This window comes from Erythrolamprus reginae, chromosome 2 (assembly GCF_031021105.1).
Source record: "Erythrolamprus reginae isolate rEryReg1 chromosome 2, rEryReg1.hap1, whole genome shotgun sequence".
Lineage (NCBI taxonomy): Eukaryota > Metazoa > Chordata > Lepidosauria > Squamata > Dipsadidae > Erythrolamprus > Erythrolamprus reginae.
This window is the reverse complement of record NC_091951.1, coordinates 265,353,104-265,497,282: the sequence shown is the minus strand read 5'-3', so window position 1 is coordinate 265,497,282 and position 144,179 is coordinate 265,353,104. Positions and strand designations below refer to the sequence as shown.

At 41.4% G+C, this 144,179-nt stretch overlaps 1 pseudogene; it reads left to right on the top strand.

Moving 5' to 3' along the window:
- The first annotated feature begins 114,686 nt into the window (after positions 1-114,686).
- LOC139159580 (histone deacetylase 9-like) lies at positions 114,687-116,020 on the top strand (annotated as a pseudogene).
- The last annotated feature ends 28,159 nt before the right edge of the window (positions 116,021-144,179 follow it).

Sequence of the window (144,179 nt, the reverse complement as noted above, 5' to 3'; positions counted from 1 at the left end):
AATCTCATTCTGGCTTGCCGGTGAAAATGTTTTACATGAAATATAAATTATCAAACACATTTTGCACATTGTTCTGTAGGAACCACCATGCGCTTATGCATTTTTTGGCAAGACATTATAAAACGTTTTGAGCTTAATGCAGATCCCGCTGTGGTCTGATTGAATATCTTTAATTACAACATGTAGATTCTGATTTGCTTTAGCTGTTTATATATTAAGAGCAAATAGGAAGAATGGATAGGGATTTATGGGTCCAACTGATCATGAACCCAAATCGTGATAGTGTTGTCAGAAGAATAATTTGAGATTCCAGATAGCTGCAGGGAAAGAAGAAATATTTACCCCTATTTGCCTTTAAGGGCAGATGCAAATAAATGGGGCACAGCAATAGACTTTTATAAGGGGAATTTGTCCAGGGTGTGGAAGTATCTACCTGCTGATTCTAGACACTTGAAGGGTGTGCTTGTGTGTGTTTGTGTGTAGATACGTATTCTTGTGAACATGCAATTCTGCTGGGAGACCTACCAGTAATTTAAATAATTCTATTTGTGTTTCCAGACCTTATTCTTTAATATATGGATTAGGTAACTTATTTGGGAGTTTGAGGAAGTTTGGGTTAAGGATGCCCCCACTTAAGTATTTTTGCTTGATTAATTCAGTTTCAGCTTAACTATTAATGACCTAGTGGGGATGCTGATCCTCAGACCATTGCGAATTTTATTAATGTTTTTAAAGGAAAATGGAAACAGTATAAAGAACAAAATATATTTGGATATAAAACAGTGCTGTTTTACATTTGGTTACGCTATTTCTTTTTTTAATCCAGATCCATTAAAAATCTTGGTTATTTGCAACTAAAGCAACTGAAAAACTAAATGGACCTTGGCCTATGAAAGATGACACTCAAATAAATTTGTAAATTATCAAGGAACAATCAGATTATTTATTGTTCTCACAGAGGTGGGTTCCTTCTGGTTCAGACTGGTTCACTCAAACCAATAGCAACCTGCTAGTGACGTCATGATGATGTTAGAAAACTGGTCCAGTCACTACCAGTCCATGGGCACCATCACCTTTAAAAAATAATAATAATAATTCATTTATTTTGATGTTTTTTTCTTCATGGCACAGGAGGAAGCAAACAGCAGCAGGATAAGTTAGAACCCACCCCAGCTGTAATCCAACTACTGTTGTTAGGGGGGAAATAGAAAGATGAAGGAGTATTATGCATGCTTGATGCCTTGAGTTATTTACAAAAATTAAAAAGGAGAGATATAATTCAATCCCTCAATCACTCAATGGTTTACCCATTTTTACATAGGATTCCCCTCCACTAAATTTCCAAGGATTTGTTGGCCTGTTTTTGTCTTTATTATTAAATTAAACTGTTTCACTAGATCTATAAAATCTAACTGCAAGGGTATACTATCACAAAAATTACTTTTTTTTATCTCCGCTACATAAGAGTTTCCAGAAATACAGGTGACAATATTAGAGAGCTATCCAACATTTTGAGGGCCAAATGAACATGCTCTTAAACACTGTAGATCAGACCAATATAAACATAGAAACATAGAAGATTGATGGCAGAAAAAGACCTCATGGTCCATCTATTCTATCCTTATACTATTTCTTGTATTTTATCTTAGGATGGATATATATTTGTCCCAGGCATGTTCAAATTCAGTTACTGTGGATTTACCAACCACGTCTGCTGGAAGTTTGTTCCAAGGATCTACTACTCTTTCAGTAAAGTAATATTTTCTCACATTGCTTTTGATCTTTCCCCCAACTAACTTCAGATTGTGTCCCCTTGTTCTTGTGTTCACTTTCCTATTAAAACACTTCCCTCCTAAACCTTAAAAATTAAATGTGATTCCATCCCCATTCAGTCAAAGGCCTAATAATTTCTCCTTTCCATCATATTATGCATTACAGTATGAGAAATCTTTTGGAGATTCATGGATCCTCAAACTACATATTGCTGATCTATGAGTACAAGACAATGCATGTAGTTAATGAATGATATCCCTCAATACAGTGGTACCTCGAGATACAAGTTTAATTCGTTCCGGACCTGGGCTCTTAAGTCGAGCAGCTCTTATCTCGAACGACTTTTCCCCATAGGAATTAATGTAAATAATTTTAATTGGTTCCAGCCCTCAAAAAACTCACAAAGTTAGTCTAAATTATGCAGAAAGACATGTTTTTAATGAAGAAATGTACATGTACATATAAATGAATAATGAAGTTTCTTTCACTTAACTTGTAAACTTTCTTAAACTTTTAAATTTACATATGTTCAACTTCTCTGCCACCCAATCCTGTAGGACAGAGGTCCCCAACCCTTTTTGCACCAGGGACCGGCTTTAAGCGATCAAGAGAGGAATGGGTGAATGAATGGACGGAGGGTGGGAAGGAAGGAAGGAAAGAGGGAAGGGACAGGAACAGAGGAAGGAAGCAAGGAAACTTATGAAAGGGGAGAGTAAGAGAGGAATGAGTGAAGGGAGGGAGGGAGGGAAGAAGGTGGGAAGGAGAAAGAAAAGAAGAAATAGAGGAAGGGAAGGTAAAAGAGAGAAAGAAAAAGAGCAAGAAAGAAAGAAAGAAAGAAAGGGGGAAGGGACAGGAACAGAGGAAGGAAGCAAGGAAACTTATGAAAGGGGAGAGTAAGAGAGGAATGAGTGAAGGGAGGGAGGGAGGGAAGAAGGTGGGAAGGAGAAAGAAAAGAAGAAATAGAGGAAGGGAAGGTAAAAGAGAGAAAGAAAAAGAGCAAGAAAGAAAGCTGCAAGCACCCCCCCGAACACCCCAGGCTGGCTGCAACCTTTTAAAACACGCGCGCCGCTTCGCAGCTGTCTCCTGAAGCCGAACGCGGAAGTTAGCGTTTGGCTTCAGGAGACAGCTCCTTGGCGCTTGTATCTCGAATTTGGGCTTGTAAGTAGAACAAAAATATCTCTCCCCTCCCAGCTCTTATCTCGAGTTGCTCTTAAGTAGAGCAGCTCTTATGTCGGGGTTCCACTGTATAGAGTTTTGATGCCTAAAGATAATGTAGTTCTCACTTAACAATGATAATTGGAGCTGGAATTTCCATCACTGATACGTGGTAAAGTACAATGTTAGGTGGCCATACCGCTTGTAAATGGCAATTCTGACAGCTTACTCTCATTATTAATATTAATAATAATAATAATAATAATAATAATAATAATAATAATTTTTTAAAAAATTAGATTTGTATGCCGCCCCTCTCCGAGGACAAAATCACTGTGGAGTCATTAAACTAGAGTCTCATATGGCCATGACTTCTAACTTCCTGCCAGCGAAAAACTGGCAGGGAAGGTCACACATCATGATAATGGGACTGCGGGATATTGCAATGGTCAGAAATCCAGGCCAGTTGTTAAGTGCATGGATCATGGTGATCTGGGCACTCCATGGGTTGGAACTTTGAGAAAAAGTTGTAATTACCCTTTGTTCAGTGCTGTCAAAAGCTCAAATGGTTGCTGAACTGTTGGTTAAAAGTCTGTAGAGATTCTCAACCATCCAGGACATGGTTGTCCCAAAGATGGTTTTTCAGGAGGCAACTGGATTTTCTTGTTTTTTCTTTTGAAGACATTTCGCTTCTCATCCAAGAAGCTTCTTCAGCTCTGACAGGATAGTAGGGAATAGAAGGATTTATGTTCCTTGCAGACAGCTGATCATTTGCATCCTTTTAGAGGGTTGTTGAAGCACTTGGAGGTTTATCTGTTTCCTCAGGGTCACCTGAGTAGTGTGCCTGGTTCCTGTAGCCTGCATTTTTTTTCCCCTGGAAATCCATTCCTGTTCCTATTCTCATACCATTCAAAGGGTGTTCAACCCAAATTGTATAGTGAAAAGTCTGTAGAGATTCTCAGTCATCCAGGTCAAGGTGCTTTTTCAGGAGGCAACTAGACTGGAAAAAGCCTTCAAAAGAAAAAATAAGAAAATCCAGTTGCCTCCTGAAAAAGCACCTTTTGGAGGAACTGTTGATTGTTAACTGAGGACCACCGGTAATTGTTTAAAACAAACATGAAAAAAATAAACTGCAAATGCACAGTTGTACTTTAAAATTGTTCTACTCCTTTGCTCCCATTGCTTCCCAATGTTATCCTATCTCATAATGTTTTCCCACAAGCAATCAGAAGGAGAAAACAGTGCTGGAAAGACTTAAAACAAGCATAGCTGAGCAGAATAATCATAATATTTCTTCTCGTTTGAAATGTTCACGTCTTCTTCTCCTGCGTAAGCCTAATGACAGCATGTCCACTCACTTTCTGTTTCATCAGTCAAACCCAGGATGAAAAAGCATATGCCAGTTTTCTATGCAATATCCATGGAACAGAGCTGCAAAATATCCCTGATGGGGATATTGTTTGATGTTTGATGGGGAACAGCAAAGCAAGCAAACAAAAGCATTTTGCAATTTTAAAAAAGTGATGTAGAGCCCTTGTAGATATAGGTAATGGGTTTACTTTGGTTTAGTGAAAGTAGACATTATCCCTACTCACATACACTAATCACAGCAAATCATATTTTCAAAAAAAAATAATGCAAATGCAGTTCTCCATATGAAGCTCACAAAATTTGATGTTCTCTGTCCAATCATTTCACTTTCTGTATGAACACAACTCTAATGAAGTCAACAATGTTTCTGAATCATAGAGAGGCTTCTGGAATCCTATAGTCACTTTAGCAAAATATGATCCTAATGAGGAAGTAAGGCAAGGAGAATTCAAGGAGAAATTCAAGGAAAAAAACCAAAAGAATAAAAGAAGTTAATTGGGGTTGGATTGCTTGTAGACGTTGTGAGTTCCCCATCACTGGAGGTTTTTTAAGAAGAGACTGGACAGTCATTTGTCCAAAGTAGTATAGGATATGGTTTCCTTTCAACTTTGTTATTCTGTATTCTGAGATGTATAGACTTCTACTAAGAAAAACAAGCTAAGAGTTGCAAGGATTTAATATAAATATACTGTATATAACATTCAGGGCCCCCAGGATCAAATGATGTTTTATTTACTCTCTAAGTCAAGTGATTCCATAAGAAACTGAAATAACCTCTGTATGGTGTAAAATTAAACACATATTTCTCCAGATTTTAATAGATATTATTTATATGCAGTTGTTTACAGATTCAAAATAGGAAACAATATGTATGCCAAGTGTAGGAAGCAGGACACCCTTTGAGAGAAACCCAATGTTCCTTGTTTCCAACTAAGAGTCTTTGTATTATTTCTTTGGAATTTCCCCCCACCTTTCATTGCTGAATTCTTCAAAAAATATTTGCAAGTCTCCTTGTTTGACATCTCTCCACAAATTGAAAATTTATAACTTACAGCACTATGAAGGCCATTCAGAAGCCTTTCCCTTCATTTCCTGAAAGCACGATGGTTGATTTCCAATCATGGTCTTATTGAAATCTAACCCTTATTTCAACTTCAGTTTCTTCACAGACTCCTGTGACATTGTTTCTAGGATATGGTGATATTTAGTTGAATCCCTTCCATTCCTACTCAGGCAATATAATAGATCCTTTACCACTGACTGTCACATTGTCCCAATGTGTAAAACCAATGTGCTGAAATGGAGGCTCTTAGCAGATAAAAACATCTTGTGTGAATGTGAAGAGCACAAGCCCATGTGCTACCACCAGAAACATGTACAGATACTGATTAATTTTTGGCCAAAGACAAAGCCAAGAAGATGGGTTCATTCTTTAACTTCAAACTTTAAAGTTTTGGGAGATTTTAAGCAAGAAAAACATTTTTGGTGATCTGTTGTTTTGTTTTATAGTTGTTATGTTTTATAGATCTTTTTAGTTTTCTGGTAACTCTGTCCAAGATTTTTCTCAGCCTTCCAGATATTGCCTTGACCTCAACCATTCCATGCAATTGCAGATGCTGCTAGGCAAGAGCCTTTAAAATCTTGTATAGTCATCTTCTGCTTACAAAGAAAGAATAATGTTAATTTTTCAATGCTCAGACAGCTACTTGGAGGAAATCATACTTGTTGAAAGTAGGAAAAAAAACACAACTGAAGAGGCTTAGAAGGATCAGATTCTTTGTTCATTGGTGGATTTTTTAAAAAATCTGGCTAATTATGGACCTAATGAATCTGGGCTATCCTTACTGCCCAGTTGTCCTATCACTAGAATAGGGAGGCAATATTTTTTTTCATATGAACTTACAATCAATTTCAAAGCAACACCAGTGTTATTTCTGTTCTATTTCTGAATTACAATTTTCAATGTCACATTTTCCCAAGTCATTTTTGAGATAGCTCCTTCAGTCTGATTCTAGTTAACCTAAGCAGCTCATTAACCACCTTGAAGGAGGAACATTCTTTCAGCTGAACTTATATTAACTTACAAACTTATACAAACATTATTATGTGTAACTTTCTTTACCAACATTGCAGGAATAATATAGTGGTTAAGATTGGTGTTTAACGTAACAAAATGTTCCTTCATGTTTACCACATTTCCAACACTGATTAGAAATGTCTTTATAGATCTTAGACAATTTGGTGTCATACATCAATGGTACATCTGAAGGTATGAGTAATCCTTGACTTATGGCTGCATTTGAGTCTGGAATAATAGTTGTAAATTGTGCTGTTTGTTACCTTTCTTAGCAACAACAATAGTAACAACAGTCTTCCAAACAGTTCCAATGGAGTGTTTTGTTGGAAATGTCCTTAAAGTAACACCTTTCAATGTTGCACCACTCAAGCAATTAATAGTTTGTATAGGTCCAGCAGCCATCTACATATCTATGTAATCATATAAGAGTGCAAAAATAATCTTCTCAATTGGTTAATTGGAGACTTTTGTGTTTGTGTGTGTGTGTATCACAAATGCAGATTTTAGTTTTGGAGAAGCAAAATTTCTTCCTCCAGGCCTGGGCAAAGGTAGATGAAACTTTGTATTAATGTTTGTTGCAAAATCAAAACCAGAAGCACTCACAGATGATTGATTCAGTTGGATTCAATAACTTCTTTATAAACATAGCAACAGATGAATTTACAATACCAGAAGCAGAGTTCTTCTTTAAGCAGTTACAGGCAGCTGAGAACAGGAAGTTTCATTTCAGCAGAGGTGATAGTGAGAGAATATAGACAGAACAGTATACCCAGCCTTCCTGTTTCAGTTTCGATTCTCTGAACAGACTTAGAAGTGGTTAGCTCCCATTGGCTAACTTAGTTGCTATGCTTATTCATTGGCTGACCTAGTTCATGAATCATTGGCTCTCTCAGTTCATGAATATCTTAACATTTTGATATCTGGGAAATAGAGTTTTGGATGGATTTCAGAGAGACCTGGAGATTTTTTTTATTATTATTCATTTGTCCAATACACAATACATATGGAAGAGAATAGACATGAAGTAATATATATAAAGATAATATGTAAAAATAGAGGAGAAGATATATGAAAGGAAGAAAATATATATGATATATGAGATAAAGGAAAGACAATTGGACAGGGGATGAAAGGCACACTAGTGCACTTATGTACGCCCCTTACTGACCTCTTAGACTTATAACTGAAGATCCACTGCATAGCCCAGTTGAGACCCGAGTCCCTATCCAGAATAGGAGTTAGATTGAAGTTTCAGATAGAATTTTACCAAGCAACCTCTCTTAACCCATGGATCTCAACCGACTCCAAGATATACGGAAGAATTGAAAGAGATGAAGAAGATCAAGCATTATCTAGCATGATGCTGGCGGGAAACAAAGAGTGAATTCAACCAAACGCAGGTAAAAGTTGCTATTAAAGCTTAACTCATGATGATTCATGCGGTGATGCAGAAATATTTCATTGCACAAATTGCATCTGGCAATAATTGCAGGGGACTGAGGTTTTAAATTGTGGCTTTTTGTTTATGTCTTTGCTCTATACCCTCCTGGCATGAATTGGAGATTTGTATACATTTGTTTAATAAATAATACATTTTAATAATTTCCTCAAAGATAAGCCTCACATGCAACTTGGCAAGACCAAATGGATAGGGCCATGGTTTGAAAAGGCTCTATGAAACACTAAGCTATTTTTAAAAATATGCTAAATTACATGTTTTTTGTGCTAAAATATGTGTGTATTACTTATCTCAGTGTGCAATGTGGCGGTGAAAGTGTTAGACTAAATCAGAGGAGACTTCAGTTCAATTTCACACTGTACTATGGAAGTTAATGGGATGATTTCTAGCAAACAATCCCCTTCCCCCCTCTCTTTTTCTCCTAATTCTATCTTTCTCAATTTACTGTTGGGGAGAGCAATTGGAGGAAGGTGTTATTCATGTTACTTTGGGCTCCTGGAAATGCATTGTTTCTATTTGTTCTTCTGTCTTGCAGGTTTTCAGAATTTTGAAGTGTTCACTTTCACAAGTATGCCATTTTGGATATTACTGATGTGATATGCAAATGAGAACAGGTATATCTCTTCTTCTCACTCACTGGTAATATTTTTGTAAAATTATGGAAGCTGCAATAAAAAGTGAATTTCAAATACAGTGATCCCTCGATTTTCGCGATCTCGATCTTCGCGAAACGCTACACCACGATTTTTCAGAAAATATTAATTAAAAAATACTCCACGGGTTTTTTTGCTATACCACGGTTTTTCCCACCCGATGACATCATACGTCATCACCAAGAGTCACTTCTCTGTCTCTTTCTCTTTCTTTCCTGTCATTCTCTGCTTCAATCATTTTCTCATTTCTCTTTTTTTCTCCCCTTTTTTCTATCATTTCTCTCTCTCTTCCTTCCATTCTTCTCTCTCTCTCTCTTTCTTCCTCTCTCTCACTGTCTTCCTTCCTTTCTCATCTTTCTTTCTCTCTCTCTTTCTCTATCTTGCTTCTTCCTCTCTCACACTCTCTTCCTCCCTCTCTCATCTCTTTCTTTCCTTCTCTCTCTTTCTCTATCTCTCCCCCTCTTGCTCTCAAGCGGCAAACGGCGGCCGGCCGGCCGGGTGAACAGGCGAGCAGCAAACGGCGGACAGGCGAGCGGCAAACGGCGGACAGGCAAGCGGCAAATGGCGGCCGGCCGGCCGGGTGAACAGGCGAGCGGCAAACAGGGGACAGGCGAGCGGCAAACGGCGGCCGGGCTGGCAGGTGAAAGGACGAACGAGCGGCGGCCGGGCGAACGGACAAGCGATGAATGAGCGGCGGGCGGGCGAAAGGGCGAGCGGTGGGCAGGCGGGCGAACGGACAAACGAGCGGCGGGCGAATGGACAAGCTGCGAGATGTTTACTGTATTTTATTTATTTAGATAGATGTTTATCTAATACAGTATTAGTTGCACTTATCTAATATTAGTCGCTCCCCGGCTCCACCATCTGTGCATGCGTGGCCATTGAAAAAAGGGTGCGCATGCGCAGATGGTGTTTTTACTTCCGCACCACTATATCGCGAAAAATCGATTATCGCGAGAGGTCTTGGAACGTAACCCTCGCGATACTCGAGGGATCACTGTACCTGATTAACTCACTATAAAACTTAATAATTAACACCACAATGTAGTAAAACACAGTAAGTGAAATTCCCTACTTTCTATATTTAAAAGAAAAAGTTTTGGTTTTGGGTTTGTTTGTTTTTTAAGATAAACCACACTGACATGAAATGTGCTGAAAATTATTGGATTTGCCATAAAATTATTGACCAGGCATTCCATTAAACGAATCTCCTGGGAGAGAAGAACTTGCTTGTTCTAAACCAATAATATTAAGAAATGTTTCTAGTTTCTGTATTATAGGGAATTTGGCAGCATTGGAGAAAAGCAGAGGAGGAAACTAAATTTCAATCAGTTGAAAGGATCAAGCAAGTTTTAGAAGCAATTGTGCTACTCCAGATCAGTTACAAGTTGTTCATGAATTGCAAAGATGTAATGAGTAGCTGTTGTATACAAAGGCCATTGGGTACAGCAGGATCTTTATCACGTAGTAAGAGAGGAATATTATATTTTCACAGTTAGACTGCAACAAAAATCGCCAAAATGACAGGTAGCATGGGGAAAGATGAAACAGGAGTATGTTTGCAAAACAGCATATTGGAGAATAGAGTAAGAAAAATGAAAATATGGATTTGAACAAAAAGAGGCAGGAGAAAACAGTAGGGTAGAGCTCTCTGTTATTCATATTTAAATGCTTCCCGCAGAATGTAGATATATCCACTTCCTTCAATAAAGGCTACACTGTCGTCTGGGTAGGAAAATAGATGATATCTATGAAGCTTTATTTTTAAATATATAATTTAAAAAATCTTCTAGCAATTGTTTAATTTCATTGGGCTTTACAACATGTACAACAGGGCTTGTTCTTGAAAAAAATTAAGGAGGTTGTATCAGCTTTTGCTGATGTACAGTATAAAATGGTAAGATCTTTATCAAAAGGGCGTGATTTCTTGCACTTAATTCTGGGGCCAGGAAATTTGTATGTTAGTGTGTAGGTGTCAGCTGTTGCATACTGGCTGTCTAGGAGCTGCCATTCAATGGGGACAGGCTGCCCTCAATCCTCTGTGGGCAGAGGATTGCCAGCTTTGTAATTATCTTGGATGCAGCTGATCAACAGAGGGAACCCATATGGATGTCAAGCCAAAAAAAAAAATCATCCGGGGGGGGGGGGCAGAAGCTTCTGCAGGGCCAGCTACAGGTAGCAGAGACTAAACCGGGTGAGACCAGTGACTCATGGCTTTGCAATCCTGAGACTGTGGACTATCAAGGCATTCCACTCCAGGGACTGCTGTTCACCCCTTTGGGGATGCATTTCACATGCTGGAGGCAGAGGTTTATATCTAATGATGATGAATGCAGTTACTCCACAGCAGTGGGTAACCAAACAATTGAAGTATTGCAGGAGATGTTTGGAGCAGTAGGATTTAGAGAGCAGGAGTTTAGCAATCTGGGTGGGTCCAACTCCCTCCCCTGGGGCCCTGGAGCAGAGATGTTCAGGAGGTTAGTAGGAAAAGTATATGGGTGGCCTGAGAAGTTGTTGGTACACCAGTGTAAGGCTGGGCTTGACCAGATGCTGTGACAAGCGTGATGCTATGACAAGCCTGTGTGTGTCAGGGAATAGCTCCTAGAATCGCAGCATGTTCCAAGCTGTGGCTGAATTAGAGTTAAGTTTTGGGAAAACTGTCAGAAGAAGGATTGGATTCCTCAAGGCTAAAAGACCACTATCCTGTCTGGTCAGCCAAGACCCTGCTTCCCAGCCATCAACCTCTCAGGTATCTCCTACACTATTTTCAGAGAGGACTCCACCAGCATTGCCAATCATGACCATGAGAGCTGACGTGGCACATCAGGTAGGGTGCAGTACTACAGGCCACTAAAGCTGACTGTAGATCTGTAGGTCAACGGTTCAAATATCATCACTGGTTCAAGGTTGACTCAGCCTTCCATCCTTCCGAGGTGGGTAAAATGAGGACCTGCATTGTGGGGGCAATATGCTGGCTCTATTACAAAGTACTATGGATAACATGTTTTAAGCTGCCCTGAGTCTAAGGAGAAGGGCAGCATAAAAAATCAAATAAATAAATAAATGATGTACTTCCATTATGGACAGCCAGGACATCAAGCCATAGACTACATCAAGGACAATCTGGGTCCTACCAGCATAAAATGGGGATCCACCTCAAAAGCCATCCATCCTACATCACAGAAATCCCATGTGCCACACCAAAGGATTCAGACATAGTCAGCCCCAGTGGAGGAGGTCTCTGCTCTCCTAGACAGCATAGACACCAGTGAGAGTGACAGGGAGTCTGATCTGAGGGTCTATATGCCCATAAAACCCTTTGTAGTCCAAGTGGTATTGGAGGCCAGCAGACTCTGGAAGTGCAACAACTTCATTGACTCCAGGTATACCCCATGTCTGGTGGTTGTCGCCAATCTGGATAAGTTAGTTCAGCCTATTTGGTTTGAGCAGATGGACAGGTCATTATTGGGAGGGCAACCAGCTACACACATCACTGAGAAAGTGAGGCTGGATCTAGGACAGCATAGGGAAGAGTTATGGTTTGTAGTGGTCCCTTGAATCACTGAGAAGATTGTCATGAGGCTAGCCTGATTGGACAAATGGGGCCCAACTATATAGTGGGGGGGGGGGGGTTTTGCCAACAACTAAGGATAGGGTTGGGACCTGATGCACTACCCCATGAGAGTCAATCCAAAGTCCCAGAAACCACTAGTGACAAGGAAAATACTTGGACACAAGGTAAAGCAGGAGGTGAGCCCATGTTCCCTAAGGAATACAATGACCTAAAGGATGTATTTAGCAAGACAGAATAGAAATAATTTCTGGGGCATCATTACCAAAATAAAAAAATGTAAACTGGCTAGAAGAGAGCCTATATTGATAAAAATTTAAAGAGAGGCTTCAATCAGCCAGCAAGATCACAGGTGGTGGCCCCCATCTTGTTCTGGGACAAAAAAGATGGTGGACTGCGTTTGTGTGTTGATTTTAGAGGAATCAAAAACGGACTGTGTGAAGCATCTGTACGAACTTCCTCTGCTGAACAACAGGATGGCACGCTTTATAAAAGGTCAATATTTCACCAAACTGGACTCCATGAGGCCCATTACAGAGTCAGGATCAAGGCAAGAGATGAGTGGAAGAAGACTTTAACTGTCCAGTGGGGAGTTACCAGTTCCAGGTGATGCCCTTTGGTCTGCAAATAAATGAGGTGCTGATAAATGAGGTGCTGCATGAACACTGGTATAAGGAGATGCTCATCTATTTGATGACATTCTCATCTAATCCCAGATGATGTCAAGCTGGTGTGGCAAGTACTCTGCAAGTTGTTGAAAACCCACTTACATGTTAAACTCTGCAAGGGTGGGTTTCATAGGACAACCTTGTACTATCTTGGGTTCCAAATATCATCAAAGAGAGTAGAAATGGATCCCACTAAAGTAGAGGAGGTTTTGGATTGGCAAAGCCCCAAACAAGAAAACAGATACAAAGCTTTTTGGAGTTTGCTATCCTCACTAGAGGCACAAGTGCCAATTTCTGCATGATTTCTATTGCTGTGGGAGGCCTTTTATGCTAAGATATAGACTTCCAAAGAACTGATTGTATCAAAGGAATTTACAAGGTCAATTAACTGTACCCAGTGATAACTAGACCTGTATCATTTCTCTGAAATAATTCATGAATAATTCACAAAATAATTGAAATACTTCAACCGCTTGTAGAAACACCTTGATTTCTCTGAGTGATTGATTTTACCTGAACTAAAAATGAAGAGTTTTATGTTAATGTTTTCCTGAAAGGGAGAAAAGTTTCTTCCTTTTGGTTTATTGTATGTTTTTAATAACAGGAGCAAAGTTCCCCAGTCCAGATTTTGCTTCTTTCAGATTAGATGTCGGGGATAAATGTTAAAAGTAAAGATTCCCTTGGCACATATGTGCTAGTCATTCCCGGATCTATGGGGCAGTGCTCATCTCCGTTTCAAAGCCAAAGAGCCAGTGCTGTGCGAAGACATCTCCGTGGTCAAGTGGCCAGCAGGACTAAATGCCAAAGGCGCACAGAACACTGTTACCTTCCCACCAAAGTTGTTTCCTATTTTTCTACTTGCATTTTTACATGCTTTTGAACGACTAGGTTGGCAGAAGCTGGGACAAGTAATGGGGGCTCATTCTGTTACACGCAGAGTTTGTGCATTCGGTGCCACGACTGGTGCGAGGCACACACAGCTCTGCATTGAGCGAGATTTTGCTTCTGCATATGTGCAGGAAGGAAGATCTCATGAGGAGACATGCGCATATGAAAGATTTTGATTATTATTTTTTGCTTCCGCACATGGTTACACGGTGCTAGGGATTTGAACCACCGAACTGCTGATCTTTCTTATTAACAAGCTCAGGGTCTTAGCCACTGAGCCACCATGTCCCATCTATCTGGGGGATAGAGTTAGATAAAGTACGGTAATTCATATGGAAATTAAACATAGGATAACTTTTGTATTTTTTAAATACAAAATTACCTATAAGTAGATGTATGAGAAGTAATGATGGGTGAACTGAACCCGCACAATTCGGGTCCGTACCGAATTTTGCGGTGTTCGGTATGCCGAACACGAACCCAAAATTTTTCCAAACTTCAGGCAAAGTTTGGGGTCGTGTTCGGCGTTTGGAGCTTTGACGTCACCGGCAGGTTGCTAAGGATGCCAAGGTGATCACTTGCTGGATTTGTTTATTTTTACGTGAAAGGACCAACCTTTGCTTGCAGCGCCGCTGCGGTGTCCTTTCACGTAAAAATCAACATGTTTATTTTTACGTGAAGACCTCCCTTTGAAGGAGCTGGGGAATCCCTCCCACGAAGAGATTCAAGGGGCGGAGCTTTGATGTCACCGGCAGGTTGCTAAGGATGCCAAGGTGATCACTTCTTGGATTCCATGGAATCCAGGAAGTGATCACCTTGGTGTCCTTAGCAATCTGCCGGTGACGTCAAAGCTCCGCCCCCAGAATCTCTTCATGGGAGGGATTCCCCGTTCGGGTTCGGGTTCGGTTCGGGTTCAGCTGAATTTTGCGTAAAGTTCGTCCGAACTTGCCAAACCCGAACACCATTGGGTTCGCCCATCACTAATGAGAAGGTTCATTTGCATTCCTTCATATCTCTGGAATTTTCAGAGAATAAACTAAAGTGTTTGTCTCCCATGATGAAAATGACATTTAAAAATCCAGTCTGGGTTGTCATGTTTTGATATCAGTGCTGAGTTTGATTCTATGAGCATCACCAGGCCTGATGCATCATTCATTCATTCATTCATTCATTCATTCATTCATTCATTCATTCATTCATTCATTCATATCCAGTATTTATAATTTTTACAAATAAGTCAAGGTGGCAAACATATCTAACATGCCTTTCTCCTTCTCTTGTCACTTCGAACTAGTGATTAAAGCACCAGATTAGAGACTGTAAATTCTAGCCCCACCTTTGGCATGAAACCCACCTGGAGTTTTCTGTCAGCCCAATTCACTTCCTAGCATTGACATTGTAAGGAAAATAGGAGGAAGAAAGTATGTCGAATATGTCTGCTGCTTTGAGTTGTTTATAAAAATGATAAATATAAATAAAAAACAGGAAGAAAAGAAAGCTGTTGGTCATCTGAGGATATCACAGTTTATTTGATTGTTTACTATTTTAATTTAATTTAATTTTGGTGTCTTTGGCTTAGTATGGACTCCTAGTGCCACCTGGATACGTCCTTACAGTTTTCTAGCCAAGATTTTACAAGACAACCTACATAGTGCTCCATCCTCCTATTGTTCCAATTCATTACAACCTACTGTCATAGATTGGGCTGAAAGTGATTGTCGAAAAAGTTGCACATTTAGATTGAGATAAACTCCCACAGAAAGGAAGTAGATAACATTAACGACCACAATTCCATTGATTGCCAGACTTTCAATTAATGTAAGACAATGTGGAAAACTTAATCTGATAAACAGTAATGGAGACTCCTTAAAGTTTCACTGATAACATTAAGGGCTTCCTTATACTCTGAAGGAAAGGGAATGGTTATTTTTAATGCTTTATGTGCCCCCCCAAAAAGAAGAAAGAAAGAAAAGGAATTGGGGTGGGTGGGGTGGAAATACAGAACATTAGTGTGTGTGTGTGTGTGTGTGTGTGTGTGTGTGTGTGTGTGTTTTTATAGGTAATTCTCAAGGTGAGTTCATCTAGTGACCCATCAGTTATAATGATTTGGACCATTTTTCACACTTATGACCATTACAGTATCCACATGGTTACAGGTCCAAAATTCAGTTGCCTGGAAACTGATTCATATTTATGACCATTGCAATGTCCCAGGGTCATGTGATCAGCTTGTGTGACCTTCTGACAAGGAAGGTCAATGGGGAAGCCAGATTCACTTAACAACCAGGATATTAAGTTAACAACTGCATGATTCGCTTAACAACAGAGGCAGGAAAAGTTGTAAAATGGGACAAAACTCACTTAGCAAATGTTTCACTAAGCAACATAAATTTTAGGCTCAGTTGTGATGCTAAGTCAAGGACTACCTGTGATTCTATATTTAATTCCATATCACACATACACAAACAAACAAACACAAGAACACGCAAACATATATGCATAAATATTTGCATGTATGTTTTACAATCATATTTACATCAGCTTATTTCATAATGGAAAAATTGGAAGATAATTTTAAATTGGAACAAGCAGTCCAAATTTCAAAACAATCCCCTCAATAATCATGCCAGAGATTCTCAACAATACAGAAAGAGGAAAAAAATATCCTTTAGAGTTTAGACCATCATATCATGGAAGAGAAATGAATGTCCTTCCACACTCCTAATACCCAGCTGGTATTGAATCTTCTGTTAAAGATCGAGAAATTGCAGTATTTTAACTATTTTTGCTTGACAGCTGAAGGCTATTTTTAGATAGCTTTTCCATAGCAAATCTTAATTAAAAATCAATCCAGTAATGGCTAGCATTAGGAAACCTCAGTTTTAATACGATTTATTTATCACCAAATGCTAAGTTGGTTTATCCATTCTATAGAAAATGAGAAACAGAGGAGGTTACAAATAAGCAGAAATAGCAAACAACAAGTTGGAGTGTGTGTGTGTAACTAGCAGAAAAATGCCCCAGGACAGATTTGTTGTGTTCAGACTAGCATGATGTTTACTTGCTCCTAATGGACATGGCTATTCTTGTGTCTTAGCAACACTCATTCTGAATCATGAAGTGTCTCCTAGCCCCTGTCAATTAGTCATTTAAAAGAACTTAAGATAAAGACATATCAGATAATCTACGAACAATGTAGAAAAACTGTTTCGTCAATGAATGATCATCCTCTAGACACAACTACATCTTTTAAAAATGAGTAAGGAATGAAGCAATCTAATTAGAAGAAATGAATAAAAGCTTTCTCTTACTATATCATTGTTGTGTAGGAAAATTATTACTATTATCCTAGTTATGGCAATAGAAACAACAGTGTTATTCATTTTTCATATTTAATATCTGTTGGTTCTTAAATGCTCTAATGTAATTAACACAGAATTGTTGAGGAATCTTCAGATTATCCAAGAGCAATTCTCACAAGATTGTCTCTGATGATGGCATTGATGATATTATCTAGTTTGGGTAGTGAAATATCTGCAAGAAAAGAACCATGCTCACAGAGCACCTGTGACTTCAACCCTGAGCTACAAATATTCTCCATTATTAGTAAGACTGATTCTTCAATGCATATTGCTGAACCTTTTGTTACATTTAGTGGTTTGCATATCTGTAGTATGGCTTAGCTAATTATGAATTTGTGTATTGCAGAAACCCATACATTATGGTTTGTTTATCATCTGGTGTGTTGTGAGAACCCTGTTGTGCTTTATTCAGTAAACCGTGATTAAGCAAGTTTTGATCTTGGATAATCTGAGTTGCACCGGATGCAGAATAAACACATAGACACCAGAGCTGGGTTATAAAGGGTCACTTTATTAATTATATTATCAAAGGCCCTTTGCAACACCCCTAGCCTCCTCCGCTGATCGGTGATCTCGCGCAGCAGTGCAAGACTGCCCCCACCCCTCCGGAGGAATGTCGGGTGCCATGCTGATCCGCCCCAACACAGCTGCTATCCTACCGCTAATGAACAGCCGGCCTTTCAATTCTGCCCCAATTCATTTTGAATATAAGACTTATAACAGCAGATGTAGAGCTGTTAGATATCAAGCCAACCAGGGGTGGTTTCTGGATTCTGCTACTGCTGGTTGGCTCACTTCATGTGCAGATGTGCAGTATAAAACAAAAGCTCCTGAGCATGTACAGAAGCAAAAAACAAGATGGCAGGGCTTACCACGCCGCCGCGAGAACCATCTCATGGGTGAGGCAGGCCTGGGTCATTGCCTGTTACAGTGATCCAGGCCGCGAAGTTACTAACAGTTCTATAGAACCAACATCATTTTAATATTAAAAATGCAAGAATCTTTGGACCAAAATTGTGAAAAACTGGCAGGGAACATAGAGAATGTAAGAGGTGAAATTCAAAAAGATATACAGAGAGTGGAGGACAGAGTAGGTAAGATGGACGGGAAAATTGAGCTAATACAAGGTGCCCTTTCCGAAAACGCACAAAAGGTACAGGAGATAGAGCAGAAAAACGAAAAACTGGAAGTTAAATTGCAGGAAACAGAAAATAACACAATGTCATCTATCAAAAGCATGGAAGAGGCCCTATTAAATATGGAGCTTGAAAAAGCTTCTTTTTTCTTAAGATTTCAAAACATACAAGAAAGTAAAGAAGAAAACACAGCAGAAACAATGGCGGAGATAATAGCGGGCGTAACGGGTTCAACAACTAGTAGAGTATTGAAGGAAATAGACGAGATATATCATGTGTACACCGGCTATGCCCACAGGAATAAATTACCTCGAGAAGTCCATGTTAGGTTTGTCAAAAGAACAGCGAGGGATGAGATATACCATTTAGCTAAGGATGACCCGATAATACATAAAGGAAAGGAGGTAATAGTCTTAAAGCAAATCCCCAGGCGAATTAGAGAAAAGAGAAGACAATATCAATTTTTGACATCTAAATTACATCGACACAAAATCTCCTTTAGGTGGCTTATCCCCGAAGGTATCCTAATTACTCTCTTGGGGAAAAAGCACAGGATTAATACAATAGAAGAGGCTCAAAACTTTTTAGATCAAAATATTAAGATAATCGAATCACAGGAACTAGGGGGGAGAGGGAGAAAGGAGGTGGAGAGCAGAGAGGAATCAATATCGGATGAGAACATACAAGAACCAGAGATCAGATATAAACGACCAATCGACGGCAAAGAAGGGGCAACTACAAGGTCTAGAGCAGGAGGTAAAGAGCGGAATTAAGGAAACAACTATAAATGATGAATTATCATTAATATCCATAAACATCAATGGTATAAATGCATCAAAGAAAAGGAATAAAATATGGCACAAATTGATTAAAAGCAACCCAGATATAACCTGTCTTCAAGAAGTACACATCAAGAAAGACCAGTACTCAATGTTAGAATGCCCCAAATTAGGAAAACTTTTTGCTTCCCTAGCCCCAGTTAAGAAACGCGGGACTGTAATCTATGTCAAACCACGATTAAATCCCAAACTACTATATTCTGATGATGAAGGAAGGATCTTGGCAATACAAATAAATAAAGGGAACACCCCCACAATAATAGTTTCAATATATGCTCCAAGTATAAAACAGGCTGAATTCTATGCTAAAATACATAGAATTTTGTTAGATATTGATTCAAAAAAATTTGTAATAGTCGGAGACTACAACTCGATAGTGGACAGAAAAAAAGACTACAAAAGTAATAACAAGAAAAAAGTTAGGAAAACTCTGCCACATACTTTCAATCAAATGGTAGAAGAATTCTTATTGAAAGACACGTGGAGATTTCTTCACCCAGACAATAGATACTATACATTCTTTTCATACCCACACAAGTCGTGGTCGAGAATAGATATGGCTTGGGCTAACCAAGAATTTATTCAAAATATTACAGAATCAGAGATTCTCCCTAACACCTGGGCGGACCATAATCCAATTTGGTTAAAATGGAAATAGCAGGAAAGATTTATTTAAAAAAGGTGGTCATTAAATCAATCTGTTATTAAGGAAAAGGATTATACACTAAAGATGGAAAAGGAGCTAAAATATTTCTTAGAAATAAACAATAACGGTGAAACAAATAAAGCAAACCTATGGGATACCACGAAGGCCTATATCAGAGGCCTATCAATATCATACTTAGCGGGTAAAAATAAGCAAAAGAAAAGTGAAATGCAAAAACTGCTCCAGAAAATTACCATCTTAGAAGGAGAACTTCACAAAAACCCATCAGATCAAAAAATATTAAAAGAATTGAATTTGATAAAACATAAGGTGAATTTACATAACCAAGAGGAATTGGCACAAAAAATAAGGAGCCAAAAACAAAACTTTTTTGAAAATGCTAACAAGCCTGGAAGATGGCTAGCTTGGAAGCTAGCCACTCAACAATCAGATAGATATATTGAAGCCTTAATTGACCCACTGGGGGAAAGACAAACAAAGGAAACACACAAAAAAATTATAGCTGAACAACTCTATTCCAATTTGTATGAGCAAGAACAGGTGGAGGAAAGTAAAATCAATGAGTATCTAGGACAAATAGATCTACCAAAAATTACTGAAGACCAAAAAATAAAATTAAATGATAAAATTACGATAACCAAACTAAGACAAATTCTGGGTAAACAAAAAAACAATAAATCTCCGGGGCCGGATGGGATACCCTTTGAGTTGTACAAGACATTACAAGGAACATTAGAAACATACATGTTAGAATTATTCAATGACATCCTGTTGGGAGGGAAAATACCAGAGTCCTGGAAACACGCATACATTACCCTAATTCCTAAAAATGAATCTGAAAAATTCTTAATCCAAAACTACAGGCCAATTACCCTTCTTAATACTGATTACAAAATCTTAGCAGCGATTATCTCAGAAAGATTAAAACCAATTTTAAATCAAATTATCCACACCGATCAAAGCGGATTTCTCCCGTACAGACAAATTAAAAATAACACTAGGACAATACTAAATGCAATCGAATATTACGATGTACAGATCGGAAGGCAAGCTGCATTGGTCTTTGTGGATGCGGAAAAAGCTTTTGACAAAATTAATTGGAGATACTTTATCCTGCAATTTCAAAAAATGAATTTTGGAGATCAATTAGTAGGTTTAATTAATACAATATATACTCAACAAAAAGCAAAAGTAATAATTAATAAAGAAATGACCGAGGAGATACAAATTAGAAAAGGGGTAAGGCAAGGATGCCCATTGGCACCACTGATTTTTATAACAGCATTAGAAGCATTATTGATTAAGATAAGAAACAATTCAAATATAAAAGGACTAAAAATGAAAAACGAAGAATTCAAACTCCAAGCCTACGCGGATGACATGGTATTCATTCTGGAAGACCCATTAACATCGGGCAAATACTTATTAAAAGAAATAGAAGACTTTGGAGCAGTGGCAGGGTTAAAAATAAATAAAAATAAGACTAAAATAATAGTTAAAAATATGACCTTAAACCAAAAACTAGAACTAGAAAATGAATTAGAACTCCAAACTGCTCCAAAAGTAAGATATCTGGGAATAATTCTCAAAGCCAAATGTAGTACTAGATTCAAAGATAATTATGAAATTTTTTTGCAAATGACAAAAACAAATTTAGATAAGTGGGCCAAACTCCAACTTTCATTTTTGGGAAAAATAGCAGTGATAAAAATGAATGTGCTTCCTAAGAGTCTTTTCCTTTATCAAACAATACCAATAAAACTACCCAGGAAATCTTTTGAATCATTAAAGAAGTTCACACACCAATTTATCTGGAGCAAAAAAAAAAGCCAGATTAAAATACAAACACCTCCAAGACCATAGGAATAGAGGAGGGATATGAGTTCCGGATTGGAATCTATATTACAGAGCCGCATCATTGAATTGGATAAGAGAATGGATCACCCTGAGGGACAAAAGAATATTAGCCTTGGAAGGCTATAACCTTGAATTCGGATGGCACTCATACTTAATCGGGAAAAAGGGCAAATTACTCACACATTTTAAACAACATTTCATGAGAAAAAGTCTAATAGAAACGTGGCAAACAGTGCAAAAGTCTCAATATTTGCAGACACCAAGATGGCTCTCACCAAATGAGGCCATAACATACCCCAAAACAATGATTCTAAAAAATAAGATAACATATGATCAATTATTAAATGAAAATAACACACTAATTTCTAAATCAGATCTGCAGGATAAAGGGATTAAAATGGATTGGATCCAATACTACCAAATTAGATCTAAATATAAAGAGGACAGAGAAAGGCAAGGATTCCAAAAAATTGGCACATTTGATAAAATTCTACTGGGCTCAGATGAGAAACAAATTTCTAAAATATACAAATATTTGCTCTACCAAGAACTGGCCGAGGAGGAAGTAAAAGGTAACATGATAGCCTGGGGGCAAAACTTCGGTTATACGATAAATTTACCAGAATGGGAAAAAATTTGGGTAAATAATTACAAAATAACACTTTCAATCCCATATAAGGAGAATATATACAAGATGTTTTACAGATGGCACCTCCCCCCAGCCTGTCTGTCTAAAATGTATCCAAAACTCTCCCCCATCTGCTGGAAGTGCCGGGAAAAACCAGGCACCTACTATCACATGTGGTGGACATGTCCATCAGTTAAGCAATTTTGGGGGGAAATTAGAAACATGATTGAAGGAATTATAAGGAAGGAAATAAATATAAGACCAGAACTCTTTTTACTGGGAATATTCAGGCAACATTTCACAAAGTACGACAGACACGTAATATTGCATATTACAACAGCGGCCAGAATCACGTATGCTCAATGCTGGAAGGAGGAACTCACACCCACAATCTACAATGTGATAACTAAAGTGTACCAGGTAGTTGAAATGACAAAACTGACTTATGAACTGCAAGATAAGGACATGGAAGACTTCCATAAAAGCTGGGACAGGTGGTATATCTGGGTTGCAAAAAAAAAATTAGAATAAAGATTTAATTAATTTAAGTAAAAATTAGGAACCCCAATATCAAATTTAGAAGTAACAAACTCAAATACTATTTATATATATTAATATACCATAGCACCATTATACCATTGAAACAAGAAGGATATACGATTGATAAAATGATATGAAGATCATGGAAATGTATTTATGTAACCAATGTATAACAAAGCAGTAAAAGGAAGATTTTCCTTTGTAGATCAGACATAAGCTGCACACAAAATTCATTACTCCTAGAGTAGTTCCAACTGTAAATAACGATATCAAATATGTAATACATAAAGCAGAGTGCTTTATTTTCTCTCTTTTCTCTCTTTTCACACTTATCTCTTTTTCTACTCACCTTTCCCTTTTTTCTTTATTTAAATCTTTGTGTATATACTGTTGTATTGTATGTATTGTTGTTTGTTATGTAATTTTAATGTAAATATTTAATAAACTTTTTTCAAAAAAAAAGAAAAAAAGAACCAACATCAGAATCTTGCCCTGGTCTAGATCATATTTCAGAGTGCATTAGGCCAATGAACTTAAGCTAGTGGCTAAAGCATTTGGCTAATTCAAGAATCAATTCCTCTAGACCAGGGCTGCCAAACTCCCAGCCCACAGACTGGATGTGTTACATGCTGGACATACCCACATCCAGTTTAGTGAAGGAGGGGAAAGTACACCACATCATGCCATCATGATGACATGAGCTTGAAACCCCTTTTTCTAAAAGAATTGGAAAGAGAGCTGCCTAACATTATGGCAAGCTATTGCCTGTCAGACAGTAATTATAATAATAGTTGTATTAGAACTACCTGACATTTACAAATAATTAGCGTTTTCTCTAATATTATATTCTACAGCCAGATCTGGCAGCTATACTCAATTTCACAGTGTATTAAATAAGAAATGTTAAATAATATAAGCATTTATTAAACAGGTACATTGTTGCATGAGAACCAAGGAGATTCAAATGTCTACTGGACACCCTTACCACTATATCACTGACTGTGTGAAGATGAAATGAGGGGTAGCATGTTTTCCTTTTAGCAAAGCAATTTCAATATTTAACCAAAGATAGACTCTGGAAAATAATTTGTATTTTTTTTTTTAAAAAAAACAACCTTAGAAACAACTGTTTTAATTGTTCGTGTTGGGAAGAATTTAAGTTTTATAGTGTTTTGGTAGATTTTTTAAAAAAGAAGTTTATCTACCTTTAAAACTAGTTCTGCACATTGACCTGGAGCACAATGTATTACAGTTAAAATTATAAACAGTGCTAATGACTTTATAGCTATTAGGTTTTGAAATTATTAAGCAGCCAAATGGTCCTCCACTTTGGGAGGAAGGTTAATAGCTTTGTTAAAAGCCAGCTGCTGTAGATTAGTTAGTTATACTTGCCTAATTAAAAAAAATAGACAGTATTGGAAGAAATGAAAAGTGTTTCTGAATTTTGCAAGATTGTAGTGGGCAGAAGGCAGACATCTATAGTTGGATATGGATAATAATAATAATAATAATAATAATAATAATAATAATAATAATAATAATAATAATTTATTAGATTTGTATGCCACCCCTCTATGCAGACTCAGGGCGGCTCACAACAATAATAATAATAATAACAATGTGACAATGTAACAAATCTAATATTTAAAAAACATCTAAAAAACCCATCATTTAAAAATATACAACACAAGCATACCATACATAAAACTATATAAGCCTGGGGGAGATATCTCAATTCCCCCATGCCTGGTGATACAGGTGGGTCTTGAGCAATTTACGAAAGACAAGGAGGATGGGGGCAGTTCTGATCTCTGGGGGGAGTTGATTCCAGACAGCCGGGACTGTCATAGAGAAGGCTCTTCCCCTGGGGCCTGCCAGACGACATTGTTTAGTCGACAGGACCCAGAGAAGGCCAACTCTGTGGGACCTTATCAGCCATTGGGATTTGTGTGGCAGAAGACGGTTCCGGAGGTATTCTGGTCCAATGCCATAACACCAAGCTAACTGGTAGCTTTATCAGATGAGCATCTGATAAAGCCACAATGATGTCAAAATCACTAGAATGGGATAACTCACCCCGGCCAACTCTCCACAGCCAACTCAGTGTGGCCAACTTGTATAGCCAACTTACTGCTGGACAACACTGCCACAGGACTATTCATTGCAGGACAATTTATTAATTTGCCACAGCCTGATTTAACAATTTAATTTAAGTAAAGAATAAGTTAAAATTAAAATTAAAAAAATATTTACATTTTTGTCATTTGCATTTTCCTTTTGTCCCTCATTTGGCATCCTTTTTTAATGATTCTGTTTCACCATTTCTTCAATATTAATGTAAATCTTGTCCCCCAGTGCATTGCCCATGGCCAGTTGACCATGGTGAGTTGTCCTGCAGCTAGTTAGTTGTGACAAGTTGGCCGTGGTGAGTTGGCCACAGTAAATTTTCATAGACGCCAAAGTCACATGCCATGTAGCATCACATGACCCAAATGATGTTAGAATATTCATGACTGGGAGAGACATGGAAACAAGGTCACCCTAGAATAAGCATAGCAACTAAGTCAGCCAATGAAAGCTTAAACATATCTGAGTCTGTGAAGAAAATTGAAACGGAAACTTAGGCGTGACTCAGCCCACTCTGTATTCTGTCTGCTCTGAAGTCTGAACTAAAAACTGCTTGTAACTGATGCTATGTTAAAGAATTCTGCTACTGGTATTGTAAATATTTATCTGTTATTATGTATATAAAGAAGTCAATGAATCCAGCTGATTCAGTTTGTCTGCGTATGCTTTCTGAAAATGATATTTTGTAACAAACTCTGACAGCTGATATATGACAATTCACATCCATTGTGTGATAACACCATGAAGCCTGCATCACTTGCCCACCCCTTCAGTGAAGATGCAGGGGTGGGTACTAACTTACGTCACTGCCAGCTCACTTCCTCCCATGCCATGTGGCCATACCTCATGAGTATGTGCGTGCCTCGCACATATGCATATGTGCAGTGCTGAATTTTTAAAAAACCAAAACCAAAACAAGATGGTGATGCATGCACAGTGGCGAAAACTCGGCTTCTGCTCATGCTCAGAAAAAGAAAAGAAAAGAAAAAATTCAAAAAAAAATCCAAAAATGTTCCAGTTTTTTTTTAAAGATGGCGGTGCCCACAGCGTTACACCGACCGAACCAGTTCCCTGACGTCATCATGACATCACCAGAGCATCGTTACAGGTTTGGGAGAACTGATCCAAATCAGGAGGAACCCACCTCTGATGAAGATGTATTTGAGGTCTTCATGTGATTTTAGACAAACATTGAGAATCACCATTAAATCTTCAGGGTGCCATGCACTGTATTTCAGCTCCTTCTATCATGCTTCCATGATGTATTAATTGATAAACAGTTAATGTGAGAGAATCTGTACTTTGAGAAACAGTGGATTGGAATTTTGCCAACACAAAGTTTTCCCAAGCAGGGAGTAGTAAATCTAGTGAGAGATATGTCCAAATTAAAACAAAAACACTGTTTAGTCCCAAGATGGAAGGGTGAAGAAGTTAAAGTTAAAGTTTAAGGTAGCCATACCTTAGGACTTCCCAGGATACATCTAGAAGTTAGGTCCTAGATGCTATCTCAGTTTATTTGTTTTATTGTAGACATTTCATTACCCAACAATATCAGGACCACCAAAGATGTTACCTTGTCGGGCAATGAAATATCTTCAGGATCTCACAGTTCAACCCTGAGCTACAACTATTCTATGTATATATCTAGTACAGAGGTATCAAATTCACATCATCACAATGGTGTCTGTCATATGATGTATCGGGACTTTTTTCCCCTTTGCTAAACCAGGTGGGGGCGGGGCCAGGAGGGTGGAATATAGCTCCACCGGACTACGGCTAAATATCAAAGAAAAAATATAGGAACCCCCCGTTGAGTCAGCAACTGCTTTGAAGTTCTGGGGAGGCGAAGTGTCCCCGTTTCCAGAAATCCTAGATTCGGCGGTGTTCGTGGCGGTGGCGAGCTGTTTGGCCACGAACACGCCTGGAGTCGGGTTGGCGGAGACACGGAGGAATGGCGGCTGCTATTTACAACTGAGCCGCGCTGCCGAGAGTGAGTCGGGTGAGTCGGAGAAGGGAAGAGCGGAGGACCGTGACGGCCAGGGAGAGGGAGAGGGAGCCAACCAAGAAACAACTGGCTTGGATGACCCAGACTCCGGGGGAAGCCTTTTTTGGAGGAGCTGACGGTCCCCTGGAAGGGTCTCGAGTGTGCAAGGAAGGACAGCTGACGGGAGGAGAGAGCGTGCACCGAGAGGAAAGGAGAGAGGGGAGAAAGAGGGGCGACGTCTGAAATTGCCCTCCCCCTACTGCATAGACCCGAGACGCCAAGGAGCTGTATGGTGGGAGCACCCGGCGCCGGAGGGACTATGGAGGAATGAACTAGTGGGAGGAAGGAGAGGAAAGAAAGAGGAAGGAGGAAAGAGGAACTGAGACTGAGGCAGTGCCTGAAGCTCGCCCTACTGAGCCCACATGGAGTTCCTATTAAGACCTCATAAGACTGCAGAGGGTCTGGAGACCTGGAAGCATTGTAAGAGCAGAGGAGTGGAAGTGACTGAGAACCCAGAGAAAGACCTGAGAGTGCCAGCCAGTGGCAGTGGCTGGCACCAAAAACTTAACAACAATATGCCAAGACTTCTCCCTCAACAACATTTTTCCCCTGATCAATTCTTTTCCCCCCCAGAACTCACCTTTAAGAACTGGTGTCAGTATTGCTGGCTTGATGGATAGTTGATTTTCAATTATTTCCTATATTTTTTAGCACTTTAGAACCTTGCACTTTACCAACTTTAATTCATAGCTAAGCCTTGATTTTATACTATTAACTATTAATCTATGAACTTTCTTTTATTCTCTATTTTATATTGTGATATATATTATTAGTATTTTAATTATTATTAATTTAATTCATTTTAATATTGCTAGGGGGTTTCGTAATTAATGGATGATTGGGGTAGATATGGGACGAATGATTGGTATGAATGTAATGGTTGGGGCGGGTGGGATTATGGTATGAATGTGATAAATGGAAACAGTATGAATGATAGACTTGGCCCACCTGACGCCGGAGAGGCAGGAGGGGAGGGGGCACTAATCTCTGGGGTGACAGAGGGTCAGAATATTCTGGTGTTGCTGGGGAGAGGCAGATATGGCGGGGGCCACAGAGTTAACCGTTCCAGGGGAACAAGGGACCGTTGCTTAATAACGGTCCCTTGTTCTGGCTCTGTGAGCTCAATCTTGGGTACTGGTGATGAGTGTAATTCTGGCCCTGGGCTCAGGTTGCTGCTGCTTAATGCCAGGTCGGTGGTAAATAAAGCTCTCCTCATCCGGGACTTAATCCTGGATGAGGAGGCCGACCTGGCATGTGTTACTGAAACCTGGCTGGGCCCAGAGGGAGGAGTTCCTCTCTCTGAAATTTGCCCAGCTGGGTTTCAGATATGGCATCAACCTCGACCCCAGGGAAGGGGGGAAGGAGTGGCTATTATAGCCAGGGAGAGCCTTTGCCTCCAGAGATTGCGGGTTGTGAGTCTCTCTTGATGAAGTTGGACTTAGGGGTTCAGGTGGGCTTGTTTCTCACGTACCTGCCTCCCAGCTGCGTGTCAAAAGCCCTGCCTGTGCTGCTCGAGGAGGTAGCCGGGTTGGCGGTGGAGTTCCCCAGACTTATTGTCTTGGGGGACTTCAATCTGCCGTCACTCGGCGAAGCCTCTGGACTGGCACAGGAGTTCATGGCCACCATGACAACCATGGACCTGACTCAAGTAATACAGGGTCCGACTCACGAGGGAGGACACGCACCCGACATGGTATTCCTCTCTGAGCAATTGAGCAATGGTCTGAGACTAAGGGGCTTAGAAGTGTTGCCTTTGTCATGGTCAGACCATTTTCTACTATGGCTTGACTTCCTGGCTCCAATCCTTCCCCGCAGGGAGGCGGAACCAATCAAGATGTTCCGCCCCAGACGCCTGATGGACCCAGAGGGCTTTCAGACGGCGCTTGGGGTTATTCCAGATGCACTCATCCACAGTTCGGCGGAGTCTCTTGCGGAAGCCTGGAACAAGGCTGCAGCGGAGGCTCTTGATTGGATTGCACCTTTGCGACCTCTCCATGGCGCTAGACCCCGTAGAGCCCCATGGTTCAACGAGGAGCTCCGGGAGTTGAAACGCCAGAAGAGACGTCTAGAGAAGTGATGGAGGAAGAGTAGGTCTGAATCTGATCGAACACTTGTAAAAGCGTTTATGAAGACTTACAAAGTGGCGCTCAAGGCGGCAAGATGCACGTACCATGCCGCCTTGATTGCATCAGCGGAATCCCGCCCGGCCGCTCTGTTTAGGGTGACCCGCTCCCTTCTTAATCAGAGGGGAGTTGGGGAGCCCTTGCAGAGTACTGCCGAGGATTTTAACACGTTTTTCGCTGATAAAATCGCTCAGATCCGGGCGGACCTCGACTCCAATTGGAAAACAGTGTCGGCTGACAACAAGTCAGTTGAGGTGACTGGGGCACATACTTGTCCACCTGTCTGGGAAGAGTTTGATCTGGTGACACCTGATGAAGTGGACAAGGCCATTGGAGCTGTGAGTTCCGCCACCTGTCTACTGGATCCGTGTCCCTACTGGCTGGTTTCGGCCAGCAGAGAGGTGACACGGAGCTGGGTCCAGGAGATTATCAACGCTTCCTTGGGGAGGGGATCCTTTCCATCATCCTATAAAGAGGTGCTCGTGCGCCCCCTCCTCAAGAAGCCTTCCCTGGACCCAGCCGTACTTAATAACTACCGGCCAGTCTCCAACCTTCCCTTTATGGGGAAGGTTGTCGAGAAGGTGGTGGCACTCCAGCTCCAGCGATCCTTGGAAGAAGCCGATTATCTAGGTTCCCAGCAGTCGGGTTTCAGGCCCGGTTACAGCACGGAAACTGCTTTGGTCGCGTTGATGGATGATCTCTGGCGGGCCCGGGACAGGGGTTTATCCTCTGTCCTGGAGCTTCTTGACCTCTCAGCGGCTTTCGATACCATCGACCATGGTATCCTTCTGCACCGGCTGGAGGGGTTGGGGGTGGGAGGCACTGTTCTTCAGTGGTTCTCCTCCTACCTCTCCGGTCGGTCGCAGTCGGTGTTAGTGGGGGGTCAGAGGTCAACTCCAAGGTCTCTCCCTTGTGGGGTGCCTCAGGGGTCGGTCCTCTCCCCCCTGCTATTCAATATCTACATGAAACCGCTGGGTGAGATCATCCAAGGGCATGGGGCGAGGTATCATCAGTACGCTGATGATACCCAGCTTTACATCTCCACCCCATGTCCAGTCAACGAAGCAGTGGAAGTGATGTGCCGGTGTCTGGAGGCTGTTGGGGCCTGGATGGGTGCCAACAGACTCAAACTCAACCCGGATAAGACGGAGTGGCTGTGGGTTTTGCCTCCCAAGGACAATTCCATCTGTCCTTCCATTACCCTGGGGGGGGGAAATTATTGACCCCCTCGGAGAGGGTCCACAACTTGGGCGTCCTCCTCGATCCACAGCTCACATTAGAGAACCATCTTTCAGCTGTGGCGAGGGGGGCGTTTGCCCAGGTTCGCCTGGTGCACCAGTTGCGACCCTATCTGGACCGGGACTCACTGCTCACAGTCACTCATGCCCTCATCACCTCGAGGTTCGACTACTGTAATGCTCTCTACATGGGGCTACCTTTGAAAAGTGTTCGGAAACTTCAGATCGTGCAGAATGCAGCTGCGAGAGCAGTCATGGGCCTACCTAGGTATGCCCATGTTTCACCAAGACTCCGCAGTCTGCATTGGTTGCCGATCAACTTCCGGTCACAATTCAAAGTGTTGGTTATGACCTTTAAAGCCCTTCATGGCACTGGACCAGAATATCTCCGAGACCGCCTGCTGCCGCACGAATCCCAGCGACCGATTAGGTCCCAGAGAGTGGGCCTTCTCTGGGTCCCGTCAACTAAACAATGTTGGTTGGCGGGCCCTAGGGGAAGAGCCTTCTCTGTGGCGGCCCCGACCCTCTGGAACCAACTCCCCCCGGAGATTAGAACTGCCCCTACTCTCCTTGCCTTTCGTAAGCTCCTTAAGACCCACCTGTGTCGTCAGGCATGGGGGAACTGAGACATCTCCCCCGGGCATATACAATTTATGAATGGTATGTGTGTATGTATGTGTGTTTAGAAAATGGGGTTTTTAAAATGTTTTTAGTAGAAATTTAGATTTGTTATAAATTGTTTTTCACTTTGTTGTGAGCCGCCCCGAGTCTGCGGAGAGGGGCGGCATACAAATCTAAATAAATAAATAAATAAATAAATAAATAAATAAATAAATAAATAAATAAATAAATAAATAAATAAATAAATAAATAAATAAATAAATAAATAAATAAATAAATAAATAAATAAATAAATAAATAAATAAATAAATAAATAAATAAATAAATAAATAAATAAATAAATAAATAAATAAATAAATAAATAAATAAATAAATAAATAAATAAATAAATAAATTAGTAAGACACATTTGGCCTGCGGGCTGCGATGCAAATTGAGTCCATTTATATATTTATATTACAAGCCATTCTCATCTCTTGTTTGTCACTACATTCTCCTCCCATAATATTCAGCTACTGTCTAGGCATGGCTTCTGGCATCTTAGAACAGTCAATCATTCCTAACATTGATTGATCCTTTATTTGGGTAGCTGGCCAAAACCTCTGGGGTGCAACCAGTAAAAATCTTATCTGTTGCCACCACTATCCAGTGTCTACTTTACAGACAGGATTCTGGTCAAGCCAATAAAGTTTTGGCAGGTAGCAACTCAATAAGGACTTAAACTTCAGGGGATTGCTATTGTTCTGAGATGTTTTCTTCAGAAAATGGGATTGTTATTGAAAGTCAACGCTCCTAGCAGTTGAATTAAATTTTAAAATAAATGCCATAATTTATTGAGACATCATGGTGTGTCAGGTGGCAACTTGCCCCATTCCTGTTCTCCCTCACTTCAATTATTTATTGCTGACTTCTTCCAGTCATTTCCCCAAGGTTGCAACAGAAAGATAATTGAGACACCGCTATCCTACCTCCCAGAAAACTAAACTACTGATGGATGAGCCTGCCCTGTAATATGGAGAGTATCAGCTGTGTGAAATATAAATGCACGCGCTGTTGGGTTAGTGAAGTAAACTCAATAGAATCACTTTCTATGCTTAAAATGTTGCATTCCTTTCATAAATCTTTAAAAGCCATTTTCTATACTGGGACAGGGGGCACATAATTCGAAATACTTTGACTTGAGGTTAACATTTAATCCTGTGTTTAATAAACAAACTGCTATTAATAAAATAGATATTTACATTCGGTGCTATGAAATATGGATCCAAGTCAACACAGCTTAAACTCTGCTGTATAATTTATAAATCAGTGATGAAGCTAATGAGAGACACAACGTAGTTATTTCAGTTACATTTTTTAAAAGTTGTTGCACCATGAATAAATAATGGCTATATTTCTAAATCAAAGTGCAAGTATATTTTGTGTGTGTGTGTGTGTGTGTGTGTGTGCCAGACATACATATTCAGCTAGCCTCAAGGAAGTGAGACTGAGGATAATAAAAATGACCTTCTGGTAGGCTTTATCACAGCTAGGTGGGTAATCAATAGAATTTCTGCTAAAGAGTGGAATAATTGGTGGAAACTGGTGTTATTGCTGACATTAATTTACTTTTCAGATTTATGACAATTAAATAAAGAAAATATGACCAAAATAAATTAAGACCAAGATTCTAAGCCTCTTTAAAGTTAGGCTTTTTTACTAGAGGTCAGACCTACCATATGTAAAGGTTGAGAACTGTAACCTCAACAATATTCCATTTCATCTGTTCTTCAAGGTCTTCTTTAGCAAAACTCCTGGTCCTAATCAACTGTTTACCTCTGTTGATTCCTAAGAGGTCAGTAAGGGGCCTGCATAAGTGCACCAGCGTGCCTTCCGTCCCGTCCTAATGTTTCTCTCTTACTAGTATCATGTATATAAATGTTATTATATATTTGTAGATCACCAATATGTACTTAGACAAAACAAACAAACAAACAAACAAATAAATAAATAATCCACACACCCTCCATATTCTCATTCTATTGTATCATAAATGTCCCTGCAATGTCTACATTTGTAGGCAGTGTTCCTAGGCTGCAAAAACATCAATCCACAGAGTAATTGGGGGCATATATTCATCTGTCCAGTCCTGAAGGACAACTCCTTTATTGAAAAGGAGAATCTACATCCATCATCGAGCCATCATTTTTCATGCAATAGCTATATTTTAAACATTTGTGGAAAGTTTTAAACCCAGTCTCAAAATCAAATTGATATAATGACTTCTTTCCAGAATATAAGGACATTGCGGAAACATGCATTTTATTGAGGGATATTCTTATTGCATCTCCATTGGCAGAATGATTTATTTATTCATTTCTTATACAAAGCAATATAGTCCAATAAGCCCCATTTATCTTTTATGGTTCTTTGTGTTAATATATTCATGAACTGGGAGAGTCGTGTTAACAAAGTTAACCAAAGAATAGGCATAGCAACTAAGTCAGCCAATGGGAGCTAACGCTTCTGAGTCTGTGCAGAGAATCGAAACTGAAAACTCAAGAAGATTAAGGCTTGGTGAGGTTCAGTCCACTCTGAACTCTGCTGAAATGAAACTAACTGTTCTCTGCTGCCTGTAACTGCTTGAACATTGGTGTTGTAAATATATACATTACTATGTTTATAAAAAAGTTAATGAATACAACTGAATCAGTTATCTGTGTATGCTTCTGGTTTTGATTTATGCAACAAACTCTAATGTTTCGCATAGTCAGCCAGATGTTTAGACTGTATTTGACATTTTTATCCATCTATCAAGCCTTTCCCAAGGACTTGGCATAGGCAAATGGTGTTGTTTCATGGTATTAAAAGTATTGTCACAGGATGTAAACTGTTCCAATTAAAGCTGCCTATGCCAGTTGACTGATGTGATTTTGTCAATGCCAATGGTGCTCAAGTGGTGCACCAGATGTTTTGAGATTGCACTCAAGGCACCTATTCCTTATTGCCTTTGCTTTCTTTTGCCATAGTCGTTCTATTTTCTAGTTGCAGGCCTTTATATTTTCTTATTTTGTCCAGTATTATTTTTTCTATTCCACTGTCTTCAGGTACCACAGTGTTCATTATCCAGTCTTCGTTTTCGTTCATTTTGACAATTGTTAAGTTTAGGGTGCTATATGACAGATGCTCATCTGTTTGAATTCTAAAGACCCAGAATACTTTAGCTTCATCATTTTCTTAGAGAAGTGGTCCAGACTACAATTATCATTCTTAGGCAAAATTGCTATGATAAAAATGAATATTCTCCCCCAAACCTTATTTTTATTCTCATCAGCTCCAATCAAACAAAACAAATCCTTTTTTTATCCACCTTTTAAAAATTACACAAAAAATTATCTGGTCAAAAAGAAAAGTAAGAATAAAAGTTACATATATGCAAAATAACAGATTTAGGGGAGGTCTAAGAGTACCCAATTGGGAGTTATACCATTTAGCCACATCTCTTAAAGGACTGGGTGACCTTAAGAAACTGAAGGATTTTAGTTCTTAAGGGCTATAACCTACAGTTTGGATGGCAACATTATTTACTTCACCGGACAAACAAAATACAAATTCATTTTAAAGAACACTATATTAGAAAAAGCCTAATAGAGCAATGGCAAAAAATTTGAAAACAATTTTATGTACAGACCCCTAAATGGTTCGTGTTGTGTTTGCATGCTGTTAAAAAATGAAGACCCCCAATTGGACCAGACACAGCCAATGGAAACCCGCAGACACGACCAATAGAAGGCCTGCAAAGCATGACCAACCAGGAGCTTCAGCGCGAAGTCTTGAAACAATGTCACCAATCCCGGCACTGGCAACAAAGTATATAAGCGCGGGTTTACCCGGGGTTTCTCTAACTTCGTTGCCAGCCTGCGTGCTGGATTCTTGGGGTTATTTCTGACTGCCAAATAAAGAGCTGTTGTCACTTACTTTGGCCTCTTGCCTCTGATTTAACAGTGGCGACGACGGGTTTCGAACCTCTACGCAAAAGACCAGAGATGGCTACACCAATACCCCATGCTTTACCCTTCTTCAACCTCGAAGAGGACACATGGACAGCATACATATCCAAATTCCGAATCTTCCTTCAAGCGAACAACCTCGATGATGCCACAGACAACACAAAACGAGCGATCTTCCTCCTCTACTGCGGCCCCATGATTTACAACCTGGCCACCACGCTTGCAGACCAGGAATCCATAGAGGACATCTCCTGGACAGTGCTACAGGAAAAACTCGCAACTCATTTTCAGCCAACAACTCCTGTCCGCCTCAGCCGACACCAATTCTCTCTACTGAAACAGGCTGAAGGCGAGTCCATAAATGACTTTGTCACCCGGCTGCGAGCCCTACTAACGAAATGCAAGTATAAAGATCCGGAGGAACACCTGGTGGACCGCTTAATCTTCGGGATGAGCAACCTAGCCTTACAAAAAAAGTACCTCATCGAAGAAGAAACGTCCTTACAAGACATAATGAAAGCCGTCAAAGCCGCTGAGGTTTCCGATGCATCTGCCACCAAACTCAAACGCACAACTTCATCTGTGCACAAGGTGACAGAAACCACCCCGTCACACACAGGAGACGCCATCGAACAACCTCTCAAAGCAGCAGCAGACGACGACTACTGCCTCCAGATCCGCCGCTCCTCACAATATGGCAACCCTCGGTGACCCTTCCCACCATGTTTTGGCTGCAATGGCTCCCATGCCCGATCCCGATGCCCTTTCAAAGATGCCCTCTGCCGCCGATGCCATAGAAAAGGGCACATCACGGAAGTTTGCTGAGCACCCGCCCCAGGGGACTTCAACCAACCCTGGCAGCGCCAGCCAGCCACAGGCGGAAATCACAACGCTCCCTATAACCACAGAAACTTCAAACAGTCCACCGGCTTTCGCTCAGGATCTCACAAAGGTAATTCCCCCTTTTCAATTAACCACAACTCTGCACCGACCCAGGGGAAGCTTTTCACCTCCCTTCTAATTAACAATCGGCCCTGTAAGATGGAAATTGACACGGGCTCCCGTTACTCCATAATGCCGTGGCATAAATTCCACCTATATCTGCCACATATTCAAAAAGACCAACTAACTCCCTGGACTTTTGGGCTGGCAGACTTTCAAGGGAATGCCATTCCGGTATTGGGGTCTATCGATGTGCCTGTATGCTCTGAACATTTTAAAGGACTGTTACCACTAATTGTCGTAGATGGCCCTAAACACACCCTGTTGGGGCTAGACTGGTTCCAGCCACTAGGCATGGGCATCACAGGCATTCACTCCGTTACCAACCAACAAATGCCCCCAAAGGACATAATGAATGATTTTTCTGATGTATTCGAACCAGGGCTGGGCACATACAAAGGCACCCCAATATCATTCAACCTCAACCCATTGAAACCCCCAATTTGCCTAAAACCCCAGAGGGTACCTTTGCCATTACTCCCAAAGGTTGATCAGCAACTAGATAAATTAATCGCCCAAGGGGTCCTCATACCAATCGATCATGCCAAATGGGAGACTCCAATTGTCCTTCCCCTAAAACCCGATGGCTCAGTCCGAATATGCGCTGACTACAAAGCAACAATTAACAGGGCTTTGCAACACAATGCTTACCCAATTCCAGTAGTCCAGCAACTATTACATACTCTGGGAAATGGCTCTATCTTTGCAAAGATCGATCTGGCCCAGGCATATCAGCAATTACCGGTCTCAGAGGAGACGGCAGAAGCTCAGACAATCGTGACTCACCGGGGGGCATTCAAATGTTCCAGATTACAATTTGGGGTAGCTACTGCCCCAGGCATTTTTCAAAGCCTCATGGAGTGCCTACTAAATAAAATCCCAGGGGTGGTGCCATATTTTGATAATGTGTTAATATCTGCAACATCAGCCCCCAGCTATGGGAAAGAATCTGACAAATACTCACTAAATTTCAGGAAGTGGGCCTCCACATAAAACCAGACAAGTGTTCCTGGGCAGTCCCTAGTATCGAATTCCTGGGTTTCTCCATAGACAAAAGGGGAATCCATCCAACAGAAGAAAAAGTCCTAGCGATAAAGAACGCACCTATCCCAACGAACAAAACGGAACTGCAATCATTTCTAGGCTTACTAAACTTCTACTCCATCTTTCTAAAACAGAAAGCCACGACAGCGGAACCACTTCATCACCTACTTAAGCAAGGAACAGCCTGGACATGGGGACCAGAGGAGCCGAATGTTTTTCAAGCCATCAAAAAAATGCTATCGTCAGACAGTGTCCTCGTACAATACAACATGACTATGCCCGTGACCTTAACCTGCGACGCCTCACCATTCGGAATAGGAGCCATCCTCAGCCATACTTTCCCAGACGGCACAGACGCTCCCATCGCTTTCTACTCAAAGACCTTGTCCCCGGCAGAAAGAAACTACTCACAACTGGACAAGGAAGCACTAGCTTTAGTCGCAGGCGTCAAAAAATTCCATGGGTATTTATTCGGCCGCCCATTCATCTTGATCACAGACCATAAACCCCTATTAGGAATCTTGGTGGGAGACAAACAGACGCCCGCATTCCTTTCCCCGAGAATGACCCGCTGGACAATTTTCCTAGCAGCCTACAACTACACTCTCATTCACCGAGGGGGAAAGGAAATTGGCCACGCAGACGCCCTTAGCAGATGCCCCCAAACAGACCTGGTAGTAGACCCAGCCCCAGCCACAGACATATTGCTAATTGAAATGCAGGAAAACCCAATAATAAATGCAGAAGAAATTGCCCGAGAAACAAATAAAGATCCGGTGTTGTCTCAAGTCAAACAATGGGTCCTGAGGGGGTGGCCAGAGGAAATTCCAAGAGAGGCATTCCAGGCGTTTAAAAACAGACAAATGGAACTGAGTGTATTAAGGGACTGCATTTTGTGGGGCGACCAGGTAATAGTTCCAAGACAGCTGCAGAAAAAAGTGCTGAAATTACTGCATCAAGGGCACCCGGGCATGGTACGAATGAAAAGTCTGGCTAGAAGTCATTTGTGGTGGCCCGGACTGGATCAGGAAATCGAGACCTGGGTAGCAACATGTAACAGCAAACTCGCTAGCAAACTCGCCCAAATCCTTCCAAAACCAAACCAACAGAGTGGGAAACACCAAAGGGCCCCTGGTCTCGCATCTACATAGATTTTGCAGGACCAGTGGCAGGACAATCCTTCCTAATCATAGTCGACGCCTACTCAAAATGGCTCGAGGTAATCTTAATGACCTCAACAACAACGGCAGCTACAATAAAGGTACTGCGGAAAATATTCTCGACACACGGGTTGCCAGATGTCCTAGTCTCTGACAACGGCCCCCAGCTGACATCTAGACAAATGGAAATCTTCCTAGCCAAGCGGGGAATACGGCATGCACTCACCTCGCCCCACTTCGCGGCCTCTAATGGCCGGGCGGAACGAATGGTGAGGTTTACGAAAGAGGCCCTTCACCGAGCACCAACCGGGGACTGGCAACAACAGATAGACAAGTTCCTAATGGCCCAACACATCACCCCTTTGGCAAGCACCAAGAAAAGCCCGGCGGAACTCCTCATGGGGAGAAAGCTCCACTCCCAACTTGACAGAATGCATCCAGAATACACAAGAGAAAAAGACAAACCAACAACAGAGCCGGAAAGAACCTTCCAATTGGGCGACCCGGTGTATGCCAAAGACTTTGACTCCAACCTCCGCTGGAGGGAGGGCACCATATATCAAAGAACTGGTCACAAATCATACATGGTCCTACTGCAGAACGGGAAAATTTGGTGAAGACATGTCGACCAAATTAGAAAGCGACACTCAGGTGAGCCCTCACAAAATAACGATCACATTTCCCCCACAGAAAATCGCAAAGAACAACCATCCTACTCACCGCACCACCTTCTGGCATCCAGCGTTGGCTGTCCGGGAACCCTGGCGGCCGGCGGAGGTGAGGCTGCACCATCGTCCATGGGCCAAGGCAACCTTTACCCGGACAGAGCAGCACAAGAGCCAGCCACCCAGGAAGACAGCTCACAGCAGACTGAACTGCGCAGGTCAGCCCGGGCGACCAAACCACCAATCAGTTGTGTAAAAGGACTATGGGGGGAGGGATGTTATGTTTGCATGCTGTTAAAAAATGAAGACCCCTGATTGGACCAGACGCAGCCAATGGAAACCCGCAGGCATGACCAATAGAAGGCCTGCAAAGCACGACCACCAGGAGCTTCAGCACGAAGTCTTGAAACAATGTCACCAATCCCGGCACTGGCAACAAAGTATATAAGCGTGGGTTTAGCCGGGGTTTCTCTAACTTCGTTGCCAGCCTGCGTGCTGGATTCTTGGGGTTATTTCTGACTGCCAAATAAAGAGCTGTTGTCACTTACTTTGGCCTCTTGCCTCTGATTTAACAGTTCTCCCCCATGGAAGCTGTAATATTCCCCAATGCTCTAGACCCCACTAAAATCTTAACATACAACCATTTATTAAATGATCAAAATCAATGTATCTCAAAACAAAATTTAATAGAAACAGGAATTATGGTAGATTGGCTCCAATATTTCCAAATTAGATCAAGATATAACGAAGACAAAAATGGAGAAGGGGAGATGGAGGAATAACACGAGGACTGGCAGGCCGCTTGACGGCGGGGAGGAAGCTCTGAGTGGCTCCTCATTCTCAGAGTGCAAACAAATCATGCCTCTTTTAAGGCCCAGCCAACTGTGCCTTCCCCACCCCCATGATTCTCTCCTGCCCCAGCTTTCACTTCTCCCTGCAGTTTCCCCATGGTTTGATTACAAATTTGGTGTATATGGAGCAAAATAAATTATCTTTCTTCCTCCTCTTTCTCTCTCTTTCTCTCTCTTCCTTCCTCTCTCTTTTTTCTTCTCTTTCTCTTTTCCTTCCTCTCTCTTTCTCTCTCTCCCTCCCCCCTCTCTCCCTTTCTTTCTTTCTTTCTTTCTCTTCCTTCCTTTCTATCTTTTTTCTCTATCTCTCTCCCTCCTTCCCTCCCTCCCTTTCTCTCTCTCTCTTTCTTTCACAACGCTCAGACTTGGTAGGGGGGAACCAAGCTGTTCTTTTTGTTAAGGTGCTTCTGCAACAAGGTGGGTGTGGGAGGCACTTTGGGAATGTGACACTCTGTTCCATCCGGGGAGCAGCCTGTGCAAGCAATCACCCTTTGCACAGCTGGGACAGCCAGCTCAGTTCCTCAAACCCGACTCCGTTTGGTGAGACAGTCATATGACAAAAATTAATCACTTGCAACAGCCACGGATGAAGAGAATGGGAGATAGCGGGGAGGAGAAGGAGGAGGAAGACGGGGCATCATGCAGGTTTCCCCAGCTGCAGATTGGCTGGCCGGCCCGACCCACATGAGGCTAAACCCCTATCCTTGCTTGACTCGGTGGTCCGGCAGCCCTGGGATGTTTTGATGAGGTGAGAAAAAATGAGGGAGGGTAGCATGGATGGGCGTGTTAGACAAATTCATTTAGATTCCCAAAAAATTGGGACTTTTAAAAAAACCAGCAGGATGCAGGACAAATGGGCACAAAGCAGCACTGTCCCGCAAAAAGCAGGATGTCTGATCACCTTAGGAGCAGGTGAAAATGGAAATCTTAGAGAGTGCGACAACAGATGTGCCTCAGTCAATGCATTTGACTCCAGGTGTATTTAGGCATCTATTCTATACTTGGGTCCTTTCTTCCTTTTTATTACTCGCGACCCTGGTGGTGACACTTCAGCAACTGAGCATCTTTGTATACCAAAATAAAAAAGCAAGTTAAAAAAAATGTATTTAGCAATATAAGGACTTATGATAGGAAGAGCATAGGAAGAAGAGGAATGACAGAAAGGAGAAAAATAATAATTTCCTCATTATAAATAGATAGCATTTTGATCCTGTTTTTACACCTGTCATGCCTTCACCACCCCCACCCCAAAGAATTCTGAGAATTGTAGTTAATGAGGGGAGTAAAAATGTCCTGTCACAAATTCAGATTTTCTTACCACAGAACTAACACTTCCTAAGGTTCTACTGACAGCAGCAATGTTTGGGAACAATCCTGTGCTATGCAGTTTCTTGAACTTCTGTGGTACGTATTTGTTAGGAAGCAAACATTCTGTGACTTACTTTTGAATTTAAAAAAATCTTAAAGTGTAAAGTGTTGATATAGTCAGACAGAATTGCAGAATTTTATTCAGGAGATACTATTTCAAAAACACATAATGGGGGGGGGGGGACACCTGCAGGAGAAAAAAAATGGTCTACCACAGTTGCTATGTCTATCTGGTTGGAAAACAGATATTTCTGCAAACCCTTCTGAATAAAAAGCATGGTATTAATAGCAGAGCTGAGATTAAAGCCAGCATTTCATTACAAGCTCTGGTTCTCATGAACATTGTATTTTTCTGAAACTCATTTAGGATGAGACAAAAGACCCTACATATTATAAAAGACAAATTTAAAGATGAATCTATGAAAGCAAATACAATCTTTCATGCTAAGCTCCTTAATTGCTCACAAAATTGAGTATTCTGTGATTAAACATTTCAAGGAGCACAGATAAACTGCATTTTTGTCATGCATTTTTCATGCAGAATCTGTTAAGAGACATTCTTACACATTTTTTGTCTGTGAGTAGACCTGAAAAATCCATTCTATTACCTGCAAAGTTAAGAGATTTCTACATATTGCTATTGTTCTTATTAGGAATAATTATTATTACAACAACGTATTTTACTGTTCCCAAATTACTAAGGTGCAGTTAAGCCTGAGAAATCAGCTCTGAATTCTGGAAAAAATATTTCACCCTTCTTCAAAACACTTAGCATATGTATGCAAAAATCCAAAGTAAGTGTAAACTCACAAAACACTGAAATAAGATATACTGTAATACCTTGTCTTACGAACTTAATTGGTTCCAGGACGAAGTTCATAAGGTGAAAAGTTCATAAAATGAAACAATGTTTCCCATAGGAATACATGGGGAAACGAATAATGCGTGCAAGCCCATTGGGAAAATCCAAAACTTTAGAAGCGAGGCAAAGAGAGGGCGGGGAGGAGCAGCGAAAGGGGGCAGGTGGAGCAATAAATGGCATGGGGGGATCCTGGAAACGTCAGGATTTAGGAAAGCTGGAGCTATAAAGGACATGGGGGCGGTTTTCCTGGAAACGTCAGGATTTAGGCCGGCTGGAGAAATAAATGACATGAATAAATGACCTGAATCCTCCAGCTGGCCTGAATCCTGACATTTCCAGGAAACCCCCCCCCCCCATTCCCTTTATTGCTCAGTTGGTGAGGTCCAAGAATAAGGTTTTCTCAGCTGTTGCTCTTGCCCTCTGGAGCATCTTGTCCCCCAATTTAAGATTATTTCCAATCTTCCTATCCTTTCATAATGGCCTAAAGATGCCAGTCAGCTTGAAGCTCCAGTGACAGTGCAATGGAGGTGGTTGATTGATTAACAATGGATCCCATTTCCCCTCCACTCTCCCCCCTCTCCCTATGTATCTTTAGGATTAATGTTGCTTTTAATTAGCTATGTTTTCCATTGTACGTGTATAGATATATTTTTATGATTGTAAACTGCCCAGAGTTACTGTATGGTAAGATGGGAGGCTAATAAATTTCATAAATAAAATAAAATAGACAAATCCTGTGTAGGCCTATTCAAATTAGTTTCAATAGATTCAGTAATATGCCTATGATTCTGAGTGTTGAAGCCTTCTCTATACATGTTCCTTAGAGAGGGAATCTGAACTGAGCAATCATGTTTTAAAAATAGTAACAGAAAAGATGATTAACTTACAGGAACTGTATTATCAGGATCAGCAAAGCCTCACACTTAGCTAGCTATATCCTATCAGCTAAGGGATATGCTCCATCTATGTGTAATAGGGAAGAAAGTCAGAAAGAAGTGATATGAGATTAGTATAAGATTATGAAATAGAGAGAAGTCAGGCAAAGTTAGTCTGTATCTTTCTTTAAAAATAGTTTTTATTAAACAGTTTTGAAAACAACATTAAATACAATCACAGACACAAAAACAACATAACATAACACAACGCAATTCCCACAGCCGACTTACCGGCCGGTGGGGGTTGCGGCGATCGGCGGGGGATGGAGGCCGCCATGTTGGGGGGCGGAGTCTCGGCACCCACGTCGGGTGCCGTGACCACGTGGTGCGGTGCGTGGGCACCGATTGGCCGGGCGAGGGGAGGCAGCCCTATAAGAGGGGGCTGCCTTGTGGCGCAGCAGTCTCGCCCGGAGCATCGTGAGGCGAGGCTGCTGCTGCCTTTCCCCCCAGCGAGCTGCGTCACAGGCCTTAAGGCCTGGTGCGCAGCCGAGGAGCGCCGGAGCGTCAGGCCTTCGAGGCCGGAAGAGCCGCGAGCGGCGGCTGGAGCCTTAGCTCGCTTCGGCGACACCCCCCACAGGGTTTGGAGGCGCATTGGATCAGGGAGGCATGGCGGGGGGCGGACGTGGTCGCGCGGGGGCACGGCGGCGGGCCTCGGGGGGGCAGGCCGGAGGGCCGGGGGCCCCCCCCACGGAGCCCCGCCGCACCGGAAGGAGGAGGGCGCCCAAGCGGGCGTGGAGCGAGGCCCCAAGGGCTGGGTCTGCAGGGAGGCAGGATAACGAGGATGGCCCCAGGGGGGTGGCTACCCCCAGGGGGCGCTCGAGGGGCCGTAGGGGTGCGGCAGTGGGGGCGAGGGGGCCCTGCCAGGGCCGGGCCCCGCCCGTGGACCCACTGGGGGCCCCAGAGGAGTTTTCCAGCGCGGAGGAGGGGCCTCTCAGTGGTAGGGAATCAGGTTTCTCTGAGGCAGAGGCTTCTGCTTCACGGCCTGCCAGAAGGGGGCAGGGGGCGAGGGATTCGCTTTCTGTTTCTTCACGTATACTGTCTTCATTACTCGAGAAACTGGAAGAGAGGCCAAAGAAGCGGGGCAGGTCTCGTCGGGGCCGGGCCACGCCAGCTGCCGGCGCGGATGGGGCTCGGAGCTCATCGGAGTCGGCTGGGAGCCCGCAGAGATCCCACGAGGACCGGCATGCGCAGTCAAAGACCAAGCGGAGGAAGGCCAGCAGGATGGTATCCGGCTCTGAGGAGGCGGATGACGATTCCTCTCACTGGGGTGAGTGCCCTGTGCCGAGGCATCGGTGGTCCCTCCCAAGAGGGCCTCGTGGCCGGCTACGGGCTTCAAAACGCACGACACATGGGGGTCAGAGGACCTGGCGCTCCCGCACAGCTGCGCAGGTCTGGAGGCGGGGGCGTAGAAAGACGGTGGCTAGGCGGCACAAACGGAAGAGGGATACCTCGAGGGACAGCTCGGGGTCAACTACCTCTGGGTCTACCAGTACTTCCTTTGACAGCGATAATCCTTTCGCGCCGGGCCTACCAGACACTCCGCTCAGTATGCACATGTCCCAGTCCCTCAAACGTAAAATTTGGCGGGGCGCTTACGTGGACATGTTTCAGATTTTGCTACCGCCTAAGTCAAAGAAGGAGAAGGATAAAGAGGGCAAGAAGGGGTCGGAGGACCCAAAAGGTACCAAAATGGACAAGGGAATTCTGTCGTGGGCGTATGCATTTTTGGCCTACCACTCTGTGGTGGTAGAAGATGATGTCCATAAGACACATGAGCTCATCTTGTACATGAACATGATTCTGAGAGCGTATCAGGAGTTTGGGGGGGAGGCTTGGAAGCGATATGACGAGGATTTTCGCAGGTTCGCCGCCCACAACAGGCACTGGCCGTGGGATATGCGGCATAACGATTTGTGGCTTCAAGCCACGCAGCAAGCGTCAACTCCGGCCAGTGGGCGAACACCCACAGGTCATTTACTGTTAACCACTGGCAAGGAGGCTACTCTTCCCCGCCCTGCGGTGGGGACGGGGACCCCGGCCTCCGGCCAACGCAGCACTGCTGGGTCGTCCTTTCGAGGTCAGCCGTACTGTTACGAGTACGGCGCTAGAGGGGCCTGTTCCAGGGCATATTGTCGTTTTCGCCACGCCTGCTCATTGTGCAGTGGCAGACACCCGACCTCCGCTTGTTACAGGGGGCGCGGTGGGGCCGGCTCCAAGGACGCTGGGACCCCCGCCAAACCCCAGCCTGGGGGGGCTCAAGGTAAGGGGCCCAACCCCCGTTAGATTGGACAGGTTGCAGCATTGGCTCACCGGCTACCGCCCCAAGAAGGGGGCGGATTTCCTGCTCGCAGGGTTTACCGCGGGTTTCAGGATCCCGTATGGGGGGCCGCGCAGGGCATGCATGGTGGACAATTTGAGGTCTGTGGCAGGAATGGGCCACGTGGTGCGGGACAAAATTATGAAGGAGGTGCGCGAGGGCAGGGTTTTGGGCCCCTTTGCGGAGCCCCCCCTGCCCTTCCTGCAGGTGTCCCCACTCGGTGTGGTGCCCAAGAGGGCCGCGGGTGAGTTTAGACTTATACATCACCTGTCGTTCCCCCCTGGTGAATCGGTGAACGACCACATTCCCGAGGAGCTCTGCTCGGTGCGCTACACGCCATTCGAGACGGCGGTCGCGATGGTCCGGGCGTGCGGAGTGGGGGCGCTGATGGGGAAGTGTGATATCAAATCGGCCTTCCGGCTTTTGCCCATTCACCCGGGGGATTTCGACTTGTTGGGTTTCCAGTTCGAGGGCGGGTTCTTTGTTGATAGAGCCTTGCCAATGGGTTGTTCTATCTCCTGCTCGTTGTTTGAGAAGTTTAGTTCATTTTTGGAGTGGGCACATGTTAAGAGTACGGGCTTTGCGTCTGTCGTACATTACTTGGATGATTTTCTATTCGCGGGGCCGGCGGGCGCCGTCGATTGTCAGCAGGGAATGATGGGTTTCCAGGCTTTATGCGCGGATTTAGGTGTACCTTTGGCTCACGAAAAGACCGAGGGGCCTTCAACCAAACTGACATTTTTAGGCATCGAGGTGGACTCCGTTGCACAAACGTGTAGGCTACCCGATGACAAACTGACTAGACTCAAGGAGGCGGTGAGGGCCGCACGAGCCGCAAAGAAGGTGACTTTGAAACAGGTGCAGGAGCTGGCTGGCCTGTTAAATTTTGCTTGTCGGGTGATCGCGCCAGGAAGGGCCTTTATGTTTAGACTGTACAGGGCAACGGTTGGAGTGTCAAAACCGCACCACAGGATCAGGTTATCGAAGAGTGTTAGGGAGGACCTCGTGGTGTGGCAAGGGTTTCTGGACGGATACAATGGTGTGTCATTGTGGAGGCAGGATATGCTGCTGAAAGCGGACTTCCAAGTGAAGTCCGATGCGGCGGGCACGACCGGCTTTGGAGTGGTGTGGCAAAGCAAATGGTTCCGGGCTGACTGGCCACGGGAGTGGCTCGGTGGGGCTATCTGTAGGGATTTGACATTTTTGGAGTTATTCCCAATAGTCGTGGCCATTGAGTTGTGGGCATCCAGTTTTGCCGGTAGGACAGTTCACTTCTGGTGCGACAATATGGCGGTGGTGCATGTAGTGAATACTCTTTCATCCAGGAACGAGCGGGTTATGGGTTTGGTCAGGCACATGGTTAGGAGATGCCTCGCCAACAATATGCTTTTCCGGGCACATCATGTTCCGGGGGTGAGAAACGGGGTGGCTGACGCTCTGTCCAGGGGGCAGTTGGCTAGGTTCCGGCTGCTTGCCCCACAGGCCGAGGAGTACCCGGAAGCAGCCCCACAGCATCTGTGGCTGATTGGAGGGCCGACGTAAGCAAGGCCATGGATTTGTCCATAGCTCCCAGCACCAGGAGAGCGTACCAGCGGGCAGGTAGGGAATTTTGGGCTTTTCGTCATGATAGGAGATACGATCAGCTCTGGCCGGCCCCGGTCGAACACCTACTTGAATTTTGCGCGCTTGACCGCCGCCGTGGGTTGTCTGCCCGGACGATTAGGGGCAAGTTGGCAGGCCTGGCCTTCGTCGCCAAGTCTCGGGGCTTTGCGGACACCACAGGGGATTTCAGGATTAGAAAGACATTAGAGGGTTGGATCAGGGAGAAAGGTCGGGCCCGGGGTGACAGCAGGCGTCCCCTCAAGCTCACCCACTTGATGGGGCTTTACGAGCTGTGGGGTCGGCTCTGCCGCTCTGCTTATGAGGCGTCATTGTACCACGCCGCGGCGGTGACCATGTTTTTCGGGGCCTTTCGGGTCAGCGAGGTTCTAGCAGCGTCCAGGGCCGATAGCTCCGGCCAGGCGTTCACCACTAGGGATATCAAGTTAGGTCGTAGCTCGGTGTCCTTGAGGCTTCGACGGTCCAAGACTGACCAGAGGGGTAGAGGTGTGACGGTCCAACTTTCCCGGGCTAACAACCGGCGGGTGTGCCCGGTGGCAGCTCTGGCGGCGTATTGGGCCCACAGGGGTGTAGAGCCGGGTTTTTTGTTTTGTCATGTGTCCGGGGAACCCCTGACCAGGTACCAGTTCTGGGCTGTCACGTCCAAGGCGCTGGTAAGGCTGGGCTTGGACCCCAGACGGTACGGGACTCACTCATTCAGAATAGGTGCAGCGTCGTTGGCAGCAGTCGAAGGTTTCAGCAGGCTGGATATAAAGACAGTGGGCCGCTGGAGATCTGGGGCCTTCCGGACGTACATCCGCCCCTAGGTGAGTGGGGCGGGGCGGGGGGGGAGGCGCCGGGCCGCCAGTCTGATGCTGCTCTGCTTCCTCCCTTTCTCTAGCCCGACGACTTGACCGGCGCCGCAGGATCCTGGTATGTGGCCACAGCATGGTGTACTGGGCCGAGCGGAGGGCCCGTGAGACGATGCCCGGCACGAGTTTGGAGATCGATCGAGCGGTGGTTCAGTGGTTGGGCCGACGAGGCCTACGTTGGCGGGAAGTTCTTCCGCTGTTGTTCGACAGTGGAAGGGTGCGAGGGGTGCCGGGCTGTTTGGTATTGCACGTTGGTGGGAATGATCTAGGGGCGATGACAGGAGTAGAGCTGCTGTGGCACATCTGGGAGAGTTTGCAGGTGATCTGGGAGCGGTGGCCAGATACGTGTGTGTGGTGGTCCAACATCCTGCCCAGGAGGAGTTGGCGGCAGGCTAGAAGTCCTAGCGCAGTGGACAAGGCTAGAAAGAGGGTAAACAGAGCGGTTAGGAAGTGGGTGATTCAGGCTGGGGGTGGAGTGATAGACCATCCAGACATCAGGGCATCCTTCATAGATTTGTACAGGCAGGACGGTGTTCACTTGACCGATAGTGGGAACGATAGATTTATAGCCGACCTGCAGAGGTGCCTGCACATTTATGTGCAGGGGGGGGAGCAGGGGGAATAAATTAAAATTTCACCCCCTGCTGTGGCCGATAGGGGGCGGAAAATAAAATAAATAGCAACTGGTGAGCTCCTTTTGGGGCACCTCTACTGAGGTGAGGGGCGAGCTCCTTCTTGGATTACAGGGCTCGACCGGCCTGGGTCCGGGGAGTGAGTCGCTCCTGTGGCTCGCTGGCTGGAGTTTAACGTAGACCAGCAGCGAGCCATCCCACACGCCAGGTGGGCGTAGTAAGGGTGCAGGGGGTAGGTGTAGTTCAACATGACCCGCACCCAGTTTCAAGGAGTTTTCGCCCCAGGGTTGCTGTCTGAATTGGGCATGTTATTCCGCCCCCATTTGATTTTGCACCCTGCAGGTCATGTGGGGTTAATGTTTTAAATAAGTTAATAAGTTAAGAATTAAGTTGTTGAATAAAAGTGACCCCGTTATACCCACACCTTGTGTCTGACTATTACTCCGCCTGCGCCGCAATTCCCACAGCCGACTTACCGGCCGGTGGGGGTTGCGGCGATCGGCGGGGGATGGAGGCCGCCATGTTGGGGGGCGGAGTCTCGGCACCCACGTCGGGTGCCGTGACCACGTGGTGCGGTGCGTGGGCACCGATTGGCCGGGCGAGGGGAGGCAGCCCTATAAGAGGGGGCTGCCTTGTGGCGCAGCAGTCTCGCCCGGAGCATCGTGAGGCACCCACCCACCCTCCCTCTGTTACAGGGTGCATATGATGGGTCGCCCTTCGGGGGGCCGAGTAGGAATTTTTTGCAGTCGCAGCAGAATTGGACGAGCTGCGATTGTTTTTTCGCCTACTCCACTCTGTGCGTGGGAGTGTGGTTAGGGGGTGGCCCCACCATCTAGTGCCCCCCCCCCTTTAGGGTCACTGGGGGGGGGAGGGGGGGCCGATAGGGGGCGGAAAATAAAATAAATAGCAACTGGTGAGCTCCTTTTGGGGCACCTCTACTGAGGTGAGGGGCGAGCTCCTTCTTGGATTACAGGGCTCGACCGGCCTGGGTCCGGGGAGTGAGTCGCTCCTGTGGCTCGCTGGCTGGAGTTTAACGTAGACCAGCAGCGAGCCATCCCACACGCCAGGTGGGCGTAGTAAGGGTGCAGGGGGTAGGTGTAGTTCAACATGACCCGCACCCAGTTTCAAGGAGTTTTCGCCCCAGGGTTGCTGTCTGAATTGGGCATGTTATTCCGCCCCCATTTGATTTTGCACCCTGCAGGTCATGTGGGGTTAATGTTTTAAATAAGTTAATAAGTTAAGAATTAAGTTGTTGAATAAAAGTGACCCCGTTATACCCACACCTTGTGTCCGACTATTACTCCGCCTGCGCCGCAATGCAATGTAACATAAATAACATAACATAATATAACATAACATCAAATCCACAAGAAGCTACACCTCACAGTCATAGATGGCCAGTGCCCAGCCTTGTGTGGCCTAGAATGGATCTATATGTGTTCCTAGGAATCATATTTAATGGAATTCACTATGTACACGAGGATGACCTGAGCAAGCTGCTGGGGAAATTCCAGACCGTTTTCAATGGACAATTGGCTAAATATATTGGTAAACTAATGACATTTATCCTATACCCCAACATTGCACCAATCAGACTAAAACCATGAAGAGTCCCCTTTGTTTTAAGACCAAAAGTAGATGAACATTTGGATCAGAGCCTTTGCTTTTAAATAAATTGCTGAACTCACTCCAGGTTCATCTTTATTTGCTCCACGTGCCAATCTAACACAATATATACAAATGGTGAAGGAATTACTAGACAACATTGGCTTCTAGACAGGATACATGTCCCTATAAATGCAGACAGCACCATCATGAGTATCAGTGGCCAAGTGGCAAATTCAATAAAATTATCTCCAGAAAGAATGGGTCATATACAGTATTTACTGAATTCCATCAATAGTCACAACTTGTTCCCTCTGTCCTTATACCGTACATTTGAACAATGCATTTGCAAATGCCATACAAAGTACATTTGGTTCTTTTCGTTACCTGAATGGGTCTGTCTAAAACTGAACAGAATTTATTAGCAGTTAAATTGTTGCCAATTATATCTAACCTTATCAAAGAGTTCTTAGATTAATTACTACTATTATATGTATTTCCCATCATCTCTGGTCAAATTATGCCCTAAGTAGAACAGAAATAGCTATGCTGAATAGATTGACCTTGCTAAGCATTTTTATACCCTTGCTGTATGTTAGATTTGTGATCATTGATGTAATACAAGTTAATTTTCTTTAGTATCAGCATCTATTGAACATTTTATTTTTAGAATACGTTTGTGACATTTCAGTGTTTTATTGTCATGATATAATATGCTAAAAATTATAGAGAATCCTCCAAAAAGAAGGAAAGAGTCCAGATTTCTAATATGAAAATATTTTGTTGTTTAAAGATAAATTATGAACCATTTGATTTGCATTAATCGAGATATTGTATTATTGATTGATCTAAGGCAGTTGAAAGCAAAACAAACATGCATATAAATTAAATAACTGGAATTAATTCTTTTTTTAATATTACCATCTGCAATAGCCGTAAAAATAACCAAGTAGATGTTGTGTTTAATGGATGTGAATAATTTAATTGAATATTCTTTCTTTTTCTTTTTTTTCATGTTTGTATGTACAATTGTTTGTCTTAACTGTTTATATGTTTTGTTTTTAAAGTATTTTTTCAATAAAAACTATTTTTAAAAAAAGAAAATATTTTGTCGGTCCCATGAAAGGGCCAAAGGGGGGAGGGATCATAGTTTTTCTGCCTGAATGAATCAACAAATCAATAACAAGTCCCACATCAATATTACTTGGACAAAGAATGCAGTTATAAAAAGAAACATCCTAAGCACGGTACCTTTGTTGCATTTATATTTTGCTCCTGCCAGCAACCTGAACTAATGTTTCAGCCTCAAGTAGCTTTGCCCAGGAGTATTTTCTTTTTGTAGACAAAAAAAGGTCAGTACTTTATTGTTTTAAACGGTTTTAGTTCTTACTAACTCATGAAAAAAGTAATCCAAGCTATTGAACTGTGTAGATTTTATGTGAGAAAAGCATTGTGCATATCCCCCCAAAATCTTGCTAGACGCTGACTCTTAAATATGATGGAAAAGTTTGTTTCATGATCCTTTAAATTAGCATTTCAACAATTGCTACTGGGAAAGGTTGCAAGTTTGAAGTAGTTTATTATTTATGCACACAGTGAAATGTCTTTTTGCACATTTTCAGAGGATTTCAGAGTTTGGTAAGCAGCACCTGAAAGCACAGAGAGATTAAATATACAGTGATACCTCGTCTTACAAACCGCTCATCATACAAACTTTAAGATTTTTTTGCCTCTTCCAAACTATTTTCACCTTACAAACCCTTACAAATCCAAGCCGCAGCCACAGCCACTGGGATGCCCTGCCTCCAGACTTCTGTTGCCAGTGAAGTGCCCATTTTTGCACTGCTAGGCTTCCCCTGAGGCTCCCCTCCATGGGAAACCCCACCTCCATACTTCCGTGTTTTTGCAATGCTGCAGGGGAATCCCAGCAGTGCAAAAATGGGCACTTCGCTGGCAACGGAAGTCCGGAGGTGGGGTTTCCCAGCGAGGTGAGCCTCAGCGAAATTGCAGCATCACAAAAACACAGAAGTCCGGAGGTGGGGTTTCGAGGACTTCCGTGTTTTTGCGATGCTGCCTTCTCCAGGTCCCATCCGCCAAACAAAGTCAGTTGGCAGGACCTTAGGGAAGAGCCTTCGTTGTGGCAGCTCTGACCCTATGTAATCAACTGCCCCCAGATATGTACACTATGTCCTCACTATCGGTCTTCCAGAAAGCTATTAAGACCTGGCTTTTCCGGCAGGCCTGGAATTAGGATTGTCTGTTAGTACGCAGGGTTTTAATTTTTTTATGATATTGTAGTTTTTATTGCTCTTTTTATTTGTATTGTATTTATAACTGTTGTTAGCTCTGAGTCCATTTTGGAGTGAGTGGCATATAAATAAATAAATAAATTATGGGTAATATCTCTTTTTTTATTGATGGAGATTCTTTTAGAATCCTAAGCTGTATAGCTAAAACAAAACACACCTGTGGATACAGTTGTCAGTATCAGCTCCAAGGTTTTTCCTATCTGATTTGAAAATACATGAAAGGCACATATAACAAAACTTCTTGATGGCAAGTCTCAGTGTTTCCAAGACTTGGTGTTTGTCTGGCTGTTTTAGAACATCTTAATGATGATACCTTTGAGAACTAGCCAAAACCTGGACTACTATAGAAAATGATAGCGGTGAAATTATTTATATCAAGTAGAATTCATGATTAAATAGAATTCCATCATGCGCTTCAGACCAAATGTTAGTTTTGTTTGGTCTGCCAAGTTGCACAAGCCATGAATGTACTTAGTTCCTGTGCAATATATAGAAAATCTGGCAGGAAGTAACATTGTAGGCAGATGCATGGGTGAAGAACATCTGGCACTAAGTTCCCAAATCTCCCTTCCCAGAAACTACCATATGATCTGACTCACAATTACGCATGCATCACAGACAGCTGTAGACAAAGAGCTCCCAAATGTTGGTTTGAAAAGTTGGAAAATAACCCCAAAAAAACCCCTTAAACTCCTTAAAAGTTGTACAGAAGTGAAGAGCAATTAAAGCAGATCAAAGAGTCTGGAGATAAATCTTGAAAAGGGAGGACGCCTTCTAGCTTTCATTATCAGCAAAAGTAAGTAGAAATATTACAACAGAGGAAGATGGCGGAGGGAGGAGCTCTAAGCCCTGGGGGGACTCCTGAAGCTAAATTAGATAAATTGCTTCATATATTTGCATCTTTGGAAGAAAGATTTAAATCTGTGGAACAGGTGCTGGGAAGCCTCGTCAAAGATGTCCAAATAGTTTAAAAAAGGGTCAGAAGAGCAAGCAGAAAAAAATTAAAAAATAGAGACCCAGGTGAAAGGCCAAGCTGACGCTTACCGGCAGCATAATTAAGGGGCATACATAAGCGCACTAGAGTTCCTTCCGTTCCCTGTCCTATAGTCTTTCCTATATCTCATATATCTTCTCTTCTATCCCTATATCCTTTCTACTGTCTCATAGATACATTTTATTCCTATATTTTCTCTTCTATTTTTTCTCTAATACATTTCACTCGAGTATATCCTCTATAACCTTCATTTTGTATTACAGTATTGTGTATTGGAATAAATAATAAATAAATAAATAAATAAATAAATAAATAAAAAATAATTACAGGCTGACTAATTTAGAGGATCGTCAAAGGAGACAAAATCTGCATTTTCGTGGTTTTAAATAAGGCTTTGGTGCAGGATTGAAGTTGGCTCAGGCACTCCATGATTGGTTAAAAGTGAACAGAGTTCAAATTTATTTTGAGGATATGGAACGAGTTCACTGGAGTGTCCCACACAGAAATCCAGAGAGGCAAAGAGATATTGTTATGGCTTTGGCTAGCAAAAGGAGGGCTGAACTGATCTATAGACATTTGAAAGGCTGGGTTGGCCTCAATCAAGATGGAAATAAAATAAGACTTCTCAGAGATCTCTCCCAGGAAACCTTGAAAGAGAAGCATGCTTTATGCCCAATTATAAGTGGCTTGTTTCAAAGTGGAGTAATGTGCCTTTCCTGCAGCCATTTTGGTGTTTCAGAGAGATGAGATGCTCAAAGCATGTTCATTGAAGGAGGGAAAGTGTAACTGCAACAGTTGGGCATCGAGCCCAGTGAAGCCAGTCCAGTTGGAGAGCTACGAGGAGCAGAAGGAGAAGTTTCCGATTCTTCTGGCAGAGACATACTGGACAAAGAGGAAAGGCAAAGAGAGGAGCAGCTGAGGGAGCTGATTGCACAAGTTGAGGCTCTGAGAAAGAAACAGAAGAGAAAACCAAGACTGCAACCTGAGAGGAAAGCGAAGAAGTGAAGAGTCGAATCTGATTCTGTCTCTTCTCTTTGGAAATGCTTTTGTCTATTGGCTCTTTTATTCTACTCTCTTTTATGGGGGAAGGGATGAGTATAAAGTAAGAAGAGGTACACCCCAATGGTTAAATAAAGGAGAAATGGGGGGGGGGGATTTTCCCAAAAATAAAAAAGTGGTTGTAGAGGGAGCTCAGAGGTATGGAACAGTAATCAGGACAGGTGCCGTTGTAGAAGGACGAGGCAAAATCTTGTCCTACCCCCTCCCCCCCATGGGGGAGGCACTTTGAGGGGGGGTAATTAGGGTGAGGAAGGGGAAAACAAGTAAACCAAGAGCAAAACAAAAGGTGAAAATGATGAAATTTATATATTATGAGTGATTGTATTATAATTGTTTTAAATGTGAATAGTTTGGGATCGGATTTGAAAAGCCCTAGAGTATTAAGGATGGCTAAGCAAAATAAGGTGGATATTATGGTTTTGATGGAAATGCATAAAAGACGTGGAGGAAGGGATAAACTGGTGAATGATAAAAATTGGAAATGGATATATAAATCTTGTGGTACCCAAAATAGTAGAGGTACTGCAATTCTTATTCACCAGAGGGTTTCATTTGAGGAGGTGGGAGTTCAGAAAGATAGAGAAGGGAGGTGGCTTTGTTAAAGGGAAAATGAATCAAAAGAAATTGACATTAGCGGCAATCTATGCCCCAAATGTGAAAACAAAACAATTTATAATAAATACAAAGAGAAAGTTGGATAATTTTATGGAGGGCACAATGTTTTTGGCAGGCGGTTTTAACATGCAATTAACAAATGGGGTTGGAAATAGTAGGACGTTACATTTAAAAAGACTTAATATGGTGGATCTTCATGCAGACCTATCAAATAGAAGTGCTTACTATTCAGCAAGACATTGTACATTTAGCTGTACTGATTATATATTAATGAATAGGGTGGGCAATGTACAAGTTAAGAAACTGGAGCTGCATTCATGTACACTGGCACACTACTTGCAAGGCAAGTTCCCCTTTTACCTCCCTCAGCTTGGCCACCAGGCTGCAAAGGTTGTGGATCCCTGGACTAAATGATGGAATCAGAGAAATTCAATGATTTTTAACTCACCAAGTTCTCTGCCTGAAATCTTTCAGATGATCCAGATTAAAATAACTTGCACTTTTTGGAGGGTTCAAACCATTTTTCATTACTGTACAACATGATGTTTCCCGTCTGATTGTTGCTTTATCCTCTAAAATGCAACCCAATGCAATGTTTTAAAGAACTGTGCAGCCATGGAGTCTGTCAATCATTGTTTGCATTTAAGAAATTTCCATTCTGTGTCCCGGTTTGAGAGTTACTAATGCATGAGAATTATAAACTGCTTCAATTCAATTATTTTTCCTGTTTTTGTTTTTCACAAAAATCCATATTGTGGCTCTGTTTTCGTTGTAAGCCACATAAATTATTCATTCCATCCTGCTTGTTGTTTTTCTAGGAATATCTATTAAGTAGTTTGGAGAACATAGATTTATGTATCTGCATTTGGCGAATAAAAGCCTTGAACAGCAAATGGAAACTGGTCAATGCAAACTGAGAGCTAAAACAGCTACCATTCCTAATAAATCAATAGCACCTCTTAGAGGTTTGTGTGTTAGAATCCTCTTATGCACATCAAAGAAGTTGCAATACACTGTGTTATGTAGAAAGCCAAATATCATAGTCTATCATGTCATATCAAATATCTTCAGAAAGCAACTTGAAAATTGAGTTTGGAAAATAATGTACAGCATTTGCAAATTGTATTTGATTATTGCAGGGGAGGAGGCAAGGCTGGTGCATTTATTCAAAGCACCTCTACCATAGTGTATAGTCAAGGCTATGGTTTTCCCAGTTGCAATGTATGGCGTGAACATTGCACCATAAGAAAGGCTGAACGCCAAAGAATCGAGCCCTTTGAACTATAATGCTGGAGACCACTCCTATGGGTCTTTTGGAATAAAGGCGAACAAACCAGTCAGTTCTAGAGGAGATTAACCCTGACTCCTGTTTAGAAGGCCAGATCATGAAGATGAAATTCAAATACCCAGGCCCACTAATGTGAAGGAAGGACTCACTGGAAAAGAGCCTAGTGCTGGGAAAGATTGAAAGCAAAAGAAGAACGAGACAACAGAAAATGAGGTGGCTGGATGGAGTCAATGAAACAGTAGGCATCAGCTTAAATGGACTCCAGAGGATGGTAGAGAACAGGAAGACCTGGAGGAACATTGTCCATGGAGTTGCAATGGGTCGGACATGACTTTGCAACTAACAACAACAAAAAATAACATCTTAAATTAGTGGCTTTCAGGGTTCAGGCACAGTTCCATAAACACTTATACAAATAGTATCCAATACTATTAACTATGTTTTTCAGCTATAGCCTGAAGTTTGTGTGTAAAAACAAACCTCAGGAAATATCAGCATTCTTGTATAAAACTTGTGCAAAGAAATCAAAAGTTCAAGACATTTTTCACTGTAATATGGTTTGTTTGTGTCTGTTTTATTCATTCTTAGCTTCTGGCAAAGATCCAAGAGCAGCAGTTGAATGTTCCACAATATCCTTGGCAGGGGTGGGTTTCTACCAGTGCGGTCCAGTGCAGACACTCCAGTAGTGGCCCGCTGATGATGTAATTTTGGCATGATGACTCCTGTATTGTTTGTGCCGATCCATGTGCACCACTATATTTTTTTTTCATAATTTTTGGCAATTTTTCAGGTTTGGATGGTTTCTCCTCATCATGTGTTGTGGAAAAAAGCCTTTCCGCCTGATCCTGGGTTAATACCAATCTTTATTTCTTTGTTGAAAGTCTTTTGGACTGAAATGTCCCTCTGAACATGTGCGTAACTAAAATCACACTAAGGAATGCACACTGTCACGATATGCACTGGTAGCAAAAGGTAAAAGGATCCATGAAAAGTTTCCAGGACATTGAGATAATATGAATTTTATTCCCATTGCAACTCAATTCAAAGTGTTGGTTATGACCTATAAAGCCCTACATGGCATGGGACCAGAATACTTCCGAGATCGCCTTTTGCTGCATGAATCCCAGCGACCGGTCAGGTCCCCCAGAGTCAGCCTTCTCCAGGTTCCCTCAACTAGACAATGTCATTTGGCGGGACTTAGGGGAAGAGCCTTCTCTGTGGGGACCCCGGCCCTCTGGAATCCCCTCCCCCCGTAGATTCATACTGCTTCCGCCCTTCTCTCCTTCCATAAGAGTCTGAAGATTCATTTATGCTGCCAGGCCTGGGGCCATTAGATTCCTGCCCCCTAGCCAATGAATGTGTTGAGAGAATGTTGAGTGTATGGAATGATTATTTTTTAATGCTTTTTTTGAGTTTTAGATTTTTAATTAATTAATTGGATTCAAGATATTGTATATTATTTATTATGTATTGTGAGCTGCCCTGAGTCCTCAGAGAGAGGCGGCATAGAAATCAAATCAAATCAAATCAAATCAAATCAAATCAAATCAAATCAAATCAAATCAAATCAAATCAAATCAAATCAAATCAAATCAAATCAAATCAAATCAAATCAAATCAAATCAAATCAAATCAAATCAAATCAAATCAAATCAAATCAAATCAAATCAATAAACAAACAGCCCAATAGCTTTCCATGGGGGAGGCCCTGAAATCCCTACCCCATGTATGAAAAAGATGCACATAGCTCTTAGATCCCAACCATATCTTAATGGATGAAAGTCAAATGAAGGTGTCATTATTTTAGTTAACCTAATTGGAGTGGTCTAGCAGATGCTGTGAAAATCCCTAGGTTTGTGAGCTAACTTTTAGAAGATGTACACAGACTTTATGCAATCCTCGAGTGTATTCACATTAGTATATAAGCAATTAATTAAAAGCCTCAATGCACAGACACACAATGTTTGTAATTCATAAGCTCAAGAAGTTCTAATAAAAGTTTTCAAAATATAGGGAAAAAAGAGACCTTACTTTGAAAGTAAGTCATTTGTAGATGAAAGACTGAGTATGTAATCTTGCAAGACAGAAGGTTATTCTTTTATGACTCTTTATCCTTTCTACTTTTTAAAATGGGAAAGATGAGTGTATGCAATAAAAATAAGAATTCTTGTTATAACCACCATTAAACAATTAAACAAAATACAAATTACTAAGTTCTCCTAGTAATAATTTATTCTATTTCACACAGGTAGCTGTTGCATTATTTATCTTACTGAAAATCTAAAGGGAGGGAAAACAGTTTAATGACCATTTGAAATTATAATGACACTGAAAAATGTTATTTATGATCAATTTTCACACTTACAATTTTCACACTGTAGCATCTCCATGGTCACAGGATAGAAATTCAAATGCTTGGTAACTATTCACATTTGTTTTTTTGTTTATTCAATTTATAGGCCGTCCTTTTTTTGACAGGCTCAGGGTGGCATACAAGATTAAAAACAGAAATATAAAATTTAAAACCCCAAGGATAAAAACACTCATCCATCATTCATTCATAACTAATGGCCGGAGCAAGATGTCATCGCAAGATGTCATCGCAAGATGGGTGGATAGAAAGCAGTGTGTGTGTGTGTGTGTGTGTGTGTGTATGTGTGTGTGTGTGTGGTCTGTCATAAGTCCAGCACCCACACACACACATGGAACCCCCCATGTGGTCCCCAACCAGCAAGGCTAGGTCTTCAGGCTCATAGGGAGGGATAGAAAGGTGATCCCTCCCTATAATGCAGTGTTTTTCAACCAGTGTGCCGTGAGACATGGTCAGGTGTGCTGTGAAGAAGGAAGCTCAGCTGAGGGCATAAAGAGCAAAAAGCTGAGCTTCCTTCTTCATGCCTTCCTTCTTTGCGGCTTCCTCTCTTAAATCCAGTTTGGTGAATATTTTCTCTGCCCACCTTTTCAGTCAAATTAGACAAAGCCATTGAGCTTCCTCTACTTTTCCTTGCTGTTGGGGGGGCTGACTCCTCCTACTGTTGCTCAGTACCAATGGTGGCCTTTTGCAAATCAGAAGGAGATGACCACACCTGCTATGATTCCCTAAGAAGCAAAAACTGATGTGAAGCAGTTTTCCATGCCTATGGTCCTGAGTAATTCCATTCCTTATAATGCACCAGATATAGCTGCACAGGAAGCTACTACTACTACTGAACAAATCCTGGATTTGGCAAAGGAAGAGATTTTTGATAATAGCCTTTCTGTTTCAGCCTTCTTTGAGGGCAGCACTATGGAACAAGACTCTGAATTCCCAAGTGTCCAGGGAAGTTCAAAAATTTCACAACTTCAGATTACCAATCCATGATCACTGGGGATACTAAACCGATGCAGACCAACTGACTGCAATAGAATTTGAACCAGGGGTAACTCTCCCAAAGCCTAGAATGTATGCAATGTCACCAAAAGAATTGGAAGAGCTGAGAAAGTACATAGACACCAACCTAAAAAGGGGATTCATTCAGCCTGCTAATTCCAGAATAGCAGCCCCAGTTCTCTTTAAAGAGAAAAAAGATGGAGAGAGCCATTTAGTGGTTGATTTTAGAAATTTAAATGCATTGTGCATGCAGAACACTTATCCCCTCCCCCTTATGAAGGACTTGCTCAATCATCTAGCCAAAGCATTCCAATCAAATTAGACCAAAAATATTTCCAAAATTTAACTAAAATGATAACGAGGTTCATCTGGGTAAAGAAAAAAGTGAGAGTAAGATTAAAAGACTTGCAAGATCATAGACGGCAAAGAGGATTCGGAGTACCAGACATAGAATTATACTATCAAGCAGCAGGATTGCAGTGGATTATTGAGTGGATAACATTAAAAAATGTCAGACTATTAACTTTAGAAGGACATGAACTGCAAACAAGTTGACACAGCCTCTTATGGTATAGGAAACACAAAGTACACTCATACTTCTATAATCATAAAATTAGAGAATCCCTTCATAAAATCTGGTTGCACATGCGTCGAGGAGAGTAGATGCTCCGCTGAACGCTCCTCAAATGAAAAAATAAACATTGGATTTTAAACCCCATCGAACCTCTTGGAGTCTCAAATAAACTGGACTAAGTAAAAAAGTTATAACTTTGGAACCTGGAAATACCTTGGGCTTATCGGAGGAGAGCAGAAACAACACGAAAACAGCCTGCTTTCCATTCGGAACTGTGAGTAAACAACAAGTTAGGAGGAGGAGGGAAATGGCGGAGGCAGTTGATACAGAACTCACAGAGAGAATGAACGCTTTGGTGAAAACTTTTGTTATGGTCGGTCAGCAGCTAAAATAAATGCAAGATGTGGTGGCTAAGACTGCGACCGAGCTGCAAAAACTGAAAATAGAACAGCAAGCCCAGGGTATTAGGGTTTTAAAGATAGAAGAAGGAAGGGAACAGGATCGCCAACGTATAAATATGCTGGAAGATAGATTAAGAAGAGCAAATTTACGTCTGAGAGGATTTAAAGCAGATTTTGCCGATGACAGAAATATGATCCAAAATATTCAGCAATGGTTTAAGGAGTATAAGATTGAAATTCAGGATCATCAAATAGAACGTGCACATTGGGTTTTCGGAGTGTGAAGAGACAGGAATCAACGAGACATCATAATTAAATTCCTCTCAGAAAAAACAGCCGAAACAGTCTATAAAGAGCTAAGGAAAATTACTAACCTTACTTTTAAAAGAGCCTCAATCTGGGTTTTGAAAGATTTGTTGGTGCAAACTTTGCAAGCCAGGAGCCAGATGCGTCCGATAGCAGAAGCTTTGTTTAAGGGAAACATTCATTTCAGCTGGCAATATCCGGCAATTATAATGGTTTTTCAAGAGGGGAAAATGTACCGAGCAAAGTCGTTGGAGGAAGGGAAGGAAATGCTGGTAAAACTTGGTTTGAATCTGGATTTAAAGCGACAGGCAGAAAAAGAATAGAGGCGATTGAAGAGGGGGGTACAATAGGAGGAGAGGGGGATAAAAATCTTTTTGAACTTTTGGAATCACCATTCCCCGCTAAGGAGTTCGAACTGAAAAGGCAAGCTCTTCTGGAGAAAGAGAAAGAAGCACCAGATTGTTCCAAAATGGAGGTGAGAGTTACGAGGCAAAAAAAGAAATGAAATGTTTGTAAAATGTTTTTGTTCTGATTGTTTTATATATTAAGAAAAAGGTTAAGGTTTGGTCCTGATTCAATTTAATATCTGTTTTAATTTTAATCAACACAGCTGTGTTTCGGGATGAATCCACTTTCTAAGCATGCATGGAAGTGAAATTGCATGAGGAAATTTGTGAGCGCAAAACGTTGTAATGCGAACTGGTGGCAAAGGTAAGTAAAACCCACCCCTGATCAGAATATTACAAAGTTTGGAGAAGACGGTATATCTCGTTAGAAAATAGAAACAAAAATTAGATAATAACATGCTTTTAATCTTGAAAATGTTCAATAAAATATATTTAAAAATAAAAAAAAGAAGAAAAACTAGAAATCTTCAAAGACAATCTGGTACATGAGAATTGTTGAGGGGGAAAATATTCACACATAATTTTTCCTGGTTATTTTTTTTTAAGTCTCTAAGGCTATGCATGTGTAAATATAGAACGACAGTTGTACAGAACACTATCAGAGATTTCATAGAAATTAATTAAACAGGTTTCCAAGTGAAAAGTTGTGATTTCCAAATGGATACACTTACTGATGAATTTTGAAGGAAAACAACCTGATAAAAATCTAAAAATCAGAATCTTAAATAAAATACAAGAACAACTGAAGGATTTATGTTGGAATAGTATCTGGATGAGCCAATAATGAATGAGCTTTGATAGTAGAACCAGGATTTGATAACTGTCATGTAGGAAAAACAAGTATCTAGGCGATCTTCCGGGTGGAGCTCGACCGCGTCGGAGGTGCGGAAGCCAAGCTCCGGCTCCGCAACCTTCCTTTCCCTCCTGTAGGACGCGGATTCGCATTGTGCCGGCACCGGAGGGGTCGGCACAGGACAGGGGGTCTCCTGGACACCCCGAGACCGATCGCTGAGGTCTCGGGGGTTAGGGATTACCCCGCAGCTGCAGGAATGGAGAGCTGTGCCCAGGCGGCTGCCTGGACACAGCCATAGCGGTCGCCGAAAGCGGAAGGTTTAAAAAACAGAATTGAAGTCTACAAAAAACAGATCGGCAGATAAAGGAGATCGTTAGCACCACACGGAATTCTTTTGGTATCGGGACGACTTTGGAAGAAGAAGCTTTTAAACTTTAAGGCGAATCCACAAAAGAAGAAAACTGAAAGTGATATCCATTCGCTGAAGAGAAGACCAGCCGGAACTACTTGTCTTTGTTACAACTAAGTATAACTTTCACTTTTTTCTAAACTTAAGATTATAGTGTGGTGTGTACACTTTCCCTTTTTACTTTTTTCCTATATTTTTGATATATAAATTTTCTTTTTCTTCCTTTTAAATAAAGTTAAATAAAGTTAAACTTTGATTTGCTAAACATTGAGTGGATGAAGTAAAATATACCAATGAACTGAATACATGAACCTATGAACTGAATTAAATTGAAGCTACGTTATTTGAATGAAATCCTACTGAAGCTATAATTATTTGAAATGAAATTTGGATTACTTACTCTATTTTTCTATTTTTAAAACTGTTCATATTATTTTTATTTCTCTTCTACCGTTGTTTTTGGACCTGATGGGACTATTTTTCTGTGTTATAATAGAGGTGTAAGGATATTTTTTGTATTTTTACTTTTTCTACTTTTTTTATAAAATAAAGAGACTCAGATTATTTTATAAGTACTTGAATTTGGAAAGGTTCACTTTAATTGGATGTATTGCCAGAAATATTTTTCCTATGGACTAAGTGGGACTATTCTCTCTTTCTCAACACAAATTTGGAGGTGTAAGGATATTTTTCGTGCTTTTCTCTTCTCTCCTTGTTTTTCCATACAATAAGAAGACATTTATTTTAACTGGACATTACATTGGATATTACAGTGGACATTTGCTTGGAGTATCTTCTTTTTTGAGATTTTTATCAAAGCATAACCTATATTTGGCATTTTTGGACTTAATAGTTTCCCTCTTTTTTTGCTCCTTTCCTCACCTTTTGGACCTTTCCTTTAGATTTTTTTGATTTTTTTTCTTTCAATTAATTTTCTCCCCTTTTTTCCCTTTTAGAATCATATTTATACTTTTTTTTCCTCTTTTTTGGTATCAAATAGCTATGTGCTAGAATATTGGCTTTTTCCTTTCCCCCACCTGATCCCCCCTTTAAGGATACTTAACTTCCTTTTTTTTCTTTCTCTCTCCTTTGTTTTACTTTCCTATTAAGAATACATAAGATTTAGATTAAAATAATTTTTAAAATAAAATAATAACAGTGATTTTGGATTATGAAAGGTTCCCACAGGGCACAGAGTGTGACATCAGTGACTACAATAACAACGCGAAAACAACCAACTACTCCCGTCCCAACCTCTACACCCAGGGTCTCCCCAACTTCATCACCGCTACAACAAAGGACCATACCTACAATGTTGGCCAAAGAGAAAGAAAAAGATAAGCCTACGATGGACCCTAGTTTCCAAATTATCCAAGAAGCACTAGCAGACATTAAGGCATTACAAACCCAGGCAAAAACTCAAAGTGACACTGACAAGGAAGAAATGAAAACTTACTTACAAGAACTGAGGCAAGAGATGAAGGAGATGAAAGACGAAATCAAAAAAGAAATTGCGGAACTTAGAACCGAATTAACTGAAGTAAAAGGGAACGTTGTCGAAATGGATGGAAACATAAAAGTCATTCAACAAAAATTACAAGACAGCGAAAAGAGAATACAAGTGACAGAAGGGAAAATCCAAGATGTGGGACAGAGAGTAGAAGAATATGAAGATCGTAACTATGCAGCCCGCAGAGACTTTGATATAGCAATAACTAATCTTGAACTTCACTCCGCACAACATGGTTTGAGGTTCCAAAACATTGAAGAAGAAAAAGATGAAGATCTGCCTGCAAAAATGGCAGAAGTTATGGGCGCTATTTTGCAGTTAGACCCAACAGACCTGGTAAAAGAAATTGACGAAGTCTACCGAGTCCAGACTGGATATGTAAGGCGCCATAATTTACCTAGAGAAGTCCATATCAAGTTTACAAGAAGAATCGTCAAAGACGCGATACTGAGATACACAAAAAATGAGTCCATTAAACGGGATGGGAAAGAAATCACGATTCTGAAACAAGTTCCGAGGAGAATCCAAGATAGTAGAAGACAATATTATTTTCTTACAAGCATTTTAATCAGAAAGAACATTGTTTTCAGATGGCTGATCCCAGAAGGCTTGACCTTAACATGGCAATCAACGAGAGTGAAAATAGAAAGCGTAGAACAAGCAAGATCTTTCCTGGCACGCAGTGGACTTGACAGCACCGCACAAATCCAGATTCAACCAAAGCCTAGCGACGAAACGATGGGGGCTACAGGTGGTGGAGGGGAAGAAGCGTTGGTGGTGAGGCAGAAACAACTACAGATCTCGCAGGACTTAATTTTGGATACCCGACTTCGAGAACCAAAAGAACCGAAAAGGTACTATAAAGATGACACATGATCTGAAAATATTTTCAGTCAATGTAAATGGATTGAATAACCCAAGGAAGAGAAACCAAGTATTAACTAAACTTACGAAACAAAAAGTCCAGATAAACATCCTGCAAGAAGTCCATATCAAAAAATCAAAAAGAAGTCTCCTTAAAAACTCAAAATTGGGGAAATTATATACAAGTTTGGCTAATCAAAAGAAAAGAGGTGTAGCAATGTATATTGATGATCTAATTGAATCCAAAGAAATATACAATGATGGGGATGGAAGGATTTTGATAGTACAATTAGATTTAGAAATAAAACCTTTAACAATTATCTCAATTTATGCACCAAATGATAATCAAAAACAATTTTATAAAGATTTACATGAAAAAATTAATGAGTTATCAATTGAAAATATGATAATAATAGGAGACTTTAATGCAATTTCAGATGACCAAATGGATTATAACGGGAAAAGAAAAGAAAAGAAAAAAAAGGTAATATTACCGGCCTCATTTTGGAAAATGAGTTCAGAATTAGCATTAAAAGACGTATGGCGAGAACAGCATTTAAAAGATAAACAGTATACTTTTTATTCCAACCCACATAAGACATGGTCTAGAATTGATATGGCTTGGGCCCCTATTCACATAATGGAACAAATAAGTGAAATAGAAATAGAGACAAACACTTGGGCGGACCATAACCCTCTATCCATATATTGGAAAGGTAAAAGGATAATAAAGAACTGGTCAATGAATAGAACAATAATAAAAGACCCTGAATATAAAAAATGGATAGAGAAGTAATTAGAGATTTTTCTAAAAATAAATAAAAACACAGATACCACCCCTCAAAATTTATGGGATACAACCAAAGCATATATACGCGGATTAACAATATCATTCATAGCAAAAAAAAATAAAGAAAAGAAAGAATATCAAGGAACATTAGTAGAGGAATTAAGAAAATTAGAAATCTTAATGCAAAAAGAGGATAAGGACGACAAATTAAAAAATCAGAGAGAATTAATAAGACATAAACTGAGATTAATAGAACAAGAATTAATTGTAGAAAAGATAAAGAGAGTAAAACAAGATTATTTTGAACATGCGAATAAACCTGGAAGATGGCTGGCATACAAACTAAGAAAAGAGAGAGAAAATAAAATTATAAAAAATCTGACAGATTCAAAAGGTACAATAAAACATAGAATAGAAGATAAAAAGGAAATAGTATCGGAATTCTATAAACAATTATATAAGAAAGAAGAGATAAGTGAGGATTTAATTTTTAAATATCTGGAAAAAATAGAACTTCCAGTTTTAACGGAAGCTCAACAGCAAAGATTAAATAGACCTGTTACAGATATAGAATTAAAACAATCTATAAAGAATCAAAAAAATAATAAAGCGACTGGTCCAGACGCAATACCAGCTGAATTTTATAAACTAGAACTAGAAATATTTTTTTCCAACATGCTTGAGATATATAATCAAATATTGACAACAGGTAAATTACCAAAAACCTGGTCAGAAACTTTAATAACCTTAATACATAAGGCAGATACCAAGAAAGAAAAAATTGAAAATTACAGACCTATATCATTGTTGAACGTCGACTACAAAATCTTTATATCAATATTTGCCAATAGATTTAAAAGTATTATAAATAATATGATACATAGTGATCAAAATGGATTTCTACCAGGAAGACAAATTAAAAATAATTTAAGAATAATAGTTAATACTTTGGAATACTACGAGCAGCATCCTGAAAAGCAAATGGCACTTATATTTCTAGATGCTCAAAAAGCATTTGATAACGTGGATTGGAATTTTATGAAAATACAATTAAATAAGATGGAAGTAGGAACAAAGTTTTTTAATATAATAGATGCTATATATTCTGAACAAACTGCTAAAATTATAATAAATAGTGAACAAACAGAAAAAGTAATTATACAAAGAGGAGTAAGACAAGGTTGTCCAATATCACCATTGTTATTTATTTTAACTTTAGAAGCATTGTTGATAAAAATAAGAGCAGACAAGAAAATAAAAGGATTGAAAATTAGAAAAGAAATTTATAAAACACAAGCATTCGCTGATGACGTAGTGTTTATTTTGGATGACCCAATAGAATCTATTTTAAACTTAATAAATGTGATTGAAGAATATGGGAAAGTTGCAGGATTGAAAATAAATAAGGAAAAGACACAGATATTAACAAAAAACATGACTGAAATACAGAGAAAATACTTAGGAGACCTATCAAACATGAAGATCACGAAAAAAGTGAAATATTTAGGGATATGGATGACTTCCAAAGCCGTATCTTTAAAAGACGACAATTATTTAAAATTATTAAGTCGGATTAAAAAAGACTTAGAAATATGGAGTAATCTACAATTATCACTTGTAGGAAGAATTTCCACAGTTAAAATGAATATCCTTCCAAAAATATTGTTTCTTTTCCAAGTGATTCCAATAAATCTAGGAACGAAATTCTTTGCCGAATTGAATAAGATAATAAGAAAATTTATTTGGCAAGGTAAAAAATCAAGAATAAAACAAAACTCATTAGAAGATCGTAAGGAAAGAGGAGGCCTGGGTCTCCCAAATTGGAAACTATATTATCATGCCACGGCCCTGACATGGATAAAAGAATGGCTCACACTAGAAAATCAAAGATTGCTTAATCTAGAAGGCCACGACTTGATGGTCGGGTGGCATGCATTTGTATGGTATGATAAGTTAAGAACCCACTCATATTTTAAAAATAATGTTATTAGAAAGGCATTGATAGAAGTGTGGAATGAAATAAAGAAAAATCACTTTTTAGTAATGCCAGAATGGGTTTCACCCCTTGAAGCTATAGTACACCCAAATCTTAGGAAAAGGTAAGATTTGGAAATATAGCGATTTGTTAGATTAGCAATTAAAATTAAGAACAAAACAAGAGTTATATGAGTTAGGTATAGATTTAGATTGGTGGCATTATATGCAGATTAGTTTTAGATATCAAACAGATGTAAAGACTTATATTTTTAAAAAAGAAAATAATGTATTGGGCAAATTATTATTCCAAAATCAAACAAAGACAATTGGAAACGTTTATAAATATTTACTAAATCATAGAACGATAGGTTGGATATTGAAGGATAATATGATCAGTTGGTGCAAAAATTTTGGCAAAGAGATTGATTTAGATACTTGGGAAAAGATATGGATGTATAATTGGAAAATAACAAAATCAATCTCTTTCAAAGAAAATCAAATTAAGATGTTTTATAGATGGCACCTTCCACCATATAGAATCTCTAAAATGTTTCCTTCGGTATCGCCCATTTGTTGGAAATGCAAAAAAGAAGTTGGCACATATTACCATGCATGGTGGACCTGTCCGGAGACAAAAATATTTTGGAATAAAGTAGAGAATTGGATAAATGAAATAACAAAGGAGAAGATTAAAAAATCTCCTGAATTTTTTCTATTGGGTATTTCAAACATAAAGTATAAAAAAGAAATTTACTATTTAATAATACATATATTGACAGCGGCACGACTAACATTCGCGCAGAAATGGAAAGAAAAGACGATACCGAAAGACACTGAGGTGTTTAAAAAAATTATAGAGTGTGCAGAACTAGATATGATGACTAAACGTTTGAACAATCAAACCGAAACAGAATTTTATAAAATTTGGGATAAAGTATATGATTGGTGGAATGTTAAAAACAGTATAAAAAATTAAATATATAAGAATAAATGACTATTTTAAAATCATAAGATAGAACTATATAGTTTATATTATAATTAACTTAGAAGTGTTTATATTATCTCCTTCTTGTATTACTAATAATTTGTTTATTGCTTTTTGATATATATATATATATATATATATATATATATATATATATATATATATATATATATATATGTGAATGATGAGGCAGCAGCCATCTCGATCACCGGAACATAGAAACTTTAATAAAATCACTTAGCTTTCGTTAGCGTGCTGCTAACTTCGTCAGAGTATCAAAATGCCATGGGAGACAATCACCTTTATAAAGCATTATTCAGTCTGCTCATTGCCCGCGTCAATTGATTGTCTCCCATGGCATTTTGATACTCTGACGAAGTTAGCAGCACGCTAACGAAGGCTAAGTGATTTTATTAAAGTTTCTATGTTCCGGTGATCGAGATGGCTGCTGCCTCATCATTCACACATATACCTGGAACTCGCATTTTTAGGACTATTCTTGATATATATATATATATATACATATAGACTTTGTCAACATCACAAACATCAGCCCTCCAAGAATTAAGGAAGGACAATTCGATCATGGTGCTACCAGCAGATAAAGGTAGGGCAACTGTAATTATGGATAGGGTAGATTATAACAGTAAAGCCCACAACCTTCTTAATGACAGGAGTGCTTACCAACTTCTTGATAAAGACCCCATGGTATCATTTAAAAACCAAATTAACAAAATGGTGGATAAACTTAAGAGACAAGGCAAATTGGATGAGGAAGCGTTAAGAAGGATCCGTCCGAAAGATTCGGCCATGGCACGATTCTATGGCTTACCTAAAATTCATAAGGCGGAGGTACCCTTACGCCCCATTGTTTCTCTCCGTGGCACCCCTACATTTGGTTTGGCCAAATGGCTACATGGCCAACTACAATGGCTGGTTGAAGGGACCACCACCACCGTACGTTCGGCTACAGACTTTTTAGAACAGCTTAAAGGGGTGGTGGTGGAGGAAGATGAGGTAATGGTATCATTCGACGTGATTTCACTATTTACATCTATCCCCCAGGATCTAGCAATCCAAACCATTAACAATTTGTTGGCAACAACAGAACCAAAACACTGTAAGGCCCTCAGCACGGATGACCTCATCCAACTATTAAAATTCTGCCTAAAAACATACTTTACATTCAACGGCCAGATATACGAACAAATAAAGGGCACGCCGATGGGATCCCCAATTTCAGGTGTGATTGCACAAGCAGTTCTCCAGCAATTGGAAAGAGAAGCCATGGAAATATATAAGCCCAAGTTCTGGACACGCTACGTCGACGACACGTTTACCATTATTAAACAACGGGATAAAATCAGGTTTATGGGAATTCTTAATTCCATATATCCGGACATTCAGTTTATGGTGGAGGAGGAGGTCAACAGTAAACTGGCCTTTCTAGATGTACAGATTAACCGGAACCCAGATGGAAGCATCGACACGGAGGTATACCGGAAGACCACCAACACGGACCGCATGTTACACAACGAAAGCAATCACCCCAACGCACATAAAGTCAGTTGTATACGGACATTATTTAACAGGATAAAAACTCACTGTAGCACACAGGCAGCCAAACAAAAAGAACGAGCGTATCTTTATCAAACTTGTATACGTCATGGCTACTCGAGAGATTTTATCCAACGGTGCGTCACACCCAGACTCCGGCAACCTACTGAAAGCGCAAATGAAACATCAGTGTGGAGGGTACTCCCATACATACAAGGGGTATCCGAAACAGCCGCACGCATACTGGCACCCCACGGGGTCAAAGTAGCGCATAAGCCAGATCAAACTTTGAGAAAATCAGTAATGCGCCCGAAGGAAACCTTATTGAAGGAGGAGTCCTCCTCGGTAGTTTACCGTATAAACTGCAATAATTGTGCACACCACTATGTGGGGGAAACGGCAAAAAGATTGAGAACTCGTATACACGAACACAAATTGGCGGTCCGACGTCATGAACAGCGTTCCCAGATTTGGACACACATGGAGGAGCAGGATCATGGCTTCAATTTCCAGGGAACTGAGATTCTGGCGCGAGATGAAACCAAGGGAGGTCGCCTCCTAAAAGAAGCCTGGTTCTCTAATGAAAATTCTTTAAATAGACATATTGATATGCCATCGGCATACCAGGCTTTAAGGCACCAGCAACGACTTAAAGGGGATAGGTCATTAGGATTGGATAAAGCCCCTAACAGAATTCCCCAGGCCGGGCATAGAAACCAGCTAAATGAGGGTAGAGCAACCCCCAACGGGAAGCAAGGGAACATACTGGAGCAACATGGAGGTAGAGGGGGAGGGGCACAATGCAGTTCCAACACAGGGGACAAGGGGGGATTAGAACAGTGTAGACCTAAGACGAGGGCATGGGCAAAAAAATTGCAAGAGCAGACATGTACCATTATAGAAATTAATAACGATAATGGGGGGGGGGGAAAAGTAATATCAAACACCTCCGAAGTATTGCCTCATAACTCCACCTCCTCCCTTGGGGAGGGAAAGAGGCAACAGACACGAGTAAAAGCGGTAGATCCCCCTTTAGCCAGCATGAGCAAGCCCACAATTAGACTTGCCGCAGAGGGGAGTGAAGGGTGTGGCCCTATGACGCGGGCAATGAGCAGACTGAATAATGCTTTATAAAGGTGATTGTCTCCCATGGCATTTTGATACTCTGACGAAGTTAGCAGCACGCTAACGAAAGCTAAGTGATTTTATTAAAGTTTCTATGTTCCGGTGATCGAGATGGCTGCTGCCTCATCATTCACACATATACCTGGAACTCGCATTTTTAGGACTATTCTTGACATATACATATACATATATATATATATATGTATATTATTTTTCATTATTTTTCTTTTTTTTAAAAAAAAACGCATAAAGAAACTTAATTAATAATTTTAATTTTAAAAATTTATAACTAAACTTAACGATAATGTAATCTTCAAGTGTGGTTTTTCTGCTTAGATCTGATAATAGTTAGAGTTTTTTATATTCTGTATTAGTTAGACTTCTACGATAAGTGGAGCAATGGTAGCTCCTTAAATGTTCAATGTTGTATGTCTTTGTTTGTTTTCTTTTGAAAATAATAAAAAATATTTTTTTAAAAAAGGAAAAACAAGTATCTAAAATGTAATAGTAGACATTTGACTAAGTTTAGCGTCAAATATAACATAGTAATTGAAATTAGATGCTTGCAATCTAATCAATATTTCACACCATATGTCAGGAGATATTTAGCAGCAAGAGCTAATGACTTAGCTAATTCAATACATTTTCTCTCTATCTGTTTTTTTTAGGTTTAATCATTTATTTCTTCAAATAATTTCTTAAATTTAATTTATAAATGTTAGAAATTCTGTTTATATAAAGCACCACACAGATACCATACAATCCTAATAGTGTGCTGCATGATTACGTGTGTGTGTGTCCACAGTGCAATTTTGCTTCTGCGCATGCACAGAGAGAGAAAAAATCACAAAACATATATTAAAAAGATGGCGGCACGCACAGATTGGCAAAGACAGATCGGAGCCATCATGCCAGAATTGCGCAATTGGCGGGCCACTACCAGAGAGGCACACTGAACCACACCAGTAGGAACCCACCACTGTTACAATCACCATGTGCTTTACTGCTCAACTATATAATTATGACAGAAAACAGAAAACTCTACTTAGAATGGAGTATATACCATAAGATACAAACTTGTAAACATTGCCATCTACTGGCTAAATACTACTGTAGGTGTTGCATAAAAATACATTGCAACAATGAATTCCAACAGGGATCAGCTTTACAACCAGGGGTGGGTTCTGCTTTTCGTCTCTGCTGGCTTGCTGACTGCATGCTTCACTGTGTGCGTATTTATGCATGTGTGCCCAGTTCAGAAGGAATAGAACTTCAGTGTTGCAAACTAGGTAAGGAGTACGGAAAACACCTGTGGAGCAGCAATTCAATCTGCAGCCCCTGATCAGCTGGGTTTCAGGAGCAGAGAGAAGGGTCAGTATAACCCAGGGGTGGGCAGTTGGGCTCACTATCATGGATACAAAGAACCAGTTCTCTCTTGGCTTGGAGTCAGCACTACTGGTTCCAAAGAACTGATCTGAACCGGCAGCAACCCACAAGTGTTTACAACATATTTGGAATCATAACACTTGCAAAATGTGCTTCAAATTTCTTTGCTCTAGGGTACATACACACAGTGTAGTTTTTCGTGAACACCTGGTGTCATGAAGTATTTGTATGTTTGACTCCAATTTTGCCTAGTGTATGTTGCAAACAATTTTCTTCTCTTTTAATACTAGCAATAGCATTATAGCCGAAAATGTGACATGAATAAATGTAGGAACAAGTCTAGAGGCAATTTATTCATTTTTTAACACTTTATTATATGCTGTACTACTAGTATTTATTTTTTTGAATTTGGGATTGATTTTTTTTGTTTCAAAATTGTATTAGTTTATCAGACTATAAAATACAAAGAACATGGAAATAATGTGATACTAAGGAAACAAAAGGAAAGGGGGAAAACAAAAAATTGTGGGGTTACAGGGTTAAAAGAACAGAACAGGTGTTGACTTCTGACTCTCTTTAGTACAGTAGAATATAACAGCACTACAGCCTCAGCCTTTTATTTTTACACAATAATATCTACTAGCCATTTCTATAATGCCGATCAATTTCTTTAAAAATATTTTTGCCTTCCTGTTGGCATCAATATGCAAAACAAACCAGCCATTCATATATACTACCTGCCTCAAAAGCAGAAGTGGTTCAACTTGTTAGCAATAAAACAGGCTCAGTCTTCATTTACAGGTTTACTGTCAGTATAAAATTCCAACAGCAATAATTCACCTCCCATGGATGAAAATTATGGTCCTTGCCTGCAGAGTAGTGATTTAACCCTGAGAGCCCAGCACAAAAAATTATGAATGTATTATTTTCATTGCAGGTGAGAAGAATGAAATATCTAATCAAAAAGCATCAAGCACTATTATTAGTTGCAGCAGGATTTAATCTAATTTTTGTTCCACCTACCTCAGCCTCCATATGGCACAAAATTCTTTAGCAGCTAAAGGAAAGAATGAGAGCTCGACAACTAAACAAGGCACTCAGAAGCAGACTATAAGACTGTGTTTTCTAGCTAATGGTACATGCAATCCTCATTGTATAACCACTTGTTTAACTGAGGCAGAACCCAAAACGAAGCAAGTTATCAAGTGAAGCAAGACATAAGGGGGGCTTGGACTAGATGACTTGCAGGGTATCTTCCAACTCTGTTATTTTAAAGTAGGTCATGCAGCTCAGTAGAATCTAAGAGGTGTGAAGGTACAAAGGAAATAACAGATATGAAAATATGAAAAATTTACAATTACTTATTGCAACAAGACAATATAGAGGAAACTGTTAAGACCTCAATGGTAGCATGGGGTCAAAATTTTGGTTATACAATGAATGGGAGACAATTTGGACAGTAAATCATAAATATACAATGGCAGTTTCACAGAAAGAAAATCAATATAAAATGTTCTACAGATGGCACTTGCCACCGGCCAGAATTGCGAAAATATACCCCAATGCCTCCCCGTTATGTTGGAAATGTATGCAAGAAACAGGGACTTATTACCACAACATTTCAACAAAGCAACTTTCTTCAAAAGAAAAAAGATAAATAAGTACAAAAAACTGTTACAAATAATCTATAAATTCTACCTACAACAATCGATGACTAGAACAAGCAACCCTCAATACAAAACAGAAACAAAACCTATAAGGGAAAGAAAATTTGAACTACACCATTGAAATGAATGTCATAAATATCCATGATCCTAGCCATGGCTAGATGGACTCTATTACCCCAACCTTCCCCTCTCTTTTCCTCTTATCCTTTCTCTCTTCGTTATCTTCTTCCCTTCTTCTCTCTCTTTTTCTTCTATCTCTTCTATCCTTCCCTTACTTTCACGCCTTCCTTCTTTCTTTTCTTTTCTTTTTTCTTCTTTTCTTTTCTCTCCCTTTTTTCTTTACTGTCAGTAATTGTAGCATGATTATATATTTATATATTTTATATACTCTATGCTTTTCAATAATACTAATACGACTACGACTTTATTTGTTATGAATATCAATCCATATGCATTATTGACCTTCCTTTATTTTGTTGTTATTTCTTTCTGTTATATTTGTAATAAAACTCAATAAAGATTTTTTAAAAAAAACAAAAATATCCTTAAAGGTTTGACACAGTAAAAGGCCCCAATTCAAGATAAAAGATGTGAAATAGCAAGTAGCTGATCTTCCACATGTGTGAAGGATAGACCATAAAGAAATTATTCACTGCTAAAATGACAAAATGGCAATGGCAAATTTTTTAAAACCTTATTTTATCATTCTTTAATTGCACAGGAAATGCAGGACAGGCCCATAATATATATTTAATCCAAATCGTAATAACGTAACTTTAATAGGGATCCAAGATGTTTCCATAACAGTAATCAACTGGAATGAGAAATGTCCTCAGCTCTAGCAAGTGGTACAATTGCTAGATTTTGTTTGCTGTTCTTTTCTTCCTTGCTCTGCTACAAAATAAAATTAGAATTCCTTTTGTCACAAGACAAGGAGGTAAAGATGAATCAGATGGCCATCAAAAGACCTGAAGAAGAAGTTGATCAACTCTGGGCAACCTGTGGCCCTCTTGTTCAGTTACAACTGCTAGTATCTCTCACTTGTCCCTCTCTTAACTTGAAAAACTGGAGTTTTGGCTGAGGGACATATGGAGGAATATTACTACGTTCCTAACATTAAATTTCGTTAGTTGTAGGCAAGAACTGACTATAGATATGTGTCATGAATTCTCAGAGAATATCACTACATGAATTCCTGGAACATTGGAAATGTAGTAGGCACTAGATCTAGTTAAGTACCTACTTTTAAAGAAATTGGTTTATGAATGTAAAGCTTTTCTTCTGTTTTCTTAAAGACCCTGGTATTAGGGATGAAGTACACTAGATTTAGGAAAGGATTAATGTGATCTATAGTACCATAGGGAAGATTGGCTTAGTGATTAATTTCATGTTATACCCTTGGGAGCAAAACAGCAGAGTATATTTGTCTCAATAATCCCTTTTCCCAAATGGAATTACCAATGGAATTAATCAAGTCATGTGTTTCTACAACAGACACATTAGAATTGCTAGGGTATGTAATAACTTAGTACAGACCACCAGTCGTCAAACCCAGAGGAAATTGGATACCAGATACTTCTTTTAAAAAAATGGTAACTCCCAAAGGTGCTTTTTCCAAAAGGCAATAGGACTTTCTTGGGTATTTTTTTGTTGAAAGTGTTTTGATCTCATCCAAAAAACTTCTTCAGAACTGAAGTTTTGATAGAACTCCCCCCCCCAAAAAAAGGTACCTTACAACTCAGTTCTGAAGTTCTGATGTCTGCCTGTCTGTCTGTAGTCATGTGATTGGATTTTGGATGCTTGGCAACTGGCCCACATTTACAATTCTATGATCACATGACTGCAATTTCTAGACTTTTGTATGGAAAATTTCAGCTTTCAGCTTCCTACAAAAATTCCCCCTAACAAACAATGGATTTACTTAATGACCGCTGCAAAAAAACATTCATAAAAACAGGTCAGTCATGTGATGACTCACTTTATGAGCATCATGACTTATTTTCAAGTATAAAATGACTTATGACCCAAATGAGCAGCTTCCATTATAATCATAAGTCAAGGTCTAACCTGTACTTTATCAGATGCTAAAGCAGTTTAGAGAATCTCAGTGTCAACTTTCCAACTAGTGAACCCAAAGCAAGGAAAAAGCTCTCTGGAATTTTGAATTCCCAAAAGTAAAACTTTATTGGATTTTGATATTGATGAAACAAAACTAGCTCTGGTTTTCCTGTGCAAATGCTTACTTAGTTAAACAATAGGTTCCCTTTCTCCCTACCCCTGGGTAATCATATTGTCCAATTATGAGGCATCCTTTTGTTATGGGAACAGTCCATCTCTTTCTCAAGCACCTGCAGTGGTGACCTTGATGGTTTCCAGGTTTTCATGATCTATGCACTGCTTCTCAGCATTCAATTCTACCCCCCCACCAGTTAATTTGAAAGTTGAATGGCAATAGAGTTTGAAAGAAGCAAAGCCGTTCAATCTTGCCACCCAGCCTTCTTTTCACCATCCACCTACAAACCTCTTTAATAGACAGGGTGCAGTGAAACACTAATGCAATATCGGGTTTTTATTTAATTGTATTGGATATGAAGGACGTGTGTCTATGTTTTATTTTTATAGTTATGATGTACACTGAAGATGGTATTTAATTTTGTTGTACAAGTACAATGGCAATAAAGTAAACTTAAATGAATGCTTCCCTATTTTATTTTTGCACAAAAATCTTCCACCCATCTGAACAGAACTCATTCCTTGCTAAATGTCAGGCTACCACCTGTTGTGGTTCCGTCTGAGGCCCCTCCGGGAACGGCTGACCTTCTGTCGGTTTCCAGCTCAGAGGGAGAGGCTGAGGAACAGGAGGTGCAGACAGACGAGGAGGAGGAATCCCAGGCTGAAGAAGAGGGAGGACAGCCAGAGTCCCACCAGGGGGAGCTCTCCCCAGCAAGCAGCCTGGATTCCTTAGAGGAAAGTGCACAAGCCATAATTGATCTGCGACAACGAAGAGCTACTCAGAGACGGAATCAATTGGCTAAATACTTTCAGCATTAAAGTGGCAACAGCTGGGTTTGGGTGTGGTGCTCTTGGGAAAGGCTAAAAGGCAGACCCACCCTTCCTGGCTTGTGGAGTTTTATCTTTGAGAGTCGTGGGACCTGACTGTGAACTTTGGTGTCTTGGAATCCTGGTTTGTGCCTTTGACTATTGAAACCTTGGGGGGGGGGGTGCCAGCAAGAAGCTTGCTGTATTGTCTGGACATCAGGACCCTGCTGTACCGTATTATAGCCTGTCTGTTGGGAAGAACAGGTTTTCCTCTGTGCTTATTTTTTCCAGTTATAAAATACTTTTGGCTTTTACCAGAGTGTCTGGCTGTTTTTTCCAGTTGGTGTTGAGGTCTGGGGGAACCCAGACAGAACACCACCAAACAGAAAGAAATTCTTTTCCAAATCAAGTTGCAGGGTGTGGTTTGCTTAGCACTCATACAGTGCATATAGGAGCATAAAAAGCCCTAGTAGTGAGAATTTACTCCAAAAAATACCCACCCACCCTCCAAAACCTTATGCTTTCACATAGTTTGAAATCTGTTCTCTGGTGTTAAGGGGGTAACTTTTTGAATCTATTGACGCATTAAAACAGCATGAAAGTTACATGTAGTACTTGCATATACCAGAGATTTTGAGTCAGCACAATGTGTGATGTATTGTTTATTTTATTGTTCCTTTTTGAGTTTAAAAGAAATCATTTGTTCTGTAACCTGTGGGTGTCTGATAACAGAATGTAAAAGCCTTTGCAAATATTATTTTGGTATTTATTTTTGGTTCCCAAAAATGTTGGTGCCCCAAAAAAGATTTCAGTCAGTGATTAATATTGGCTTTTTTGTGTTGTTGTTTTTAATTACAATAATACCTTGTGGTTAAGCAAAGGCTGAATTTTAAAAATCTCTTCTGACAGCTTTTGCTTTTCTCTTCATTGCCTTGTGTTTGAGTTGTGTAAGTGAAACTTTAATGGATTTTTTTTTCTATTCAACAAGCCCGAAAAATCTAATGGTGCCAAATGGTAATGTAAAGCCAAAAAATAATCAATATTTTAATTCTGAGCTCTTGATAACTCTGCCAACAAGACTTGCAAGAGATCAGAAGGGGGGTGGGAGAGGAAATTCAGGCAAAAAGTACTTTTCTGCAGCTAAAACAAATTGCTTTATATATTTGTTAAGTCTTTGTTTCTTTTAATTCTTGTGGTCAGGTGTTTTTCCTTCACCTCACTGTCACACTCTGCTTTGACAAGCTGCCTAGCAGGTGTACTCAGTTCCAGGGGATAATTATTTCAACTAGGATATGTAACTGAAATAGGGCAGCATTTTCTATTTCTTGCTCTGTGTGTGGCTTTAATTCTGAAATCTCGGAGGAATATTGAAGAGAAACTCTGGAGGGGGATGTTTCTTTTCATTTGCAAAATGTAACCTTACAGGAAGGAAGTTAGATAAAAAGCAGATCTAAATCAAGGAAATTCAGACAGATAACTAACATGATCTGACTTTAATCATTTGAAGGTCTCTAGGTCATCCAGATGTCAGACATTTATATCCCAATTTGCTCTGACTGGGTGATATCCAAAAGACTTTTTTTTTTCTTTTTTTAAGGGGGGAAATGGAGAAATACTTTTTTTCCCCCCAAAATCAGACCAGTGTCTTTAATATACAAATAATCTTTATGAATCACTGGGTTTGGGGGATTTTGTGATTGTTATATGTGGTTCTCCTCCTACCTCTCTGGTTGGTCGCAGTCATTGTTAGTGGGGGGTCAGAGGTTGACCTCTAGGTTTCTCCCTTGTGGAGTTCCTCAGGGGTAGGTCCTCTCCCCCCTGCTATTTAATATCTACATGAAACCGTTGAGTGAGATCATCCAAGGACATGGGGTGACACAGATCTACATCTCCACCCCGTGTCTACTTGGCTAAGCAGTGGAAGTGATGTGACAGTGCCTGGAAGCTGTTAGGGTCTGAATGGGTGCCAACAGGCTCAAGCTCAACCCTGACAAGTTGGAGTGGCTGTGGGTTTTGCCTCCCAAGGACAATCCCATCTGTCTGTCCAATACCTGGGGGGGATCATTGACCCCCTCAGAGAGGGTCCGCAACTTGGGCATCCTCCTCGATCCACAGCTGACTTTAAAACACCATCTTTCGGTTGGGGCGACGGGGGCACTGGCCCAGGTTTGCCTGGTGCACTAGTTGCAACCCTATCTGAACAGGGAATCCCTGCTCACAGTCACTCATGCCCTTATCACCTTAAGTTTCGACTACTGCAATGGTGCAGAGTGTGGCCATGCAAGCAGTCATGGGTCTTCCCAGGTATATCCATATTTCTCCAACATTCCGTCAACTGCATTGGTTTCCGGACACAATTCAAAGTTTTATAAATTATAAAGCCCTACATGGCATCGGACCAGATTATTCATGGGACCACCTTCTGCCGCACAAATCCCAGTGGCCAATTGGGTCCCACATATTTGGCCTTCTCCAGGTCCCGTTGACCAGACAATATCATCTGGCGGGACCTAGGAGAAGAGCCTTCTCTGTGGTGGGCCCATTCTTCAAGACTCTCTTTATAAAGATTGGATAGAAAAAGAATTAGAATTTTTTTTAATTTAAACAATAACATAGACACCTCACCACAAAATTTATGGGATACAGTTAAAGCATATATACGTGGTTTAACAATATCCTACACAGCAAAAAAGAACAAAGAGAAAAAATACCAACTTCAAAAATTGGAGGCAGAATTAAAAGAATTAGAAGTACCATCACAAAGTAGCCAAGGTGAAGATGTAAATAAAAAGAAAGGGGAGTTAGTTAAACACAAAATAAACTTAATAGAACAAGAACAGTTAGCAGAAAAAAATTAAACAGGCCAAACAGGAATATTTCGAACATGCCAACAAACCAGGACATTGGTTAGCATTTAAATTAAGGAATCAAAAAGAGGCAAGAATAATAAAAAAAATTAGAAGACAGTAGAGGTATACTCAAACATAGAACCGAGGAAAAAAAGGACATAGTGTTAGAATTTCATAAAAAATATATCAAAAAGAAGACATAAATGAAGACAAAGCCTTTGATTTTTTAAGCTCTACAGATTTACCTATTTTAACAGAAGATCAACAACAGAAACTAAATGCCCCATTTACTATGATTGAACTACAGCAAGTACTTAAAAGCCAAAAAATAACAAGGCCACTGGTCCTGATGCTATTCCCGCGGAATTTTACAAATTAAATAGCAACATACTTATAACAAATATGTTAGAGATATTTAATAATATAATTTTAGATGGCAAAATCCCTAAAACATGGTCAGAATCCTGAATAACTTTAATACATAAACCTGATACTGAAAAAGAAAAAAATCAAAATTATAGACCAATTTCACTATTGAACGTTGATCACAACATTTTTGTTTCAATATATGCCCACAGATTAAAAAATATTATGGCTGGAATAATACATGAAGACCAAAACGGATTCTTACTTAGGTATTTGGATATCAGCAAAATCTATGACATTAAAAGAAGATAATTATACTAAACTTTTAAAGCAAATTACAAAAGAGTTAGCAATTTGGAATAATTTGCAATTGTCACTGTTGGGCAGGATTTCTACAATTAAGATGAATATTTTGCCCAAAGTTTTGTTTTTATTCCAAGTAATTCCGCTAAATCCAGGAAAAGATTTTTTTAAAGAATTAACTAGAATAACAAAAAAAATTTATATGGCAAGACAAAAAACCCAGAATAAAGCAATGTGCATTAGAGGATATAAAAGATATCTGGGTTCCGGTTTGAGCGGTGAGGAGATGGTGGGTCCGCCGCTCCCTTGAACAACGGTTTATCGTCGGAAAATGGTGGTCCAGGATGGAAAGTTGTCGGTTGTCGCTGTTGCTGCTGTGCCCCCAACTGCAGAGCTCTGAAGCTGGGGCCGGAGGCGCGTGGGTGACTGCGGAGCGACCAGCTGGGACGCGGACCCAGCTGGGACGCGGAAGATGGCGGCGGTGCCTGGCGCAGAGTTTTTGACATCGGAGGGAAGAGAGCCGAGAAGATTCAGAGCGACTGTCGGGCCGAGCCCCCCGACCTGGCCCGACAGATGGGAGCAGACGGTGCCGAGATGGTGGGGGCCGGGGGGGTGTTGTAGGCACCGAAAAAGACCGCAGCATCGAGAGGTGGCTGACTGGGACGCGGAAGATGGCGGCGGTGCCTTGCGAAAAAGCTAAGAAACATCGGAGAAGGAGGAAAGGAGGAAAGTGGATGGTGCTAAAAGAACGTGGAGCGTGGTGTGTGGGGCTAATGATGAACTGACCCCCCCCCCCCGACCTGGTGAGTGAGAGTGACCGGCGTCGAGGCGGACAGAGACCAGGGGAAATGGAGCGACCTGTTGCCAGTGAAGGATAATTGCAGGCGGGGTATATTTGGAAAGAACAACCCCCCCGCCCCCCCCTTCCTGCATGGCACCAGCGGGTGAGAGCTGCTGGTGCCAAGGGAAGATTAGGTGGGAAAGACTGTGGAGATGGGCTTCCTGGACGATGGAATCACTGAGGAGAGTGTGAAGGATGGGACTGGTTGCTTGGGACCAATATGGCCAATTGGCCAGGGACATTGCTTATATTAACTTTGCAAATGACTATCTTGATTTGTCCCCCCCTCCCCCCCCCTCCTGGCTTTCTGGCTTCTATGCACTTTACAGAAGATCCATGCCCCCTAGTGGACCGGCTGGAAAAAGCAACAGCAACTTTTTAAGACTTTTTAAGATCTAAGTTATATTGAAGACCTACAAAGACACTACACCTGGGCCGACTGATTAACCGATGATTAGCTAATAATTAATATTAAGAACTGATTTTATACCATTTTTACCATTTTATACTATTTTATACTATTAATTATTAATCTTGTGAAATTTTCTATTTTTATTTATATGTATTTATACTATGTCATATTTTATCAGCATTTTTATCTATTATTAATTTAATCCTTTTTTAACATTGGGGGGGTCTCTAATTAATGGATGATTGGAGCAGATTCAATGTTGTGCATGGAATGAATGATTGGTATGAGTGTGATGGTTGGGGTGGGTGGGAGTATGGTATGGATGGGATGAGCGACAACCCGGATAAGACGGAGTGGCTGTGGGTTTTGCCTCCCAAGGACAATTCCATCTGTCCGTCCATTACCCTGGGGGGGGAATCATTGACCCCCTCGGAGAGGGTCCGCAACTTGGGCGTCCTCCTCGATCCACAGCTCACATTAGAGAACCATCTTTCAGCTGTGGCGAGGGGGGCGTTTGCCCAGGTTCGCCTGGTGCACCAGTTGCGGCCCTATCTGGACCGGGACTCATTGCTCACAGTCACTCATGCCCTCATCACCTCGAGGTTCGACTACTGTAATGCTCTCTACATGGGGCTACCTTTGAAAAGTGTTCGGAAACTTCAGATCGTGCAGAATGCAGCTGCGAGAGCAGTCATGGGCCTACCTAGGTATGCCCATGTTTCAACATCACTCCGCAGCTTGCATTGGCTGCCGATCAATTTCCGGTCACAATTCAAAGTGTTGGTCATGACCTTTAAAGCCCTTCATGGCACTGGACCAGAATATCTCCGAGACCGCCTTCTACCGCACGAATCCCAGCGACCAATTAGGTCCCACAGAGTGGGCCTTCTCCGGGTCCCGTCAACTAAACAATGTTGGTTGGCGGGCCCCAGGGGAAGAGCCTTCTCTGTGGCGGCCCCGACCCTCTGGAACCAACTCCCCCCGGAGATTAGAACTGCCCCTACTCTCCCTGCCTTCCGTAAACTTCTTAAAACCCACCTCTGTCGTCAGGCATGGGGGAACTGAAACACCTCCCCCGGGCATGCACATTTTATGTATGGGATGTTTGAGTGTATGCTTGTTAACAAAATGGGGTTCTTTTAAATGTTTTAAATTATATTTGGATTTGTTACAAACTGTTGTGTTGTGCTGTGAGCCGCCCCGAGTCTGCGGAGAGGGGCGGCATACAAATCTAAATAAATAAATAAATAAATAAATAAATAAATAAATAAATAAATAAATAAATAAATAAATAAATAAGTAGTATGAGTGATAGATTTGGCCCACCTGACGCTCGGGAGACAGGAGAGGAAGGGGCATTGATCTCTGGGGTGGCAGAGGGCCGGAATATCCCTGTGTTGCTGGGGAGAGGCAGATATGGCGGGGGTCACAGAGTTAGCCGTTCCAGGGGAACAAGAGACCGTTGCTTAATAACGGTCCCTTGTTCCGGCTCTGTGAGCCCAATCTTGGGTACTGGTGATGAGTGTAACTCTGGCCCTGGACTCAGGTTGCTGCTGCTTAATGCCAGGATCTGATCCTGGATGAGGAGGCCGACCTGGCATGTATTACTGAAACCTGGCTGGGCCCAGAGGGAGGTGTTCCTCTCTCTGAAATTTGCCCAGCTGGGTTTCAGATATGGCACCAACCTCGACCCCAGGGAAGGGGGGGGAGGAGTGGCTATTATAGCCAGGGAGAGCCTTTGCCTACGTGGACTCATTACTCCGGAAATTGCGGGTTGCGAGTCACTCTTGATGAAGTTGGACTTAGGGGTTCAGGTGGGCTTATTTCTCATGTACCTGCCTCCCAGCTGCGTGTCAAAAGTCCTGCCTGTGCTACTCGAGGAAGTAGTCGGGTTGGCGGTGGAGTTCCCCAGACTTATTGTCTTGGGGGACTTCAACCTGCCGTCACTTGGCGAAACCTCTGGGTTGGCACAGGAGTTCATGGCCACCATGACAGCCATGGACCTGACTCAAGTAGTACGGGGTCCGACTCATGAGGGGGGGCATGCACCTGACATGGTATTCCTTTCCGAGCAATTGAGTAATGGTCTGAGACTAAGGGGCTTAGAAGCAGTGCCTTTGTCATGGTCAGACCATTTTCTACTACGGCTTGACTTCCTGGCTCCAATCCTTCCCCGCAGGGAGGCGGAACCAATGAAGATGTTCCGCCCCAGACGCCTGATGGACCCAGAGGGCTTTCAGACGGCGCTTGGGGTTATTCCAGAGGCACTCATCCACAGTTCGGCGGAGTCTCTTGCGGAGGCCTGGAATACGGCTGCTGCGGAGGCTCTCGACCGGATTGCGCCTTTGCGACCTCTCCGTGGCGCTAGACCCCGTAGAGCCCCATGGTTCAACGAGGAGCTCCGGGAGTTGAAACGCCAAAAGAGACGTCTAGAGAAGCGATGGAGGAAGAGCAGGTCTGAATCTGATCGAACACTTGTAAGAGCCTTTATTAAGACTTACAAAGTGGCGCTCAAGGCGGCAAGATGCGCGTACCATGCCGCCTTGATTGCATCAGCGGAATCCCGCCCGGCCGCTCTGTTTAGGGTGACCCGCTCCCTTCTTAACCAGGGGGGAGTTGGGGAGCCCTTGCAGAGTAGTGCCGAGGAGTTTAACACGTTTTTCGCTGATAAAGTCGCTCAGATCCGGGCCGACCTCGACTCCAATTGTAAAACAGAGTCGACTGACAATGAGTCAGTCGAGGTGACTGGGGCACGTACTTGTCCACCTGTCTGGGAAGAGTTTGATCTGGTGACACCTGATGAAGTGGACAAGGCCATTGGAGCTGTGAGTTCCGCCACCTGTCTACTGGATCCGTGTCCCTCCTGGTTGGTCTCGGCCAGCAGGGAGGTGACACGGAGCTGGGCCCAGGAGATTACCAACGCTTTCTTGGGGAGGGGAGTTTTTCCACCACTCTATAAAGAAGCGCTTGTGCGCCCCCTCCTCAAGAAGCCTTCCCTGGACCCAGCCGTACTCAACAACTATCGTCCAGTCTCCAACCTTCCCTTCATGGGGAAGGTTGTTGAGAAGGTGGTGGCACTCCAGCTCCAGCGGTCCTTGGAAGAAGCCGATTATCTAGGTCCCCAGCAGTCGGGCTTCAGGCCCGGTTACAGCACGGAAACCGCTTTGGTCGCGTTGATGGATGATCTCTGGCGGGCCCGGGACAGGGGTTTATCCTCTGTCCTGGTGCTCCTCGATATCTCAGCGGCTTTCGATACCATCGACCATGGTATCCTTCTGCACCGGTTGGAGGGGTTGAGGGTGGGAGGCACTGTGAATTCAAGCTGTTGATGGGGTAAAACTATTCACAAATACCTCTATAGCAGAGACTTTGAACTGGTCACTTACCATAAGTCCTTGTTGACACGCCTACTCCAGCCTCACTCTCAGCCTGGCTCAACATATGAACATTGTTCCTCACAGCGTACCCATACAAACTGGTCCACCAACCTGGCAACTAGATCATCACCATGGGGCATGCTGATGCCCTCAGGTAGTGCCTGCTGCTGGAACTCATGGATGACACCATTCCAAGCATCCCAGTACTACTCATAGACTGTTTGAACTCTGGCCTGATAAGCTTGACTGATGTAAACCACATGAGATTATGTCTCCTGGACTATTTTGAACTGGGTATGGATAAGATGGTCACAAGGCCTGGTTAAACCTGAATTCAAACTGCATTCTACCAGACAACATGAGATATCGGCATAACGGTTGCCTATTATGGGGGGGGTGTCACTAATTGTTCCTCTGTCACTAAGAGAGGAGATTCTAAGGCATTGCACAAGGGTCACCCTGGGGTAGTCAGAATGAAGGTGTGGCATGTGGTGGCCCAAGATGGACAAACAGATTGAGGAATGCGTGCATACCATGCTAAGAGTCTAGATCCGCAGCTACCAAAATACCAGTACAAGAGTGGGATAGACCGAGGGCAGCATGGTCAAGAATCCAGATCAACTTCACAGGGCTATTTCACTGACAAACACTTATGGTGGTGGTAGATGCATGCTCCAAATGGCTAGAGATTATATTAATGGGATCCACCACCACTAATGCAGTAATCCATTAGTGGATGCATTGGTTGCCGATTGGTTTCCAGACACAATTCAAAGTGTTGGTAATGATCTATAAAGCCCTACATTGCATCAGACCAGATTACTTTTGGGACTGCCTTCTGCCGCATACGTCCAGCGGCCAATCAGGTCCCACAGAGTTGGCCTTCTCCAGGTCCTGTCGACCAGACAATGTCATCTGGCAGGGCCTAGAGGAAGAGCCTTCTCTGTGGCAGCCCCGGCCCTCTGGAATCAGCTCCCTCCAGAGATTCAGACTGCCCCCACCCTCCTCGCTTTTCGCAAGATCCTTAAGACCCATCTGTGTCACCAGGCATGGGTAGCTAGTACATGCCCCCCTTTCTGACTATTAAATGTTATGTATGGATATCATTGTGGAATATTGATTGTGTTTTAAGATAATGGGATTTTAGTCATAGTTTTAATTATTAGATTTGTACATATACTGTTTTGTATTGTATGTTATGAGCTGCCCTGGGTCTCCAGAGAGGGGTGGCATACAAGTCTAATAAATAATAATAATAATCCAGATGCTCCAGAGACTCTTTTCCACCCATGGGTCGTCAGATGTACTGGTGTCTGACAATGGACCACAACTAACTGTCATCCGGTTTTCTAGCAGAACTAGGTATCTGACATGCACTGATCTCTCCTTTACACCCAGTCAGTAACGGAAAAGTTAAATGCATGGTCAGATCAGCCAAAGAGACCCTGGGGTACCTGGACTCAGAAGTCTGGGAAGCCTGGGTGGACAAATTCCTTTTAGTGCAGCATATTACACTCAGCGCAGTTACCAGGAGGAGCCCAGCCAAGCTACTGATAGGCCAGCAGTTGCGATCTATATTAGACAGACTTCACCCCAGCTACTCTAATCAGTGGGAACAAACCAAACCAACACAAACCGGGGTATTCAAAATAAATGACCCCAGGAATTTTTCTGAAGGACCCCTATGGCTACCTGGGGCAATAGAAGAAATAACAGGGCCCAAATCCTATGTTGTACTATTAACTGATGTGAGAAAATGGCAGTGGCACATAGATCAACTGCACAGCCACCATTCCACAAACGCAGATGTCAGGCTGAAGCCATCAACAGCAGATTATCAAAGACCCCCTAACAATGATTTCCCTACAACTAAATCAAACCTGAGGGAGAGAGAACACCTATCTGAGTATCCAGAGTCCTTTCTGCATGATGTCCTCAAACCGGTTCCTGTAGAGTCCTTGATCCCACCCGAGAAGTTCCAGGAGGTTCTATGAGCAGAGCCAGAAGCAAGAGACTCAACCACCCTGTAGAAAGCCAGTTCTCCTACTGAACAATGCAGGTTCACTAGGATCCAAAAAATTTCCACCCACTTATGAGACTACATATGCTAATGGGTGGATCAAGAAGGGAAGGGTGTTATGTGGGCAGGTGGGAGGGCTTCTTCCAACATGTAGATGTCAGAAAAAAAATCGGCAAAATTGCATCATTAGTGGGTTCCTACTGGTGCGGCACTCTAGACCGCACTGGTAGGAACCCACCACATAGAATGAATTGGAACAATATACAGAGATATAACAATATTTTGACAAAGGAAGACAAGTTGAAGTCCACATCAGATCTTGAAAAACAGTATATAAAGTAATTTGGAAATACTTTATTTTACAATTAAAAAACATACATTTTGGCGATAAATTAACAGGTTTAATTAGTGCAATATACACTCACCAAAAAGCTAGGGTGATAATTAACAGAGAACTGATGGAGGAGATAGAAATAAAGAAAGGTGTAAGACAAGGGTGCCCCTTAGCACCCTTAATTTTTATTACAGCCCTAGAAACTCTATTAATTAAAATAAGGAATAATATAAATATAACAGGCCTAAGAGCCAGAGGAGAAGAATTTAAACTTCAGGCGTATGCCGAATGACATGGTTTTTATTTTGGAAAATCCATTATTATCTGGCAAAGACTTATTAAAAGAAATTGAAGATTTCGGAACTGTCGCTGGACTAAAAATAAATAAAAATAAAATAATAACTAAGAACATGACCCCTAAACAGAATTTGGAATTAGAGGACAAACTAGGCATTAATATAGTAAAAAAAGGAGAAATATCTGGGAATAACACTCTGCTAAATGTAGCTCAATATTTAAAGATAATTATGAGAATCTCCTACAAACAATAAAGATAAATTTGGATAAATGGTCAAAATTTCAACTATCTCTTTTAGGTAGGATTGCAGCAATAAAGATGAACAAACTACCCAAAGTTCTTTTCCTTTCTCAAACGGCCCCTATAAAGCTACCCAAAAAATTCTTTGACAAACTCAAAAAAATAATACATCAATTTATATGGAACAAGAAAAAAGCTAGAATTAAATATGAAAATCTACAAGATCACAAGACTAGAGGGGAGGATGGAGTCCCAGACTGGAAATTGTGCTACATAGCCGCCTCAATGTGTTGGATAAAGGATTGGATAACTTTCAGGGGAAAGAGAGTATTAGCAATAGAGGGTTTTAATCTTGAATTCAGATGGCACTCTTACTTATTTGGGAATAAAAATAAATCTTACACTCACTTCAAACATCTTATAAGAAAAAGCTTAATAGAATCTTGGCTAACAGTTCGAAAATCCCAGTATTTACAAATCCCAATTCTGCGGAGAGGGGCGGCATACAAATCTAATAAATAAATAAATAAATATCACCAAATGAGGCTATTACATACCCTAATATAATGAATTTAAACAAAATAATAACATATGACCAAATTCTAGACGGAACCAATCTCTTAATCTCTAAACAAGACCTACAACAAAAAGGGATTGATGTAGACTGGATTCAATACTATCAGATTAGGTCGAGATACAAGAAAGATAAAAACAGATTGGGATTTAAAAAAATAGGTATACTAGATAAAATTCTATTTGGACCAGATGAAAAATTGATTTCTAAAATATATAAGTACCTACTATACCAAGAACTAGCAGAGGAAGAGGTAAAGGGCCCCATGATAGCGTGGGCCCAAAATTTTGGATACGCCATAAACTTGCAGGAGTAGGAGAAACTATGGACATCTAATTATAAAATAATTTTATCAGTTCCCTATAGAGAAAATATATATAAAATGTTCTATAGGTGGCACTTGCCACCAGCACGCTTAGCTAAGATGTACCCAAGAATCTCCCCAAAATGCTGGAAATGCAAAGTGAAAATAGGCACATACTACCACATGTGGTGGATGTGTCCACTAGTTAAGAAATTCTTGAAGAAAACTAAATATATGATGGAGGAAATTATAGGAGAAAAAATACCACTAAAACCGGAACTCTTCCTTCTTGGAATAATTAGGCATAAAGTTACAATAAATGACAGACACCTGATTCTATACATAACGACCTTGGCAAGAATCATATATGCCCAAATCTGGAAACAGGAAACCGTCCTGACATTGCTTAATTTAATAACAAAAATATATGAAGTAGCAGAAATGACAAAGCTTACATATGAACTACAGGATAAAGATACTAAGGAATTCCACAATACTTGGGACAGGTGGTATATCTGGATAAATAAAAATAAAATAAAATGAAAGAATAAAGAGAGAAAAACCAAATTATTGCTAAGAGGAAATATTACCATTGTAAGGCACTATTATACCATGGAAAAAATATAGAGGACACGAAAGCAATGACACAGAAATGGATACGTTAATGGATAAATTAACAAGATATATGTGTAATAATAAATAAGAGGGAAAATATACTATTACAAATGAATATGCTGCATGAAACAATTAGTCTGCAATTTAGCAGGGGTAAATATTAAGTTCTGATACCAAAATAACTCACGTATAAAGCACAATGCTTTATTCTGTCTTGAATGTGTTGTGTTTGGGCCGTTGCTCCCACAGATGGGAGAGATGCAGCACAAAGTGAGTGTGAAAGCCTGGCTGACAGCCAGGAAGATGTGGCAGACAGCCAGGAGGATGAGGCCACTGGTTCGCAGGACTCAGCAGACAGCCCAGGGGATTTGGCATGCAATCCCTCAGACAGTCTTTCGTCCTTGGATTCCTCTGCAGGACAATTCATAGACATGCGTAGCAGAAGAGCGATGCAAAGGAGGGATCAATTGAAGGATTATTACAAGTCATCAGAGTAGCACCTGGGTTGGGTGTGGTTCTTATACTGAGGGCTGGGTGTGGTTCCCTTAATGAGGGCTAAAGGTATAAAAGGGAACAGAGGCACAAGGCAAACTGTGGCTGGTTATCTGTATTATTTTGTGGTTCCTGCTCCGAAGTTTCTGTTCCGTGCCTTTGGCGTTTTCAACCCAGCTTTTTCAGACACGTGGGAGGTGAAACCTCTGGCACTTGCTGTTTGCTCCAAAGATTCAAAAGGACTCCTGAAACGTCTTTGCTCATTCCAGGCTGTCTTTGTTTGCTTTTTCCTGTGTCTTTGTATGCGGCTGAAGTAAGCCTTGCACTATCATTGTTTCCTGACACTAAGGACTATTTTGAGTAACCTTTTTTTGTTTGTTTAAGACAAGTTTGCTGATTAGAAGAGCACGTGTGTGTTTGATTTCTTTTCCTTGGATTGTTACGCATTGCCTGAGCCTAGTCAGGCAGAACAGAATGTATATATGTATGTTGTTATCCTCCCTGTCTTCTCATTCCTTTTCTCTTTCTTCCTTTTCCCCCCCTATGGATTCCTATGCACAAATAATTATGTAATTTTATGCACTTTGTAAATGTTGTACTGTTGTATTGTTTATACGCTTTTTAAAATGTAAATAACTAATAAAGTATTTTTCAAAAAAAAAATGGACTGGTATATGAGGCTGCAACTTCAAGCAAGATACGAAAAGGACAGTAAAACAAAAGGAATTAATTTGGAAATGATAGAGCTTGATGAAATATTGACAGGAGCAGATAAAAAGTTGGTAAAGAAGTTTTATAACTATTTGTTCTCCATAGAATTATAATTTGAACAACTGAAAGAGACAATAATAAAATGGATGAGACATATAGGCCACGCAATAGAACTAAATAAATGGCAGAAATTATGGGAAAAGAACTATAAAATGGCAGCAACATTTAAAGAAAATATGTATAAGATGTTTTATAGATGGCATACATCCCCAGCAAGAATAGCAAAAATATTCAGGAATAAATCAATGAAAATATAATATATGCCATCTATTATGAATTTGCATAGAAGCCAAAATATTTTGGGCAGATATTCAAACATAGATTGAGAACAGTTAATATATTTCAAACATTCCTTGCTAAGTGAAAATATCCTCGAGCATCTTAGGCCAGTGTTTTTGCCAGGTGAGTCTGAGAGTAAGAGTGAAGGGGAGTTAGAACCTGGGGAATCTGAGGGACCACCAGAGACTGTAGAACTCTCCGCTATGGTAATATCTGAGTTAGAGGATGAGAGGGACATCAAGGACCCAACCTCAGATGCTAGAATTAGAAGATTGAATATCTCTATAGACATAAATTTAGACATTGAATATCTCTATGTAGATTTTGCCACCCACAGCAGTATAAAAGAGAGGCTCATAGGAAAAGGAGCATGGGGAATTAATGTTTGTAATGGTGGATGTCTCAGATCTGGGGTTTCCAGAAATACTTTGCTTGCAAACTGCTCTTACTCATATACGCTCATCATCCAGTGATGCATCCATCTGAGGAAACCACAAAGCCTTATGTGTTTGAATGATTAAAAAAAAAAACCTTTAAGGAATGCCTTCATTGGATTTGGCTTTCAGGCTGGGGTTTTTTGCTCCTAATCTCAAAGACAATTTGAACAGGAAAGCTGCCAGCATGAGCCAAAAGCCTTAACCTGTCTTGCATTGCTCGTTTTAAAAATGCAGATGTATTAAAAGAGGATTAATATGGGAAAAACAAATAGTATTGATTAAGTTTATATTGGGCATGAGAGCAATAGATAGATAGAGTAGGGAAGAGTTCTATTTTGGGAATGACAGTTAAATTAAATAGTTAGAGATTATTACACTGAGTTCGACAGTGGAATAGGGAAGATACATAGATTAGGGAAAATATATACCGCCGGCCGAAATTGATGCAACAGTTGTATCTTACATTCCCAAAAGAAACAAACAAGTCATTTTGATGAGCATCATGCATCATGATGATAAAATTAGTGAAAGACCAGACAAAAAGCCAGAAATGATATTACATTACAATGCCACAAAAGGAGCAGTGGATACATTAGATCAAGCAATAACCACATACACACAGGGCCGCCGATAGGCCAGTATTACTGGTACTGGCGTCAGGGGCCCTGCCAAATTGAAAAATGGGGGAGGTTTGGCCCACCACCACCTGGCGCCCGCAGCAGTCATTGTGCCCTGCGGTGCCTTCGCCCAGAAAATTCAATTAGCCGCCGGGAGACCGTCTCTGCCAGCTGCTCCGCCGGAGAAAGAGAGCAGCCTGGGCCCACCAAGGGACAGAGAAGGGACGGAGCGGCGGACCCCCCCCCAGGAGAGGCAGGTGCGGGTGCGGGGATAACAGGAATAATGGGGAATTGGACTTCTAGAATGGGAACTCTACTATCAAGCATCTGATTTTATATGAATAAAAGACTGGATTCAAGTTAAAAATAAAAGAACATTGATGCTCAAGGGATATGATTTACAAACAGGCTGGCATGGATTTCTCTAGGATGGAAAAACAAGACACATTCATATTTTCAAAGGCATATGATTAGGGACTCTTTATATGTATGAAAACCCCTAGCTGGTTATCAAGTATGGAAGCATTCGCACACCCAAGCACAACAGACCTCCACAAAATGGTTAGATATTCAGAAAACTTATGTTACATCCTGGCTTCAGCTAGACCAGTCCCCCTTGGCTGAATCTCCAGCGGGAGATTCACGCCCGGGGATTGGTTGCTCCAGGAGGTATTTCTGAGCCATCCATAGCCTCCATTGCCTTTTTAAATATTTATTCTCAATTGCATTAACTGTATCAATAAATAGGAATACCGTTAGTAAAAGACTTTAAAAATATTTATTCTGATTTGCAATAATTTACTGAACTGCTGTTTTCTTTAATTCTGTAGCAGGACTTGCTCATTTTATTTCTGATAAGATCATTTACTAGTAGTGTCCTCACAAAGCATGTTGGACAGATTCATAACTTTGTGCACAACAACTAAATTTTCACCACCTCTTACACTAACTATTAATTAATGCAGCTCTTTATTAAGAGTTTGCACACCTGCTGTTCTCCCATACATAGTTCATACCATGAATGTTAGGTTACGCCTGCCATTAAATATCTGCAAATGCTTTGAGGTTTCCTCATTGATTCAGGGATTATTGAGATACTTGCTTGCCATTAGAAAGGAGCAGACATAGCTTGTCCTATTTATGTATCTAGTTCTTCATCCCAGCTTTAAGTCTGCTCATCAGTAAAAAGGTTTACATATTAACTACATTAATGGCTTTTGGGAGAGAAGTAACCTAATTTAAGATTGCCATATCAGCCTTTTTAGACTATCATTCTGACACGTTTTATGAGAAGCATGAAAGCCAGCCACTTGCAGGAGTCAAACCTAAAGGGAAGTCATGCAGAAGTTGGCATAATACTAGTTCAATCTCTCATTGGGCTCTTCCTTAACCTGCTTGTTTTGTCTCCATCTTTCTTCCTGTGTGATTACTTAGTGCAGATACAAATAGATCTGAGAGATGATGATATAACCAACAGCCAGTATAACAGAGAATAAACATTCTATAAATGCATACCATTCATCCACATTTTTGTAAGACTTTTTACCAGCCCAATTTACAGCCATATTTTCTTATGATGTAATTTATGAAATAGTCTAAAAGGGTGCTTGTTAACATTATTGTTGGATTTTTCAGTCTGGTGATTTTAAGCGTATACAATATCCCTAAAGGCAAGCGTGTACAGTGATGCAAACGTCTGACCTCAAATTGTACGTAATATTTGTATATAAAATTGTCTATTTGATTATAATTGCTGAGTGTAAAGATTTAATAAAACATATAAATATTATGGGGGGTTAAAATCAATTCAAAAACAGGAGCTACAAGGAAGTAAGATTGATTGGTGGCCGTACTTTCAAATTAAATCAAGATTAAATGATGATAGGAAACAATTTGGTATATAAAAGAGGACAATCAGAATTAGACAAAATTTTATTAAAAGAAAGAAAAACAATAAGTAAATTATATAAATTTCCATTAAAGTATAAATGTAGGAAGAAATTGCCTTTTGTTGTAAAATTACTCATTGGATTGTTGCATTGCACAAGGAGGAACTTGGTATCCTAAAGCACATTTGGGTTTTTTTGTTTTGTTTTTGTTTTTTGTTTTGACAAAAGATAGAAGAAAAGAGGACAAAGGAGAATCCTATTTGAGCCATTAAGATTTGTACTGCACATTGTTTGGGTTGAAGAGAGCTTAAAAATGCAGAATATGGACTTCATTCTTCTGCAGTTCAAATGCTTTGGTGAGTAAAGAGATCTATGACTAGAGCTGTTTTTTGCTCTCTTTTTTTTAAAAAAAGAAATGAAGCAAAAAATGCAGATAATGCAGTTTGTTTTGTATATTTTGGATTATTGTTTTTAAACTTCAGTTTGGGGTGGGGGTGGATGGAAAGGGGATGTTAAGACTATGAAAACTGAATTCACTTGAGGCTGATTCAGCCTCATGAGTTAAATTGTTGAACTCTATAATAAAGATGACATACGTACCTTTTTTTGGCAGGAAGGAGAATTTCTGTTCACCAGAATTGTATTTGCTTTGTAAATCTAGCCGCTCAGAGTCCTGAGGAAGTTGGTAGCATAAAAATCAAATAAATAAATAAATAAATAATAAAAGGGAATATAATTAGTTGGGCCAAAAACTTTGGGTACAACATAAATTTAGAATGATGGGATAGAATCTGAAATAAGAACTATAAATTTACAAAAGCAACAACCTATAAAGAAAAATTATATAAGATCTACTACTGATGGCATTCACCCCCAATGAGATTGGCCAAAATGTATCCAAACCTTCCCCCAAAATGTTGGAAATGCAACTATAAAGTTGGATCTTACCATCATATGTGATGGACATTTCACCTCTAAATAAATTCCAAGGTGTTTGCTCAGTTTCTATTGGATAAACTCACTCAGATTCGCATGGACCTGGACTCTGGGCAATTTTGAGCGAGATGAAAGGGGCAGGTCTTAGTCCTATTATATGGAATGAATTTGAGCCTGTGACTCCTGAGGAAGTAGACAAGAGTTTGGGAGCAATAAGTTCCTCCACTTGTTTGTTGGACCTGTGCTCCTTCTGGCTGGTTTCGGCCAACAGGGTGACGACAAAAGCTTGGTTTCAGGCTTTAGGTAATGCATCCTTAAGTGAGGGGTCCTTCTCACAACTTTTAAAGGAGGCAGTGGTAAGACCCCACCTCAAGAAGCCTTCCCTGGATCCAGCAGAATTAAAGAACTTCCGACCAGTTTTCAACCTTCCCTTTGTGGGAAAGGTTGTAGAGAAAGTGGTGGCACTTCAGCTCCCACAGTCATTGGATGAAATGGATTATATGGACCCTTGTCTATCTGGCTTCAGGCCTGTCTATAGCATAATAACTGCTTTGTTCATGCTGATGGATTATCTCTGGCAAACCCGAGATGGGAGTCATTCCTCTATCTTTGTGCTACTTGATCTCTCAGTGGCTTTTGATACCATTGACCATGGTATCCTTCTGGGACAACTAAGGGAGCTAAGGTTGGGAGGCACTTTGCTGCAGTAGTTTTCCTTCTATCTCTCTGGTTGTTCACAGTTTTTGTTAGCAGGAGGACAGAGGTCGACCCCTAGATCACTTGTTTGTAAGGTGACTCCCTTCCTATTATATATCTACATGAAACTATCTTTTTGATGGTTTCGATATTTACGATATTTTCATCTTTGTTGTGAGCCAGCCAGAGTCCTCAGGGAGTTGGGTGGCATACAAGTTCAATAAATAAATTATAAATAAACAAATAAATAAACAAACAGAATAAATAAGCAAGCAAGCAAGCAAGCAAGCAAACAAACAAACAAACAAACAAACAAACAAACAAACACAATTGCAGGGCTTTTTTCTTCTTTGAAACACATTCCCAAATATGAATATTTATTGCTTAAAGACATACAGTTTAAAATTTCTTTTGTATTCAAAAGCTCAAACTGGAAATATGTGAGATGCTTTTGCAGTTTAGGAGAGCATATGTAATGTGACAATATGACCTGATCATTGTTGTGATTCAGCCTGAGGCTCCTCAGGGACCGGCTGGAGCTCTGCCGGATCCATGCCCAGAGGAGGAGGACAATGAACAGGAGGGGGAGGACCAGGCAGACGGGGGAGAGGAACATCAGGAAGAGGCGGAGGGAGAGCAGCCTGAGACCCCTGGGGGGGGGGCCCTCTCCCCAGCTAGTAGCCTGGATTCATTGGATGAAGACGCACAGGCTATAATAGACATGAGGCAGCGACGTGCAGCTCAAAGACGGGGCCAGTTAGAAAGGTATTTCCATCCCTGAATTGGCAACAGTTGGGTTTGGGTGTGGTTCTCCTCAGCAGGGTTGAAAAGGCAGGCCCGCCCTTACAGTCTTCTGGAGAGTTATCAACTGGGAGTCCTGTGACCTTGCTTCGATTCTTGGCGTCTCTGATCTTGGCTTGTGGCCTAGAAGTCTGGAAGACTTGGGGGAGGCGTGGGTTTTATTATCTCCAGTGTTGTTTTTGCCAGCAAGAATCCTGTTTTATTGCCTGGCCTTCGTGAAACCTCTGTGAAGCTTCATCGTGTTCCTGTCTGTAAGAACAGTTTTTGTTACCTGTGTTTGCTTTCAATTATATAAACTGCCTTTGCTTTTTACCAGTGTGTCTGGATACTCTTTTTGGTTGGTGTTGGCATCTGGGGGGACCCAGACAGAACAATCATCAGTGATTTTCAATTCTGAAAGTTGTGGAGGTAGTAGTGATAAGATGAAGCTAACAAAAACAATAATGATACATTAAACTACATGGTGGGATTTGACACAATTTGTTCAAGATGTATTATTGAGAGAAAGTACCTCCTGTGGCTTAGGAGAGCTAGAGACTGTTGGACACATACTCTTATTTATTTATTTATTTATTACTTAGATTTGTATGCCGCCCCTCTCCGAAGACTCGGGGTGGCTCACAACACGTGGAAACAAATCATAAATAATCTGACAATTTAAAATATTAAAGATTTAAAAAAGACCCCATATACTAACAGACATACACACAAGCATACCATACATAAATTAAACATGCCCAGGGGAAGATGTTTCAGTTCCCCCATGCCTCTTTCAATGCTCTTTCTAGAGAGATATTAGAAAAATAATATATTCTGCCAATAATCGATAGATAGCCTGGCCCTTCCAACACTGATTATCTCCAGTCTGCTTAAGAACGAACAGATTGTGTTTACAGTGCAGATGGCTACTGGTGATTAAACCAGTCCGACCCAGAGGAGATCAACCAGGACTACTCCTTAGAAAACCAGAGCTTGAAGATGAAACTCAAATACTTTGGCCCCTTAATGAGAAGGAAGGAGTCACTGAAGATGAGCCTATTACTGGGAAAGAAGCTGGATGGAGTGACTGAAGCAGTAGACATGAGCTCAAGGGGGATGGTAGAGAACAGAAAGGCCTGGAGGAATGTTATCTATGGAGTATGGGTCGGACATGATGTCAGCTCTGGTGAGGCTGGTGGAGCCAATCTACCCATTTCAAGCAAATGGATAAGTCCTTGTTGGGGTTTGGGGAGCAACCAACAATGCATTTTACTGAAATCATAGGTGGAATCATAGCTCCACCGGACTACGGTGAAACAACAGAAAATATAGAGAATATAGAAACCTCCCACGTCAAGTCAACAACCTGTTTTGGAGGTGAGGTGTCCCTGCTTCTGGAGACCTTGGGTTCGGCGGTGTTCACGGCATTGGTGAGCTGTTTGGCCGCGAACCCGCCTGGAGCCGGACTGACAGAGACGCGGCAGAATGGCGGCTGCTGTTTGCAGCTGAGCTGTGTTGTGCTGTCGGGAGGGAGCCGGAGGTGCCGGACAGCCCGTCTGCAGCTCATTTGCAGCCCGGTGGCTCGGAGGGTGAACATTAGGGTTTTTTGGCTCAGGAGTCGGCTCGTCCCAGCTCAGGGGGTCCTTGCTGCCCTCCTGCTCCACGGCGCTTCCATTACCCCCCCCTGCTCCGCGGCGTTTATTTTGCAACATCTTGGCCGCAGCGACTTTGTCGAGGATAGGGGGGCTTAGAGCTGTAAAAGGAACCCTCTGCCCAGCCTGCCCAGCCTGTGCCTTGCCTGGGAGGATCCCGTTGCCCCCGGCTCCGCGGGGCCTGCTTTGGACTGTCATCGCCATGGAATTTGCTGAGGAATCAGCTGGGGCGCGGAAAATGGCGGCCGCAAATCAGATTGAAACTACCTGCAGCCCTTTTCTCTCTTTTCTTCACCGAGTTACGACCTTCAGAGACTGAGAGCTTCAGAGACTGAGAGGCTGAGCTGAGCTATCGAGCCAGCCAAATTGAAACAGCCAGACCCACCAGATACACTAAGCGGTCCTGAGATGCGGGAACACCGAATGGTGGGGGTGTTCGGCGTCAAAAGACCAGCCAAGTGGGAAACCGCAGGAGGAGGAGAGAGAGGAGACAGAGGGCTATGGGAAAACAAAGAGGCCAAGGAGGAGAGTACCATTATGACCATCAAAGGAGCATACTGTGGTTGCATGGAGGTTTGGAATGCCATTTTGGCTATTGCTGGGAACACGACAGACTGGGCATGTCAATTTATGAGATCTATAGTAATGAGACTCTGCTGCAAAACTACTGGGAACCAACGGAGGGCCGACCAGTGCGGTTTGGAGGCACTGTAAGAGTGGATGGGACAAGAGAGAAGGAAGATCTGAAATCATCATTGACACTAAAGACTCTGAGAGACAGGGAAATAAATTTAATAACCAGCATACTCGGGATAAGGACGTTCTACCGCCCCTTCTCTGAGGAGTGGGGGAGATATAGAATGACTCTTGACTCTGAGCCATTTGTGACTTTACCACCTGAGACCTTGGTGCTGTTGTTATTTGCTGCTGACTGGGTTCATTTTAATCAACTGAATTGTTACACTATTACCTATATTTTATATATTCTATATTTTCTATTTGTATTTACTTATTTTTATTAGTATTTTAACCTTTAGCATTTCAATTATAATTGATTTATTTTTTAACTAAATTATTGGGGGGGGGTGTTTTATTGATGGATAACTGGGATGGGCATAGGGTGTATGGAACAAATGATTGGTATGGATGGGGCGGATGGGATGGGTGGGGTCATAGTATGGGTGAAATGAATGGGAGTGATGTAAATAATACACTTGGCCAACCTGGCGCTGGAGAGGCAGGAGGGGGAGGGGCGGCTATCTCTGGGGTGACAGAGGGTCAGGATATCTCAGTGCTGCTGGGGAGAGGCAGATATGGCGGGAGTCACAGAGCTAGCCGTTACAGGGGAAGGAGGGATCGTTGCTTAATAACGATCCCTTGTTCCGGCTCCGTGAGTTCAACCCAGAATACTGGTGACGAGTGTAAGTCTGGCCCTGGGCTCAGGTTGCTGCTACTCAATGCCACGTCGGTGGTAAATAAAGCTCTCCTCATCCGGGATCTGATCCTGGATGAGGAGGCCGACCTGGCATGTGTAACTGAAACCTGGCTGGGCCCAGAGGGAGGAGTTCCTCTCTCTGAAATTTGCCCAGCCGGGTTTCAGATATGGCATCAACCTCGACCCTGGGGAAGGGGGGGAGGAGTGGCTATTATAGCCAGGGAGAGCCTTTGCCTGCGTAGACTCATTGCTCCAGAGATTGCGGGTTGCGAGTCCCTCCTGGTGAAGTTGGACTTAGGGGTTCAGGTGGGCTTGTTTCTCACATACCTGCCTCCCAGCTGCGTGGCACAAGCCCTGCCTGTGCTGCTCGAGGAGGTAGCCGGGCTGGCGGTGGGGTTCCCTAGACTTATTGTCTTGGGGGACCTTAACCTGCCGTCGCTCGGCGAATCGTCTGGACTGGCACAGGAGTTCATGGCCACCATGGCAGCCATGGACCTGACCCAAGTAGTTCAGGGTCCGACTCATGAGGGGGGGCACTCACCCGACATGGTATTCCTCTCTGAGCAACTGAGTAATGGTCTGAGACTAAGGGGCTTAGAAGTGTTGCCTTTGTCATGGTCAGACCATTTTCTACTGCGGCTCGACTTCCTGGCTCCAATCCTCCCCCGCAGGGAGGCGGAACCAATTAAGATGTTCCACCCCAGACGCCTGATGGATCCAGATGGTTTTCAGAAGGCGCTTGGGGTTCTTCCAGATACACTCGTCCGCAGCTCGGCAGAGTCTCTGGCTAAGGCCTGGAACAAGGCTGCAGCGGAGGCCCTTGACCGAATTGCGCCGCTGCGACCTCTCCGTGGCGCTAGACCCCGTAGAGCTCCATGGTTCAACGAGGAGCTCCGGGAGTTGAAGCGCCAGAAGAGACGTCTAGAGAAGCGATGGAGGAAGAGTAAGTCCGAATCCGATCGAACACTTGTAAGAGCTTTTATTAAGACTTACAAAGTGGCACTCAAGGCGGCAAGATGCGCGTATCATGCCGCCTTGATTGCATCAGCGGAATCCCGCCTGGCTGCTCTGTTTAGGGTACCCCGCTCCCTTCTTAATCAGGGGGGAGTTGGGGAGCCCTTACAGAGTAGTGCCGAGGACTTTAACATGTTTTTCGCTGATAAAATCGCCCAGATCCGGACGGACCTCGACTCCAATTGTAATACAGAGTCGACTGACAACGAGTCAGTCGAGATGACTGGGGCTAAACGTCTTTGTCCATCTGTCTGGGAGGAGTTTGACTTGGTGACACCTGGTGAAGTGGACAAGGCTATTGGAGCTGTGAGTTCCGCCACCTGTTTACTGGATCCGTGTCCCTCCTGGTTGGTTTCGGCCAGCAGGGAGGTGACACGGAGCTGGGCCCAGGAGATTACCAACGCTTCCTTGGGGAGGGGAGTTTTTCCATCACTCTATAAAGAAGCGCTCGTGCGCCCCCTCCTCAAGAAGCCCTCCCTGGACCCAGCCGTGCTTAACAACTACCATCCAGTCTCCAACCTTCCCTTTATGGGGAAGGTTGTCGAGAAGGTGGTGGCACTCCAGCTCCAGCGGTCCTTGGAAGAAGCCGATTATCTAGGTCCTCAGCAGTCGGGATTCAGGCCCGGATACAGCACAGAAACTGCTTTGGTCGCGTTGATGGATGATCTCTGGCGGGCCCGAGACAGGGGCCTGTCCTCTGTCCTGGTGCTTCTTGACCTCTCAGCGGCTTTCGATACCATCGACCATGGTATCCTTCTGCGCCGGCTGGAGGGGTTGGGAGTGAGGGGCACTGTCCTTCAGTGGTTCTCCTCCTACCTCTCCGGTCGGTCGCAGTCGGTGTTAGTGGGGGGTCAGAGGTCGACCTCCAGGTTTCTCCCTTGTGGGGTGCCTCAGGGGTCGGTCCTCTCCCCCCTGCTATTTAACATCTACATGAAACCCCTGGGTGAGATCATCCAAGGGCATGGGGTGAGGTATCATCAATACGCCGATGATACCCAGTTATACATCTCCACCCCATGTCCAGTCAGCGAAGCAGTGGAAGTGATGTGCCGGTGCCTGGAGGCTGTTGGGGCCTGGATGGGTGTCAACAAACTCAAACTCAATCCAGACAAGACGGAGTGGCTGTGGGTCTTGCCTCCCAAGGACAATTCCATCTGTCCGTTCATTACCCTGGGGGGAGAAACATTGATCCCCTCAGAGAGGGTTCGCAACTTGGGCGTCCTCCTCGATCCACAGCTCACATTAGAGAAACATCTTTCAGCTGTGGCGAGGGGGGCGTTCGCCCAGGTTCGCCTGGTGCATCAGTTGCGACCCTATTTGGACCGGGAGTCACTGCTCACAGTCACTCATGCCCTCATCACCTCGAGGTTCGACTACTGTAACGCTCTCTACATGGGGCTACCTTTGAAAAGTGTTCGGAAACTTCAGATCGTGCAGAATGCAGCTGCGAGAGCAATCATGGGCTTTCCCAAATATGCCCATGTCACACCAACACTCCGCAGTCTGCATTGGTTGCCGATCAGTTTCCGGTCACAATTCAAAGTGTTGGTTATAACCTATAAAGCCCTTCATGGCACCGGACCAGAATATCTCCGGGACCGCCTTCTGACGCACGAATCCCAGCGGCCAGTTAGGTCCCACAGAGTGGGTCTTCTCCGGGTCCCGTCAACGAAACAATGCCACTTGGCGGGGCCCAGGAGAAGAGCCTTCTCTGTCGCGGCCCCGGCCCTCTGGAACCAACTCCCCCCAGAGATTAGAACTGCCCCTACCCTCCTTGCCTTTCGTAAGCTACTCAAAACCCACCTCTGCCGCCAGGCATGGGGGAATTAAGACTTCTTCCCCCCCCCTAGGCTGATACAACTGTATGTATGGTATGTTTGTACGTATTTTGGTTTTATATATTTAGGGGTTTTAAGTTAGTTTTTAGTATTGGATTTTTTACTGTATATTGTTCATGTATATTGTTCATGACTGTTGTTCGCCACCCCGAGTTTTCGGAGAGGGGTGGTATATAAATCCAATAAATTGAATTGAATTGAATTGAAAGTATGGTATTGGAAATTGGTCCACATCGGGAGGTTCTGTGATTTGTGGTGATCCCACGTATAACCAAAGAGATTGTCCTAGGACTAACCTGGCTGGATATTTAGTGGAAGGGAGATTTTGCAGACAATCTAGCATTTTGGGGGTGAGGAGAGAAGAGGAGTCGAGGGAGTGTCGAGCCACTGCCATAGGGGGTGCCGAGAGAGAACCGAGAGAGAGCGCGGCGCTGGAAAACGACCAGCTGGTGCGGAAGATGGCGACGTGGCCGGACGAAAGTATCAATATCGGAGGGGAAGAGATGAGAGGAGCCGAGAGGAGTTGAGAGGAGTCAAGTCACCACTGAGTCAAACTCCCAGCCCGACTCCGGTGGGTGAGAGGGACCGGTGTCGAGACGGTGGTGACCGAGGAGTGACGGAGACGATGAAGGGGAGAGAGACAGCGGAAAGGAATGGAGTCTAGTGGCGGTGAACAACTTTAGATGCCAACGGAGATGTGGCAAATGAGGAACATCCAGGGGCAACAACTCAGCTCCCCCCTGTATGGCACCAGTGGGTGAGAGCTGCTGGGGCCCGATGGGAGGCTAAAGTGAGGATTATTGCCATTGTCTGTTACTGCTTGTTGTCCCACCAACCCCCTTTCCCCCTCCCCTCTTAATCTTAATCTTTATGTACCATCATTGAAGAACTATGCCCCCCGTCTAGAGAAGTGATGGAGGAAGAGTAAGTCCGAATCCGACCGAAGAGCTTTTATTAAGACTTACAAAGTGGCGCTCAAGGCGGCAAAATGCGCGTACCATGCCGCCTTGATTGCATCAGCGGAATCCCGCCCGGCTGCTCTGTTCTGGGTGACCCGCTCCCTTCTAAATCAGGGGGGAGTTGGGGAACCCTTGCGGGGCACTGCTGAGGAATTTAACTCATTTTTCGCTGATAAAGTCGCTCGGATCCGAGCGGAACTCGACTCCAATTGCATAGCAGTATCGACTGACAATGAGTCAGTCGAGGTGACTGGGGCTAAACGTCTTTGTCCATCTGTCTGGGAGGAGTTTGACTTGGTGACACCTGATGAAGTGGACAAGGCCATTGGAGCTGTGAGTTCTGCCACCTGCTTACTGGATCCGTGTCCCTCTTGGTTGGTTTCGGCCAGTCGAGAGGTGACACGGAGCTGGGTCCAGGAGATTGTCACCTCCTCCTTGGGGAGGGGGTCCTTCCTGGCTCCTTATAAGGAGGCACTTGTGCTCCCCCTCATCAAGAAGCCTTCCCTGGACCCAGCCGTGCTTAATAACTACCGTCCAGTCTCCAACCTTCCCTTTATGGGGAAGGTTGTTGAGAAGGTGGTGGCGCTCCAACTCCAGCGGTCCTTGGAAGAAGCCGATTATCTAGGGCCTCAGCAGTCGGGTTTCAGGCCCGGTTACAGCACAGAAACTGCTTTGGTCGCGTTGATGGATGATCTCTGGTGGGCCCGGGACAGGGGCTTGTCCTCTGTCCTGGTGCTTCTTGACCTCTCAGCGGCTTTCGATACCATCGACCATGGTATCCTTCTGCGCCGACTGGAGGGGTTGGGAGTGGGAGGCACTGTTCTCCAGTGGTTCTCTTCCTACCTCTCCGGTCGGTCACAGTCGGTGTTAGTGGGGGGGTCAGAGGTCGACCTCTAGGTTTCTCCCTTGTGGGGTGCCTCAGGGGTCGGTCCTCTCCCCCCTGCTATTTAATATCTACATGAAACCGCTGGGTGAGATCATCCAAGGGCATGGGGTGAGGTATCATCAATATGCGGATGATACCCAGTTGTACATCTCCACCCCATGTCCAGTCAACGAAGCAGTGGAAGTGATGTGCCAGTGCCTGGAGGCTGTTGGGGACTGGATGGGTGTCAACAAACTCAAACTCAATCCAGACAAGACGGAGTGGCTGTGGGTATTGCCTCCCAAGGACAATTCCATCTGTCCGTCCATTACCCTGGGGGAGGAAGCTATTGACCCCCTCAGAGAGGGTGCGCAACTTGGGCGTCCTCCTCGATCCACAGCTGACATTGGAACATCATCTTTCGGCTGTGGCGAGGAGGGCGTTTGCCCAGGTTCGCCTGGTGCACCAGTTGCGGCCCTATTTGGACAGGGAGTCATTGCTCACAGTCACTCATGCCCTTATCACTTCGAGGTTCGATTACTGCAACGCTCTCTACATGGGGCTACCTTTGAAAAGTGTTCAGAAACTTCAGATCGTGCAGAACGCAGCCGCGAGAGCCATCGTGGGGCTTCCCAGATTCGCCCACGTATCTACAACACTCCGTGGCCTGCATTGGCTGCCGTTCAGTTTCCGGTCACAATTCAAAGTGTTGGTCATGACCTTTAAAGCCCTACATGGCATTGGACCAGAATGCCTCCGGAACCACCTGCTACCGCACGAATCCCAGCGGCCGATAAGGTCCCAAAGAGTTGGCCTTCTCCGGGTCCCGTCGACTAAACAATGTCGTCTGGCGGGCCCCAGGGGAAGAGCCTTCTCTGTGGCGGCCCCGGCCCTCTGGAATCAACTCCCCCCGGAGATTAGAACTGCTCCCACCCTCCTTGTCTTTCGTAAACTACTTAAGACCCACTTATACCGCCAGGCATGGGGGATTTGAGACACCTTTCCCCCAGGCTTATTATAATTTATTTTTGGTATGTATGTGCTGTTTGGTTTTTAAATTATGATAGGGTTTTTAGTTTTTTTTTAATATTAGATTTGTGCCTATATATATTGTTTTATTGTCTGTTGTGAGCCGCCCCGAGTCTTCGGAGAGGGGCGGCATACAAATCTAATAAATTATTATTATTATTATTGTGGATTGATTAAAAAAGACAGTTGAAAAAGACAGTAGATTTAAGACCTTAAGACTCTATGAAGTAGATTTAAGACCTTAAGACTCTATGAAGACCTAAAGGAACATCACACCTGGACTGATTGATTGCTGATGATTAAATAATGATTAATTATTTTATAATTATATAATCTTTTTTATCTTATATTTTATATTATATATTGTGATATATTTTATATATATTTTAGTGTTATTAGTGTTTTTAAATTGCTATTAATTTAATCTATTTTTAATATTATTGGGGGTTTCCAAATTAATGGATGATTGGGATAGGTATACCTGTGTGCATGAGTTGAATGGCTGGTATGATTGGGATGGCTGGGGTGGGTGGGGTGGGTGGGGTTACGGTATGGATGAGATGAATGATAACAGTATGAATGATAGATTTGGCCCACCTGACGCTCAAGAGGCAGGAGAGGAAGGGGCACCGATCTCTGGGGTGGCAGAGGGTCGGAATATTCCAGTGTTGCTGGCGAGAGGCAGATATGGCGGGGGCCACGGAGTTAGCCATTCCAGGGGAACGAGGGATCATTGCTTAATAATGATCCCTTGTTCTGGCTCCGTGAGCCCAATCTTGGGTACTGGTGATGAGTGTAACTCTGGCCCTGGGCTCAGGTTGCTGCTGTTCAATGCCAGGTCGGTGGTAAATAAAGCTATCCTCATCCGGGATTTGATCCTGGATGAGGCGGCCGACCTGGCATGTATTACTGAAACCTGGCTGGGCCCAGAGGGAGGTGTTCCTCTCTCTGAAATTTGCCCAGCTGGGTTTCAGATATGGCATCAACCTCGAACCCAGGGAAGGGGGGGAGGAGTGGCTATTATAGCCAGGGAGAGCCTTTGCCTACGTAGACTCATTGCTCCGGAAATTGTGGGTTGCGAGTCTCTCTTGATGAAGTTGGACTTAGGGGTTCAGGTGGGCTTATTTCTCACATACCTGCCTCCCAGCTGTGTGTCAAAAGCCCTGCCTGTGCTACTTGAGGAGGTAGCCGGGTTGGCGGTGGAGTTCCCCGGACTTATTGTCCTGGGGGACTTCAACCTGCTGTCACTCGGCAAAACCTCTGGGTTGGCACAGGAGTTCATGGCCACCATGACAGCCATGGACCTGACTCAAGTAGTACAGGGTCCGACTCACGAGGGAGGGCACGCACCTGATATGGTGTTCCTTTCCGAGCAATTGAGTAATGGTCTGAGACTAAGGGGCTTAGAAGCATTGCCTTTGTCATGGTCAGACCATTTCCTACTATGGCTTGACTTCCTGGCTCCAAACCTTCCCCGCAGGGAGGCGGAACCAATTAAGATGTTCCACCCCAGATGCCTGATGGACCCAGAGGGCTTTCAGACGGTGCTTGGGGTTATTCCAGAGGCACTCGTCCACAGTTCGGCGGAGTCTCTTGCGGAGGCCTGGAATAAGGCTGCAGCGGAGGCTCTTGACCGGATTGCGCCTTTGCGACCTCTCCGTGGCGCTAGACCCCATAGAGCTCCATGGTTCAACGTGGAGCTCTGGGAGTTGAAACGCCAGAAGAGACGTCTAGAGAAGCGATGGAGGAAGAGTAGGTCTGAATCTGATCGAACACTTGTAAGAGCTTTTATTAAGACTTACAAAGTGGCGCTCAAGGCGGCAAGATACGCGTACCATGCTGCCTTGATTGCATCAGCGGAATACCGCCCGGCCGCTCTATTTAGGGTGACCCGCTCCCTTCTTAACCAGGGGGGAGTTGGGGAGCCCTTACAGAGCAGTGCTGAGGATTTTAATTTTTCGCTGATAAAATCGCTCAGATCCGGGCCAACCTCGACTCAAATTGGAAAACAGAGTTGACTGACAACGAGTCAGTTGAGGTGACTGGGGCACGTACTTGTCCACCTGTCTGGGAAGAGTTTGATCTGGTGACACCTGATGAAGTGGACAAGGCCATTGGAGCTGTGAGTTCCACCACCTGTTTACTGGATCCATGTCCCTCCTGGTTGGTCTCGGTAGCAGGGAGGTGACACGGAGCTGGGTCCAGGAGATTACCAACGCTTCCTTGGGGAGGGGAGTTTTTCCAACACTCTATAAAGAGGCGCTCATGCGCTCCCTCCTCAAGAAGCCTTCCCTGGATCCAGCCGTACTTAATAACTATCGTCCAGTCTCCAACCTTCGCTTTATGGGGAAGGTTGTTGAGAAGGTGGCGGCGCTCCAGCTCCAACGGTCCTTGGAAGAAGCCGATTATCTAGGTCCCCAGCAGTCGGGTTTCAGACCCGGTTACCGCACGGAAACTGCTTTGGTCGTGTTGATGGATGATCTCTGGCGGGCCCGGGACAGGGGTTTATCCTCTGTCCTTGTGCTCCTTGACCTCTCAGTAGCTTTCGATACCATCGACCATGGTATCCTTCTGCACCGGCTGGAGGGGTTGGGGGTGGGAGGCACTGTTCTTCAGTGGTTCTCCTCCTACCTCTCCGGTCGGTCGCAGTCTTGTGTTAGTGGGGGGTCAGTGGTCGACTCCGAGGTCTCTCCCTTGTGGGGTGCCTCAGGGGTCGGTCCTCTCCCCCCTGCTATTTAATATCTACATGAAACCACTGGTGCGATCATCCAAGGGTAATGGGGTGAGGTATCATCAGTACGCTGATGATACCCAGCTTTACATCTCCACCCCATGTCCAGTCAACGAAGCAGTGGAAGTGATGTGCCGGTGTCTGGAGCTGTTGGGGCCTGGATGGGTGTCAACAGACTCAAACTCAACCCGCATAAGACGGAGTGGCTGTGGGTTTTGCCTCCCAAGGACAATCCCATCTGTCCATTACCCTGGGGGGAATTATTGACCCCCTCGGAGAGGGTCCGCAACTTGGGTGTCCTCCTCGATACACAGCTCACATTAGAGAACCATTTTTCAGCTGTGGCGAGGGGGGCGTTTGCCCAGGTTCGCCTGGTGCACCAGTTGCGGCCCTATCTGGACCGGGACTCATTGCTCACAGTCACTCATGCCCTCATCACCTTGAGGTTCGACTACTGTAATGCTCTCTACATGGGGCTACCTTTGAAAAGTGTTCGGAAACTTCAGATCGTGCAGAACGCAGCTGCGAGAGCAGTCATGGGCTTACCTAGGTATGCCCATGTTTCACCATCACTCCGCAGTCTGCATTGGCTGCCGATCAATTTCCTGTCACAATTCAAAGTGTTGGTTATGACCTTTAAAGCCCTTCATGGCACTGGACCAGAATATCTCCGAGACCGCCTTCTGCCGCACGAATCCCAGCGACCAATTAGGTCCCACAGAGTGGGCCTTCTCCGGGTCCCGTCAACTAAACAATGTTGGTTGGTGGGCCCCAGGGGAAGAGCCTTCTCTGTGGCGGCCCTGACTCTCTGGAACCAACCCCCCCCCCAGAGATTAGAACTGCCCCTACTCTCCCTGCCTTCCGTAAACTCCTTAAAACCCACCTTTGCCGTCAGGCATGGGGGAACTGAAACACTTCCCCCGGGCATGTTCAATTTATGCATGGTATGTTTGTGTGTGTGTTTGTTAGTAAAAGGGGTTCTTTTTAAATCTTTTTAAATATTTTAAATCTATTTGGATTTGTCAGGATTTGCTGTATCTTGCTGTGAGCCACCCCGAGTCTGTGGAGAGGGGCGGCATACAAATCTAAATAATAAATAAATAAATACATTTATAGTAGAGGACCTATTAAAATTGACCCAAAATTAATCAAAGTGATTGAAAGATTTTGTGAAGTAAAAGGATTGAAAATTAATAAAAGTAAAACCCAAATTATAACTAAAGGTCTTACTAAAAAACAAATACAGCAATTGCAAGAAATTATTAATATGAACCCAACTAAGAAAGTAAAATACCTAGAGATTTGGATCACTGCAAAATGTACAATAAAAGATGATTACACCAAATTAATGCTAGAAATTAAAAAAGAATTAGAAATATGGAAAAAATGCATTTATTGTTATTGGAAAGAATTGCTTCAATTAAAATGAATGTCCTGCCAAGGTTATTATTTCTTTTTCAGATGATCCCAATCAATACAGGCCAACAATTCTTCATAGAAATCACATTAATTATAACAAAGTATGCTTAGCGAGGTAAATTTTTTTGAATAAAATCTAGAATAAGGCAAAGTTCACTACAGGATATAAAGAAAAGAGGAGGATTAAGTCTACCAAAGTTGGAAGGACACAACCTCCCACTTGGGTGGCACATCTGGTATGATAAATACAAGACTCACTCATATAATAAAACACATATTAAGAAATTCACTTCTACAAATTTGGTTAGATATTTAAAAATTCCACTATCAGACAACATCAGATTGGATATCCCTGGTAGTATCAATTTATCATCCCCATTTATTACAATCAGAAATAATAATTAAATATAAAGCCTTGTGAGATAAACAATTGAATCTAAGATCTAGGGAAGAATTGAATGAAAGGTATAATACTTGACTGGTGGACTTATGTCTAAGTACATGACAAATTTCAAAAAGATAAAATGAGAGCCACTTCCAAAAGAGAAATAATGACTTCAACAGGACACTTATGAATACTTAAAGAAAACTAATTGGCAAAATATATACATTTTTGATCAGATACAAAACAGAAGGGGAGATTAAGGGGCCTAGATAGCTTGCCTTTGTCATGGTCAGATCATTTTATGCTAGGGCTGGATTTTAAGGCTCCAATCCTCCCCCGCAGTGAAGTGGAACCGATTAGGAGGTTCCGCCCAGGGCCGCCATCAGGAATTTTGGGGCCCCATACAGCCTAAGTGTCTGCCCCCCCCCCCCCCCGCCATTTTAAAACTACTTTTTTAAAGTTTTTAAGAAGATGTTAGATAATCATCTGAAAATAGCTGTAAATAAAACCCGATGTTCCCAGAATTAACTTTATTCATAAGATTATGATAGCAACAACTTGACCTTAGTTTTACTGGAACTATAGAATAATCATATAATAACTGCTGATGTTACAGGCCGTATAACTATATAAAGAAGGAACTGTGAGGATAACAGTTCAAAAGGGACGGGGGTGGTGTTTGTTATGTTGTGTTGTTTTGTTGCTTGTCTTATAAAATGCAAATACAAAATTTAAACAAACAAATAAGTATATTTTAAAATGATAGATTATGTACTATCTTATTTTTTTAATGTTTACATAATAACTACTTTTTTTAAAAAAAATCACCTGTCTGAAGTAGTGTAGGATTCCTGTCTAAGCAGGGGGTTGGACTAGAAGACCTCCAAGGTGCCTTCCCACTGTTATTCTATTCTAATTATCCAGGGGGTTGTGTAGTTATCAGTGGTATTAAAATAGGAGCTGTTAAAAAAAAACCAAATACAATTTCATATTGCTTCACATCTCAATATCCTTTTCGATCTAGTTTTTACGCCCATCGGTGAACGCAGGTCTGAATGAGCCCGTGGTATCCAAGTTAATTTCAAAGTACACTGCTCAAAAAAAGTGAAGGGAACACTTAAACAACACAATATAAACTCCAAGTTGTCAATCAGCGTTGCTTCCTAAGTGGACAGTTTGATTTCACAGAAGTTTGATTTACTGTGTTGTTTAAGTGTTTCCTTTATTTTTTTGAACAGTGTAGATCAGGGGTCCCCAAACTTTTTACACAGGGGGCCAATTCACTGTCCCTCAGACTGTTGGAGGGCCGGACTATTAAAAAAATGTGTGAACAAATCCCTATGCACACTGCACATACCTTATTTAAAGTAAAAAACAAAATGGGAACAAATACAATATTTAATATTTATTCTTCCTCTTTCTCTCTCTCTCCCTTTCTCTCTGTCCTTCTGTCTTTCTAATTCTCTCTCTCTCTTTCTCTCTGTCCTCTCTTTCTCTTTCTCTCTTTCTCTCTTTCTCTCTTTTCTCTCTTTCTCTCACTCACTCACTCTCTTTGTATCTCTCCCTCTTTCTCTCTCCCTCTCTCTGTCTCCTCCTTTCTCTCTCTCTCTCCCTTTCTATCTCTCTTCTTCCTTTCTCTCTCCCTCTCTATCTTTTCCTCTTTCTCTCTCCCCTCTCTCTTTCTTTCTCTCTCACTTCTCTTTCCCTCACTCACTCTTTCTATCTCTCCCTCTTTCTCTCTACCTTTCTTTCTCTTTCTCTCTCTCCCTTTCTCTGTCCCTCTCTTTCTTTCTCTCTGTTCTTCTCTTTCTTTCTCTCTGTCCCTCTTTCTCTCTGTCCCTCTCTTTCTCTCTGTCCCTCTCTTTCTTTCTCTCTGTCCCTCTCTTTCTTTCTCTCTGTCCCTCTTTCTTTCTCTCTGCCCCTCTTTCTTTCTTTCTCTCTCTTATCTCTCCTTCTCTCACTCACTCTTTTTATATCTCTCTCTTTCTCTCTCTCCTTCTCTATCTCTCCCTCTTTCTCTCTCCCCTTTTCTATCTCTACTCTTCCTTTCTCTCTCTTCCTTTCTCTCTCTTTCTCTCTCCTTTATTTTTTTTCTCTCTCTCTTTCTCTCATGCACCACAACAGTAGCAGAGAGAGAAAGAGAGAGGTAGAGATTGGGCGCGTTACCGGGTGGTGGAGGCAGTGTGGGGCCAGACGCTGGGTGCCGGGGACGTGGGGGGAGGGCAAAGGGGTGGACATGGCTGCTGCTTCTCAGCTGCAGAGCCGAACGGGGGCGGAGATCAACAGCGGAGTCCGGCGCTGGGGCCATGCGGGACCGCTTATCCAGGCGGGCGTGGACCGGCAAGCCGCCCTCCGCTGTCTCTCTTTCTCTCTCATACACCACGCCAGCAACAGAGAGAGAAAGAGAGAGAGCGGAGGGTGGCTTGCCGGTCCACGCCCACCTGGATAAGCGGTCACTCAAATCTTGTGAGCTGCGGTGGGCTGGTTAAAAGACCTCGTTGGGCAGATTACACTGTAGATAGCAGGAGGTCTCCAATCTTGGCGACTTTAAGACTTGCCGACTTCAACTTCTAGAGTTCCTCAGCCAGCACATGGCCCCAAAAAAGGCGCCCAGCCGCAATAGCGCCCACGTGTACTCCAAGCGGCGGCGGTGGAGGGGGTGGGAGGGGGCGGGGCGGGAGAAAGCCGAGAAGAGGGGGCGGGGTTGTCTATCAAAGCAGAGGAAGGCGGAGCTTGGCAAGTCGGAGCGACGGAAGCGACAGCCAATTAGGGGGCCCTGCCCCAAATGTGTCAACTTCGGAGAGCAGTTCTGCTAGGCGAAGTTGCCACTGGCGGCGGCAGGGATTTCAGTGGGAGCGATGGAAGCCAGTGAGTGGGGTAAAGGCAGGCAGCTGGCAAAAGAGGGAGGGTACAGACTGGGCATGTGCAAGGAGCCGCTGACTGCGGGCCCCAATTTGCCCGGGCCCGGTACGGCACTCCCAGTAGTACCAGTCTATCGGCGGCCCTGGTTCCACCCCAGACACTTGATAGACCAGAGGGCTTTCAGAGGGTGCTTGGGGTTTTCCCAGAATCGCTTGTACCCAGTTCGGCAGAGTCTCTTGCTGCAACCTGGAATATGGTGATGGAGGAGGCTCTAGACCAAATTATGCCTTTGCGACCCCTCTGTAGCAGTAGACCCTGAAGATCTCCTTGGTTCACCGAGGAACTCTGGGGGATGAAATGCCAGAAGAGATGTCTAAAGAAGTTTGGGTATAGTTTGTGTTTGAATAAAGTTTGTATTCAATAAAATTATTTTTTGCACAGATGTTTTCTAAGAGCTTCTGTTGGAGAAAGAGGAGGTGTCCAGGGCATCATCCCAAATAAAATTTCCTCAACCTTATTGCGATTGGTCAAGTAATAAAAAAAAATTACATTACAGTTTGTGGGGGCTTCTGTGTCTCTTGGTTATTAAAATGAAGCAGGACAAGGTTGCTATGAATATTTTAACAGGTGTCTTTCAATAAAAAATTAAAGAGGAAATGGGCACTTGGTAGAAAGGAATTGTTTTAATGGCAGTCCATTAAAAACATGGACAGTTTGAACTCTACTAGAACTCTAGATCTCAACATTATGAAGGCAATGCAAGCTAAGTGGAGATCATGGCAACTTATAAAACCTTGTCTTTTGAATCACTTTGTCACCTACCCTAGAATGCTGCTTCTCTTCTCTCTAGATAGAGCTACTTGTAGGGAACTCTTCAGTTTCAAATTCTGAGATATAAGATAAAAAATAACCCATTTCGTATTAAATTGGAGTCTGTGATGCCATATACATGATAAATAATTTCCTGTTGACTAAAAACTCTGGGAGTTGCAATCCAGTAGGACAAATGGTTTTGGAATAGATTGGCATACTTTATATAAACTATAAAAAGCTTGTTTTTTATGTATCTGTTCTAAAACAGAGTGACAGGCTACTTGCGTGCTGAAGTTAATTTTAGAGTCATTTTTCTGAATTGATTTTCCTAAACTGAATGTTAATTCATCAAATGGTTTTATAGAGATACATTTGTATATAAGATGGAAAGAAAATCTGAAAAACGTCCTAGCCCCCTGTGTTATAGCAGTTCACTGCTACTTTGCCTGGATTTATAAATTAATAAACCAACTGTCAACTTTTGAAAAGCTGAGATATCCAGGTGTATTTTCATATAAAAATCTGTGTGTGTCCCGAGTTCTAATCCAGTCAATTGTTGTACTGTGCACCTGGCCAGGCAAAAATATTATTTTTTGCAGAGTTGGTTCCATGGAGCCTAAATGCATGTTCCCTCCCAAACTGTCACCTTTTGAAAAGCTGAGATATCCAGGTGTATTTTCATGGAAAAATTTGTGCAGGTTTTTTTACGTAAATGGACGTTGCAGCGGTACTGCAAGCAAAAGGAGGTGGGGAATCCCATGCTGGGACTCTGGGGGCGGGGCTTTGATGTCACAGAGACTCCTTCCTTGCGCATGGCTTTATTTCCAGAAGAGTTCGGGTTCGGTGAACTCACCTGGACTTCACGCAAAGTTCGGCCGAACTCGCCGAATCCGAACTTCGTTGGGTTCGCCCATCACTATTTAAAAGTAAAGATTAAGTTCTCAAAGAGATGGGGGTGGGTGGGTGGTACTTAGTTGTTTTTGTTATGCCTTTGGGTTTTTTTTGTTTGTTTTCCTTTTTTTGGTATGTTCTTAAATGTAGACAGAATAATGATCAAAATGAAACTATGCAATGATTGAGAGAATGTCTTTTTTTAAATGTGCATAGATTTAATAAAAATTATTTCTTGAGAAACAGAATGATGACACCCTTGATGCAGGAAAAGCAGTTGCAACAGGGATTAATCCTGATTCCATATCAGCAGCAGATTCAGAAGCAGCTTTTGATAGAATTTCAGAAAAAACATGAGAACCTGACACGACAGTACCAAGCACAGTTCCAAGAGCATGTAAAGTTGCAAAAGGAACTCTTAGCCATTAAGCATCAACAGGAACTTATTGAAAAAGAACAGAAACTTGAACAACAGAGGGAAGAACAGGAGAACCCTTCTGCCAATCCAAAGCTAAGAAAGAGCAGTGGCCAGCACTGAATTGAAGCAGAAACTTCAAGGGTTCCTGTTGAGTAAATCAGTGGCAAAAGACTCAATATCAAATGGAAACAATCATTCCACTAGCTGGCGCCCCAAGCTCTAGCACAAGGCTTCTCATCATGCCTCACTAGATCAAGCTTCTCCTCCCCTTTGCGGGACATCTTCATATAAATGCAGTTTTCCAGGGGCACAAGATGCCAAGGATGACTTTCCACTTGGTGAAACTGGTTATGTGGAGAGTGAAGGAGATCATCTTGAGGAAAAGGTAGTGTTTGGAAGAGATTCAGTCTCCGAACCTAATTTGAAAGTTCGCTCCAAGTTAAAACAAAAAGTAACAGAAAGAAGAAGAGGCCCTTTACTCAGAAGAAAGGATCTGCTCATTGAAGAAAAGATCTGCTACCATCAGATGGTAGCAGTTCTAAAGGATCAGGCCCAAGTTCACTATGTAGTTGTCCTACAAGAAATACAGAGACTGAAACATCAGTATTGCTTTTGAATTCCACAGCCAAGATTTGACAACACTGTATTATCATCAATGAAGAATCAATGAACTTTTTGAATATCTATGCATCTCCTTCTTTATCTAACATTACTTTAGGACTTCTGGCAGTATATCCCCCACTCACAGTATCGTCACCATTTGCAGAAAAACAAAAGAATGGGATGCAATCAATCAAGCAGGGAATAGCCATGTGTCTAATCAACCCAGGCGGACTATCAGTTCACTTGCAAGTCCTCAGCCCATTGTTCCAGAAGGAAAGCTAAACTATAGCCATCAGGCTATCTTGCAACATTTGCTATTGAAGGAGAAAATGAGGCAGCAAAAACTTCTATCCACAAATATGGGGCATCTTCATCCACAGTCACTATTGGCAACCAATGAAATTGTCTCACCTGGCCTAAGAGCTGCACATAAGTTACCTCAACATAGACCACTAAACAGAACCCGGTCTGCTCCCCTGCCTCAGAGTACGTTGGCTTAACTTGTCATTCAACAACAGCATCAACCATCGGAGGGACCATCAGAACGGAGGCTGTTATGAAAGTCTGGAGCCAGAGGGACTTTTGTGAGGTTACGAAAAATGCAAAGTGCTGATAATCAGAGATGCTGCCCGGGGAGGACAGCGCACATTGGAGGGTGACTGGAGAGACTGATAGGAGCCAGGAGGGACATAAATTAGGGAGGTCCAAGTTAATAACAGCCAAACCATATGGACATGGACTGGGGGTGCTGGTCAGGGGTTGTGGCCAGCATTTCAGTGGTTATTTTTGCCCAGAGACTTGGACATTTGGTCAGTTGGTCACTCATACTGGACTCTTCAAGAATTTAATTATTTCAGAGTCTGGCGCCAGGTGCTTGGGGTTATACCAGATACACTTGTCCACAGTTTGGCAGAGTCTCTTGCTCTGGCCTGGAATAAGGCTGCGATGGAGGCCCTTGACCGGATTGCACCGCTGCGACCTCTCCATGGCGCTAGACCCTGTATAGCTCCTTCTGTTTTTACACTCTTCTCCAGTAGTATCAGGAAATTTATCAGGTCTAGTGAGCTAACTAGAAAGGTTCATGGGCTGACAGAGATAATGACTAAATAATGACTGCTCTAACCAGAAGAGTTCCCAGAAGCAAACTTGTAGTCATAAATCACACCCTTAATTATATTGGTTAAAACAGGAGCTTCAGATGAAAAACAATGGGATTGATCTGCACAAAGACTGAAAATGGGCCTGTAAGCTCCATATCAAGCTTTTTGGATTTTCATGAGTAGGAAAGGATTCTTTTAAAGTATTTTTTTATTATTTTTCTCCACCACTCCATTTGTACGTCAATACACACACACCTTGAAGTATACATATTTATGCATTTTAGTTCAATCAACCAAAAGCCAGTATCTTATTTTGCTCCTATTTTCAACTCTTTTTCATCAGTCTGTTTTTCTTCTTTTTGTTACATCCCCTCCCTCTATCTCCATAATATCTTCTTTCTATCTTCTTACTCCTTTCTCTCCCCCTTTCTTTCTTTCCACTCCTTCTCCTCTCCCTACACCTTTCTACTTCCTCTTCTTCCCTCCTTGCCCTTTTTCTCCAAGTGCTTCTTATCCTAGCTCATCTCATATTTAACAGATTGATAATATATTACAGATTCTTAGACTGGCAATGCTTTTTCTAAGATTATATTTTTTATCATTTCTATATAAATAACTCTTTGGGTATATTTTAATAATGGTGCTTCTTAACCTAGTTTTGTCTCTCGAGTCTACCGCAAATTAATTTCATTTTTAAAATTCCAAATTAACTACATCTCATTCCACTTGCCAGAATACTTCTAATGTGCTTGCATTGCCTAGTAAGCCCATCAGTGCAGGACAGGGGAAAAACAAAGAGCACCTTGCCCAGGAGATGGCCCTGAGCAAGTTGTAGCTTCAGTTTCATCAACCATGAAACAGATCTCAGAACTGCTGCAATATTCTGAAGTATTTTCTGTAACTTAATGGAGACAAAAGGAATGGGGGGGAGCAAGATTAAACCATCAGAAATGATGCAGCATATGGACCACTTGCAGTTCAAAATTTACTTTTTTGCTTCAACAATCATTTGGTTCAGCTCTTTCAAGGGTCTATTGTCTGTCTATTAAAATAATGGTGTAATCTCTTGACAGCTTTCCTAATGGGTTTGCAACTACTTTTCAATCTCTAAGTAATTCAGTTCGTTCTCCTTTCTACTTAATCCAAGGCATCTTGACAAAATAAGTGAATGAATGCCTAAAGGTCCAGTGAACACTGTGTAGAAATGAAAAAAAAAGCACTTTGTTAAGTTGTTTACAAATATTGAGCAGTAAAGGAAATTGGAAACATTACATAAACAAAACAAACCTGAGAAAGTGAAATTTGCATAGTGTTAGACTTCAACTGAAGAAGGGAAGGATTTGAGAAGGGCAACTGCTTCTGCTCCCAAAAAACTAAATTGATCTTCCAGAGTGGTTGGAAGAGATAGGATGGGACTTCCATCCACTTGTGAAAAATATTTTAGTACTCTACCACGTTGCAACTGCTACATCTATGGAAATTCTCAGTCATCCCATTCCCCAGCAGTCAGAACTGAAGAACCTTCTTGGATGAGAAGTGAAATGTTTTCAAAGAAAGAAACCAAGAAACGCCAGAGTTGCCTTTTAGGAAAGGTGTGTTTTTCTGCCATCTAATGGTTGCCTGCAATTTTGCAGCTCAAATATGGCAGCCATAGTTTTAACATTCAGGCTGTTGTGTTAAGGGCTTTAACTATGCACTTTATAGTATAGTTTCCCCCAGAAAGACATTTCCCTCTTCAGTGAATCCTATTTAGTTATCCTAACATTCAATGTATATCTACCATTGAACATTGCTTGCCTGGTATTAAGCAAATCAGACAATTAGAGGCTACATTTGTGAACAAATTACACATGCCTTTCATGTGCATTTTTCTTTTTATCAACTTCTACTCTTGGGTAGGCCCCAGATTATCAGATCAAAAATTAACATTGCCAATATGGAGTTAATATTGAACCATGATTAAACTGTTGGTAGGCCCGAGGGAAAACTAGTAACTAATAGCACAGATAACAATGATGCTTATTAGAATTCATTATACTTGTAAAGGAAAAGGCACCCTCAGTGTTAAACCTGAGATACTTTCAGTTGGGAAGTAAGCCACAGATAAGGGTCAACAATGGTGGTAAATCAAACTGTGTTTGGCTAAATATAGGGAATTTTTTCCCCAAGCTGAGGCAGGTGAGAAAAAGCCACTGGTCAACTCCAGGCTCCAAAAAAATATAAAAAAAATATTCAAATAAAAAATAGTGTTTCCACATATCTGCTAAACCCCCAAAATATCTAACAGACTCCTTATTAACCCCACTTTTAACTTTGCCTGAGGTAACTGTATTGCCCTTCCAACTCCCACACCAAAGACAAATAAAACTTTTCCCACCCCAAACCCTCACCAAGCCTTCTTTTATTGTCTTTCAGGGATCATGTCACTGCGCTCTTCAAGCTGGCTTTTGATTTGACAGGCAGCTGCTCCCTATTAAGTGGTAAATGTAATGGCTTGATTCACATCATACATTGAAGCAAGCTAAGCAACCAGTGAGATCCAGATAAAATGTTAGGGTCATATATTTTTGGGTAAATGTAGTTCACTACATCATGTGAACTCAGGTACTATCCCACACAGGGAAATGGTATTGGAGTGGAATTGATCTTATGGGCAATCCCTAAAAAGCGTAATTCTATCATTCTCATGGCACTAAATTTGCAGGATTCTTAAAATTTAGATCCTGATGCAACAGTACCTAAAATGGCAGTTCAAATCCTGCTGCAAGTTCCAGGGTCACTGTTTTTGAATATTTCACATGAAGAAATAATATCCCTGAGAACAGTATCATGAAATTTGCCTGTGGAGATTTCAACATAGAAATGCTATGGAGTTTTTGAGGGCCTCTTTTACCAGATTCACCAGCAGTAAGACTTAAAGCAATAGTGAATGGTCTCCCTGTTTTGTTGACCTCTAGAACCATTTATTTCTTTATTTTTATTTTTGAAAATGAAAGGTAATTTATTACTGCCCTTGAACATGTAAGTTTTTTCATTCAGAGCCTTTCTTCACTTAATCTAACTATGGCATAAGCCTGCCCTAGTAACATATTTTTTTATGACAATTAACCAGTAGAACAGTTAGTCTTCAGACATTGTTAGTGTTCCTCCACTGGAGGTTTTTAAAGAGAGACTAGTCTTGATTTGTCTTGAATTGTATATGGTCTGTTATTCTGTATTCTGCTTCAGTTTCAAATCTAACCATGATGAGACCTAAGTCATTCCTGTGTTAATTTGACATTTCTGAAGTAGCCTGAAATATTTGTATCATTGGTAGGGCCTGGAAGGGGAAAATGATGGAACGCTGCAAAAACTGTAACTTATATACTTTTGTCAGAGTTTGGGATGCAAGTATATAAAGGTATATAGCCTGTTAGATGTGCATATATTGTCACTTAGATTTAATCACTATGGATTATGGACCTCTGTGCGCCAAGATTCATAATATTAGTTAGCTTTTTTCAACCATTATTTTGGAGGACTCAGGTAATTAAGGTGACCCAAAACAGACAAGGCAGGAAGACTAGGAAATGGCAATGTCACACCAAATCAAGGTTAAAGAGCACAGAGGTTACTAGCAGAGAGGTTTATTAGATATTCAATTTGTGCCACCAGCTCAAGAGAAATTAAATGTTTCTTTACTTTGTCTATACAAAAGATAAATAAATCACATGTGTGCCCCCCCCCCTCCACATTTTTGGTCAGGGGAAGAGCAGTCTATGTTGTAATTATGATGAGCTTTCCAACTATATCTCTGGGCCAACTATTTATTCTGCATTTATAAGCTTTTTTTCAAGCAATGACCAAACGTTGCTACCAGCTAGTATAGTTACACAAGTGGAGAAACAATAGACATACATTCTAAAGAATAGCTGTGTACCAAAAAACCCCCCAACATTGTGTTGAGATCAAAAGGTAATCAGAGTTTACTACAATGTGATTTCCCCCACCCAAGCTCAGTAGAGGGCAGCATTGCAAAAATATCACATTTGCTCTGTTGCAAATGAGTTGCAACCAAGCAAGAAAAGAAGGGAGAGAAAAAGAAATAGAGCACTCAACTTATCACAATTGCGACCAGAATTTCCTTTGCTAAGCTTTCAAGTAAACCACACTATTTTATAACTCTTTTTGTCATGGTTAAGTAAATCACTGCACTTATGTGAATCACATGTTTTTTTAAAAACAAAAGCAAAAACAAAAACAAATCAAAACTTCATTGACTTTGCTGGTCAAAAAGAGATTGGGAAGGTCAAAAAATAGCAATCACATGACTTAATGAATACAAGCTGGTTGCCAAATGCCCAAATTTTGATGTGAGCATGGAGATGCTATGATGGTTATTAAATACAAGGACTCAAATATAAGCCACCTTTTTAGTGCTGTTGTAACTTCAAATCATCACTAAATGAATGTTTGTAAATCAAGGACTACTTGTGCAAAACAATTGAAACTTCAATTGACCTGGTCCATACCTGGTTGCAAAGTGAAGTAGTCTCTATATGAAGTAGTCTCTACACTTTAGCTTTATAGTTACTTTTCAAAAGGTTAACCTATATCCCCCAAAGTTTAATCTTTTTTCCATTTTGATATTTGCTGATACTCCCCAAGTAAACGAATGCCTATGCTCTTGGTATGAAAGACAGAATCTTCTTAAATACAGAATTTCAGTGAATTACTCTGTATAGATACAATGTCATTTATTTCATTAAATACAGTAAAGCTTTTAATTCACCATTACTGTCATAGGTTATGAAATGTAATAGATGCAGGGCTTATTAGCAAATCACTTCAAGAAGGCAACATACACAAATTACTAGATTTATTCTTCATAATAAGCTATTCCTATAATAGCAGAGGCAATAATTCACATCACTTGTATTGAAAGAATTCTACATTGAAGTTAAAAAAACCCCATGGTGGACCATTAAGCTCCATTTTTTCTGCCTAGCTGGGATTTCTATCAATTAAATAATTTTCCTGTCAATCATGAATGTTTCAGTTGACCTGGCACAAGCCATATTCAAAATTGATTTTTGTAGTTACTTCCAGGATTCTTTTTAAAATTGTTTTTCCTATTTTCTTCAGTCAAAACAGGATGAATAAAATGACCTACCCACATCTCATAAATTGCTCTGATTTCAGTGGGACTTCCATCCACTTGTGAAAAATATTTCAGTACTCCTCCACGTTGCAGCTGCTACATCTATGGAAATTCTCAGTCATCCCATTCCCCAACAGAAGAAGCTTTTGGATGAGAAGTAAAATGTTTTCAAAGAAAGAAACCAAGAAACACCAAAGTTGCCTTTTAGGAAAAAGTGTGTTTTTCTGCCATCTAATGGTTGCCTGCATTTTTGCAGCTCAAATATGGTAGCCCTAGTTTTAACATTCAGGCTGTTGTGTTAAGGGCTTTAACTATGTACTTTGTAATATAGTTTCCCCCAGGAAGACATTTCCATCTTCAGTGAATGCTATTTAGTTATCCTAACATTCAACGTATATCTCTTTGAACATTGCTTGCCTGCTATTAAGCAAATCAGACAATTAGAGGCTACATCTGTGAACAAATTACACATGCCTTTCATGTGCATTTTTCTTTTTATCAACTTCTACTCTTGGGTAGTCCCCAGATTATCAGATCAAAAATTAACATTGCCAATATGGAGTTAATATTGAACCATGATTAAATTGTTGGTAGACCCACATGGAGGGAAAACTAGTAACTAATAGCACTGATAACCCTGATGCTTATTAAAATTCATTATGGTTGTAAAGGAAAAGGCACCCTCAGGGTTAAACCTGGGATACTTTCAGTTCTGAAGTAAGCCACAGTTAAGGTTCAACAATGGTGGTAAATCAAGTATGTTGCCTTCACTATCCCTTTCCTATAAACTAGCTTCTCTCTTCCACAAACCAGGAAAGATTTAAATGGGAAATTCTAACTCAAAACTGTGTTTGGCTAAATATAGAGGAACTTTTCCACCCAAGCTGGGGCAGGTGAGAAACAGCCACTGGTCAACTCCAAGCTCCAAAAAAGTAAAACAAAATAAAATAAAGTTTATTAAAATAAAAAACATTGTGTTTCCACATACCTGCTAAAACCACAAAATATCTTAACAGACTCTTCATTGACCCCAATTTTAAGTTTGCCTGAGGTAACGGTATTGCCCCTTCCAACTCCAACACAAAAGACAAATAAAACTTTTCCCACTCCAAACCCTCACCAAGCCTTCTCTTTTATTGGCTTTCAGGGATCATGTGACTCTCTGAGCTCATCAAGCTGGCTTTTGATTTGACAGGCAGCTGCTCCCTATTAAGTGGTAAACATAATGGCTTGATTCACATCATACATTGAAGCAAGTTAAGCACCCCGTGAGATCCAGATAAAATGTTAGCGTCATATATTTTTGGCTATATGTAGTTCACTACATCATGTGAACTCAGGTAGTAACCCACACAGGGAAATGGTATTGGAGTGGAATTGATTTTATGGGCAATCCCTAAAAAGCGTAATTCTATCATTCTCATGGCACTAAATTTGCAGGATTCTTAAAATTCAGATCCTGATGCAACAGTACCTAAAATGGCAGTTCAAATCCTGCTGCAAGTTCCAGGGTCACTGTTTTGAATATTTTGCATGAAGAAATAATATCCCTGAGAACAGTATTACGAAATTTGCCTGTGGAGATTTCAACATAGAAATGCTATGGAGTTTTTGAGGGCCACCTTTACTTCTGATTCACCAGCAGTAAGAGATAAAGCAATAGTGAATGGTCTTCCTATTTTGTAGAAAGGTATGAATATTCACCAACTTAATCAATCTTGGCCAGTAGAATCATTTATTTATTATTTCTGAAAATGAAAGGCAGTTCATTAGTGCCCTTGAACATGTTAATTTTTTTGATACAGAGCGTTTCCTCACTTGATCCAACTATGGCACAAACCATCTTTTTTCTGATGTGTCCTGGTGATGTTTAGGCTTCACGAATGAGGACTAAGGAGAAATTTCCTAACAATGAGAACCATTTTTTTCTGCCTAGCTGGGATTTCCACCAATTAAATAATTTCCCTGTCAATCATGAATGTTTCAGTTGACCTGGCAGAAGCCATATTCAAAATTGATTTTTGTAGTTGCTTCCAGGATTCTTTTAAAAAAATTTTCCCCCTATTTTCTTCAGTCAAAACAGGATGAATAAAATGACCTATAAACATCAAAATAAATTCCTGATTTCAGTGGGACTTCATTCCATATGTGGAAAATATTTCAGTATCCTGCCACGTTGCAGCTGCTACATCTATGGAAATTCTCAGTCATCCCATTCCCCAACAGAAGAAGCTTTTGGATGAGAAGTGAAATGCCAGAGTTGCCTTTTAGGAAAGGTGTGTTTTTCTGCCATCTAATGGTTGCCTGCAATTTTGCAGCTCAAATATGGTAGCCCTAGTTTTAACATTCAGGCTGTTGTGTTAAGGGCTTTAACTATGCACTTTTCCATCTTCAGTGAATCCTATTTAGTTATCCTAACATTCAATGTATATCTACCTTTGAACATTGCTTGCTTGCTAATAAGCAAATCAGACTATTAGAGGCTACATCTGAGAACAAATTATACATGCCTTTCATGTGCATTTTTCTTTTTATCAACTTCTACTCTTGGGTAGTCCTCAGATTATCAGATCAAAAATTAACATTCCCAATATGGAGTTAATATTGAACCATGATTAAATTGTTGGTAGACCCGGAGGGAAAACTAGTAACTAATAGCACAGATAACCCTGATGCTTATTAGAATTCATTATGGTTGTAAAGGAAAAGGCACCCTCAGGGTTAAACCTGGGATACTTTCAGTTCTGAAGTAAGCCACAGTTAAAGGTCAACAATGGTGGTAAATTCAAGTATGTTGTCATCACTATCCCTTTACTATAAACCAGCTTCTCCCTAGTGTTGCCATCACTATCCCTTTACTATAAACCAGCTTCTCCCTTCCACAAAGCAGGAAAGAATTGAAAGGGAAATTCTCACCCAAAACTGTTTTTGGCTAAATATAAGGGATTTTTTTTTCTGTCAGTGAATTTCAGCCAAGTTGAGGCAGGTGAGAAAAAGCCACTAGTCAACTCCAGGCTCCAAGCAAAAATAAAATTTATTAAAATAAAAATAGTGTTTCCACATATCTGCCAAGCCCCAAAAATATCTAACACACTCTACATTAACCCCATTTTCAACTTTGCCTGATGTAACTATCTTGCCTTTCCAACCCCCACACCAAAGACAAATAAAACTTTTTCCCACTCCAAACCCTCACCAAGTCTTCTCTTTTATTGGCTTTCATGGATCATGTGACTCTCTGAGCTCATCAAGCTGGCTTTTGATTTGACAGGCAGCTCTTCCCTATTAAGTGGTAAACATAATGGCTTGATTCACATCATACATTGAAGCAAGGTAAGCACTGGTATTGATCCAGATAAAATGTTAGGGTCATATATGTTTGGATAAATGTAGGGTAGTTCATTAGGTCATGTGAAGTCAGGTAGTATCCCACACAGGGAAATGGTATTGGAGTGCCTTTCTCCAGGTGGTTGAATGTTATTTTAATACGCCATCTGCATACACACACAAGTTGCATAGCTCGAGCCCTCTGCTGTTGCTTGAAGATGCATGTGTGTAGAAGCATATCAAAAGAACAAATACAGGTATGCTTGAAGTGGAATTGATCTTATGGGCAATCCCTAAAAAGCATAATTCTATCATTCTCATGGCACTAAATTTGTAGGATTCTTAAAATTCAGATCCTGATCCAGCAACATCTGAAAAGTCAGTTCAAATCCTGCTGCAAGTTCCAGGGTCACTGTTTTTGAATATTTTACATGAAGGTGTGAATTACTCAATGCTTCTAAAAGTCACATCAGCAAATTGGCTAAGGATGTTTAAATAAATAAAAATGACTGCTTTTTGAATAGTGCTCCTTAATTCAGATTGCAGGCAAATGGGACCAAACATATTACTCTAGCTCTGAAAGGTCATTTTTCATCTAGATTATATGAGAAAATAAGTCATTTTAAAACTGTCCTTTGGATGGTTCTTGGCCAGAATATTTTAGAACCTGCATTAATAGCTGTATTACAAAGAATTTTAAGGTGAGGCTGATTTTAATTTCCACATGATCTAAAACTGCCACCTTCTGGCAAATCAATGATATTTGCTCTTAAAAGAAACACACACACACAATTTTATTCACAATCAATCAATGTATCTTGTATAGCTCATGATTACAGTATGTAATCATGTATCTTGTATACCTATGATTACAGTATGAATTCATTACTACTACTACTACTACTACTACTACTACTACTACTACTACTACTACAATACAACCATTGGAGACTGTAAGGGACTGTAACTCATCATTCCAAAGTAGCTTCTCTAAGCAAGACTGATTATAAATATCTAGCAGGTATTATCAGTGAGTTGCAATGTTGAGATGATGGAGTAGTGGAAAGGAGACTCCCATTCAAGCATATCTCCAGCATTAGAAACTTACTCATTGACCTTGGGCTGCTCCATTTTCCTTAGCACCTTCTTTAACTTTCAGGATCGTTATTGATGGAGACCAAGGGAGGAATGATAGTTATGGATGCTGCTTTGAGATTTGGATGAAAAGGCAGGCTATAAATCAAATCAATAAAATTTCTATCTATCCCTTTTTGGTAGGATACATAGTGAGTACAACATCTTTGGGTTTGTTTTTTTTCCAAAAACAAACAAACAAATATCTTCATCCTGTAGACCAGTCTTCTCCAATCTCTTTTAGGAAGCAATACTCAGCAAGGTCCATACTGTGTGTGGAAAATTGAAGCCTCTCATTAGAAAACGGCCAGTTCCAGAAAATGTTTTGTAGATAAAGAGCATAATTGGATACATTTCTACTGGGCATCTTAGCATAGGACTGTAGAAAACTCTTTTGGGAACTCAAGTCAAACCTGGTTTCCTTGTCTAATGCATTTGTATTCCACATTTGCCTTCTCAGCATAAATATTGCTGCATAGATACAGGGCAAATGCCCAATTCTTTTGAAAGGATTAAGGATTCCATTTTTAACACCACTTTTTTCTCCTGGATGCTAAAAAGTACATAAAAGCTGAAAATGACTACACTCCAAAACAAGAACTTAACAGATTGCTCTCTGGACACACATACAACCTGGGAGAAACCCCTCTTAGCAGTAGCGACTGCGAAAGAGACCTCGGAGTCTTGGTGGACAATCAACTAAACATGAGCCAACAATGTGCAGCAGCAGCTAAAAAAGCCAACACAATCCTAAACTGCATCAACAGGGGAATACATTCCAAGACCAGGGAAGTCTTAATACCACTCTACTATGCCCTGGTCTGACCACACCTGGAGTACTGTATTCAGTTCTGGTCACCACACTTCAAAAGAGACATTGAAACTCTGGAGAAGGTGCAAACAAAGAGCAACCAAGATGATTAAGGGATTGGAAACCAAGACTTACGAAGAGAGACTGAGGGAACTGGGCATGGATAACCTAGACAAAAGGAGGGCCAGAGCGGACATGATAGCAGTCTGCAAGTATACGAGGGGATGTCACAGAGAGGAGGGGATCACTTTATTCTTCAGGGCACCAGAGGGCCGGACGAGGAACAACGACTGGAAGCTGAGCAAGGAGAGATTCAACATGGAGATAAGGAGGAACTTCCTGACGGTCAGAGCGATCAACCAATGGAACAACCTACTAGCGGACGTTGTGAACTCCAACACTCTGGACATTTTTAAGAGAAGATTAAACTGCCACTTGACTGGTGTACTATAAGGTTCCTGCATGGGCAGGGGGTTGAACTCGATGGCCTTCATGGTCCCTTTCAACTCTAACAATAAATAAATGAATGAATGAATGAATGAATGAATGAATGAATGAATGAACAAACAAACAAACAAACAAACAGATAGATATTAAGCAGTAGGAAAGGGAAAGTATATGTGAGTCTGTGTGACTTGGATGTGGGTATATGTTTCCTATAGATATGTGCCTGCATGTAAGGCAGTGGTGGCCAATTTAGCAATCTTAAGACTTGTGGACTTCAATTTCCAGAGTGGCTAGTGAAGGATTTTGGGAGTTTAATGCACATGTCTTAAAATTGCTAAAGTGTAAGGTATCAATTTTTTTCTTTTTTTCTTTTTCAACTTTATTTATGTTCTCAAATATAATAAAAAATAGAAATAACTCATTGTACATTGCAGATCATAGCCCATTTCAGTTCTCATATATTACGATTCAATTTCTGTTTAGTTACATCGTTAAGAGAAATAAGAAGAAAAGAATAGAAATAAAGTCCCTTTATCTTATTGAACATTATGGTTTATATCTTATGTCTGAAGACATCTGAGTAGCTTTGTGTCTTTTGCCCTCTCCTAGTATCATCTTATTCTGGATCCAGCGATGCCACTTATTCCTTGATTTATCTTCTTCATCTGTTTGTATACCTTTGATTGTTTCTTATCAGAAATCCAATGAGCCAAGCTCAACTCATTTTGGAAATTAGAATTGGTTTCAGTTTTCTAAGTCAACATCTGACAATTTTTAGCCATCATTGATAGTTAAAAGCCCAGGAGGATCCATCTTTCAATGGGGACAATGGTTATTTAATCATTTCTGAAGGGAGATGGAATCACAGATTGTTTTGCCCCATTATTCAAGGAGTGGGGTGGGGGTTGTTGTTCCTTAGGATTTAGGGAAGAAACCTGAAATGAAAGAGAAAGTATATGTGAAATGAAAGAGAAAGTATAAGTGAGTCTGTGTGACTTGGATGTCGGTATATGTTTCCTATAGATATGTACCTGCATGTTAAGGCAGTGGTGTCCAATTTAGCAATCTCAAGACTTGTGGACATCAATTTCCAGAGTGTCTGGTGAAGGATTTTGGGAGTTTAATGCACATGTCTTAAAATTGCTAAAGTGTAAGATATCAATTTGTACCCATATGAATAAAATATCTATGGGAGAAATGTGTTTGGCATCCAATGAGCATGCATTTAACATATACATTGTATTTGCAGGAAATAGAAAAAAATCTGAATATGAAAATGTTCTTTGGCTTAGGCCTTTGAAGGAACTGTAAGTCACAAGAAAATTGCCTGAAAACTAAAATCACAACTATTTGATGATATAAATAAAATATATAGAATTTATAACCTGAAAAATCTATTAAACAGTCTTATTTATTGTTTCTTATCAGAAATCCAATGAGCCAAGCTCAACTCATTTTGGAAATTAGGATTTGTTTGAATTTTCTAAGTCAACATCTGACAGTTTTATTTAGCCATCATTGATAGTTAAAAGCCCAGGAGGATCCATCTTCCAATGGGGACAGTGGTTATTTAATCATTTCTGAAGGCAGATGGAATCACAGATTGTTTTGCCCCATTATTCAAGGAGTGGGGTGGGGGTTGTTGTTCCTCAGGATTTAGGGAAGAAATTTGAAATCAACTGAGCCTTCCTCTGGATTGTAATTCCTCACAAGTAAATTTCAGAAAAGGAGATTTCCCCAATCAACAGGGGAGTTGGACAACAGGAAGGCAAAGTCTTCCATCAAATTCCCAACTATGATGTCTGGTCAGACATTCATCATATTTCTTTTTCAGTATAACATTTTTATTTTTCTCCACCATAAAATAAAACAATATATAGAAACATAGAAACATAGAAACATAGAAGTCTGACGGCAGAAAAAGACCTCCTGGTCAATCTAGTCTGCCCTTACACTATTTTCTGTATTTTATCTTAGGATGGATATATGTTTATCCCAGGCATGTTTAAATTCAGTTACTGTGGATTTATCTACCACGTCTGCTGGAAGTTTGTTCCAAGGATCTACTACTCTTTCAGTAAAATAATATTTCCTCATGTTGCTTTTGATCTTTCCCCCAACTAACTTCAGATTGTGTCCCCTTGTTCTTGTGTTCACTTTCCTATTAAAAACACTTCCCTCCTGGACCTTATTTAACCCTATTTAAATGTTTCGATCGTGTCCCCCCTTTTCCTTCTGTCCTCCAGACTATACAGATTGAGTTCATTAAGTCTTTCCTAATACGTTTTATGCTTAAGACCTTCCACCATTCTTGTAGCCCGTCTTTGGACCCGTTCAATTTCGTCAATATCTTTTTGTAGGTGAGGTCTCCAGAACTGAACACAGTATTCCAAATGTGGTCTCACCAGCGCTCTATATAAGGGGATCACAATCTCCCTCTTCCTGCTTGTTATACCTCTAGCTATGCAGCCAAGCATCCTACTTGCTTTCCCTACTGCCCGACCACACTGCTCACCCATTTTGAGACTGTCAGAAATCACTACCCCTAAATCCTTTTCTTCTGAAGTATTTGCTAACACAGAACTGCCAATACAATACTCAGATTGAGGATTCCTTTTCCCCAAGTGCATTATTTTACATTTGGAAATATAGTTATAAACACAACAACAATGCTTAGAATCAATCGTATACAAACTTTTCTTTTCTCATTTCTCGCTCAATGTAGGGTCTTATGTAAAATTTTCTGTTAATTTTATACATTATTAGCAATTCTTAAAATTCTAAATTAAAAATTTTCCTTCATCGTCTTACTACAAAAGATTGCAACAATATAAAGAGTACTAAAATCTCTTTTATCTAAATTTAATCTTATATCATATAGCTAATTAAAAATTCTCTCTCTATATATGTATTTTTAATAAAAGAAACTGTTCGTAATATATCACCTACATCATAAAATAAAGTTCCATATGTTTAAGTCTGAACAATAAGTAAATTTGTGTTATATCATTATATAGTGCTACCACCTTTTTTCATCTTTGCCATCTGGCTTGCAAAGCTTAAATCAAATTCTCTTGTTTAAATTTTTCCAAAATTAACCAATTACTATTACATACATAATGTGTCTCTTAATTTTCTATCCAATCATAGAACTTCCCCCAAATTTTATAATAATCCGAGTCTTGTTTATCTTTAAGTTTCAAAGTCAATCTACTCATCTCTGCACAATCCATAATTTTTCTCCAAACGTCCCTTTCCGTTGGTATCCTATTCAATTTCCAACATTGTGCATATACAATTCCAGCTGCTGTAATTATATGTATGATTAAATACGTCTCTTCTTTATCAAAATTATCTGGTAATATACCCAGAAGGTCTAAGATCGATAGTCTTTCTTAAAATCTTCTGAATCCAATGTTGAATTTGTGTCCAAAATTTACATGCTTCCGGACAAGTCCCCCACATGTGATAGAATGAGGCAGTTAAGTCGCTGCATTTCCAACAGTTCTTTGACAAATTCTGAAACATTTTCGCTAGCTTCTGTGTTGATATATGCCATCTATAAAACATCTTATACATATTTTCCTTAAATGCAGTTGACATTGTCATTTTATAATTACTCTCCCATAATTGCTGCCAAGAATCTCTATCTATTTTATATCCTATATTTCTCATCCATTTTATCATTGTATCCTTAACCTGCTCAAATTCTAATTTAATTGTTAAGAAATATTTTTGATCGAGATTACATCCTGACCCAATAAGACATTCATCATATTTAACACACTTTTTGGATTATACAATTTTCTTCATCTATAGATAAATGTTTCTCTTTGGTGATTTTTTTTAATTTTTGCAATTATATTACTTAGAAATAGCTGATAACAATTTTTGCTTGCCTCACAAACAAACTTTGATTATCACCTCATCAGAAGTTGAAACATATTTCTTACCACCATAAAATGAAGCGTTATTTGTTTTTACTCAGTTTTTTCACAATTGATAATCAACAATTTATCAGGTTGGTACCACTTTAAGTCATGCATCTTCTTAAAACTTTGATTTATTTCCAAAATATGTAGTTCAATGATTCTCCATTCATAGTCTGGTGGTTCCTGAGAGACTGCAATGTCATCACAGGATGCCTGTGAAGGCTTGAAGAAATATTATTTAAATCTTGTTTTGGGGGTATTTAAAGGGGTTCATGATGGAACAGATGTTGAGAACCATTGTTTAGGAGCCATGGTTACACAGAAGTTAAAATGCAATATTGCAGGATAATTCTGCCAAATGTCGGCAGTTCAGTTCTTATTGGTTCAAGGTTGCCTTACTGTTCCATTCTTCTGGGGTTGATAAAATGTGAACCTAGATCAGTGATGGCGAACCTTTTTTCCCTCAGGTGCCGAAAGAGTGTGTGCACGTGCTATCATGCATACATGAGTGTCCACACCCATAATTCAATGCCTGGGGAGGGCGAAAAGAGCTTCATCTGCCCCCCCAGAGGCCCTCTGGAGGCCAGAAATGGCATGTTTCCCAACTTCTGGTGTGCCCTGTAGGCTCGTGTTTTGCCCTCCCCAGGCTCCAAAGGATTTCCTGGAGCCGGAGGAGGGTAAAAATGCTCCCCCCCCATCCCCGTGGAGGCTCTCTGGTAGCCAAAAACTCCCTCCCAGAGCCTCTGTGCAAACCAAACATCAGCTGGCTGGCACACATATGCAAGTTGGATCTGAGCTAGGGCAACGGCTCATGTGCCAACAGATATGGCTCTGCGTGCCACCTGTAGCACCTGTGCCATTGGTTCACCATCACTGACCTAGATTGTTGAGGGCAATATGCTGACTTTATAGCTTAGAGAGGGCTATAAAGCACTACAAAACTGTATATAAGACTAAGTGCTACTGCTATTACCATGTAGTTAATTATAAACAATGTATACCAAGCATTGGAATTGGCTTAGGTGTTAACTGTAATTGCTTCAAATCATTCAACCTATGATCTCTTTCTGTTTTTGTGTGACTTTCTTTCTGTTTAATGCCAAAGAAATAATAATCCTCTTATAAATGCTTTCTTAGATTCCCATACTGTGGATAATAATAATAATAATAATAATAATAATAATAATAATAATAATAATAATAATAATAATAATAATAAAAAAAAGCATTAAGAGATTAATTAGTTTGGAAGAAACTCTTTAACCCAAATTGGCACTTTGCTTTGACATCTCATAGTAATAACAAATCATCCAATCTTCCTTTTTTTTTGAGGTGATCTGTGAAACTTTACAATCATTTTTATTTATTTATTTATTAAATTTATTATTAAACTGTGGCTTACATAAATAAATGCTGCAACTTCAATTCTATAATATAGGTAAGAGTGACTTAAGCATCAATGCATACTAATTCTTAAACAACTTTTGTGAGAAGGAGAAAAATAAATATAACCTTCCTCTAAAACAGGAGTGTCAAACTCAAATTGTCATCATGTGACATATCGGGAGATTTTTTTTCCCCCTTTGCTAAACCTGGCATGGGCATGGCCACTATGTGACACATTCAGCCCATGGGCCAGGAGTTTGACAGCCCTGCTCTAAAGGGTGTTTATGTATTCACATACCAGAAGGAGAAATAATCTGCCACAAATTTTAGCAACTTGCCAGAGGATCGTAGTGTTTTGTTTTTCTTTGTATGAACCAGATTTATCAACATTTGGGTAAATAATCCTATTCATATCTCCAAGAATCATACATCTCCTGCTGCAATTTGAAGAAAAACACTTTAAAAAAAAAGGTTATTTTAATTTTGAACATAAATTGAAGCAATTGTAATTTTTCTCGTTCAGTTTGAGACTAGAGCAATAGGAATCTACTGTAGTAATAAGAATTTCTCTATTTCTTTCTAGTTAACAGGGAGGCAGGCAGACATATGGCAGGCAGGCAGGCAGGCAGGCAGGCAGGCAGATATTAAAGAATAAGTTATTGGGCTAATCAAAACCCAAGAATCAATTGCAATGATAACTGTTTAGGTAAGCATATGTAAGTGAGTTTGGTCTAGTGGTTAGGCCACTCCTAAACCATGTTTGGGAAGGACTGTAACTTGTATTTGAATATGTGTTGTCATCTTAAGTAGCAGATTTTTCATATCGTAGATATCAAATTCCCATCCTAAGATCACTATTTTGATAATTTCTGAAGAGGAAGAAGGCTTAAAATATATGATTTCTTGATGAATAACAGAAAAATTAATTTCATTTTGAAGGGGGAGTTTTGCAATAATACGATTTTTTTTAATGATTTTAAAATCTTTTTTTTTACAGATTTATATTCTGAAAGGAATATAATAAAGTGCCAGGGTATAAGATTTGATCAAAAAAGCAAAATATTTGTTATTGCAAGAATTACATGTGATGACAGTTATTCTTATCTACTAGTAAATCTGAGGAAGATTAAACTGTTCCTAGTTCTCTTGGGCAAATTTTCACATGAACATGTTTACAGAGAGACTGACCAGAATAATGGGTCTCAATTTCACCCATGTCTTGATGGATGGGAAGATGGCTGAACATATATAATGGACAGCAGGATGGGGAGAATTAAACCCCTAAGACATAATTGCCATTCCCTTGAAATATGTCCATAAGAGTGATATAAAATATCCTTTGGTTTATACAACCCACTCCTGCCCTAATCCTTAACCCCAGGAAAGACTTTTGACTAAAAGGAATACATCTCATGTGCATTGAATATGAATTCACCTCAGTGAATCAATAATATCTATTTGTGGCAAAAATAGCAGAAGCAATGAAACAAGGTGAATGGCTTTTTCTTTGCAGACCAGGAACAAACCTCAGCTCAAAATCCCCTGAAATACAGTATGTGGGACATGAGCTATAGTGTAAATCTAGGAGGACCGTCCGCAGTAACAATTCCAGGTATACATGTTAACTTGTAAGATCAACATGTGAGCAGTTAATGAATTGTTACTTAACTTGGAAAACGCAGTATGCGACAGCAAAGTCCAGCTGAGAGAGAACAGATGCCCAGCCTCTCTTTCCTCTGCTGATGTTCTCTATAATTGATAGTACAAGAGAAAATATTCATTAACTAAATGTTCATTTCTACTTTTAGATGGTAAATAGCAGCCTCTGTAACGTACAAGGACTCAGTGGCATGACTCCAATTAATATAAGTGGTGCTGTTTAAAGCTAATTTGTGAAACTGGATACAGTTTAGCCTCTCATATTTTTAAAAAAAGATATGGGCTTTGATCATTAGCAATTGCAATTATGAGCTGAAGTTAATTGTCTCAAAATTGCACAAAGGACATTTCATGCAGATCTGTGCAGGGATTTTGAACATGCTTGATATGTGCCTTTTTATGCAGACCTTTCCTTCACTTCAACTTTCTCTCACTTTTATAAGAGAATCATAACATCTACGGCCTAGCTTAACATCTATACCAAAGGGAAATTTGAACTACTGTCCCTTCCATCCAAAGATGCATAATTAAGCCCCTATTTCAAGTGGAGGGGGGATTTAATAGCAGCCAACTAAAGCCCAGAGGAAGCCAACTTCTGGTTTTCTGCATCAACATCCTTCAACATCACAGAGTATTGCTATGGCAAACTAATTGGGAAAGGAGTCAAAAACATCTGTAGAATACCAAGGTAGCCATTTCTGCTTTCTGAACATTTATTTATTTATTGGATTTTTATCCTGCCTTTCTTACTTTCATAAGTTGCTAGCAATGATGTAAGAACCATTGAGAACATCAATGAGCTTTTCAAATTTCACCATAGCAACATATGAGTACTATGACGAATCACATGATCTACAGATTACAATGATCATAGAGCTGAAGAGGCTGGATTGAAGGCAATTGCTGGAATCAAGAAATAAATAACAAATTGAAGCTGTCGAGGGTTGATGGATGAGGGAAAGAAATGAGCAGACAATTTTCAAGATCACAATACAAAAATGTTTGAATGATTACTGTGGTGAAAAAGTTTTTCACCACCCCTCATCTCCAAAAAACAAGATACTAAAAGAGCTGAACAATACTTGATTTTAAATCTGTGCCTGCTGGATGTAGGATAGGACAAAAAGGAGGACATATTCTCCTTTCGTCATATGTCCAGTAACTCTAAGTAGGAAAGGACCAAACTTGTGTCTTGACCATGCATATTTTTATGCTTTGCCTACCTAAGTACATGTACTGTATGCACATCACTGATAGACTGAAAAGTTGAGAAAAGGAAGTCTTCTGATCAGAACACTTGTGCTATTTGTTAAATCCGTGCTAGAAGAAGGACTGCAATCTTGGAGTAAGTAACGGTTCTTTATTGAACAGGAGGTATTTATTTATTTATTTATTTATTTATTTATTTATTTACTTACTTACTTACTTACTTACTTACTTACTTACTTACTTACTTATTTATGTATGTATGTATGTAACAGTTTACAGAACGAAACAAGACAAACATGGCCATGCCTGGCAGCTATATATATCCCAGGCTGCCAGGCTGAGCCAACCAATCACCTTGCAGTATTTTCCCGCCCAAGGAATATGGGGCGGGTACAAGGCCTAACTGTCCTCTGGACACAACACTATTTGATTGGTATGGTACCACTAGGTGCACTATTTGCATTGACATTCAGTGAAGAGCTTGAAGCTTTGGTAGGAAATGAAGCAGTTTCCCTGAAAAATATAAAATGGAAGTTAGAATTTTGGGGAGGGCATTTTCAGGTTATTTTCCCCCTAAAGGTAAGATCCATGATTTATGCCAAGCCTAAATTTTTGTTGGTTCACAGCTTTGTAATGGAAAGCATGGATGACCTTGGGGAACAAAAGAAAGAGAAGCTAGGAGATAGTCAATCAAGAGAGGGAAGAACCCCTTATGCAGATGTCAGCAACTTTAAACACTCAAAGAGCTACAAAGGTCTTAACCAGAAGCCCTCTGTTCAATTCTGGAGCCAACCGGAAGTTTGGTTCCCCCAACAGAGTCTCATCCTAGCATGGTGTTCTTTTTCCTCTGCCAACCAAAAAGTCCGGTTCCCCTACTACAGAGCCTCTTCCTATAGTAGCATCCTTTTCCTCAACCTGTCCTAACTGAAAGCCCTATCAATTGTGGAGTTGACTGGTGACAGGGAGCCGCAGCAGAGGAATGAAAGAGCCACATGCAGCTCCAGAGCTGCAGATTGCTGACCTCTGTCCTAATGGATGAACAGTCAAAGAAAGAAACTTAGAAAAAACTTAATGGATCAAGCAAAAGTGGTGTACTTTCTGACTTGCAAGATTGTATTAAGTCAGCCTTACAATATAGCACAATTAGTTCAACTTGTCATGTTTCTTGTCTGGTTTGCCTGGGAGAGCTGACAAGTCACTATCGCCAATCTGCTTGATTAAGGTGTGATTTTTCCATGCTATGATTTTGGTAAGGCTCATGGTATTAGTGAGGCAGTAAGCAGAGAAGAATAATAATTCTAGCCTATTGCCCCCAAAGGTAAGGTGACCAGAAGTCCCGCTTTTTAAAAATGTCATGTCCACGCACCCCCCTGCCCAGCCGCCACAGCCGCCACCAGTGTCTTTGCCGGGACCAGCTAATTCTGGGGCACGTCCCCCTCGTTTCTGCCACCCGGAGTGAGCCACCCGCCTTCAGGGGCATCCCCAGGGTCAAGCCGCCCACCTCCTGCCAGGGGCTACCGGGTGGCCTTGCAACATTCCTCAGCTGCAGAGAACCGGGCAAAGCATTCCCTCATTGCATCTTGGGGGCAGAGCTTGGCCAGAGAGAGATTGCAGCGCAGAGCACAGAAGAGGTGATAATAATAATAATAATAATAATAATAATAATAATAATAATAATAATAATAACAACAACAACAACAGCAGCAGCAGCAGCAGCAAAACAGCAAAACAGCAAAACAGCAAAACAGCAAAACAGCAAAACAGCAAAACAGCAAAACAGCAAAACAGCAAAACAGCAAAACAGCAAAACAGCAAAACAGCAAAACAGCAAAACAGCAAAACAGCAAAACAGCAAAACAGCAAAACAGCAAAACAGCAAAACAACAAAACATAATAATAATAATAATAATAATAATAATAATAATAATAATAATAATAAAAAAATTAGATTTGTATGCTGCCCCTCTCCGAAGACTTGGGGCAGCTCATAACAACAATAACAGCACAGTACAAATCTAATAGTTAAAAACTAAAGTTAAAAACCCACTATCCTTAAAAACAATCGATACTACAGAATCATACCATACTCAGGTCTTACTAGTTAGAAGGGGGTGATCCTGTTTGGCCAGCTGTAAAACCAAGAAGTGCTGCAGTTTCTGCGTGAAAGCTAGGAAGAAGTGGGGTAGGCTGCTCGCTTGTCCCTGGAGAGACAGAGACGGAGGGAAGGAGGGGAGGGGGAGAGGGGGAGGAAATGTGAGAGAAAAGGAGAAAGAAAAATTAGAAACTGGTGGGGGGGAAGAACAGGGAAGAGGAAGAACAAACAAATGAGAGAGAGAAGTGGAGAGAAGGAAAAAGAGAGGGAGAGGGAACAGAAAAACAGAAATGAAAGGGAGAGTGTGAGAGAGAAATGAGGGAAAGATTGAGAGAGAGAGAAAGAGAGGGAGAAGAGGGAAACAAATGAGAGAGAGAAGGGGAGAGAAGGAAAAAGAGAGGGAGAGGGAAGAGAAAAACAGAAATGAAACGGAGAGAGTGAGAGAGAAATGAGGGAAAGATTGAGAGAGAGAATGAGAGAGTGAGAAAAGGGAAACAAATGAGAGAGAAGGGGAGAGAAGGAAATAGGGAGGAAGGGGAAAGAGAGAGAAAAAGAGAGAGAAAAACAGAAATGAAAGTGAGAAAAATGAGAGCAAAAAGAGGCAGAGAGGGGGAGAGGTACACAGAAATGAGAGGGAGGCAAAAGAGAGAGCGAAGTGGTGAGAAAGAAAGAAAGAAAAGAAAAGGGAAAGAGAGAGGGATGGAAAGAGAGGGAGGAATGAAGGATGAAGGGAGGAAAGGAAGGAAGGGAAAAAGGAAGGAAGGCATTTCCCATAGAAAACGCCAGGAGCCACAAACCCATCCCCTCATGGCTGGAGAGGTTACTATTACACTGCACAACAAGACAACTAGAGACAAGAACGTTTTTTTCCCAAACGCCATCACTCTACTAAACAAATAATTCCCTCAACACTGTCAAACATTTTACTAAGTCTGCGCTACTATTTCTACTATTTTTTCTCACCATTCCTATCACCCATTTCCTCCCACTTAGGACTGTATGACTGTAACTTGTTGCTTTTATCCTAAGATTTTTATTAATATTGATTGCTTATTTGACTCTATGACAATCATTAAGTGTTGTACCACATGATTCTTGACAAATGTATCTTTTTCTTTTATGTATACTGAGAGTATATGCACCAAAACAAATTCCTTGTGTGTCCAATCACACTTGGCCAATAAAGAATTCTATTCTATTCTATTCTATTCTATTCTATTTGGAGTCTCTTTGCTTAGAAATAGATTGGGTACAAAAATCTCCCTTAAAGTATGAAACCTTTTCAAACTTCAAACATTTCCTAGAGCAGGAAGACTGTGGCTGCTTTCTGTTTATATTAAGATCCCCCCCTCCATTTCTCCTTTGGGTAAGGTGACTAGATTTTAACATTGTTAAAGAGGGACACCATTGATTGGGGGGAGATGGGGGGGGGAACGTCTTGATGTACCTTATTTTTTGGTGTATAAGACGCTCCTAGATTTTAGAGGAGGAAAATAAGGAAAAAGTATTCTGAACCAAATGGTGTAGTATTAAATAGTAATAATAGAGTAGAGTAGAGTAGAGTAGAATAGAATAGAATAGAATAGAATAGGAGGAGGAAAGACTCACTGGAGAAAAGCCTATTGCTGGGAAAGATTGAGCAAAAGAAGAAAGAGACAACAGAGAATGAGTTAGCTGGATGGAGTCACTGAAGCAGTAGGCGTAAATGGACTCCAGAGGATGATAGAGAATGGGAAGGCCTGGAGGAATGTTATCCATGGGGTTGCAATGGGTCAGACATGACTTTACAACTAACTACAACAATAAACATTTTAAAAATGCACAATGCAGGGCTCCAACAGAACAGAGTTAGAAAAAAATGCAATGGACACTCTTAAGTATAGACAATTGCTTATATCTAGCAATGCAACGTGTAGTCCTGTGCATGTCTGTTATGCAAAATAAGTCCCATTCATTCACTGGAACTCCATTTCCAGCTCAGCTTAAGAAGTTCAATGCAGGAAGGCAACTTTTCTGCACATACTTCACAAAAATAATGGCAAGCTTAGCATCTAATCTGACTGTGCCCTAAATAGCATGCTCTTTAAAGTTTTATTTAGGAAGTAGAATACCACAAAAATGCAGGGGGCATATGAGAAATGGGATTGGTTACCCAGGGAATATGGAAATGGATGGATGCGAATGTCATTGGAAGGGACACACTGTCTAAATAAAGCCCCAAGCAGAATATTAATAGATGATAGCCAGAGGGGACTTAACAGATTGTAATGTAATGTTTTTAGTAGAGAATGGAATTTTGTTTTTCAAAATTGCACTGATTTTCTAGCATTATGCGCAGTGAACATTAAACTAGATCCCCGCAATTTGTGAGATTCCTAATGGGCATTTGGATTTAGATATGGATATATGCATTCATTTTTAATCTGCTTATGTGTGTTTTGAATTCTTCGGCTTTTGAAATGACAGCCCAGTGCATCTTTTAAAACTGTTATAGTCAGGAAGGAAAAAGACAGCTAACAGTCTGGAGAAGAGCAATCCAATAAGGAAAATATTGTTGGGCTGACAGCATTATTTAAGACCCATTTATAAGCTCTGTTTCAGGTACTGAATAATGAGTGTGCCAATCTTTAACAAAAAAGAACAAACCAACAAAATGAATCAATGCCTTGGATAGTCTGTAGAATGATGCCTCAAATAGTATTTCTTTAAAAGGGCAGGAGCACATTTTATACACAAATATTTTCTAATGTTGAGGTTATGGAGACCTCTCCTGGTGAAAAGCTTGAGAATTCAATTCTACTTGATAACTAAAAAGCTTTATAACATACAATGAATGGTTCTAGGAATTAGATAGGTTTAGTCAAACAAGGAGGACTAGGGTAACATAATATCAGTCTTTCAATATATGAGAGGCTGCCACAGAGAGGGGAGGGTCGACATATTCTTCAAAGCACCTGAGGACAGGACAAGAAGCTGTTGGTAGAGGTTATCAAAAAGAGATCCAACCTAGAATTGAGAAATTTTCTCTGCATGAGAAGAATTAATAAGTTGAATAAGTTGCCTTCAGAAATTGTAAGGCCACTCTTGGAATATTGTAACTAGCTTTGATCATCACAGTATTAAAAATATGTTGAGTTTTGAGAAAGAGTGCAAAGAAGAGCAACAAAGAAGATTAGGAAACTGAACATATGAAGAATGGTTGCAGGAACTGGCTTTGTCTAATTTTTTTAAAAGAATCGTTAACGGTGAAGCATTGGATTGAAACTAATCAAGGAGAGAACCAACCTAGAATTAAGGAGAAATCTCCTGACAGAACGATTAATCAGACTTGCCTCCAGAGGTTGTAGGTGCTCCAACACTGGAGGGTTTTAAGAAGAGATTAGACAATCATTTATTTGAAATGGGTTTGCTGCTTGAGCAGAGGGTTGGACTAGAAGATCTCCAAGATCCCTTCCAACTCTGTTATTTTGTTATTGTGGGTGCTCCATCACTGCAAGTTTTCAAGAAGAGATTAGATATCCATTTGTCCAGAATGGTATAGGGCAGTGATGGCAAATCTTTTTTCCCTTGGGTGCCGAAAGAGTGTGTGTGTGTGTGCTATTGTGCATCATTCAATGCCTGGGGAGGGCAAAAACAGCTTCCCCAGCCTCCGCAGGCCCTCTTGAACCAGGGAACAGCCTGTTTCCCAATTTAGGGTGGGCCCAGTAGGCTCACATTTAGCCCTCCCCAGGTTCCAAAAGTTTCCCTGAACCCAGGTAAGGGTAAAAATGCTCTCCCCCATCCCCCCAAAAGCTCTCTGGAAGCCAAAAACACCCTCCGTATGAGCCAAAAATCAGCTGGCCAGCACACACATGCACATTGTGGGTATAATTTTTTTATTGTTTTTCACACCTTACAGAGATTCCAATTTACATACCTTAAATTAAAATATAATACAATACAATATCAAATGCCAAATTCTTAGTCAAATTAATCAAATTATTTATCCAATTGTTTTTGGTATATATTATTCATCCTGTGCTACCTTCTTTCCAAATGCTATCATCTGGATTTTAGATAATGTTCTTCGCTTTCATTTATATTTAAAGTGTTATAGCTATCTAAATTTCTCTTGACTATTTGCTATTTTTCATAACTGTGCCATCGTGCTTCAATCTCTTTCTAGCATTCTTAGTAAACACATTTCTACTTTCATTTGAAAAACCCTCATTTTATCGTAGCTGCCCTTAACAATAGAAATATCCAAATTTACTTCTCTTTAAAAACCCAAGAAGGAAAGAAAAAGAAAAAAGGGGAAAAAAAGAAGAAAAAAACACTATTCATATTGTATCTTAATCTATACATAGTAGGAAGGGTTGTTGTTAGAAATTTTCTTAAAAGTATTTAATTCTTAAGAGTATTTAATTTCAATTTATATTATTCAATGTGATTTCAGTCAAATCAGGCAATCCAAATGTAATTTCAGTCAAATCGAACAGTCCAATTAGATCAAATCAGTTCAGTTCAGACAATTTTATCTTGAACATTTTATTCCTTCCATGTATTAGCTTATGCATCTTCTCATCGCAAAAATGTCAAAGTCTTTAAACATATAGCAAACTGCTATAATTCCTCCGGCCACATGATGTCGCTAGATTATCAATTTTCCAAGTCTTCTCTGGATAGCTCTTTTATAGTTCCTTCCGGTTTTTTAGTGACTTGTTCTTGTTCTTCCAGTATTATGTTCCTCTTTGTTTATAAAAGAAAAGAAAAATAAAGCTTCCACAACAGAAGTTTAGAATTCCAAATTCCAAAAGGCAAATTTCAAAGAAGATAGCTAGAAAGAATCAAATGATGGGCAATTCACTACTTTTCAAAGCTTCTGCTGAAATGCCACATCACACAGATAGCTGCCTTCTTCAATCTCAGGCCATTTTAGCTCTGTCCAGCAACCAAGCACAGAAACAAAAGTCTAAAATCCCATTTAGGCACTCTCCTCTTACCACCGTAGACAGGAAATCCCCTTTCCCCCTCTCTTAGTAACTCCTCCAACTCTCTTTCCAGATGGAATCGTTCAGCTACCATCCCAGCATTGCGCTGTTTCTGCAGCTGTGTTGGCACAGGCATGGCTCCCTGTCCGGCTTCACCACAGCCAGTGCGAGACAAGCCAGTTCGCCCAGCGGGGCATGCTGGCCCCTGCCAAGCCTCTGGCAGTGTCCCATGTGTCACTCTCCCTGCAGGAGAGATCCGGTCTGGTCCAAAAGGACCAGAACCCCCAGGCAATGGGAATTCGGGGACATTCCCAGGAGAGAGGGAATAATCCCTGGTGCTACGGCCTTGAGACACTGCCTCCCAATCCACACACCTGCACATTGGAGCTGAGCTAGGGCAACAACTCGCATGCCAGCAGATGTGGCTCCATGTGCCACCTGTGGCACCCGTGCCATAGGTTCGCCATAACTGGTATAGGGTCTCCTGCTTTAGAAGACTTCCAAGTCCCTTCCTACTCTGTTATACTGTTAGTGCTATGTTGTATTTTATTATATGGTATTATGTGTTATACTTCATGTGTCTCCGTATACTTGATATAATTATTAGATGATGGACTGCAGACAACAATAGTCTTGCAACTGTTGTGTTAAATCTCGAGTGAGTGAAGCCATGATGGGCAATAGAGATCACTACTGAAAAGCTCATCTGATGAGAACTGCAGCACATGAAAAAAATTGCAAGTTGGGATACCAAAGGAATAAGGTAAGCAACATAACATAATGACAGAAATAAAAGAAGGAAAAACAATTTGGGAAAAAAATAAAGAAGAGGGGGGAAAGATCGATCTAAATGAAGGCAGTCTGGTTTTATGGAGTGAAGATGATGAATGTAAAGAGAGAACCTGCCATAGTAGATATGTTCATGAAAGAGCCACTGTCCAGAGGTTACTGATCCAGAGAAAGGAAACAGGGTAACATAAAAGGGAGTCCACATAGAACACTGAAAGATTTTCCTCCCCTTTCTTCCCAGCCACCAGCCACTAATTTTTTCATTAGATGTGGAGTAGACAAATGGCATTACTCTTTAAAGGAAGTCACACAACATGTCTTGTCAGCAAAAGAACAAAGAACATAGGCATGGATTCAATCATCTGGCAAGAGTTTTTTAAAAGCTAGGTCTGTCAACCTTCTGAAAGATGACTGATCATGTCTTTTATAATAGGCTGAGCACTGTTACAGAAAAGTGTGCAGTGTAATGCTGTAATGGTGTTTTGCAAGCATACCTTGGTAGGTACTTCAGTGGAAACTAGGAGATGTGAAATCCATCCTGCAGCTCAAGATGGAATGGTTATGAAGGATAAGACATTCAGCTAAGGTATAGAAACATAGAAACATAGAAACATAGAAGACTGGCGGCAGAAAAAGACCTCTTGGTCCATCTAGTCTGCCCTTTCACTATTTCCTGTATTTTATCTTAGGATGGATATATGTTTATCCCAGGCATGTTTAAAT